Raw genomic sequence first — 144,179 nt, forward strand, 5'->3', positions numbered from 1 at the left:
AGTCATGAAATACAGTTTATATGTTTGGTTGCTTTACTAACGACAACTGCGATTCAGCAATGAGAAGTCAAGCAAAATGTCACCTTTTATTGGCCAAATTAAACAATTACAATAAGAAAGCTTTCAAAGTAACTCGGGCCCCTTCTTCAGGCAAGATATAAACAGATACATTAAAAAAGCAAAATCGTAGCGTAGCTAGTGATGGGCGATTCGCGAACGATTTCTTCTTTTTGAGTGACTCTTTTTAGTGAATCATATTAACAACAATACGAAACGGTTCAATCGAGATCAACGACAGTGCTAAAACTGTGTGTCTGACGTGACGTCGCCTCCGTCTTTTGTTGCCGCTGTTTAAAGCGCATGCGTAAAATCACCCTGCCTTATGCGTCTCGATTCATTCTATTAGTAAACACTGCCAGGGTGTCAGTCTCGTTCAGTTGATTCGTGATCGAACCATTACAAGTTGCACAGTTCTTATTCAGTTGTGATTCTGTAGCAAAACATCTTATTTTAATTAGGCACCTTAAATATATTATCGTGCTTTATGTACGGAAACAGGACAATGACATGAATCATCATGTTAAATATTTAATGAATTATATTTATAGATAATTAAATATAAATTAAACAAGCAAAAATACATATTTATACACACACATAAATGTTAAAATAATGTACGAGTTATTAACTTATGTTTTTGGTGACGCGATTAATCATGCGTCGTACTTGTGGGCTGATGCTAGCCCAATCTTCCGATTACAGTGAACGCCGCCGCTCTCCTTACTTTCATTATACGCTAGATTCTAAACGAATCAAAATAATCGATCCACTTAAACGGGTAGTTCCGGAGAATCGAGTCAGCAAAGTGAAATACTCATCACTAACCGTAGCTAATCAGTACTCTTATCTGTTAATAAACGCTAAGGTGAGCTCTGTTATTATTGCGACCGCTGCAGTGACTTTGCGCATGCGGGATGTACATCGGGGAGTGGTTGCGGATCGGGTAGTGAGAGGCTTGGCCCAGAACAGGCGGAAATTACGTAAAGAAGTGGTCACGTGTCTGCGTATGTAGCCAATCAGAGTTATGTGCAAATAATTCGAAATACTAACGTAACCACACTTAGTGGTGTAATAATATGAAAAGGAATATTTGAACGTGTTATTATTTTATCTTAATATTTGTAAATCTTAAGATGGTAAGTGGTGGATGTTTTTGAAACTTTTTGACGAGAAATATCATTCTGGATATGTAACCGAGGAAGACGGCGAAAAGATTACACAGACTGCGCATAATGGCTGCGTTCTTACTCGAGTGAAGTTGGAATCTCCCGTTGGTTGAAGGTGGCAAAGAGAGCTTCTTATTTGTATAAATTGCTTGTCTTGATTGTTGCTTATTTCACCTGGTGAGTAAACCCAAATGCTGAATGTATTTTGTGTTGTTGAAGTTGTCCTCCTTCCTAAACTGCTACAATTTATATATATGTGTATATTGTGTTTACTGCATTTCACTGCATTTTTTAAGTAAAGTCAAATCCAATATTATATTTCTGGCGTATGTTTAGGTCAGTTTTAGCAAATACGGTAAATGTTTCGCTTCAATTTAATAACAATTATTGCCTGTAATGTTAAAAATAAATCTTCCTATATCAGATCTGTTTGATTACATTTGGCAGGGAAGTGATAGGTCTTTTGAAAAGTTCTTTATACCGAACCGATCTCTTTCGTAAGATTTTACAGTGTGCTAATTATGATGTGCAATGTCCATTTTTTTAATTAATATAGCTGTAAATAATGTTTTGCCTATTAACATGTTATGTTAACAGCCATGGTAAGAGAGCGAGTGCTGAAGAGGTCATTTAAGGAAAGCCTTGAAGAAATGAAGGAAAAGATGAAGGAAAAAAGAAATAAAAGGCTGGCCAAGGCTGGCACGTCCAGCAAAGCTTTATCCTCAAAAATTACAAGCAAGATCATCAGTAAGTGATAACATTATATATGTGCAGCATCTGTGTTTTTTAATATACAGTATATGAGTGAGTGTTTATATACATTGTAACTTGTATGATTTTTACACAGAGAAACATGAATTAATTTGAAAGCTCTCAATTTGTCTATTGTAACTGGCTGTGTAAACATTTTTATGATTTACTGGTTACATCTTGTCCAGGGCTGGCTTTTGCCTTGTTCATCATGTAGCCAATCCATCATATTAGACAGGTTTAGACAGTAGATGTATGGATTTTATTCTTAGAGTTTTGAAGTCAATGAAAGTTAGTACAAGATGATGCACGTTTTCTTTACATACTTGTAGTAAGATCTGTAAAGATTACAATTTGCTTTAAACAGGTATATTTAACAAAGCATAAACAGTAAATATTTAACATTTTTAGATTAGTTTCTTCTGTATTTAATCCAAGCTAGTTATTGAGCTTATTTATATTTTTGTGTAGCAATCTGTTTTGAAATTTAGAGTGAATAAGTAACATTTTAATGGCTTTTTTTGGAGTACACTGATGCACAATAAAAAAAAAAAATGTTTTTCACTTTTTTTTTTTATATCTGTTTGCTTTTTTGACAGGTAATGCATCTTTCATTGTTAAAAGCCTTCAGAGTAACAATAAGGCATTAGCACTGGCTCTTCAAGAAGAAAAAGAAAAGATGCGACAAGCTAATGAAATAATTTTGACAATGAAAAAAGAACGTCAGGCTTTAATGTTTCACATAATTGTACTTACAAGACAGCTAAAGCAGGAGCGCTCAGAAAAGGTAAAAATGAATTATTTGATATTGAGTATATAAAATATAACCTACAAGCTCTGTTACCTGGCTTTCCCCAGAAACTTTTCTAAGTCAGTATGCCTCCGTAATAGTGCCATTGGTTAATTGGATGTTTCAGAATTACTATGTAGCCAAGTACTGTTCTGTGTACACTATTTTTATTTTATGTGATTTACTTGCTCCATGTTGGTGTGAAAGAGATTGCAGCAGAACAGTATTAAAGGACATTGCAAAATTAGGGTATGCAGTAATGTTACAAAGGTGAAAAGCTAAAAACTGCTAAAAATCTCGCCTTTCTATTAGCATCAATACATACCTTTAGTATTATCTCAAGTATACAATGGGTTTGATTAAATGTTTAGTAACAAAAAACAATATATGGTGTTAATTATTTTTATCCACTGAAAAGCACTGTCCTGTTTCTTATCACATTCTGAAAAACTTAATCTTCATTTTTTCATTTGTGGCATGGCTCTATCGGTTAATTTGCATTGTGTGTGTGTGTGCTTTTTTATTATATAAAACATTGATTGCTGATTGAGAAAACTTAATGATGATTTGCAGGTGGACAACAGTATTGGCTTTTTCAAAAATGCAAGGCTATACACTTATTTAAAAAAAAAAAAAAAAAGAGTAATCGGTTTCTCAGATTTAATGTCACATATGGTGGACACAGTAAAATGAAGTGCATGTATGACCATGTGCATCACATCACTGTTCGGCTGCCCAAATCTAACTTTGCAGAATGTGTCAAATATAACTAACTATCAGTAGTGATGATCAAAGCAGCTGAATTTCATTTCAAACAAGTTATGTTTCAGGTATGAGTTTGAAGTAGTAATACACTCAAAAAACAAGTATTTGGGTTTGGCAGTTTTGTAAAGCATTTTTGTTTTAGAAGAAAAAAGATTGCTCATTAAGGGATTGGCAACACTGCATGTACTGGTATGCAAAACATTTCTCAGAAAGACTTCCAAATTTAAATTAAAAGACTCCCTCCTCTTTATAATGCAATATGTCTAAATACAATCTAAGTTGAGGCAAGGAAAAAAAACAAAAAAAAAACAAAAGTAGCAATTTGATGACATGCTGTGTTTGTCGATGCTCTTATTCAGTCTTTTTGAGCACTGATGATATCGTCTGGAGCACCGTGTGCTGTCTAATAGGAGTTGTAGTTCCTATGTTGGCATTTTCCATAAGGATATAGATAGGGGTGATTTATATTAAGTGCCTTTTTTTTTATTGGATCAGTTGTGCAAAATTGGCTATGCTCATAAGCCACAATTCCTGGCAAGCGTTTTAGCTTTATAGCACCTTGCTAAACACTACTTTGAGTTTCGCTGAATTTGCTCCTTTCACTTTTGGTTTTGCAGACCACCTTCATTTGCATAATCCAGCACATGTCACTGCTCCATATGATCGCACTCGGTATGTGACGTAAAAAGGTAAATGTGGTGCGTTAGAATGTCCCACTCGATGGGGCCATTATTACAATAAGTAAACATGCGTCGGCTAACTTTTTCCTACATCATCAAATTTCAATCAGATTTGTCAAGGTATTTAAGATTTCAGGGTATGTATTTATTTTTTTATTTTTTTTTCAGGTCCAGCCCCCCCATTATTGATATAAAACTACTTCCTTAGTGAATACCTATTACCTTAGATATACCATCCTTCATAATTTCAGCTTTATAACAAAATAGGAAATAGTGATTTTTGTGGATGAGTGAGTGATTCAACTGTGCATTTTATTTATTTATTTATTTATTTATATATATATATATATATATATATATATACATACACACATGCACATACACCAGTTAAATCACACTGCATGAGAATGTGCAGTGAATACACTTGATTTGAGAATTCATAGTTTTCATACTCTTTCTCTGTACGTTTAGCATTCATTTGCTCAGAGGTTGCTGCGCTTGCTGCTTCCTGAGCAGTTGTTCTTTCCTTTACCCTAGTGGCCCGCTGCTTCTTTTCTTTTGTCAGCATCTTTTTGCGTTAAAACTGATTAAGTCAGTGTTTGTGTTGCAATTACTTAGTACATTTTCTTTAAGCTGGCACTCAAGTCATCCATCTTCCTCAAAAATGATTTAAGATATGAAGAGGTAGGGGAAGTGACGGCAAAGTTGCTAGGGATGAGAACGGCACCCGTACATATGCGCCCCATGACCACTCTGCTGGTTGCTGCCAAGAGTTGATTCTACAATAAAATTAGAAAGAGGAGTAACCTTGGAGGTCAGTCATCACTCCGAAAGCGGATAGTAGATATCACATAGTATATTTGTACCAAATTTCAGGCCAATAGGTCAAACGGATTGCAAGCTACAGGTGATATAAAGTCCTGGACAGACAAACGAACAGCCACGGTAGTATATATATATATATATATATATATATATATATATATATATATATATATATATAATTTGCAAAGTTGAATTACTTGCTCATCTACAAAATAAATATAATTTAGATATCTTTAGATATACTGTGTGTGTGTTTAATATATGATATGTTAGGAACAAAGTGTATGATCCTTCAACAATATGTGTTTAGGAAGAGGGAATGAAAGGAGAGAGGAAAAATTATTAAAAAAAAAAAATTATTCTGACATCAAATTATTTTAACAATGTTTGGTATTTTCAGCTTTGAATGTAAAACTAATAAAAAAATACAAAACATAAGTAAACACATTAAGAGATTTATTTTTTCACAAGTTTGTAGTCTCAAGGCGGTTTTGTCAAGCTACCAATAAATTTAGCTCAGTAGAGATACTACCAAATCAGTTATTGTTTGACATTTTTATTGTTTCACTTTCAAGTGACCTTTCTAAAGAATAAGAGTCAAAAGACATTTGGCTTAGGTATCAGGTACATCTTTCAGTTTGTCACTAAACAGTTTTGTTTTCAATAACTATTTCTCCTGATGAAGTGACAGGTACATTTTTTACAAAATGCAAACACCTGAGAAAATAGACTGAAATGTTTTTCACTCATATTTCTGTGCAAAGGTTTAGTTGACCAGCAAGTTTGAACTACTGGCTTTTGAATACTGCCTTAATAAACAAGAAGTTCAAAGAAAGCCAGCAGCTGTTCACAACTGACCTTGGGTCAATTGGTTGCACTGTGTGCTGCTGTGTCAGTTGCTGTGTGTGTATGTTGGACTTGTGCTGTCGCTTATGAATAGAATGAAATTATGTAAGGAATCATCTATATCTGACATCTTACAGTGTCAATTCTGTTGCTCTCTCCCTGAAACCATGGTATAGTTTAAGTGCACAGAATAAAGTTTTAGGAAGATGCAAATATTCCAATATCCAAAGTATTTCTGGGCATTCCACATTAGGGATGTTCAAGCCGTACCACAATTCTAAAGTTGCAGTTACTATTAGGATACAAAATATATAAATACTATTATAGAAAATGGTACAATATTATGTACTTTCAAAATGGAGGTACTTTTTTGTTGATTGAGATTTTGATGTTTGTCAAGGCTTCAAATAGGTATTGAGTATTGCAACATTTTACTATTAGTGGTATTGAATGCAAAAATTCTGGTATAGTGACATCAATACTTGCAACTGATGATCTTAAGTTGTGAAATAAGCAGTAATCTTTTTGTTTTAAAAACACAAATTAGTCATGTGTACTTGTAAACCACTTTTACAGATATCCGATTTTCACATGTATTACGTTTTAGGCATGCTGTGTATTTTAAAATGATTTTTGACATTAGAATACATTCATTTATGACAGATGTTGATGATAATGTAAAGTCCTTGAACAGAAAAAAAATGTACTTTTTTTATTTTCCTAATTTGAGTGAAATATTTGTTCTTGTATTACAGACTTTATCTGAGACTACTTCTTCAGAGAATCTACAAGTTAGGTGAGGTTTAAAACACCTTTTGCTTTTTTAATTCTTCTGTCCTGGGTTGTTTACTGTTGTGCAGCAGATGCTACCAATATATCTCCCTATGAATCCTGTAATTCAAAAAATCCTATTTAGAAAATGTGTGAAAATTTTAAATGCCTTGCACTAAGGAGTTTATGGGTTCATGTTCCAAGTCCACCTTGCGTGAAGAGCACTTTGAGTAGTGAGAAAAGCACTATATAAATGTAAGTTATTATTATTATTAAATGTGGCAGCTTCACTGCCCTCACTTTTGAGGGAAGTCAAGCGGAGACCACCCACCATCCTCCCATTTTATGCTGGCTTTCATCTTTAACAATAAGCAGCAATGCCATACTGTGGATCATCAAGCCAATTCCACATGACTCTGCAGATTCTAAAACTTGCTTTTCCAATGTTGGGTAATCTTCTCTCTTTAATATAAGCTTAACCTCTGTTCAACTTTATTTTTAAAAGAATGTACAGTAATTGTTATCTGGACTTGTAATCACTTGGATATTGGGGAAAAAATCCTTTCAGATGTATAGCCGTAAACATGGACTGCATGTTGTGTGTGCATGAAACAGATACATGGCTTTCAGATGAACCTTAGAGTTTTTTTGATTATAATTAGCCTTGTCCTTAGAGATTTTAGCCTTGTCTTGTAATTTTTGTACACTGTAAGCATTCACTCCTCTGCAGAATATTTTCAGTGTAGTCTGTTAAATTAAAGCAATTTTTCATTTGAAATGCAAACATTATTCATTGGCTTTATTGAAGCAGTGCTTCTAAACAGTATTTGGTGCTTCTTTAGAGAAAATCATCTCTTAAGAGAAAGTGGAATATCTCTTTAAAAGGTTTAATTTCTCGCATGATTTTGGAAAGTCTGGTATTAAAATATATGCTGTTTAATGTAACTAGCAACTCTTGTATCAAATAAGGGTTTACAACTGAGAAGCTGCATTTGATGGAGTTGCATTGGCTGGTTGAAATGTCACTCTTGCAGAACAAGACAAGGGGCCTCGTGTATAAGCAGTGCATACACACACAAATGTTGCATACCCTTTTCCACGCTCACTTCCTGATGTATAAAAACTAATCTTGGAGTAAAGTCACGCATATTTTCACAGCAGCCTTACACCGTGTGTATGCAGGTTTTTGCTCGGTATTCTAAATGGGCAGCACCCAGCGTCAAAGCAGTACTACTGTTTCTGTGTCGTTTCCCTTTCTTTTTTTTTTTTTTTTTAGATTCACACCCATGTTGCAGGCTTTATCAAATACATTGAAATTAACTGCATATTGTTTATAAATTTAAGCAACTTGATTGTAATAATTCTGTAACAATATAATGGTGCACAGAATGGCCAAACTATTTCAAATACCAAATTTTAATTTTAACCATACCAACATTGTTAAAGTGCACCACTGAGAGTATTTTAACCCATTGTTTGTGTGTGTGATATCACATCTGCACAGTAGCTGATTGGAAAGCTTTATAGTGAGTTGTGTCAAGAGCACAGAGGATTACTGGGATACAGCTCCCAGCCCTGGAGGACATTTATAGGTCCCTCGGGAAAGCCATCATCATCTGCATGGATTAAAGTTACCCATGCCCTAGTCTGTTTGAAATTCTCCCATACGGCAAAGGATTCAGAAACAGGCATAGAAACAGTTTGTAAGAGCTATAAACACACTCACAGTCCATCAGGTGCTCCTGGTAGAACTGTTTGTACTTATAATTACAATTACCTCACTGCAAACTTGCATTACTACTGTAATATTGCACAATCTGAGCCACTTTATGAACCATTTCCACTATATGTACATGTATATTGCACTTTGCTTTCATATTGTATATTGTTTTTTTATCATCTTTTTAATCATTTTATAGGAAAATTAAATTTATGGAGGAGATGCATATTAAGTCTCATTTTACCATACAATAACAATAAAGGAATTCATTTCAGTAGAAGAGATAGCATATTTATATGACTGGCTTCTTAGTTGATTTAGATTTCCAAGAGCTATCCTCTTAGAGCTGTGTGCTGTTGGAATACTAGCATGCATTAAAGTATGTATATTACATTTTACAGATAAATTATTAAATTCAGTTAAATATATACTCTTAATAATTAAATATGTGAGGGCATGGTGGCACAGTGGTAGTGATGAGCTGGCGCCCCATCCAGGGATTGTTCTGCCTCGTGCCGTATGCTTGCTGGGACTGGTGCAACCCTGGATGTATAGATGGATGGAATAATTTAAATATTTATGATGAAAATTTTTCAATGTTCTTTAAACTTTTGAAGAACTGACATTCTAAGCTTATAGCTGAATTTACATTTATAGACGCTTATTATGTGGCGATTGGTTAAGTGAAGAAATTATATGGAAGTACAGGAATTGGGGGTTGGTATGTTTGACAGACACAGTATTGCTGCAGTAAATTATACCATCCAGGGTTGCGCACCTCCCAGCAAGCATCTTGCGGGAGGCAGGAACAATCTCTTGATGGGGTGCCAGCTCATTGCTACCTGTGAGCCACCATGCCCCAACATGTTTAATGCATGCTTTAATGCATTTTATCATGAGAATGGTATCAAGTATACATCTTGGTATTCTAAAATGTTCAGAGATCTGTAATATCATGAATGTAATGTATTCTGTGTTGTGATCACTGCCTGCGCGCTCCTGTCGGTGTAAGAGAGAGCCCATTTAAAAGCGTATAGCGATTAACTGGGTTGGTGAACACAGAATACAAAGCATTTAATGTGTTACTTTAGGTGCAATGGGATTTGAGAAACTCTAGTAAATGAAACTTTGATTTTAAAATTTAAGTTATCAACATTCTACTTTAATCTCGTAGTTTATTTTGTCATTAAATTGGACATTTCGACTTTAAACTTGACAGACCTGTTTTTCTTCCCTTTGTCCCTATTTGTTTTCTCCTCGTTGACCCTATTACGTTTCTGCATGACACTCATATAGCCAACTTTTTTTTTTTTTTTTTTTGTTTTGGCCACTGTGTGACATACTGAACTAGAAACTTTTGAGTGGCAAGCCATCAATTTCCTTTTGTTGCTCAAATCACTGCCTAAGTCGCCAAATAGTACACAAATTCTTTTTTTACTTGTGATTTAGCCACTGTCTTTCAACAAAACACTGAACAGGAGGGGCTATTTATATTGATTTGCATATTCAAATATGTACAATTCTGGGAGGAGTCTTGGTAGGGCAGTAGGCATGTGCATGTTCATTAAAATTCACGTTGATTGGTATTTATAAAGGGGAAGTGCATGGAACTTTGCTTATGCACAGTTTTATGCATTTGAATTCTTTGCGCATATGCAACATTTTGGTTTTTGTCTGTGTGCCATGTTTTAGTGTGTATTCTACACTCAGAGTTACACACGAGGCCCAAGGTGATTGCTGTTTCATCTAAACTCTCTACTTCAGATCCAACAATGGTATAGTGTCTTGAAGCACATGTAAACATGCTAAATTTACTTGATTATTCACAGAAACCTGCTTTCTAAAATGCCATGTAAATCCTCATTCTAATTAGAAATATCGGGGCATTGTCCACTGAGAAATCTGATTAACAGAGGTAGATTTTTTTTTTTTTTGTGAATAAGCCATTTACGTGGCCATGTAAACGCAGTAACTGGGTGACTGTAGTCTGCACACGTATTTGCTTAGCACATGCTTTCAGCAGCTATGAGTAGCGTGTCCACAAATATAAATTTCTCCTGGCTGAAATTATCTGTCTCAGTATTTCAGAACTTGTTAAATTGTTGACGAGCTGAATTTACGATTCAAAGCTCGGCACCACAATCTTTTTTTGCTAAAGGAGAACTCCAGAACATTACTTGCTTGTGTAAAGACAAATTATTAAGAAACCAGGTTTCTGCCTTAACTGGGTTATTAAGCTTTACCCAATTTATGTGTGTGCATGAGTGTTAGCATTTATGTACAATTCTGTGTTTTATTTGTTTTGGTTTTTTTTTTTTTCTAGTTCTCCCCCAAACCAACCCCCCCCCCCAATGTATCTTGGTAACTGCTGTCCCTGGTTTTGATTAATTACCAGTATTTATTTAAAAATGACTATATTATAATAGCTTTTTTGCCATCACTCATACTAAGGAGTACACAGTTTTATGAAAGAATCAATTTGTCTGTTTTTTTCCTTTATTTTTGCCTGTATACGTTGAACTAAACATAGAACAGTATGTGTTGCTAACACTGTGTTGAGATAAAAGCTAATATAGTTTATTAAACAAGATAGTTTTGTATATTTATATTGACTATTTGTATTGTCTTGCAGCAAGTGTTTATGTTTGCTCATATGTAGTTTCTATGCACAATCCATATATTTATTTACTTATATACATTTGTAAATTTATATGCAAATACATTAATGCTATTTACTGAAACCCTCAGAACTTTTAATTGTATGGTAATAAGAATTTTGGCCACTCCTACTTAAACTCGATATTAGGCAGAGAACATGTTACTGGTCTGTATTTCCCTGTATAATGCATTTGTCCTGCAAAAGGCAGCTTTGAAGAAAGGGAAAAAAAGAAAAATAAACACATTGAAAACATCTTGGACCAGATAAATTGTACTGAAGTATTTTAAGATCTTTTACAATGCAAATTAGAGTAACTCTCAGTCATCAACAAATATACTGTTTCCCATTTAATTAGAAAGTTGAAATTTGGCAAGATGGTATATTTAGAGCAACTGATAAGGAAGGGCATTTTGAGATATCAATATTTAGGTTTAAACTCCCCAGTAGAAAAACTAATTACCCCAAAATTTGAAAAATGCTTTTACTGATTTGATTGAAATTTGGAATATGTGTGCTCATGGGAAAGCTCCAGTGATCTAATAATACTACTTATTATTTGACTGATTCCTTTATCTAAGTCGACTTACATCTGAGATAAACTTGGGTTAATTTCTTTAGTTTTTTTTTCTAATTGGAGCACAGGTATGTGAAGTGAATTGGTTGTTGTTACACAGTATCAGTGAGCCCAAAACCTCAGGGTTTGAATTTAACCACTACACTACACTGCCTGCCAATAATATTAGCCCCTTTTTTTAAAAAAATAAAATATATATATATATATATATACACAAAATATTGTATACATAAAAGAACTCAAATGCATAGTACTTCTGATAAACTTGATTAATCAATGACACTATAATTGAGGCCCATTGTCTTGTTAGATTTTCTGAGCAAAACCTGTTAACACAACTAGTTATTTATAAATTGCAGTTCTGACAATTTAAATCGGTTAGTTGTTCAGTCCTAATTAGGGAGGGCAGAGTATTTGAAAGCTTGATATATCATTAAGTGGACTTTAAATAAAAAATATTGAAAAATATATTTATATATATTGGGAAATATTGTAATCAGAGCTGTGGGTGGTTGGCAATATGTGTATGGTCTACAGATCACTCACAAAGCTCAGCCAAACTCAGTCCCCAGAAGAATCCACCAGGTAGCCAGTAAAGACTTTACAAATAATACTGTCCACAAACAAGAAAGGTTGATGTTTGGAGCAATGCAGCCAGGTGACAGATGAGTGGGATGTATTCATCCATTACTTCATTATATGTGTTTCCTGTTATAGCTGTCTTTGTATATTTGTTGCTTATTACATGATTTTGGAACTCAGTCCTTTGTATTTTTTTCTCCCTCCAGATATAATACTGTTAGTCCTCATTCTTCTGCTGCAAGCACAACTGTTTATCCTGACGGACTTCGGCATACTTCATCTCCCATTGTTAATCAAGGTAAATGACCTTTAACATAACCATGATATATTTTCATGTTACTTACTGTCCTTTTCAATTAATTTTATAATACATGTTATGTACATACATAATTAGAGGTGGACAAATTGGTAGAGTGGACACCTGAGTGTACCAATTTTTAATTATGTACAGCCAAATTACAGACTGCTTCAATACAATTTGCAAATGAAAGGAATCATAATTGCAAGCAGCAATTATGAAGTGGCAGCAAAACTTTTGGGAAAATAACTTGTCAAATACTGGATAAACTGTTTCAGTGGGTTAATTGTAGAGGATATTCTGCAAAGTAGAGAGGACTTCTGTGACAATACAGCATCACAACCAAGTCAGAATGTACCTTGCTATATGTAGAGAACATCCAGAAAACACATATAAAAACAGTCCTTTGTTTTCAGGTAAAACTACTTTTAGAATTTGAAAAGGTGAGAAATCACAGTAACACTAGCCTGTTTACTGACCTAGTAAGCCTGAAAAATGTAACCACTGCTGGTGTAATGCTGATTCATTTCTTAAATTGTACAACAAAATATACTCTGATGCAGCAGGCAACTCTCTTCAACTGCCAGGGCTTGGTACCACTGAGAAAAATGACCTAAAATATTCAGCAGCTTGTTGATCACATGTGATGACTTGAATGTTACAACAGTTCCCCTGTTAGAAGTTTTCAAAATTTCAGCCTTAGGAATTGGACATTAGCATTTTGAAATCAGCATGCCAATACTCCATTACAAACAGATTTTGCTTTAAGTGTCACAGAAAGGGCACAAGAGGAGTCTCATAAAAATAAGAAGCTAACCATTAAACTATACTCTCTGGTCTCCTAAGTGGTATACTGCTGTATTAATACAGTATTTCAGTTTATTTTTGCAAAAGTATTTTGCGTACATTGGAAAAAAGACCATGTATCAAAATGGCAATCCTTTCAAAACCATCTATTTATTAAAGTATTTTCTTCCAAGATGCTGATTGCCTTTATTTTGTGGTCAAAGTGTGTTATGCAGTCATGTATAACAAGAATTTACAAATAAGCTTTTCTGTAAAAAGTTGCAGTTAATTCTCCATCATGTATATAAAGCTGCATTTTCAGAAATCATACCTGGACTACCAGGTTTGGAAAGCTAGTGTCCCAGCAGACAAACTTATGCATTTTCAATTTGTCCACCTCGATAATTATTCATAATTCACAGAAACAGACAAGAGTAAATATAAATCTAATCTATTTCACTGAGAATACATTAATCAGAAACAATTTTTTACTTAGACTTTTTTCTCATATTTTGCTATTTTTGTTATTGATTCTATCCTCTTCTATCCTTTGTAATTGTACATAACACCGTTTTTGCTCATTATTTATACAGCAAAATGTTAATGGTAAAGGCCAGTTGTTTCTGAGCTTTGAGTCGGTAGGATAATTATATTAAAAATTCAATTACCAGGGTATTGGTGACTCTAAAGTATTTGGGGGGGAGGTGGGTAGAGAGTATATAATTATTTTTATGGTTGACAACTGATAAAACCCCCACACTTTACAGAGAGTTTGAAATCCACAAAGCTAGGCCAATTGCATTGGATTGATTTCTTATTTTGTGGTATTTTAAAGGTATTCCTCACCTTTTGTCATTTATTGAATAGCAAAACAGTTGTCTTTGTTAGAGGACTTGTTTTTCTTGTTAGACCCCACAAAGTTTCCCTGATCAAAGTATTAACACTAGCACTTTTAAAATAAAAACTTGTTAAACTTTTATAGTGTTTAACTTGTTACATGTAAATGGTAACATGTACATGTAAATGGTTTTCATGTATGTAAAATAATGAGTAAATGGCTGAGAACAGACACTGTTGCAAACTAATGGTATATGTAGTTTTAGCACAAACAGAAATTGTAATTATGAATGTGAATGCTCTTTGACTACCCCTATTTGCTCTTAAGCACATTTTAAGAGGCAAATAGCATAAATGCAAAAATATTTTGAAACATAAACATGTAATACGTGCACAAATACATGGATGTCCTAGGTCAATCACATTCTGAAATTGATTACTTCACAGACAAACAAATGAGTATAAAGGTTGACTACAAAAATGTCTGAAAATAGGTGTATCACTTATATTTACAAATCCACTCTGTCATAGACAACGTGCCACTTAAAGGAAATGGATGTATTTTGAATTAATTGTAGAGTAGTACAGTGGTTATAAAAAGTCTACATACTCCTCCCAAAAATCACAAATTTTATGTTTTTGAAAAAATGAAACCAAGATAAATCCTGTCAGAGCTAATTTCACCATAATTGCAATCTATATAAAGAAGGCGAAAACAAATCAGAGACGGTTTAGTAAAAAAAAAAAAAAAAGAAGAATCCTATCAAAGATTGGTTTCACTAGTGTGCACACCCCCTTAGCTAATACTTAGTTAAAGCACCTTTTGATTTTATTACAGCACTCAGTCATTTTGGGTAAGAGTTTGTCAGTTTGGCACATCTGTCAAATTACAAGGACATCTCATGTACATCACTCTCTTCAGGGCATCCCACAGATTTTAAATTGGGTTAAGATATGGGCTCCGAGTGGGCCATTCCAGTACATTGATCCTCCTTTGATGTAGTGATTTCTTTGTTGATTTTTATGTATGCTTTGAGTTGTTGTTATGCTGAAAGGTGCAGTTACGCGTCATCTTCAGCTTCCTCACAGAAGGTTTTTTGCCAAAGTAGACTGATGATCATAGCTATTAATGATTCCATCTACCTTGACTAAAGTCCCAGTTCGAGGTGAAGAAAAGTAGCTCCAAAGCATAATGCTGCCTCCACTGTGTTTCACTGTGGGTATGATATGTCCTGTGTTATTTTTGTGCCAAACATACTTTAGTTGGGCTCAGATTGTAACGGTCTGGTGCCGCTAAGTTTCACACGGTCAAGAAGACGGTTATTTATTTATTTTTATGGTGGAGATCCCAGGGACGCTCCCAGCCTTGCCCGGCCCACACACACACTCACAGAGACAAAATAATGCACACTGGAATCAGACAATAAAGAATATAATGAAATTAATTGAAAACAATACCACCTCTATACCCCTATGGCGATATTACATTAAACACACAAACAACTCCCCACGGCAAAGCCCATGGAAAATGGCACTGGATGTAATTAAATGATGAAGATAGTAAGTCCAGAGATCTGTACATTGAAAGAGAATGAAAAGACAGACCTACTGGAGGTCCCTGAAAATGGCGAAGACGGGTGGACAGTTCAGGAGTGCTCCTTTTCTTGCTGGAAGGTCATGAATCCACTATCAATCCTCGGCACACAGGTAGACAGACAATGCAGACCCCAACAACGAAACAATCCAAGACACAACAACTAAGTACGGTTAACCAACTGAAGGCAGACAGACAGGTACACAGAACACAGATTACAAAAAAAAACAAAAAAAACACACTCCTCCTCTTCAGACACCGGCCCTCCTTTTAAGAGCCACACTAACCACCTTTGACCCCAACAGCCCCTGCACCTCAGACAGAAGACCAATACGAGCCTCTGCAGGGACTGCTGGGAGATGCGGTTTTAACTAATGGTAGCACTGCTACAAGATGTTTTTCTTTGTGAGAAAAGGCTTGCGTCTTACTAAGCAACCCCACAACCCAGACATATGAGAATACAACTGATTGTTGTCACCTGTAGGAAACAATCCGTACTTGCCAGGAAATACTATAGCTTCTTTAATATTGCTGTAAGCCTCTTGGTGGTATCCCCTGTCCAGTTTTCCCCTTGTCTTTTCATCAATCTTAGAGGGACATCTTGATCTTGGTAGAGTCACTGTTGAGTCATATTTTCTCCACTTGTTGATGACTGTCTTTACTGTGCTCCACGGGATGTTTAATGCTTTGGATACTTTTTTGTACCCCTGTCCTGATAGCTTTCAATGATGATATTCCTTTCATGTTTTAAAAGCCCTTTGTGGACCATGGCTTTTTGAGTGTGCTGTAACCAAGTGTCTCACTAGATGCAGTCACTAGTTTATCAGAATAACCCTACAGGAACAGCCAAACTTTATCAGAGTTCAGTCAGAGCCATTTTAATTTATCAGGTGTATACTAACTACTATTTGAGATGAGACATATTGTGATTGGTTGATTTCTTCTTGATTAGTAAAGGGTGTGCACATTAATGCAACCAGGTTTTTGTATGATTTTTTTTTTTCCACTAAACAGTTTCTGATTTGTTTTGACCTCCTTTGTTTAGATTGCAATTTTGCAGTAAAGGAGGAATAAGTTCTTACAGCACTTATCTTGGTTTAATTTATTACACAAAGTCAGCAGGGGAGTTTTTATATCCACTGTAAGTGAACAATCTGAATGGCATAAAATTTATTACAATAAATAGTTAACTCCACTCAGAACAAATTAACTACCTTTTCAAGATCTTTTTTAGTATGTTTACTGTTCAGAGTTATGACCCAATGGAAATTCCTTATTGTCCAATGTTTTACAGCAATAAAACAATTAAAGGTGTAAATTAATTTTGTTTAAATAGTAAATACAGCTAGTAATGTAATGATACAAAAAATAAAAATGCACCTTGTTGTTTTTAAATACGTTAATAATGAAAAGTATAAACTGAAGTACAGTTGACTATAGAATTCCTGCACAAATTTGGACTCATTAGGCACTCCTTTAACAAGAATACTGCTCTCCTAATTTGTAAAAACTTAAGACACTAGCCAAACACACAGAGACATATGGCCACCTCTTTAAGAGGTGCAGCAGTTTACAATAAAGCCTGGTTATGTTACATGCATGATAATTTAGATTTCAGAAGATGCTTTTGTCCTTATTGAATAACCAGTAAAGTTAAAGGATAAGTTCTTTAAGTCAGTTATTTTTTTCACAGTCCTCTTATGCATTTGTATAAATCAGAAATTGTGTTCTGAAGTGAATGTTCTGCCCTCCTTATACCCAGTGTATAATCTCACAGCCATCTTAAACTCATTCCCATTTTACCACACAAAATAAGTTTTGCTTTACTAATGCAGCAATTAGAACAAGGTAAAATGGTGATGCATTAAGTAACTTGAACAGAAAAATAATTGAATAAACACAGCCATGCTTCTTCTTACCAGTTAATACTGATTGCATCGTTGGATAGTCATAAATAAAATGATCATTAACATTTAATTGAACTGCAGTACCACATGAGACTAGTAAAAGGCAGAATTGTAAATGCAGAACTGAACCAAACAACACTCTCTCTTGCCTGGTGTCTAGATACCACTGTCTAATTCTAATATTTAATCCTCAGTACTGCTTTTGCCTTCTATTTTCGAAACTGGTCTAAAAAGGAGCTTTGTACACTCTTCCTTAACAACTTTGATTTCATCTTTACAAACTCTTCTGTCTTAACTAAAGCACACTCCCTCATATGACTCGTTGTGCTTCATCTGTGAATCTTTTACAAGCGCGGTTGCACCTGGCAGATTGTCACTTCTTTAGTCTGATGTTGTTAGTGCCATCTGTCCCAAAAAGTACTAGTGAAGCGTTTGGCACCTATTGCAGTCAAACTCTCCTGGAGGTGTGGGAAAGGATCCAAATTTTTGTGTCAAAAGAGTTGAAGGAGTGAGTACCTTTAGGTTTTCAGGGTCTGTTGAGACTGATACTAAATATATTTAATTCCCAATAGCTATTACTTCAGCAAGGAATGTTGTGAGGACTCCATGAGTGACTCTGGATGATCCTTATAGTGGCATGGGAGGTATTTTGTGCAAAAATTAAAACCTCCCTTTTGCAGTTTCATTTTCAAAGTCTGCATGTAATAATTACAGTTAAAATTAAATGACCCCATTTTCAATTTCATTTTAAGCCTGAACCACAATAAAGCTGCAAAAATGAAAAGTAAAACGTATTTATACTTTGCATTTTAATTTCAACATGCAATTAGTGTGGGTCAATGGGCAGGCTTTGTACATCGATTTCCCACAATTCTTTGTCCTGTAGCTGTAGAGCCACTTTGATCGATAAAATACTTCTAATTTCAATGGTTTAATTCATGTGATTTTTGATCTTTTCACCCCCATGCTGCAAGCTTCACAGTGAAACGGTCTCAAAATCTGAAGACCATGCATAATTGTAGTTCTGAAGAAATTAACGAGCAATTTAATTACAATATTTAACTTGGCAGAAATATGCCTTTATTATGTCATAAGTTACATTGAAGCAGAAAAGGGACGCTGTTTATTTTTGTAGTATTATAGTGTAGCGGCAGCCTAGAGTACTGCAATGGCATTTACATCTTTAAGGGGGCTTGCTGTCCTTGGAAGGACTGCATGCTTTGTGCTGAACTACTTTGAAAAGCCTTTGTGAATGTGCATTGTGGAATGTTTTTTTATTGGTGCTTTTGCTATTGATGATACAATGCCATCTTAATATTTTGGTGACTAATCCCTAGTTGATGTAACTTCTCCTTTGCCATTGCATAGCCCTTCCTTCAAAGTCTCTGTCCTTAACGGCCACTTCCAACTCCTTGCAGCAGATTACAAACTCGTTGAAACAGCTTGGTGGTCTTCTCTCCCGCTTTGGTCATGCAGCCTGTATTGAGGGCACATCATCAGGGTTTGGGAGTGCTGTGTTGTCAGATGATATTTTGTGCTGTACTGGTAGGTGGAACAACCGGTATGTTAAGTGTTGTGCAGCCGGTGCGTTCAATGCTGGTCAGCTGTAGGCAAGCAGGTGAACCTCCTGAAGTGAAGATGCAGATGTACTGGTTTCGTTGCTGTTTTAGTTTACTGAACTGACACTGCAAATTGTGTTCCAGGTCTGGATCTCAGCTTTGAGGCTCTTCCTTTTCCGCCTCTTTTGCCTTGCCCTTTGCTTACGCATTTTTAACACCGGCCCTGCTTCTCACGGCTCACTTAGATTGAGTTGCCACTGACCCCGTCAGACATTTAACAGGTAGAGAAGCGGTGGTAGAACTGCCCAGGTGTCGGTTCAGATTACAGATCTGAGCACCTCCACACAATAGCCATTACGGTGTTAGTCGGTGACAGTACAATATAATACTACAAAAATATAAAGCATCCTGTTTCCACTTAAGTGTAAATAAATGTGAAATATAGTGTAATAAAGGGTAATTTCTTTTGTGTTAAATATTGTAACTAAATTAAACAGTTAATTTCTTCAGAACTGCAATTATGCGTGTTCTTTAAATTTTGTGAGATAGTTTTGCTGTGAAGCTCGCAGTATGGGAGTAAAATGATTAGAATCATGTGTATTAAACACTGTCGAAGTGAAAAGTATTCTATCAAACGAAGTGGCTCTACAGCGACAAGGGACAAAAAATTGTGTAAAATCACCAAGCCCCACTCATTGACCCTCACTATTTGCATATTGAGAAATTGGGAATGAAAATTAAATGAGTAACAGGTGGTGCCAGTGTTTGTGTTTTACTTTTCATTTTTGTAGCTTCATTGCAGTTCAGGCTGAAAATGAATTTGTCAATGGGCTGTTTCATTTTCATTTTTGCAGCTTTGAAAATGAACTTGCAAAACAGAGGTTGCATTTTCATGTTATAATTTTCATTTTAGTTTTTACAGGAAATACCTCCCATTAGTATTGGGTGGTATACCGGTTCATACCGAAAACCGTTTATTATTTTTGTTATGGATTTTTCTTATACCACAACACTGGTTTAAATTGCCTAAACAACGTTCGGAACGTGGCACAGCGGGAAGCTGTTTAAGGGGGACCTTTTTCACTGCTACACCACTAAACACACATGCAACGTAGTACATGCGTTAGTGTAGGTGTTGCGTGGGGGTTCTTTTTCAATGCTAAACTGGCATGCAATGGAGTTCATGCAGTGAAAATGGACAGAGAACATTCCGAAACTGAAGCTGTAGCAGACGATAAAGTTGAACATGATGACACGGAAGAACTTTTGCTGGAAAAAGGAATTACTTCTGTTGTCTGGAGAAACTTTGGATTTAAAAGGTCAGATGTGGACCAGTATGTTCAAATGTGTGAATACTGTCTCTATACTACTGGATAATGATGCAAGCCAAGTTGTACTTGTTTTATTATTTTCAGTACTGTGTAATGTACCTGGGTACTGTGTAATAGTGTGACGACATGTTGACTATATTCTCGACATTTCCACTTTAATCTTGACGCTTATGATGAGAATAAAGTCGTCATGTTGACTTTATTCTCGACATTTCTACTTTATTCTCGCCGTTTGTCGAGATTAAAGTCGACGTGTTGACTTTATTCTCGTAATTAGTTATTAAAGTAAAACATCGTAAACTAAACTTCATCTTAAAATGAATATTTAATTTACTAGATTTTCTCAAACCCCGTCAAATTATGTAGCACATTAAATGCTTTGTGTTAAGTGTTCCCCGAGCCATGTTAATCGCTACATGCTTCTTAAAATGACTTCCTTTGGCACTATAGGAGGCACAGGCAGCGCACACTACATTAATTAATTAAACATTTAGAATGCTCACTACCATTGGAGGGCCGCTTTGACTGCTATATGTGCGTCAGCGGGCCTTACTGTAACAAATACTATTATACAAAGTTACTGTAGCTTTCTTTCCAATACTGAAAACTTAAAAAAAATTAACACTTAAAGTTTAAAGAAAAGCAATTTATTTCCATACAATCTCCGTACAACAGTGTACAATTAGAGTTTTAGCCTCTTAGCTAGGTCCTTATATAGGAGTCTTACAGTGTGAGACTTCTTTCTTTTGTTCCGACACTTGGCATCTCTTGTTAGTAACCAGTTCGTCAATATTAGCCTTAAAATTTTGTGCAGCTGCAACTTTTATGAGGGATGAAAGGTGCTCGACAGTAAGTCTTGAGCGATATGGGGTTTTGGTAGCTTTCATTAACGAAAACAATTGTCATAAAGGCAAGTGCTTCCAAACATAGACCGTACTCTCGATGCCAACTTACGGATCTGCACATATGAGGGTGGCAGGTAAGCATACAAGCCTGACACACCAACTTCATTATATTTTGCCTTCAGAATACAGTAGAATCTGACTGCAATTCAATCAATTCCATTTGGATATTCTCAGGCGCATACTCAACGTTGTAAAAATATGGTGACGTAAACAGCGCAAAGTCCTGTTCATGTGAACTGAAATCACGAAAATGCTCACTGAATTCATTACTCAGTAATTCAAGTTGGAAAGCAAATCCTCCAAAAATCTAATTTTACTTTACTAAGTTTACTTCAAAGTTTATATTGTAAAATAAGCAGATATGCAAAAAGCCCCCTGACCTACACAAATTTTACAAACTCAAAATCACAAAAAATTGTTAAGCAACTCACCAACTTCTTGCATTCACTTCAGAGCTTCAGCTGTAGTCTGCACTAACTGTTAGTTACAATACTAGCACAAAATTACATAAAACTAGAGCAAAAAAACATGAATATCGATCCATCCTCTTAGGGGCAACAGCTTGAGCAGAGATGCCCAGACTTCCCTCTCTCCCCAGCCACTTCTACTAGCTCTCCCGGGGGAATCCCGAGGCGTTCCCAGGGCAGCCGAGAGACATAGTCCCTCCAGCGTGTCCTGGGTCTTCCCCTCACCAGGGAGGCGTCCAGGAGGCATCCTGATCCAATGCCTGAGCCACCTCATCTGAATCCTCTCGATGTGGAGGAGCAGTTCCTCTCGGATGACTGAGCTTCTCACCCTATCTTTAAGGGTATAGCGACCCCGGCTGAGTGATGGTCAACTCTCAGACTGATGGTTTATGAATTTTATTATCGTTTCCGTGACCTTGTTCCATAAACACACCATTAGAGCTATAAAAGTCAAAGTACAAAATAAAAAGCATGTAAATAACTTAACATAAACATTCGTAACCTTTGTTTTACATATAACACAGAGAAATTAATACCTTGTTCGATTTTCAGTGAGGTGCTTGATTGTTAACCCCATATGTCGCCATTTTCCTTTCCTATTCCCGACAAAACTGCACAATTATGGAAACTAAAGACACCCAATAACTTGTCAAAAGTCACGCAAACGCTGTGATTCAAGCCTTGCTGAAGCATCATGTGTCCTTTACAAAGGGAAAGCACTCTAAAGAGGAAACTCATTTCAGCCACTTGTATTCGCAGTCTCGTTCTTTCGGTCACTTCCCACAGCTCATGACCATAGGTGAGGGTAGGAATGTAGATTGAACGGTAAATTGAGAGCTTTGCCTAATGGCTCGGCTCCGTTTTCACCACGAAAGACAGATGCAGGGCCCGCATCACTGTGTATGCCGCACCGATCCGCCTGACGATCTCCCGCTCCATTACATGAAAATATGCAAGCTATTACTACTCGTGATGGTCAGTTCTGCCCAGTGGCCAGTCTCAGCAGCCAAGCCAGAAGTGTAGCCTGTCCGGCTGCTGCAGCCTAGCACTTCAGTTGTGACATTGCGGCTAAATTAACTTTGGTCAAGGGGGGGCAGTGTCATGCCTAGGATATCGAGGAGCTGATGCTGCAGCTGCAAATATACTAGCAGATGACGTTTCCAGTAATGCCATGGGAAAATGCGCTTTTGTCAGAAGGAGGAAGAAAGAAAAGTCAATAAGTAACACCGAAGATGCAGAATGATTCAATCACAAACGATAGTAATCATTTTGTACAAGTTTAGTGCTAACTAGGATCTGTCATGCTTGCCACACAGATTTCTGTTGAGGGCCACATGTTTGACATGCCTGCATTAAAGCATGTATTAATCATGTGGGGGCATGGTGGCGTGGAGATTGCACTGCTGCCTCACAGCAAGGGGGACTCGGGTGTTCCCTGCCTTGAATTTGCATGTTTTTCTGGTTTAAGGATTTGCTCCTGCTGGGATGGACGCAACTCTGAATGGATGGCATAATTAAGCATGTATAACAAAGATTTTTTTTTTATTATTTATTTAAAGTTCTGAACACTCAGTGGTCTAAGTTTATAACTAGTTTTAATTTCACAAAGACATTTATCGTGTGGTGATTGGTTATGTGGAGAAAAAGGAAGAATAGGAACTGTGGGTTTGGTATGTCAGAGAGACAGCGCGCATGCAATAAAGAAAGCCCGCTCAGATGAACTTGCATTGAATTCTGTGTTCGTGTCTCCGACCACCAGATCACAAACCCAACATTTACACAATATTTAAGTTAAACCTGTGCGATACCCATTCATATATCTAGTTTTTTTTGAGCCTTATCAAACCTGCCATAAATTTCTCTACACTGAACGTACACCTGGGAACACCTTACTGCAAGGGAGCAGTACTACTGTGCATGTTTAGTACCTGCTTTAATGCATTTCATCCTAAAAATGATCTCAAGTATTTATCTTAGCATTCTAAATTTTCAGAGAGCAGGAATATCATGAAGTGAATGGATTCTGTGCGGCGATCGCTGCTTGCGCCGCCTCTTAGTTTAGAGGAAGTCGGTTTAAGAAGCGCGTAGCGATTAACAACTGGGTCGAGGAACACTTAACACAAACCATTTAATGTGTTACATTAACTTATGAAGGTGTTTGAGAAAATCTAGTAAATTAAACATTGATGTTAGGATGAAGTTTAGTTTACGACATTCTACTTTATACTCATAGTTTATTTTGTAATTAAAGTGGAAATGTCGACTTTAATCTCGATATAAGAGTTGAGATTAAAGTGGAAATGTCGAGAATGAAGTCAACCTGTCGACTTTATTCTCGACATATAGTTTTTTGTTTTTTTTTCTCATCACTGTGGCCCTAATACGTTTCCGTAGGGCTATACCACAAATAGCATTATAAATGCAAGTTGCAGTTTTATTATTTATGTATAGCTTAGCTTGAAACAAGGTCCATATTAATGCAATTTGCCTTAATAATGGTTCAGTTGGTAAAGATGTCATCACCAAGTTGCACTTGTTTTATTTTATTTTTATTTGGTGAATACTGTGTAATGCACCTCGGCTTGAAGTAATAGTATTATTTCTGGAAGTTGCACTATTTATTTAATTGTTATTATTTATTAGTTTAAATCAATCAATCAATCAACATTTATTTATATAGCACATATTCATACAAAAAAATGTAGCTCAAAGTGCTTTACAAAATGAATAGAAAAATAGAAGACACAATAAAAAATAAACATAAGTCAACATTAATTAACATAGAATAAGAGTAAGGTCCGATGGCCAGGGTGGACAGAAAAACAAAAAAACTCCAAAGGCTGGAGAAAAAATAAAATCTGTAGGGGTTCCAGACCAAGAGACCGCCCAGTCCCCTCTGGGCAATCTACCTAACATAAGTCAAACAGTCCTCTTTGTATTTACGGTTCTCACGGAAGGACTTGATGATGATGGTCACGTAGACTTCTGGCTTTCAGTCCATCAATGTTGGTGCATCATGATGCTTTGAGTAGGTGGTGGTGGCGCAGGCCGCCACCACAAAGAAACCGGAAAAAGAAACAGAAGAGAGAGTAGGGGTCAGTATGGATTTTGGAGCCACTGTGAATAGTTATTATGAAGAATTGAACATAAAGAGTATCAGTATTAAGTTAAAGTGAAGTTATAAAAAGGCCATGTTAAAGTAATGTGTTTTCAGCAGTGTTTTAAAGTGCTCTACTGTATTTGCCTGGCGAATTCCTATTGGCAGGCTATTCCAGATTTTAGGTGCATAACAGCAGAAGGCCGCCTCACCACTTCTTTTAAGTTTAGCTTTTGGAATTATAAGGAGACACTCATTTGAAGATCTAAGGTTACGATTTGGAATATAACGTGTCAGGCATTCCGATATATAAGATGAAGCGAGATTATTTAAGGCTTTATAAACCATAAGCAGTATTTTAAAGTCAATCCTGAATGACACAGGCAACCAGTGTAGTGACATCAAAACTGGAGAAATGTGTTCGGATTTTCTTTTCCCAGTTAGGATTCTAGCAGCTGCATTCTGCACTCGTTGCAAATGATTTATGTCTTTTTTGGGTAGTCCTGAGAGGAGTGCGTTACAGTAATATAGTCTACTGAAAACAAAAGCGTGAATTAATTTCTCTGCATCTTTCAATGATACAAGAGGTCTAACTTTAGCTATGTTTCTTAAGATAGAGTGAAAAAATGCTGTCCTAGTGGTCTGATGAATATGCGATTTAAAATTCAGATTACAGTCAACGGTTACCCCTAAATTTTTTACTTCCGTCTTAACTTTTAAACCTAGTGCATCAAGTTTATTTCTGATAACCTCACTGAATCCATTATTGCCAATTACTAAAATTTCAGTTTTCTCTTTATTTAGTTTGAGAAAATTACTATTCATCCATTCAGAAATACCAGTAAGACATTGTGTTAGTGTATCGAAAGAGTCGGAGTCATCAGGTGCTATAGATAAGTACAGCTGTGTGTCATCAGCATAGCTGTGGTAACTCACGTTGTAACCTGAGATCATCTGACCTAACGGAAGCATGTAGATTGAGAATAACAGCGGACCCAGGATAGAGCCTTGTGGAACACCATATCGGATATCATGTGTCTTTGAGATTTGATTACCACAACTCACAAAGAATTTTCTCCCTGCCAGGTAGGATTCAAACCAATTTAAGACACTGCCAGAGAGGCCCACCCATTGACTAAGGCGATTTCTAAGAATATTATGATCAATGGTGTCAAATGCAGCACTCGGATCTAAGAGGATGAGAACAACAGATCAATGGCCTCTGTCTGCATTTACCCGCAAGTCATTTACTACTTTAAGGAGTGCAGTTTCTGTGCTGTGATTTGTTCTGAAACCTGACTGAAATGTATCAAGAATAGCATGTTTATTGAGGTGGTCATTTAACTGCATAATGACTGCCTTCTCTAGAATTTTACTTAAGAAGGGCAGGTTATTATGCAGTTTAATGATGGACAGAGATTGTTAACTTTAACAGAAAGTATAGTTGGTTTACAAAAAATATTTACTATTTATTCTTTTTCTAAGACCTATTCAGTGCAATACAACTTTTGACAAGCACCTCTGGATATTTTACTAAGTCTAAATGCCTCTTTGGATGGTTGAAAGTATGTTATCAAAATTGTAGTTTAAGTTGTTTGCAAAATTTGTTCAGTAATAAGGTTCTATATTTTGAGTGCAACTGTCATGCAATGTGATTCCTTCTGTTCATTAGTGCCACCCAGCTGAAAACTACCGCTTATGGGGCCATGCAAACTTGCAATACTTGTGTGCACATTAAAATTTTTTATTTATTTTTTTTTTTGTACTATGTACAATTCTCATGACTGTGGAATAGGTTATTCTTAGCCAGTCTGCTGCAGTAATTGCAGTGGAAAATGTGGTTAACATCCACTCATGCGTGAGGTAAAAAATACCATTGAATACCGTGAAACCGGTATCATCTTGAAAAATACTGTGATATAGAATTTTGGTCATAACGCCCAGCACTACCTCCAAAAATAGTGAAAGAACCGAGTCCGGTTTTTATGTAAAACCAATTTTTTCCCATGCTCCTCCCATATTAGAAGAGCAGGGTGGGTTAAAGATCCAGTAGCTGCTGTTTTCTACAAGATGTCTCTTTACCATTTGATTGTGTAGGTTAGAATGAATTTTTCAATTTGTGAAAAGCTTTTGTAAAACTTGATCATCAGACTTTATAGATTTTAATGGTCCTCGGTTGGCAAAGAATCTCCTCAAAGCATTTATAAAACTTGATGTATCTATTGACCTTAACTTCAATAGCTCTTTGTGCATTTGATGCTCCTGCAGTCACTGCCTCAGCCTTCACTTGAGATTCTTAAGCAATTAAACTAGCAGATGGCCTGTTGGAGCATTTGTGTTTGGAAGAGCATGCACATGCAGACCTTGTTGTCAAGCTCTTCTCTTCTTTAACTGACATGGTAGTCCGCTAGTATTAGAGAAGCAGAGCAGACTGAAACCTTACCCACTTGTGATAGATAGATACTTTACTTTACTCATCCCAAGGGGTAATTCACATACTCCAGCAGCAGCATACTGATATAAGAACAATACTAAATTAAGAGTAATAAAAATGCAGGTAAAAACAGACAATAACTTTGAATAATGTTAACGTTTACCTCCCAGGTGGAACTGAAGAGTCGCATAGTGTGGGGGAGGAACAATCTCCTCAGTCTGTCAGTGGAGCAGGACAGTGACAGCAGTCTGTCGCTGAAGCTGCTCCTCTGTCTGGAGGTAATGCTGTTTAGTGGATGCAGTGGATCCTCTATAATTGATAGGAGCCTGCTGAGCGCCCGTCGCTCTGCCATGGATGTCAAACTGTCCAGCTCCATGCCTATAATAGAGCCTGCCTTCCTCACCAGTTTGTCCAGGTGTGAGGCGTCCCTCTTCTTAATGCTGCCTCCCCAGCATACCACCGCGTAGAAGAGGTCACTCGCCACAACCGTCTGATAGAACAACTGCAGCATCTTGCAGATGTTGAAGGACGCCAATCTTCTAAGGAAGTATTGTCGGCTCTTTCCTTTCTTAGACAGAGCATCAGTATTGGCAGACCAGTCCAATTTATCATCCAGCTACACTCCCTGGTATTTATAGGTCTGCACCCTCAGCACACAGTCGCCTCCGATGATCACAGGGTCCATGGGTGCCTGGATCTCCTAAAATCCACCACCAGTTCCTGGGTTTTACTGGCGTTCAGGTGTAAGTGGTTTGAATCGCACCATTTAACAAAGTCCTTGATTAGGTTCCTATACTCCTCCTCCTGCCCACTCCTGATGCAGCCCACGATAGCAGTGTCGTCTGTGAACTTTTGCACGTGGCAGGACTCAGAGTTGTATTGGAAGTCCAATGTATATAGGCTGAACAGGACTGGAGAAAGTATAGTTCCCTGCAGCGATCCTGTGTTGCTGACCACAATGTCAGATCTGCAGTTCCCGAGACGCACATACTGAGGTCTGTCTGTAAGATAGTCCACGATCCATGCCACCAGGTATGAATCTACTCCCATCTCATGTCAGCTTGTCCTTAAGGAGCAGAGGTTGGATGGTGTTGAAGGCGCTAGAGAAGTCCAGAAACATAATTCTTACAGCACCACTGCCTCTGTCCAAGTAGGAGAGGGATCGGTGTACCATGTAGATGATGGCATCCTCCGCTCCCACCTTCTTCTGGTATGCGAACTGCAATCACGTGTCTTTTTACCATTCTGCCCTTACAGAAGGGAATCCCTTTGTTCAGCTAGACAGACAGACTAATCCTCCCAAAAATCATGCAAAATACTGATTTAGATTGTGACCTAAAAAATGGTGCTTTGGTTAAAGTGATTAAAAGCAGATGTTTAGAAAAACAAAGAAGATTTAACTTCTCTGCGATATGTAAGTGTGTCATTTCATGATTTCTTGCATAGTTTATTGACTGAAGAAATTTTAAAGTTCTTACATATACCTTTTGTCTAATAGAAAACCCTACTATTATGGCCTAAATTTAAAGAGTGTTGATGTTCTCAGTAGCTATTATTTTGTAATAAAAGTAGACTAATAATGAATTGGTTGTTGTGATTTATGCATTCTGTTATATGAGAGTACAGTATTTTATTTTTTTTTTTGTTTTTAATAAAGTTGCATCACCTGCACTTTTGCTTGACCCTCCCTTTCCATTTATTCTTAACAAATGTGAGCAGGTCATTTTGAGGTAGTGATTCACTTAACCTTATTGGGCCACACTCTGCATATTTAATATATATTTAGAGAGTGTTTTCTGTGCATTTTATAATTGGTATAGTCATCCTGTTTTTGTTTTTTTTTTCTTTGTAAAACTGTTTGGGGTTTTCATTCTCTAACCTTATAAGTGTTCTTATTTTATTTATTTTGTTTTTTTTTGTAGAAAGAGACAGCTGGAAAGGTAAAGATCTTGCATTGCCCAAAACTGTCACATACAGACGTCGAGGTCTTGAACACAGACAAGATGTGCTGCACAGTCAAGAAATAAATAAAACATCTGTAGATGAACTTTGTTTGGAAACCTTTCACCAACAGAATGATTCTGAAAATAGCTCCTTGGATGTTGGAGGGATTATTAATAAAGCAGAGGTCTTAACATCTGACAGTAATCGGGCAGAAGCTGGATCTTCAGTCATAGAGTTTGACTGGCAGACGTTATCACCACAGACAGCTCCCATACAAGTAAAACCTCCTACACCAGAGCAAGCAAGTAAAAGAACTTTACCCAAGACAAAAGAAGATTCTCAAGTTAAGACTGAAAGAAACAGAAAAGAAAAATATGACAGAAGTACTTTGAAAAGGCCTTGGGATAACAAACAAACTAGATCAAGATCAAAGAGCAGAGAGAGAACCAGAAGTGCTCAGAAGAATTGTCCACTGGATATCATAAACACTTCTTTAGGCTCAAATGATGCCTATGACTTTAATTGTGAGGAGTGTATTCATGTTACCCCTTTTCGTTCCAATAATAAACAGACAGAATCTGATGAACACATTGAAAACCATGCAGCTGTTAACTGCGCCTCTGTAAGCAGTCCATCAGGAAAACTTGATGATATCTCATATGCCCCAAATAGAAAAGAGAAAAAGTCAAAATATGTTACTATCCAAAGTAAAGAATGCATGGGTAGTCCTCCAAGGAGAGGTAGATCAAAGAGAAAATCTTACACATGTGCAGAAGAAAATACAAATACAGAATTACCTATTTTTGGTAAGCGAGAGAGAATTTTTTTTTTTTTTTGTGAATGACTTGCATAATTGAGCTATTTGAAATATTACTGTAATGGCTAAAGTCTCTCTCTCTCTCTCTCTCTCTGTCATTTATTTTTAGAACCAGAAAATGAAAAGGATAAGCTTTTTGGTACATCATGTAGGGTTGGATCTAAACCCTACAGTGGAATTGACATTTTCATTGAAGAAGTGAATGAGGATGTAGTGAGCATATATGAAAAATCTTTAATACAAGCCTCAGAACATGTTATACCTCAGATAGGTAATTATTATTTTTCTTAAATATCTGTTTAGAACCATTTCTTACTTACTTTTTAGAAATCTAAGATTCTCTGATTTATGTGTGATCTGCCTAATACTTAATCTATTTTTCACAGTGGATTTATTCAGGTCTTTGTGTATGGTAATGATTTTTTTTGTTCTCCAATGTTCTGCTTTATTTTATAAGGTTGCTTAACTTGCACTGCAGTCTTTTTAAACGAAAAAATATTATACTCTTGTGAACTTATAAGTAAAGAGAGAACTGCAATCATCTGTCTTATTACTAAAGGTAACAATCAGACTTGATTTTACTCCAGCTGCAACTATGGTTTATATCATAATACAGTTATGATAACAGTTCCTAGAGACACAATTCTCATTAAAATTAAGTTTTTGAAATTCTGTTCAGTAGAATTAGTGGACAAAAAATTATTCCACAGTCCTGAAATGAAGCAGTAACTACATATTTCTTGTTGCAGTTTCTTCTATATGTCTCATAATGTCTCTACTCAGAAATAAATTCATTTGATCCTACAAACCCCTATTAAAAATGCAGGATAAGATAATAGGGGAATAAACAATAAATTAAATCCTCTCTTAAGCCTCAATCTCATTTCTGCATAAAGCTTAATTAGTCATTGACATAATAAATCAAAATCTATACTTCAAATTTACTTTTTATGGTTTGATATAGTTATAATTTAAATATTGAACTATGACATTATGATTTAGTCAATGCATTGTTACACACAGTTTATTCTAAGTGAGTAAAGAAAATTATACTCTCTCTCCTTTATCTGAGTTTTGGTGCATTGAGCTACACTGTTGTGTGTGTGTGCATGTGTATATATACACACGCATGTATATATACATATATATGCATATATGTATGTACAGTGGTGCTTGAAAGTTTTTGAACCCTTTAGAATTTTCTCTATTTCTGCATAAATATGACCTAATACGTTTTTACTCAAGTCCTAAAAGTAGCTAAAGAGAATATATATATATATATATATATATATATATATATATATATATATATATATATATATATATATATATATATATATATATATATATATATATATATATATATATATATATATATATATATATATATATTATAATATATGAATATCAGACCATCCCAGTACCCCGCCTTCGTCTTACTGGTGTCTGAGTCGAAGTGGAGCTCTGTGCCCGTTACTGATCCAGCCACAGGCCCATCCGTCTGGTCTGTCAAGAGTCACTCTCGTCTCATCAGTCCATAAAACCTTTGAAAAATCTGTCTTCAGATATTTCTTGGCCCAGTCTTGACGTTTCAACTTACATGTCTTGTTCAGTGGTGATTGGGTTTCAGCCTTTCTTACCTTGGCCATGTCTCTCAGCACTGAATACCGTGTACTTCTGGGCACTCAATAAAGGTTGCAGTTCTGGAATATGACAGCATTGGAGGATAATGGGTTCGTGGTAACTTCATGTTTGATTCTTCTCAAATTTTTGGCGGTTAATTTGCGTCTTTTTTTTTTCTTCTTCAACCCCCAACATGTTTCTTGTGGCCCTGTTGTCTATTTGCAACAAAACATTTGGTTCTGTGATCACGCCTCAATATCTGAGCAATTTCAAGAGTGCTGAATCCCCCTGAAAGACTTTTTACAATTTTTTACTTTTTAGTGTCGGTTAAATGTCTTATTTGGTCCATTTTGCCTGAGGAAAACAAGCTGCCTAATAATTATGCACACCTTGATATAGTGTTTTGATCTCCTTAGGCCACACCCTCCCTCATTACACAAATATCACCTGATATGCTTAAATTCAATAACTATTCAAGTTTGTTCATCTTAGAGTCGGAATACATACATAAAAATGATGATATGGTCAAAATACTCACTTGCCTAGTAATTGTGCACACACTGTATATGAATAAAGTCTTTGCTTCTAACACATTGCCATGACTCTGTCTTTTCAAATTAACTCATCCAGCAAGTAGGGTATTCTGCCTAAATAAGGTTAACTTTGGTCCATTTAAATGTTTAATTTCAAAACTTATTACCATGTAATGTCATTAGATGATTATTCTGTAACTTTTGATCATTTTTTAAACCTAAATTGAATCAGACACCAACTTCAAAGTAACCAAGTCAGATATTATTTTTTATAGTTTAGGACTGTATTGTCTTCATGATTTGTGTTATTAGAAATTTTGGTAAGTAAGATACTCTAATTTAATATTCAAATGTTTGCCTGACAGCAATAGACGTGTATAAACAGGTGGCTCACAAAATTAATAAAAATGGAAATTTACAAGTCAGCTTGTACTTATCAGTCCATTTCCATCACCATGAAGGTACATCTGAGATCTTTCTTGCATTTTGAAGTACATCTTCATTAGAATCTAACAATGCATTGTGCCACTGTAATTTTCTTTAGATTTGTTTTTTAATTTGATGATATCCATTCTTCCTTTTGAATAACAGAATCAGAAGTGGCAGTCACTCCTGTTAAGTTGATGAATGAAACACTAGAGAGCTGGAAAAGTGAAAGAGATGCTGGTAATGCACCATTTAATATCTAAATTTTATACAAATAGAAAAAAAGTATAAAATGACAAATATTTGAGTTGTGCTGTTATGTCTGTGAAAGTTTTACCTGTATTTTTTTTATTTAGAGTAATCTTAATTGTACAATTGAATAGCATTTAAATATTGTGCAGTTTACCATTATTAACATTCAATTTTATTTGCCACATATTTTCCTAAAAGTAAATTATATTTGGCTCCTTCTGTGTTTTTACTGCCGCTAGGATTTTTGCTAATCAATCCTGTTTAAGTCTCTTCTCCCAGTTTAACAAATTTCTTGCTCTATGTAATTGCCAATATCTTTTAGGCAAACAAAAATGCCCAGAGAGGAAATTTTTATGTACTTAACTTTGCCTTAGTGTTTTTATTGTGTAATGCTAGGGTTTTTTATTTTCCTTTTCGTCAACAGAAAACACTGTTTGTTCTGAAATGCCTCGAACAGGACTCTCTGACGTTACTAATGTTCCGTCGGTATCATGTGAAAGAGGTTATAGATTTTCCAGCATACCATTGAAGAGCAAAGTGTCAACACCTGTACGCAAGCGCAGGTGCACCATTACTGTGAATTACAAAGAGCCAACCTTAAATGCGTAAGAACATTTTTTTTTTTTTAAATATGGCTTCGATTTTAAACATTTTTAACTGAAAAGGTTCAGGAAATTAATGGTTTGCACATTTCTATATTACTTGCGTGATGTCCATATGTAATTATACTGTATATTTATATTTATCTACCTCATTTTGTCATTTAGCAGCTAATTTATCCCCACTTGGAGCAGCACAATTTGTTCTTCAAAGATGGAAGAATATTTTGATTTTACTGGTGATCATTGTATTTGAAGACTCACGATTTCTAGGAATAGAGATCATTAGATAATCTAATTGGTAACTCTAAATTGCCCCAGTATCACCTGATGACTTACAGCTCTGTTCATGGTTACTACCTACCTTACAGCCATATAAGCAGCAGCTCTATGCAACCCTGGACTAGATATTAAGATTAAAAAAAGAAAGGATAGATAATTTAAATAAAGACATTGAACAGAAAATGTTTTGGATCCTTTAAATAAAAAGGATTACTTAGAAATTGTTGAAAGCTGCTAAAACAGTTTTTCTAGTTGATACAAATATCAACACTTTATTGAGGCTTATGTTAATGTTGGCCCATTTTATTAAAATATCCTATACTGAAAAAAATGCTGCTGTTAGAAGATGAGAGGAATGAAGTAGTTTATGATGGTGAATATGCTACTCATCTCTAGAGGTTATTGCAAACTGCATTCTGATCATTGGAATAGTTGTTGTTCTTTGAAATGTAGTATTAATGACATCTGGAGACATTTTGTAGTTAAGACTGTTTTAGTTCACGTTTATAGTCCATACTATGACTGTAAAGTAGAACTGTTCTGCTTTACATATTTTAGCAACATTTTGTTCTATACAGCACCTTTCATTTCAAGCTGCTTTTTAAAAGCGCTTAAGGGTACAGTAAAAAAAAAAAAATCACTAGCGCGTCTTAAAGCAACCACCTAATTAGAACAAATAGCTTTCTTCTGATATTTCAACGTTTTTATTTAAGATGAGTAGTTTTAATATAAATTTTCATACATCATCCTGTCCACATAATGTAAAAGCATATGTTTGTGATAAATAAAGACTGAACAAATGAAAACTAATTTTTTTATGTATATATGTATAATAAAGTGCCTAACAAGTATTCAGTTTATTTAATTAGGTCTTTTTTACACTAATTATTAGAAATGACACTTAAAAGTTAAGGCAAACACATCTCCCCAAAGTAATCAATACATGCTATAACCTAAAGTAGTACATAAAGTAGCCTTTATAGGATACTAATTGAAATACTTGAAAATTCAAAATTTCAACCATAGTGTTATTTTATATATATCTTATAATCTTGTGTTCTCTGTACATAGCATTGTGATTGGGGGAGTAGGTCAGATAGGGTTAGATGCAAACCTTATGTGGCAATTTTCCTTAACGGTTTCCAACCGCAAATTGGCTAAGCATTTAAATGTTTTTTATCCATATTCCTAGAGACCAGACACCAGGTTTAGACTTAAGAGAATGGATTGAAGCAAATGAGTACAGAAGATAAAATTGGAAGAGAGAGGAACCCTGTGTGCCCTGAGCACAGAACTCTGCTGCAAATAAAAAAGCAGGAAATGGAAGGAATAGGATGCTTAGACAGTACAGAGAGGAATGTTTCAAACCCTGACTCATTAAATATATCTCTCAGTACAGAGATACCTGACTTGACATGAAGGAGAGGAAGAGGAAATTGGAATGGCCTCTAATATTCAGGGCAGTATTGTGGATTGAAATGTGTGTGCAGCAGGCCCATCAATGTCTAAGTAGCATCAGATAACGGGGCCAATAACAGAAGAAATGAAATTCTAATTTAGTAGGAAGACATGAGAAGAAAATTGAGCAGTGGGGTTAGTTGTGAGTGAGTGAGTGTGTGTGTGTGGGATTAGGGCATATATTTAATCATTGAGAAATGAGGAACAGGGACTGACCAAGATCCTTACCCACTTGAGAGTAAAAGCAAAGTGATGTAATTCATAGTGAGGAAAGTGGTGAATACTTTTAATGGGCATTGTATGTATAGCACCTGCACATGAATTTTATCATCATAATCTTGGTGCAAGTATAACCACCTACATCTTTAACAATAAACATACATAAAAATAAAGTTATCCTGAAATAGCTTTCCATTCTATTATTTAAAATATTTTTAAACCTGATGTAAAAAAGAGAAGCATTCTATTGATCGAAGTGGCTCTGCAGCTATAAAAGACAGAGTTTTGGGAAGTCGAGGTGCAAAGCTCCGAACATTGACCCACACTATTTGCATGTGGAGAACTTGAAATTGAAAATACAAAGTGAAAATGCATTTTAATTTTCATTTTTGAGGCTTCAGTGCTGTTCAAATTGAAAATTAAATGGCAAATTAAGTTATTTTTATTTTTTTAAATTTTGGCAGCATTTTTGTGTGTACACTTTGAAAATGAAATCACAAACTGGGTTATTTAATTTTAATATTTGCAGGATTATTGCATGCAGACTTTGAAAATGAAATTGCAAAACAGAGATTGCATTTTCGTTTTTATAATTTTCACTCTTTTTTGCTGAAACTTCCTCCCATATTGTAATAGCCTGATGCCATTTTTCAGTGTTTGGTTTTGCTTTATGTTACAGGCATAACTGTGCAGTGTTATTTGTAGTACAGTACATAGAATGGAAATGTTTCACCCGATATCCAGTATTGGCGTCCCCTCAAAGTGAACTTGTCTTTCTTTATAATTACTATTGTCTTCCAGCTCCCATACTCCATGTGAAGTTTCTCATTTTACATTCTTTGTAGACCAATGGTGTCCTAAAACACCCTTCTGTTAGTTGGTTTGGGGGAATTCAAAGTTGTACCAGGTAGCTGCTTATTGGTTTGTTGTTCTTACCCCTGCACCGTTCTGCTACAGTCTTAAGCATTGTGTTTGATCTCCTAACACATCTCTTGTAAACCATATTTTAAAAAGAGGATGTTTTACAGCTTTTTGTCTTTCTGTTTTATATTCATTATAGGAAGCTGCGAAGGGGAGACAAGTTTACTGATACTGAATTTTTACATTCGCCCATTTTTAAACAGTCTAAAAGAGTTTCAATGAAGACAAAGAAGCTGGAGCAGTACAATGAGTCTTTTGTTGGTTGTAGATAATATTTTAGGTCAGTAGTGTGTTACATATTTTCTATGTCTAATCAAGAAGTCAAAATGAATTGTTCTGTGCTGTTTGCCAATATTCTTGTGTGAAAGTTTTAAAGTTTATCTTGCTTATGTATCATATTACTAATGTTCTGTTGTCCAGATTTTTAAACTTCAGATTGATCCTTCGTATATTCAATGGCAGTTCATTTTCCTTATTAAATATCCCTTAATATTTAAAGCAAATGCAATAAAAAAGCAATTTGCAATGAATTTAATGTTTAGATTTTACTTTGATTCTAGCATGATTGTCATTCATTAATGTTTTCAGATTTTTCTCCCTGTTTTTACCACTTACTTTTTCTTATAAAATTATTGTATCAATAAAGCTGCATATTTTAAATATCTGTGTCAAATTGCAATTGGCTGGTTCCACATTTCATTGAAATCTGTGTTTTTTGTGAAAAAGTTATTACAGGCGGTGTTTAGGATAAGGACAGTTAAGACTTGAACTTTCCCAGCATTCTGTTGTGCAGTCAGTGTTCAACTTTCACACACTAATTACATTTTGCTCATGTTACGCAAGTACTTTTAAAATATATCAATTAGTAAGGGATCAGCCATGTAGTTAGTGCTCTTGTACATGGACCATATGGAACTTTAACTTGTCCAACAGAAAACTTAACATACAGTAGAGGCAGTGTTTCAGAGTCCTCACTTACTTGCAATTTGGCATTAATTTAACACTCGGTTATGAAGTAAAGTCAAATAGTGCACTCTGCCCATTTCTAAACAGAAGTCAAGTGCTAACATAGCTGGGTGTTAATTCAAATCGTCTGACTACACAGACATGCAGTAGTAGGGATGTCACAGAGTGCTTTCACATGCACTTTACTAACCCATTCATTCACAGAAATCCAATTTCTAGAATGCCATGTAAACTCTCTCTCCAGTTAGAGAAACTGGGATGTTGGTCTCTGAGAAACCAGGCTAACAGCCATAGATTTCACCTTGAGAAACCCGATCATGGAAACCCTTAATCGGGTTACATTTAAGGATTTTGTACTCTGTGCATGTCTTTGCACTCATTCTGTAGCCACAGGTAGAAAATGGTGGAAGCTCCACAAAGATAAGTTTCCTGAGGCAAATGCTTGAACGGTCACATTATTACTTCTTGTTAGATTAATCTGTCTCAGTATTTCAGAAATTCAGAAGTTTATGTTGATGAGCTGAATGTACAGTGCACAATCTCGAGAGATACCGGCTGCAGGAAGGATTTCCTTCGACTTGTCTGCCGAGGAAAGAGAGAAGATCAGTGAACACTGCCATCCCCTGGTCTGGCATGGAATGACACCCATTCAAGTCCTTTAGCTGCCTCACATGCTCACATGTGTGACACCCTCTTCACAACATTCTTGGTATGTACTCATGGCTGATCGTGAGTGCTCAACAAGCCTTGCTATTTTGGAAATGCTCTGAACCGGTCATCTGGCCATAACGATTTGGCCCTTATCAAAGACTTTTACACCTGGCTGTGTCTTCTGCACTCAGTGTGTCGACTATGCGTACCTAATGTCAGCTCACCTTCTAATATCTTTAGGCCTGACCATGACATGTTACAAGACAGTCAATGTCATTCTCTTTGTGTGGGAGAGCTCAGAATGGTTTGGCTCAGGGGTTTTCAAACTCGGCCCTGGGGACCCACTGTGGCTGCAGGTTTTTGTTCCAAACAGCTTCTGTTTTTATGTGCTAATTAAGTGAACTGTTATTTCCCAGGTTCTGTGTTTTGGGAACAATAAAGAAATTAGAAAACTGTTTGGTTAAATAAAATATATATATAAATGCTCAAAAAAATTAAAGGAACACTTTGAAAACACATCAGATCTAAATGGGGAAAAAGAAATCCTCCTGGATATCTATACTGATATAGACTGGGTAATGTGTTAGGAACGAAAGGATGCCAAATTGTTTGATGGAAATGAAAATGATCAACCCACAGAACCCTGAATTCAGACGCCCCAAAAATCGGAGTGAAATAATTATGTGGCAGGCTAGTCCATTTTGCCAAAATTTAATTGCAGCAACTCAAAATTGTACGCAGCACTTTGTATGGCCCCTGTGTTCTTGTATACATGCCTGACAACATCGGTGCATGCTTCTAATGAGATGACAGATGGTGTTGTGGGGGATCTCCTCCCAGATCTGGACCAGGGCATCACTGAGCTCCTGGACAGTCTGAGGTGCAACCTGGGGGCATTGGATGGACCAAAACATAATGTCCCAGAGGTGTTCTATTGGATTTAGGTCAGGAAAGTGTGGTGGCCAGGCAATGGTATCAATTCCTTCATCCTCCAGGAACTGCCTGCATACTCTCACCACATGAGGCCAGGAATTGTCGTGCACCAGGAGCCACTGTACCAGCATAGGGTCTGACAATGGGTCCAAGGATTTCATCCTGATACCTAATGGAAGCCAAGGTGCCTTTGTCAAGCCTGTAGCGGTCTGTGTGACCCTCCATGGATATGCCTCCCCAGACAATCATTAACCCACCACCAAACTGCTCATGCTGAATGATGTTACAGGCAGCATAATGTTCTCCATGGCTTCTCCAGACCCTTTCACTTGTCACGTGCTCAGGGTGAACCTGCTCTCATCTGTAAAAAGCACAGGGCACCAGTGGTGCATCTGCCAATTCTGGTATTCTATGGCGAGTCCCAATCGAGCTGCATGCTGATGGGCAGTGAGCTCAGGGCCCATTAGAGGACATGGGGCCCTTGGGTCACCCTCATGAAGTCTTTCTGGTTGTTTGGTCAGAGACATTCACACCAGTGGCCTGCTGGAGGTCATTTTGTAGGGCTCTGGCAGTGCTCATCCTGTTCCTCCTTGCCCAAAGGAGCAGATACTGGACCTGCTGATGGGTTATGGACCTTCTATGGCCCTCTCCAGCTCTCCTAGAGTAACTGCTTGTCTCCTAGAATCTCCTCCATGCCCTTGAGACTGTGCAGGGAGACACAGCAAACCTTCTGGCAATGACACGTATTGATGTGCCATCCTGGAGAAGTTGGACTACCTGTGCAACCTCTGTAGGGTCCAGGTATCGCCTCATGCTACCAGTAGTGACACTGACTGTAGCCAAATGCAAAACTAGTGAAGAAACAGTCAGAAAAGATGAGGAGGGAAAAATGTCAGTGGCCTCCACCTGTTAAACCATTCCTGTTTTGGGGTCATCTCATTGTTGCCCTCTAGTGCATCTGTTGTTAATTTCATTAACACCACAGCAGCTGAAACTGATTAACAACCCCCTCTGCTACTTAACTGACCAGATTAATATCCCGTAAGTTTCATTGACTTTATGCTATACTCTGATTAAAAGTGTTCCTTTAATTCTTTTGAGCAGTATATATATATATATATATATATATATATATATATATATATAATAGATGTACTAAGCAGTGTTGTGTTTTTTTTTTTCTTTTTCTTTTCACAATATCTTCATCTTGATTTTCTTTCTACTTTTCCAGGCATTCTAATTCTTTAGTTAATCCATTATTTACTAATTAGTGGGTCTGACGCTAAAGCAGTTGCAGCCTTTCACGATTCAGTGTTGTTTGCCTGGGTGTCTGCTCTGCTAGTTTTTAATTGTCATTAGCCGAAATACCCAGTGTTGCCTGGGAGGAAAATAGTGTGTTTTTTTTTTTTTTTAATTGTTTGAGAAAAAAAAAAACGAAACAGAACTTTAAAAATAAAAACAAATTAACAAACAATGAAGACTCACTAATGTGTTTGTCTTGTAGTCTTGTATGTATGTTATCCTCCAGTTGATGCTCTGAACCGGCCAACTCTATTTAATTTCAAAAGCAACAGGAGCCCAGTGATGATCAAACATAAAGAATGCTGGTGGTCACCTCCAGTTCGCCCTCTGGTGGTCGTTCCGAGTGTCAACTGGATGATAACATGCTTACAAGACCGCAACATCACCTCCACCCTACCCAGAAGTGGGTGGGTTAGGGCTGATTTCACCCTGCAGTATTTTTAGTCGACCAATGAGAAACACGTGTACCAGGTTTCATGTAAATCGTTCTAGTCGTTTGGAAGTGATGCTGGAACATGCATACATATATCAGTATGTGTGTGTATATATATCTCTATCTATCTATCTAACACAGTACTGTGCAAAAGTTTTAGGCAGGTGTGAAAAAATGCTGTAAACAAAGAGTGCTTTTAAAAATGGAAGCGTTAATCATTTATTTTCATCAATCAACAAAATGCAGTGAATGAGCAAAAGAGAAATCTAAATCAAATCAATATTTGGTGTGACCACCCTTTGCCTTCAAAACAGCATCAATTCTTCTAGGCACACTTGCACACAGTTTTTGAAGGAACTCGGCTGGTAGGTTGTTCCAAACATCTTGGAGAACTAACCACAGATCTCCTGTGGATGTAGGCTTCCTCACATCCTTCTGTCTCTTCATGTAATCCCAGACACAGTCGATGATGTTGAGATCAGGGCTCTGTGGGGGCCATACCATCACTTCCAGGACTTCTTGTTCGTCTTTACGCTAAAGATAGTTCTTAATGACTTTGGCTGTATGTTTGGGGTCGTTGTCCTGCTGCAGAATAAATTTGGGGCCAATCATACGCCTCCCTGATGGTATTGCATGATGGATAAGTATCTGCCTGTATTTCTCAGCATTGAGAACACCATTAATCCTGACCAAATCTCCAACTCCATTTGCAGAAATGCAGCCCCAAACGTTCAAGGAACCTCCACCATGCTTCACTGTTGCCTGCAGACAATAATGAGTACTGCTCTCCAGCCCTTTGATGAACAAACTGCCTTCTGCTACAGCCAAATATTTCAAAATTTGACTCATCAGTCCAGAGCACCTGCTGCCATTTTTCTGCACCCCAGTTCCTATGTTTTCGTGCATACTTGAGTCGCTTGGCCTTGTTTCCATGTCGGAGGTATGGATTTTTGGCTGCAACTCTTCCATGAAGACCACTTCTGGCCAGACTTCTCCAGACAGTAGATGGGTGTACTTGGGTCCCACTGGTTTCTGCCAGGTCTGTGCTGATGGCACTGCTGGACATCTTCCGATTTCGAAGGGTAATAAGCTTGATGTGTCTTTCATCTGCTGCACTAAGTTTCCTTGGCTGACCACTGCGTCTATGATCCTCAACGTTGCCCGTTTGTTTGTGTGTCTTCCAAAGAGCTTGAACAGCACATCTTGAAACCCCAGTCTGCTTTGAAATCTTTGTCTGGGAGAGACCTTGCTGATGCAGTATAACTACCTTGTGTCTTGCTGCTTTGCTTAATCTTTCATGACATGAAACTGTCTTCATGAAACAGCATTTTTTCACACCTGCCTAAAACTTTTGCACAGTACTCTCTCTCTCTCTCATACATATATATATATATATATATATATATATATATATATATATATATATATATATATAAAAAATACAATGAAGGGATGAAAGTACACAGAGAAAGGGCAAAATATAATGAAATCATCAAAACAGAGTTAAAAATTTAACTCTATAGCAAAAATAGAAATAGGTACTTATCTATTATTGTAATGCAAATTGGTGAGGCTGCCTCTCCAATTGTCTTAAATTATTAGACTGGCCTACCTCAACCACAAATACTAACCTTAAAGTTAGTGGGGGTAGAGCATAGTTACCTACAGGTCCTTAATGTTAAAGTACCCTTTGGGTGCGTCACGATAATAAAAAAAAACTACCTAGAAATATTTACAAATGGGGGGGAAAAAATGCTACTGTGCTTTTCTGAATGTGGAATAAGAGAAGAGAAAAAAAATACCAGCTAATTAAATGAGATTAGTGTGTTATTGGTGGTCGTCACAGATTATGAATCTGGCTGGAGCGAAAACCTGCAGCCACAGTGGGCCTCCAGGACCGAGTTTGAAAACCCCTGGTTTGGCTGCTTGGCATAAACTAAATGATCAAATTATTAGGACCACAAAACTAATATCGGGTAGGGCCTTCCTTTAACTCTCAAAACAGCCTCAGGTTTTCATGGCATGGAATTCACAAGATGATGGAAACATTTCTATGAGATTCTGGTCCACGTTGACATGATTGCATCATGTAATTTCTTGAAATTGGTCAGCTGAACATTCAGGCTGCGAATCTCCTGTTTTACCACATCCCAAACGTGTTTGATAAGATTCAGATGTTGTGAAGAGGACTGAACTCTTTGTCATGTTCATGAAACCAGTATGAGATGACTTTTGCTTTGAAACATGGAGCATTACATGCTGGAAGTAGCCACTGGAACAGGGGTCCTTAGTCAGGGTCCTGGAGGGCTACAGGTTTTCATTCCAGCCAATTTCCTAATTAGAAGTCAGTCCTTGCTGATAATGAAACCAGATATTTAACTCTATGCCTTGTTAGCTAACCTCAAAGAAAAATTTTAGTTACTTTGTAGATCACAGGTCCTCAATTACAGTTGTGGAGGTCTGCAGTAGCTGCAGGTTTTCACTTCAACCAAGTTCTTAATTACAGCCCAATTATTCACTACTAAAGCAATTAATTTAATTTTAGTTGTCATGTCTTTTACAATTCAATTCCGAACCCTTAATTGCCTGTTTTAGTTTTTAGCAGCTGCATTTACGGTTTAATTGTTGCCTGCTTTCTTAACCAGACATTAGTTAATAGTGAAATGCAGATATCCAACCGACCAGCAGCTCTCCAGCTAACGTACCTCCTTCGAAACTTGTGCATATGCACCATGAAGTATCGGTGAAATAAATGAAAGGGGATTGGAAAGACCCTTAAGTTTAAATCAATTCTGGTCCACAAAACACATGGAGAATGTTCTTGGAGAGCGAAACTCTGCAGTGCAATTAAACTTTCTGATGGATGAATGAATGCACAAACAAACCAAATAGTTAAATACCAAGTTTCATTATCAGCAAGGACTTCTAAATAGGAAACTGCTGTACTTGGAAGGAAAAGCTACAGGCACTACATTCTTCCAGGACTGTGACCGAGGACCCCTCTATTAGAAGTTGAGTAAATTGTGGCCTTAAAGAAATGCAAATGGTCAATAACAATACTCAAATTGGTTGTGGCATTCAAGCAATGATTTAATGGGCCCAAAGTGCACCATGAAATCATTACACCATCACCACCAGCCTAGCCTGGACTGTTGAGACAAAGCCGGATGTGTGCTAGGATTCAGGCTATTCTTGATGGTACATTCTGACCTCTGAAATCTGTGTCCTCTGCAGAAATTAAGATTCGTCCGATCAGGCTACATTTTTCTAGCCTTCAACTGTCCAGTTTTGATGAGCTGATGCCCACTGCAGCCCGAACGTTTTGGTCTTGGCTGATAGGAATGGAACCCAAGGTGTTGTTCTGCTGGTGTAGCTTATCATCCTCAAGGTCTGACGTGTTGCATTTTGAAACACTTTTCTGCTCACCTTAGACTTATTATCTGAGTTCCTGTAGCCTTTCTGTTAGTCATTCTCCTCTCTAATCAATATGGAGTTTCCGTCTGGAGAAATTCCACTAACTGGGTGTTTTTTGTACCAATCTGAGTAAACTCTAGAGAATGTTGGGTGTGAAAATCCCAGGAGATCAACAGTTACAGAAATACACAAACCGGCACATCTGGCAGCAGCACTCATGCCATGGGTGAAATCACTGAAATGACCGTGAAAGTGAAGCTCCTGGGGCCTCATGTATAAACGGTGCGTACGCACAGAAATGTTGTGTAAGAACTTTTCCACATTCAAATCGTGATGTATAAAACCTACACTTGGCGTAAAGCCACGCACTTTTCCACGGTACCTCATGCCTTGTCGTACACTCGGCTCGGTTTTGCAGACTGGCGGCACCCAGCGTCAAAGCAGTGCTACTGTTCCTGTGTGGTTACACCTTATTTTCCTGACGCGGCTTTATAAATACACCGAAACTAACCGCATATTGTTTATTAGTGTAATGCATCTGATTGTAATTAACTTGTAACAATATAATGGTCCACAGAATGGTCAAACTATTCTAATTACCATAACTGCTTTAGCGTTGTTACTCTCTTCTTCTTCTTCTTCTAGCTCCTCCCGTTAGGAGTTGCCACAGCGGATCATCTTTTTCTTTATTTCTCTCACTGCACCACTCGGAGTATTTATATCACTGTATCTGAGTGTGAATCACAACAGCAGCTGATCGGAAAGGGAATTATCGATATACAGCTTCAAGGACACGCTGTCTCAGCCACTGCAAAATGTTTTAAAGCCTTTCCTGTACAGACCTTGCGGTTCAGAAACAGTTTCATCCCAAGAACTATAAACGCACTCAATCAATTGCACCTTGTAGAACTGTTTGTACTTATAAGTACAATCACCCCACTGTAAACTTGCACTACAGTTATAATATCGCACAACCTGAGCCACTTTATAAAGCGCGTATTTACATATGAGGACGATATCATTTTTAAGGTGAAATGTAGCAAAATATGTTTATTAAATTATACAGATAAAACTTTAACTTCATTTAAATAATCTATATTCTTCACTGGGATTGTCGTTAAGGATAGAATAATTAAACATGTACTACGAAGATATTTCAATGTTCTTTAAACGTTTTGAAGAATCGGCGCTAAGCTTACAGATGGCTTAATGTTTATTACAGAGCTGATTGTATGGCGATCGGTTACTTGGGGAAAGAAAAGCACTGACTGCAGTGGGCTACGCCAATATATATTGAATATAAAACAGAAAGAGAAAATAACAACACAGCTAAAAACGCAGCAACAAATTTCGGCAAAAGTTAAATGCTTGTGTCATGAGCATGAGGCGGCTATGCAGTGTCTGTAACGGACGTGGCCATCCACCGTGCATAAGCTACCTTACTGACGGGGCGAAGGAGCCACCGATTCTTCCTCTGCCCAGTGCCACCACAAGCCTAAAGCCGCCCCTGAGTACTGCTGCAATAAATTATTTCATTGAAGTGAAACACATGTTTAATAATGTGCTTTAACTCCTATCATCATGAAAATTATATCACGTATACATCTCAGTATTTTAGTTATTCAGAGAGCTGTAATATCACGAATGTAATGGATTCTGTGTCCAGTTGGAGGAAGAGAGCCGGTTTAAAAAGCAAGTAGTGATTCACACACATAGAACACACAGAAGATCAAATACAAAACAAAGCATTTAACGTGCTACTTTAATTACGATGTGATTTGAGAAGCTGGTTAATTAAACAATTTTAAGATGAAGTTTTTGATGTTCTACTTTAATGACCAAATAAACTACGTGATTAAAGTGGAAATGTCGAGATTGAAGTTGACATTTCGTGCTTTTTCCCCACTGTGTGCCTTTTTTCTCTGTACCCTAATAAGCTTTCATATGACACTCAGACAGTGGGCTTACAACTCGGCTTTTCACGGCGACTTTGATATGTGACTTCTTTTTTATTTCTAGCACTGTGCGATTTGTGAATGTGAACTTTCAAGTTTCTCCAACACGCTATGTCACTCGATCAACTTCCTTTTGTTGATTATACCACGGTTTATTTAAACAAATAGTATGTTTTTCCTTTGCCTCCACTTGGTATTCGCTGAAATTCTTATATTTTCCCCCATGCTTTTCCCATTGTCTTTTCACAGAAGGCTGCGCTTAAGGGCGATTTATATTGATTTGCATATTCAAAGAGGCATAATTCTGGGAGGAGTTGGAGCGTTACATAAAGCGCGTGCACGAGCGTTAGTTTTCACGCTGATCGGGATTTATGTAGCGGAAGAACGTGGAAGTTGGAGTACGCACAGATTCCTGCATCTGGATTTTTCTGTGCGTAAGCACATTTCGGCTTTTGTGCTTACGCCATGTTATAGTGCGAGTTCTACGCACGGCGTTATACATGAGGCCCCTGGCCTGTATCTGCAGGATATGCACTGCACTACTGCCACCTGATTGGCTGATTAGATAATTGCATTGATAAGCAGGTGTACATTTAAATACATATAAATTGTATTTTGGAATACATATAATAATACATATATACATTCGTAATATCGATGTTAAAACACATCTTTTTAAGCTGGCTTATTCTGTTTGATAATTTTAGATAATACATTTAAATTTCAATTTTATTATTATATTTATCCGTCCATCCATCCATTATCCAACACACTATATCCTAACTACAGGGTCATGGGGTCTGCTGGAGCCAATCCCAGCCAACACAGGGCGCAAGGTAGGAAACAAACCCCAGGCAGGGCACCAGCCCTCTGCAGGAGACCCACACACACACACACCAAGCACACACTAGGGACAATTTAGAATCGCCAATGCGCCTAACCTGCATGTCTTTGGACTGTGGGAGGAAACCCACACAGATACAGGGAGAACATGCAAACTCCACGCAGGGAGGACCCGGGAAACTACTATACCATGCCGCCCCATTTTCATATCAGTTTAAAATATTTATTTCATGTCCATAGATCACGTGTCATTTCTATAAGAAAAGCAAATATATTGAATTTCACATGGAAGCTGCTCCAAATGTACTGCATTTCGATGTAAGGCCAGAAATTAATTGTGTTAATCGTGTAATCAACTGACCAATCAGCATCAGCAGGTTGGGTGCAGGGCATCAATAATTGACGTCAGAGGTGTTCTACTTCTAAACGTTTCTGCTTTCCGGAGACAAGCACAAGTTTCACCAGTGTGGACTGTGGGGTGATTAACCGAAAAGGCAAAAAGTAGATTTAAGGTTTTTGGGTTCTTAGCAGTTTTAACTCAATACTAAATATAGTGTAACATTTGTTAGCATCACCAAACTTGACTTCTTAGCTTTATACTGTTATAATCAGTTATATTATTATTATATTATATATTTTTTCAGTTATTTCAAAATCAACATCTACATTGCCAGCTTCCACCTGTTGAATCCTCTGCCTTATTAACTTCCCGTTAGCCCAACTGTCCCACCTTTTGACACTGATTGGTCATTGGACTACATTTAGTTTTGGGCTCAGTAATGTGTGGTCTTGAATCAAAATGCAATACACTCAGAGCCGCCACTAAGCGAAATATGTTTGTTTTACTTTTAAGTATGTCATACGATCTGTGGACATGAATTAAAATGCAATACACTGGTCTGAAATTGTGTGCCATACTGAAAACCAAGCAATATTTTAATTGATATATTTTAAATTATTTCATGATAAAACCAATCTCGTTATTGCATATGTAGTTGCATTGCATTGCAATGTAGTTGACACGTTGGATTACATTTAATTTTGGTGTAAATAATCTTCCATGAATAGCAGGACTTCCCAACAGTAGGTTTATTGAATCTGAAATGATCCAAAAAACCTGAGCGCAACTTCTAACGATAACTGGCTGCATCAGAGGCGATGAAGTGTGTTTATTTCTACCGATAGTGTTAAAAATCACAGTTAAATATATTAAGGTAACATTTTCTAGCACAATACAATCTGTAATAGTCCAAAGACGATAAATGTCTATATTAAAAATATATTTAATTGTTTAAATTATTAAATAATATATATTTTGGGGTTCCCAGGTGATGAGAAGCCAGAGGATCTTCTGTCTGGCAGCGCACTGTTCCTTTGATAGAGAAGCTGTTATCGCTTTGGTGTCTTTAGGAGTGAGGCTCTGCTACAGCACCTTCAGAAAGTGTTATCAGATACTTCCATGTTGCAGTCTTATGGTAAAATCATTTAAATTCATTTTCCCCTCATCAAACAACACTCAATACCTCAGAATAGCAAAGTTAAAGCAGGATTTTAGAAAGTATTGAGACCCTTTAGGAGTATTTAATTGAAACACCTTTGGCAGCGATTCCAGCCCAGAGTACCTGGAATTGGGGATTTTCTGCAAATCCTGTCAGACTCTGTCAGGTTGGATGGAGACCATCAGTGGGCAGCTACTGTATTTTCAGGTCTTTGAAAGTGGACATTCACACAGTGACCCTAAGCAACTGCTGTGTTGTCTTTGCTTTGTGCTTAGGGTCATTGTCCTGTTAGAAAGTGAACCTTTGGCCAAATCTGAGATCGTGTTCTTTGAAGCTGGTTTTCATTAAGGGTATTTCTGTACTTTACTCCATTTAGCTTTCCTTCAACCCTGTTTAGTCTCCCTGTCCATGCTATTGAAAAACAAATCCACGGTATGATGCTCACTACCATGCTTCACTGTTCTGATGGTATTGCAAAGGTGACTCATTTCCTCCAGACAAGATACTTAGAGCTGAGGTCAAACAGTGCAGTATTGGTTTCATCAGACCTGAGAATTTGTTTCTCACAGTCTAAGAGTCCTTCATGTGCCTTTTTGCAACCTTGAAGCAGACTTTCATGTGTTGTCTACCAATTCTGCCAAAATGTCCAGATTAGTGGAGTCTTGCAGTGATGGCTGTCTTTCTGGACGTTTTATCCCATCTCTATGTTGGTTCTCTAGAATTCAGCCATTGGGTTCTTGGTCACCTCTCTTACCATGGACCTTCTACTCGTTTGGCTGGGCAGCTATCTGTAGGAAGACTCAAGGTTGCTCCAGACTTCTTCCATTTAATAATTAACTCTTTGAGGGCTTGTGGTGTTATGGGTCCACAGCTCGTTGAGAAAAGGCCATTCATTTTAAATAAATAATCAATGTGCTCGCGGCTTAGCGAGGGGACGTTGGGCCATAGTGAGCCGCGGGACGATCCGTAGGGTGTGGGCGTTTCTCAACTAGTGCACAGGTGAGGAACTGCCCACATTCATGATTGTCCCGTGGCTAATGCTGCAGCTGCTGTGGCCCTCGTCATTTTAAAAAGAAGCGCGAGTCGGTTTTAGAGGAAGAAAGAAACGTTCGGAGGGAAAAAGAAATGGAGAGAGAAAGAAGGAAAGGAGAGGACGGAGGTTACCGGGAGCAGGAGAGGAAGCAGACGGTGCGTGAGTGTGGTGAGCGCGATCGGCCGTGGACAGCTGCATGGAAGCTGGGTGTTAGGCCGACACCCTCGTGTTGGTGTTGATGTCGCTCCCGCTGAGCGATCAGGTAGCGGGAGTGACCAGGGAAGGCGACTGGCCGCGGAGAGGCCATGGAAAGGCAGCGGAAGTCGGGAGACTTGGTGGTGGGAATCCCCAGCGTGGCGACCTGGCGTTGTGGGAAACCAAGTTCTCCGGGACTAGGATGAGTGCCATACCGAAGCCAGGGATCGGGAGGTCTCCAGTCTCGTGCGTGTGTTTTAGGAGGGCAGCTGCAGAGAGCGTCTTGCCTGCTGCGATGCCCAAACGGGATTAGCAGGTGAGACGCATACAGAAAATAGGCACCGGATTTTGTTAGTGTTTTAAGACTGCTTCCAAGAGAAGATTTTAACCTCACGATTTTAAGGATTGTTTTTTCTATTTATTGATTTTTAACCTCCACGTGTTCTTTTTATGGATTATTTATTTAATGAATATGAAGAACTGCACTATTTATTTATGAACACTGTTTTTGATTTGTTGACTGTTTTAAATAAAAGCACTTTTGCACTTTTTACCTTCCCCTTGCTCAGATGCTTAATTTGCCTCCATTGACTAGCTCACTCGGCAACATTATCGACGGTGTTGGGTTCGAGTGCTTCCAATAGCAAAGGGAGTGTGGAGCCAGAACCCACATCGTCACAGGGCTGAATATTTTTTCCAAAAAACATAGTTTCTGAAAAGCAATGGTTTCACACAGAAATCGGCATAAAACGTTTGTTGCTGCATGCTGTGGCTGCCAGTTTGCAAAGAATGTGTGGCAGGTTTGCTGCCAGGCTGTCTTCGCGTGGCTTGGGTGGCAGCAGATCACAGTGCATTGCAATCTGGTTTCTATCTCTTAACACTAGAATTACCAGAGGCTACGAAAAAACTCGTAGATCCGTCCCATCTTAAATCACTTTTTAAAACCGTTCTCACCTCTCCGCCAGCGTCTTTTGTAATCTAAATGTGCTGATAAAGAAAGCTGCAAGCAGATGGCTATTCCATCCCCCCACCAACTTAGAACGTGCACAAACTTCTCCCAGCTCATGTCTTGATTGATTATCTGGGAGTGAAGTGGAGTTTTAGAGTGGAAATAATAGATCATTATTTGGAATACACGCATTTCATGTGTGTTCCGTTTTTACAGTAATCTGTGTAAATATATTTGTAAAACAGAAACGTTTTTCATATTGTAGTAGTAAATGACAAAATGTAGGCATAAACTATATAATGTATGAATCCTGAAGTCCAAATATCAAAGAAACACTTTTACAAAAGGTACAAATATAACAGAACAAGTATGCTTTTATTCAAAAATATAACTGCAGAAAAAAGCTGCCTTAGCATGCCACATTGACACACACTTACTACAACTGTCACGGTAGCATAATGGTATCAGCTGCTGACTGGTAATCGAAAGGTCATGAGTTTGATCCTGCCTGACTAAATTTTGAGAAGTAAACTGCTCTTATTCTTACTATTTTAGAATAAAAACATACATTTGATTTCAGTGTGTAACAGCCGGTGTAATTTATACTTGTAAAGGTTAGCTTTGTTTTTTTTTTTTATTATTCACTTTTCATTCTCTCAGTTGTGTGCAGGATCCTTCCCAATCCCACCCCATCTGAGAATGCTGTTTTCACATAAAGATGCACTGTAGCTCTGCAGCGTACTTGTGACTGCATTCTCGCACCAATGCTTGCGAACTGCAGTGCCTTAGTGCACTTTTCGTAGCATTACACGTCTATTTTTTGAGCATGCCCGTGTCGCTCAAACACAGGAACATATGTTGGTGTACAAGTATAACAAAACAAGTGCACTTTTATTTTAGACAATAAGTGAAGAAAAAATAAAGCAAGTTACAGTAGGCGGTTGATATGACAGCTTGCGTGGTGCAATGCTAAGAACTGCTGTTTTCCGATCCGTGCTATATAAAATCATCACATTCAAATATTAACAATTCACACACACCCTTCCTAAATTTACGACATGTGTACTTGTTGCAGTGTACACACCTCTCTGTGCTATGGTTCCTATTACAATGAATGAGCACCTGACACTGTAATTTCTTCCCTACATAAATAACATTCGAGCTATAGCGCATCTCCAAATAAATCACATTTGAGTTATAGCGTGTCTTTATATGAAAACAGCAGTGTCAGATGGGGAGGTGGGGATCGTGAACGCGACCGAGAGAATGGAACTGAATTTAAAAAAAAAATGCTAACCTTTACAATCATCATGCATTTACACTGGCTCTTACAGACTGACTGAAATGAAATGTATGTTTTTATTCTAAAATAGTACAGTGCATGCGATATTATTTGAAAACGAACAGCGTCAGATCGGGCGCATATTCACAACCGATTTGACGCTGTTCGTTTTCAAATAATATTGCTTTAGTGCGATGCTGTTTTCACATATATTGTCTCTTTCATTCATCTTGCAGTTTGTAATCAGTGGCCACGTGTTTTTTTCCCGATCTTGCCAGTTTGCACATGTTGCTGTATGGTGGTGTTTCTTTTGTACTCCAGGACATGCAGAGCACAGAATAGTACAGAGCAGTAAGTTCAGCGCTATATGCAATCAGACAGACAGACAGGCAGAGAAGGCACTAAATATATAAATAAACAGGGAAGGCATTGTATAATAGATATATAAAAAAACAGCTAAGGGGATATATATATATATATATATATATATATATATATATATATAGATAGGAAGGAAAGGCACTGATAGGCAGACAGGGAAGCTCCTATATAATAATAAAATTACTGTTATTACTATATAGATAGACAAGGAGTTCAGGCAGGCAGAACGGCAAAGGTTAAAAAAATAAGAATATTCTCACTAGCGGGGAATTGAACTCAGGTCTCTTGAGGTACAGCAAGTTTGCTGCTCTCAAAGTGACAAAATCTTACCAGTACACCACTTGAGCTTTTTATGAAAGTGTTTATTTGATCTTTGGCCTTCAGGCTTCACACATTTTATAGTTTATGCCTACATTTTGTAACATTTATTACTAAAATATGAAAAAGTTTCTGTTTTAACATTGTGTTTACAGAGATTACTGTTGAAACGGAACACACATGAAATGCGCGTGTTCCAAATAACAATCTATTATTTCCACTCTAAAACTCCACTTCACTCCCAGATAATCGAGGCATGAGCTAGGAGAATTTTGTGCACGTTCTAAGCCGGTGGGGGGATAGAATAGCCGGCTGCTTGCAATTTGTTTTTATCGGCACATTTGCAGGACAAAGGAGGCTGGCGGAGTGGTGAGAACGGTTTTAAGAAGCAATTTAAGGTGGGGCGGATCTACGAATTTTTTCGTAGACTCTGGTAATTCTAGAGCTTAAGTGGCAGTCCTCCTGGCTTACAGTGCCATAGGCGCGTCAGCTACATGAACCTGTTTAGCACCACGATTAAGCTGGGAACCAGTCAGCTGAAGCTGGAACCTCACATTCGTTTTCAATCACTTGTATAAATCAGAGTCCAGCAAGTCATAGTCCAGTTCAGAGATAATAGGCAAAACTTCACCCACAGAGTATTTTGCTTTACGCATTCACTTTGATCTCTCGCCATTATGTCAGTTCCATTTTTGCACATTACTACCCACAGAAGTGCAGGAAATCTTGGTCAAACCAATGAAGCTAACTTTCCTTCCTGCAACGAGAGTCCAACTAAAACATAATGGTTGGTTTTGTCACAGTTTACAGTTGATTACCATCGTCAACTCATTCTTTTGACAAAAATCGACATCAGCCCTGAAAGAGTTAAGGATGCATCTGTGCTCTCAGGACATTTAATACTGCAGAAATGGTTCTTCAGTCTTCTGCAGATCTGTGCCTCAGTACAATGTTGTCTCTAAACTCTGCAGGCAATTAGTTTGACCTTATAGTTTATGTTTTTGCTGGAATGTGGAGCCTACTAGAGACAGAAGTGTGCCTTTCCTAATCATGTCCAATCAATTGAACTGACCACAGGTAGACCTCAAAAAAGGTGCAGAAACATCTCAGTGATGATCAATTAGGATGCACCTGAGCCAAATTTCAAGTGTCATAGCAAAGGGTCTGAGTACTTGTGTCAGTGTAATGTTTCAGTTTTTTATTTTTAATAAATTTGCAAAAATTCCTAAAATCCTTTTTCGCTCCATCATTCGGAGGGATTGAATTTTGTTTGATGTGCGTGGGGAAAAAATGAATATATTTTAGCACAAGGCTGCAGCATAACAAAATGTGAAAACTATAAAGGGTCCGAGTCTTTGTGAAGGCACTGTATATTCTTAGTTTTTGAACGTGGTGAACTGCACGTTCAAATGTCTTATTATTCCACTTGTACTTCACCTTGCACTATTAGTCCATTTGTCTGTCACCATGTTCTCCAGAAAGCATTTGCCATTTCTCTGTTTTGGGTCATTTCTGAAATGATCTGATCAGCACTTGTATAGTTTTCCAATGATTGAGTTTTTCAAAAACTCTTCCTGTCTATTTTTCAGTTACTGGAAAAAAAGGTGACAATTTTTATGTCATTTGATTCCATACAAATACACAATGTATAAAACAGCTCAGATTTCATTGATCTTTTTATTTTCTACTTAAATCATTCTATAAAATCTGTAAACCATTTAGGAGGTATAAAGATCTTACTTTTTACAACTTTTACAAAATACATATTTTCCTAAATATTAAATACAAATTCACAAAACTACTAATTATTGCACAGTCTTTATCAAAATACAAGTTCTTACTATACATCTTTAGGCAGACACTGACCAGACATTATACAATTAAGACCTTGCCTCTGTACCAAACTAATAGCCCCTGAAATAGAAATACCATAAATAAAGGGGATTTTTCTTTAAATAATGCCAGTGAAAAATTATATTAGCATCAATCATGTTGTATTTCCTACAAGAAGGAAATGCTCAGAAAATAATTATATTTACATTTTAGGTTCTGTTCAGATTTGCATAATTCCTACTTAAGTGCTTTTGTAAATTTTTGTACTGCATGGCGAACAGAGAAATAAAACAAGAAGAGCAGTTGCTGCCAAGACAGCAGTTTCACCCAAAGCACCGGTGCTCTGATTCTTTGCATTTATAGCTTATTCCGATTTTATACAACAATACTGTGGCACTTTTTACACCGTCTGCCTTACCAGGGGGTGCTCTTGTTACTTTTTAAGAGTCTGCAAGATAAATAAGCCCATACTAAGGATCTACAAAGTGCATTTTGTTTTTTGGAAAATTAAATTTAGGCTCTACTGATCATGCAGACACAACCACACATCAAAAGAGCCTGGTGAAATGTGGAACCTCTTTGTGCCCTCTGTTTTTTATTTTGAATTTCAACCATTATTAGTCACAGTTTTCTACTATTTTGGCATCGATTAACTTATCACCATAATCTTCATTTAAAAGTTATCATATAGAGCTGATTCAGAACCTTAAATCTGTTCGAGTGAGTGTGTCAGCTAATAGACTGGCACCCTGTCCTCAGTTTGTTCCTGCATTCTGAATCCTTTGCATGGTAAAAAGTGGGTAGTGAAAATGAAAGAGATATCAGTCTTCATGATATAACAGAGCATGCCACTCTGCTCTGAATAGAAAGTGGACGGGCAATAATAATAATAATCAAGATTGATAGGTTTTGATATTCACAAAAGACAGCTTTGTGAACCTTCCAAAATTTGGCAACTTTTTTTTTTTTTACTGTACTAAACAACAAATTAATCATTTGAAAATGTACAGCAAAATTAAATGAACCTAATTTTTCTTACTGTTTGGATAAAATGTTGATTTTCCTAATGAACATTTTATTGTGTTACAGCTTTTCCCAAAAAAAATACTAAGTAGGATATGAATAACAACTATGCTTATTCAGATGTTTAAATGACTGCCAAGTGTTCACCTCTTTTGTATGTATGTCACTTTTGTTTCAAGTAAGTCCTGCTTTTAATTTGATCTTTTTTCTCATTTACTGCATTAGACCTCTACTGTGTTATTACAATAGATATTTACCTTTTATCAGAATTTTAATAAATATGATTACATTTTCCATATCATAGGAATTTGCCATGTTATTTACAGTATTTTGAAATGTCACTGTTATCTACTAATATTTTCAGGTGAAAATGGCGGCTTCTCGTTAGTATTTAGAGTCCAAGTCCTCGCGATTTCTGTTAATTAGATACAAATTAGAGCTTAAGGTCGATTTAGAAAAGGTAAATACAAATTCACACTGCACTGAATGCAAAATGAGAGTGAGAAAAGGTAAGTAAAGAAAAGTATTTTCAAATAGCATCAATTAGATGCTAATGACAGGAGCAGCTACTGATTAAAAAAGACTTCTAACAAGAAACTGAACAGTCAGTTCTTAAAAACTAGATTCATTATAGTCTAGGCATGGTTGTTCAGTTCTTTTACAAATAAAACCAATCTTGTTGTGCATTTCTAGATTGAGAAAACAAAGGTGTATTTAGTTAACATCAAGAACTGGCTAAAACAACAACCCTCACCCACTGGGCCTTTACGGACTTTTGAGGTTCCAACAGATTTTCCTTCATGCCAATTAACTCAACTTTAACCTACATAAAATGGTCACACTTTTCTGTGCAGCACATTAGAAATACTAGTTCATTTATATATTTTGTTAATACTATTTTAAATTTTTGTCTATGTTATAATCTTTGTGCATTGTAAATAAAAAATACACTTGTTGATTATTCCTGATATTGTATTCTTTATATTTGTTTATGACCAAAATGTGAATTGTCAGAAGGGTATATCACCCTTGATGTTACGTTTCTTTAAATATTGAAAATATTACAAGTGAGCTGACTTCAGCAGAGCTTCATATGTCATTTATAATAAAAATTCATGTGCAAAAGACAAAAGTCAGCTGTCATTTATATTGTTATTCCATAATACATTCATTTTAGTATTGTAAATTCCTTAGTAATAATTTAAGTAAATGTAAATGAACTGTTGAAGGTTAGGCTGCTATAAAAAGCATAAATGTTTTGAATTGATCATTCCTTAGCAATTATAGTTTTAAAAAAAAATCAATGAATTTTACTTAGTTTGAATTTTTAGAACAATTAAACCAGGTGTTAATATTTTATGGTGGTTTTTACCAGTTGAGGTCTGCACATTTGCCCCTACACTCTGTATAAAACACTCTTTCCTTACATGTTGTTTTCTTGAAAGAAGAATATGAACTAGTAACTCTTTAAAAAATTAGAAATTACTTATTTAAGTATGGTATGTGATGTCAGCCAGACTCCAAAGTGATGTATGGACTTCTATCCTGGGCCTATTTGTTTGTGCCATAAAGTATTTTTTATCTGCTTTATTTTTTGAGACATTAATAATTGCTATTTAAAACTGTGACATTGACAGCCCTATAATTGTAACTTAGGAATTCCTCTTTGAACTAATTTTTTATGTGCTGGTTGGTGTTGTTAAGTAATTTTCCATTTGCATTACTTTAAGAGCATGAACTGATGTGCCGCAAACTTTTAACACAGGCTCTGCTTTTCTTTTCACAAATAATAAGTTACGCTTCTGATACATGGATTCAAATCTTGGTCCACTTATTCTCTATTGATGTTGCCTCCATGTCTACATGCATTTATTCATCCCAAAGTTATATATAGGCCATATCTAGGCCTTAGTTCCTCTAAATTGTTATCCTTAATTTGTGTGCGGTTTGTGCCTAATTTGTTAGTACTCGATAATGACATGCTATCCATTAAGAAAGCAGTGATTTTACTAGAAGTGTTATAATATGAAGAGCTGGTACTGTCATTTTCATGCTTGTGTATCTGTCAGTCCTTATGCTCTCTGCCTCTAGTGGACCAACTTTGTTGAAATTTGGTGTATTTATTCTTCAAGGAAATTTGTTAAAAAAATTTAATTTTTATTGCGATTCCCTGAATATATATATTTTCTAATTTCAAAAACTCCCATTGAAAAGCATTGGTGAATTTTTAAATTCTTCTGTCTTAAAACTGAGAAACCTCTTGTGGAACTTCAACTACGGATTAGTTTACTGTTTCGTTTCAAATATACCTCAAGAGAGGTCATGTCTATATTTTGTATATTTTTTTGTTTTACTCATCTGATAGCCATTTCTGAAAGCAAACTGTGAAATGCCTGCAGAGCTGTGCATACAGCAGAGGCTTGTGTCAAACCTCTCTTATACCAGTTCTGGCCTTCTGCTGCTTGAACTTGTATTGATTAAATCATTGTGACTATAAAAGTAAAAAATACAAGAAACTTCACTTCTATAGAAATGAATGGAAATAGGAATGTGACTCGGGTACATGTTATGCATATAGTGGGTATTTATGTACTCAGGATTTGTGATAAAATCACTAATATCTCAAAAATTAAAGCACTTGGAAAAATTACTTAGAATAGCTAGAATCAAAGAGTCAATTTTAAGATTCTTTTTATCATTATGGGCTGGATTATGTGACAGTCCAAATTAATTAATTATTGATACCTATAGAAAGAAAGCTATAGAAGCTCCACTTTTAACAATAAAGATAAAGTGTAAGGAGGGTATCTTGATGGGCTTTTATAACAAATTGATATTACAGGATGTAACACAAAATTCTAATTTTTTGAGCTTTTTAAATTTTTATATGTGGACATGATTATTAAACTTGGCATATCTATCTGTGTGCTGCATTTCTTACTTGTTTTTTCCAAATATCTATTCATACCCATACACTTTGCAATTTGGATTTATATGTCACAATCCCTAAATGTACCTTCAATTATTTATAATTTATTTATTAGACATATCACAAATAATAGTTGCTCACCCCTGAATGTCAACATTTATGATTCTCAGATTGTCCAAATATCCACAAAAATATTTAGGAACTTGGGTATGGTAGGAATATTTTGGACAAAATTAAATAAAAAATCCAAATAAATAAAAATACCGTGAAATGTGACTATGAATAATTAAGTGAGTCATCAAATACATTTTTGTTGATATTTCCATATATGTAATTATTTAATTTATTATTTCTGTGACATGCACAGAACATGAAATAAGGCCTAAAATGAAAAATGTCCCTTTCACTTTAAAGGTTCTAGTGAGTAATTTTTTGATTGGTGAATCACCAAGTGGATGTAAACCTTTGGCCATCAAGTAACACATTTCTAGCAGGCACTTCAGATGCAAACTAATAATGACGAATTCAGATTTTCTTAAGTTCACATGACTTCCTACAGTAATTCTAGGCATCTTTTTCTTGCACTTGTATCTGACGTGCAAAGTCACAACATTGAGCATGTGCATGAGCCACATGATTCCTAAGTCAAGCAAACCACATGTGTCAACTGTGCATGATTCACCAATCAAAAAGCAGTACTTGCTAGAGCTCACCATCTCAACTTTGACCTTGAGTGTAAATGTCAGTTTTCATTTCAGGGTCAATTTCATGCTCTGTCTGTTTGACTGAAATAAACAAATAAAAAAGTAAATGCATAAAGAAGTTAACAATAAAAAAAATATTTCATGACACATTTAATTATTTATACTTCCATTTCATGTTGTTATTATTTATTTATTGTCACATTTCACAGTACTTTTATTTATTTGTGCATTTATTTAACTTGGCTCAAAAAATTCATCCATAGTTTGGAAGCACCAATTCTGTTCTGAAAGGATCTCATACTAAAGACGAATTATTAACCCAGAATGAAGTTTCCAAGTTCTGTGACGTAGCAGTTCTTGTTCACTTGCTATGTGAATTTCCAGTGCTGCCATTTGTAATTTCTCACCTTCCCACTTTGCCGTATTCTTGCAAATTTACAGTAAGCATTTTGGGAGAACTGCGGTGAGCTGGCACCCTGCCCGGGTTTGTTCCTGCCTTGTGCGGGCTGGGATTGGCTCCAGCCGTGACCCTGTGTTAGAATATAGTGGATTGGAGAATTGACTGACTGGCTGATTTTGGGAGAAATATGAGGTCACTTGATTTCCTTCCTGGTCTGTCCCAATAAAATAGCCCAATTATTATTTTTTATTTTGTGTTAATAAAGTAGATAGCAGGTAAATGTTTTGTTAATTTAATCTAATTTTCTAGCTGGAAGCTTCCATTTTTCCCACCGGAAGGCTTGTTATTTCCAGTCTGTCCAATAACATATGCCAACAGCATAAATACTACGAAAAAGTAGCAGATCATCAGTTCAGAGGTTCAGGCAGATAAGGAATACTTGCTATGAATTTCATATCAATACTAACAAAGGACTACTACCAATCAGGAACCACAATAAACTGTGATAGGACTGGTATGTGTTTTGTTTCCACTTCATTTTTCTTTATAATTCCTGGAATAAGCTGTGAAGTTTCTAGAGATCATTAGTTCCTATTCTGTATGGGACACTTGTGCTGACTTGATATCTAATGAAGGTCATGTTGCATTCACCAACTATTTACAATCTATAAATACCTCCCACTACTATACTGAAAGCTTCACTTTTTGCTTTTTGTGTGTGTATGTTTTAATCCAAAGTGGGCTCATAAGTGTAATACTTTCATCATGATTTGGAAACACCTATAATTAAAACAGTATGGAAATTGGCAGAAATGAGAATGCATATGTTTGGGGGAAACCAAGAATATATAAAGCAGTAAAAAGAAAAAAAAATAGTACTGCTGTATTTTACTAATTCATGTGGGTCATATGTAAATATTAGTTGTTTCATGTAATCCATGTACAAGTAAAACCTACTTTAGAGTTACATACCTGGATCCAGGCTATCTGCTTTTTTCTGGTTACAGTTCCAGTTAGATAAGGTTATTAACATTCATGTGTATCTCATTGCTTGTCCTTGTTATATGTGGCTCACAATATAAACAGTGCAATTTGGGAGTTAGCTGCATGGTTGCAGGCTCATAATGTACCATTATGTACCACAGCATTGATCAGCACTGGATGAATACAAGATAGTAACTCGTAGCATGTAGAGCTAATTTGTATTTGTATTGTATATGGAATTTTCACTTATTTCTGACCTGAGGTAGTATATAATTTTTTGTGGTCAAAAACTACATAAATATATTCTTTTGTATTTTGGTGGAGTAGTGTGCCCAAAGGTGTCATGTAACTGCAGAGGGCAGCAAAGGTTTAAATAAGGAGACACAATACCATGAAGCAATAGCTTCAGAGATGGCAACTAGAACCAGTTTAACAGGCTTTAAAGCCCTGAACCCTAGAGTACAATGAGGGGCAGCTGCATTTAACTGAATTAGCAAATAGAAAATCTTCATGGAGTCAGGATGTATATAGGTGAATAAGCAAATATAGCAAAAATAACAGAATATATCTGCAAGCACTGCTGTGTGCACAGTGTATAAATGCAGCCATCTTTACTTGTCCTACCAGCATCAAAAATATTTTGTAATGTCATATCCTAGCAGGCACGGTCTGGCAGACTGGCAAATCCCAGTGTTTCTCCAGCCAACTGACTAAGAAACATCACATACATTCGAATGCAAGCTTTCAAACAGCTGACAAGACCTAAAAATACTACAAATGCAAAAAGTAATTCTTGAGAGTATTTGCTTTTACCATTCCCTACATTTGTATAGTTTCTATATTAAACCAGTTTCTTTAATTTTGGTATAAAAATACTTTTCCAGAATGTTTGCACACTTGTAATATTCACTTTCTGGGGGATTGTATTCTCTGCAGTTTGTAAAGATCCGCTGCATATCAGCCATAAAGAGCTTCTTTGTTGTGTAATACCGATTTTTAAGACGCTCGCTCATTGTCTTCAGATCTGCAGTGAAAAAAGATGAAAATGTTAATTTCAAATATTTTATTTTTCAAGATCCATTTTAACATTTGCTAAATTCAAACATCATATTTCTGCCTTCAACAAAACTGACTATAAATCATAATTTATTTATTTCTGATAACTTGTCTGAACAAAGAAAATTGGGAATAAAGTATCATTATGCAAGTGAAGAAAAGAAACTATACAGTGTAACTTGATGAAAGTTGCATTATATTATACAGTTTTAACATCTCCTGTGCTCTAAATGAAGCTCGATTTCATTTAAGATATTTAAATCATTTTTACAGTATGTGTCTCGATGATGGCTAAGTAGATCTTTACTCAAAGCACTTTTAAAAATCTGAACTCAGATTAGTCTAATGTGAACTGCAATACTGTATGCTTATCCTCCAAGAACTTTTTCATATCTTTGCATATACAGTATATCTGGTCACTTGAAATGCATTAGACACATATTGCATGAAACCAGTCATCTGTCTGTTTAGTAACTTGTAAAATTTATATTGTTATTTAAGTGTTTAATAAACATGAGGTTTGTTTAGTTTAAAAAAAAACTTGTTAGGATTCTCATTAATTTATGTAATATACATAAAATTCTCATTTTTGAAAGAACTGACATAGCTGCAAAAACCATTATAATATTATTTGTTTTTTCTGTTTATGTAACTGTCTTTGCTTTAAAATATGCACTATACATATCTCTCTATTATAAAAGAAAACCTTGAAACCACACCCACGGTCCTCTCAACTCATTCGTGTGAATGCTTTTGTCAGACACAGTTCCTGCGCTCTCAGCTCTTATAAATTTTTATGTTTTCCTCACTTTAAGTTTCCAATAAAAGAAGACTTATTGTGATCAAACTTTATTGAAGAATTTCATTCCAAAGGGTTATCAACAGAAGAAATGAGTACATGGGCAATCCTAGCACCAAGAAACAATGAGGTCAAACAAATTAACATGAAAATCATTGATCGGTTACACGGAAAATTGGTTAAATGCGTATCGATAGACTATGGTGAAACAGTCTTCCACCAGCCGAATTACTGTTGAAAGAAGGATGTATCGTAATGTTATTGTGTAATTTTTGTCTGAGTTATGGTCTATGTAGTAGGACAAGATCAGTTTTATTCAAAATTGGTTGAAACAATTCTGACATGTAAAATATTAACAGGCGACAAGAAAGGTAATGCAGTACATCTTCTGCTGATAACATTAGACACCAAAGGAGATCTTGATATGCCATTCGTATAAAAACATTTACAGTTCACCATTAGAATAGCTTTTGCTATGACAATTAACAAATCACAGGGACAAACATTTGAAAAAGTCAGTTTATTTATTAGAGAGAAAGGAACAACATTCACTCACGGGCAGTTATATGTTGCGTTGTCATGATGTATGTCCAAACACGGAATCAAAATTAAATGCGATATTGATGAAAAGTTAATTAAAAAAATTATTTTTACTGAAGTTTTACAGTAAAAGTGTAAGTTTAAAAAGTATTTGTGTGTTAATTTCAAAGCAAAACTAAACGAAAATATATAATGCAACAAATACTTCTAATGCAACATGAAACAATTTTCTTTCTATTTATTACGTTATACTTTTTTCTACTATGGTTAATTACTCGCTGTAATGTAAAATAGTTAGTTCTATTATGCATATATAACAATTCCCATGAAAATAACAATCTGTTTAAATTATACATCCGCTTCTCCATACGCAAGCGGTAGAACAGCAAAGTGGCTAGCGTATAGCCCCCTAGTGCTTTTAAAGATCAAAGCAATCTAATGCATTTCTACATGTATTACAGATACCACAAATTGATACTTTTAGTGCAGAGGAACTGGATAAACCTTTGGCGCTGTCAGAATTACTAGATGCTATAAAGTCATTTCAAAGCGGGCAAGCAGCAGGCCCTGATGGCTACCCTGTAGAATTTTATAAGAAACTAGCAGAATACCCGCGCTTCGCAGCGGAGAAGTAGTGTGTTAAAGAAGTTATGAAAAAGAAAAGCAAACATTTTAAAAATAACGTAAGATGATTGTTAATGTAATTGTTTTGTCATTGATATGAGTGTTGTTGTCATATCTATCTATCTATATATATATATATATATATATATATATATATATAAAATAGCTGCGATTGGCAGAGAAGTAAAAAGAAAAGGAAACATTTTAATAATAACGTAACATGATTGACAATGTAATTGTTTTGTAATTGTCATGAGTGTTGCTGGCATATATATATATATATATATATATATATATATATATATATACACACACACACAGACACATATATAAACATATATATACATATAAACATATATATATACACATCTATACACATATATACATACTGTATATACAACATATACATATCTACATATATACTGTATATACACATATATATACAAATCTACATATATATATTAGGGGTGGGACTCGATTAAAAAAATTAATCCAATTAATTAGAGGCTGTGTAAGAATTAATCTTGATTAATCGTATGTAATCGACACGTAAATTTGCCCCAAATCGCAAATGTTTTTTTTTTATTTAAAACGGTTTTAGTGGCGACAGAATCAAATAATAGACATGGACATGAATATTGTAAACTGAAGCTGTTTTAATTTCTGAAAAAAGCTTTTAAACTGCATTTGAATTCAAAACAGAAACAAAAATATCATCCCTGGTTAAAATTGGGCAGACTTAAAAATAAAGTGGTAGTTTAAGTACTTTAAGTACATTTTCAGAATAGTATTGTCTTTAAATAATAATAACCAAAATTTCACCATAAAGTGCAGTTTTTCTTCTTAAAAAAATAAGTCAGAAACATAAAAGGTAATTTGACCAGCTTACTCTTTAAACTCTGAGTAACATTAGCCAAAATTATTTTGTACATTAGGCTAAAACAGTGTGATCATTGAACATTTTGTAATTAGATGTATTTAGAATTACTAACGGTCACGGAAGTCCAATGATCCCCAGTAAGAGCCACAAAGTCCGCTTTCTGTAATGCATCTAATTTTGCTTGCTTTTCAGTGTGCACAAAACCATGCTTTTATCAAGGCTTACTCGGGTAGTCGAAATGATCAGTCGTAGGAACGCGCTTTATTCCGACTCTAACATTTTTGTAGCTGTGATGTGTGCATCAGTGTAATGGATGTACCAGGAAATCATGCATTGACAAAAGTTCCCGTTTGCTTGGAATTGAAAGTGTGATTAAATCGTTATTTTTTAACGCGTTATGGAGTACATGCATCGAAGCTTCTCAACTGTGCTTGTGCTAAGAAAGGGAAAATTTTAAAAATAACGTAACATGATTCTGCGTTAACCTAATATTTTTCATACGTCCCAAACCAAGGAGATGGGAAGGTAAAATGAATCGGTAGCGCGTACATAGTCAGTACATCCCTCTCGGGAATCGAACCTCGAATGTCGGCGTTAGAGGCGAAGACTCTACAATTGCGCCACCGCTTGTCTATGCTAAAGTATATATTGTAGATCGGGCTATAGATATACATTTATATATATACCCGTGTATCGCAGTGGAGAAGTAGAAGTTATGAAAAAGAAAAGGGAACATTTTAAAAATAACGTAACATGATTGTCAATATACAGTAATTGTTTTGTGAGTGTTATTGAATGTTGCTGTCATCAAGGATTTGATTATCATTATTTCTTTCAATCAGGCTCGTATTTGTACGATGTGTTCAAGTTACATTCCGTGTTTGTCAATCGTTGTAAAGATAAGAGGTTTCATTCATCGATTAGTTCCTTACTGCATCAATAAACAGCTCGTCTTCCTTTTTATCTGTGATGTGACAAACTGCATGCACGGGGTTTTTTTTTACGCTGTCTTCCTTTAGCGGGACATTGACTTTTTCCACCGTGTGCTTTGTTTCCACAGTAGCTGCATTTATGAATATGCTTATCAGGCGCTTCATATTTTTGCTGCCTTTTCAATTGTGTAATTCGGTTTTGTTCAGCTCTTTGGAACTGTTGCTTTTTATCTGTGCACTGCATCAGTTCACGTGAGCCACTCGGTGTACTTGCATCGAAGGTTCCCAGCTGTGCTGGTGCCATCTCGTGCTATGTCCATAGCTTTATTTAATGTTACCTTAGTCCTGGCACTTAAAACTTTCTCTGGCAGTTTCGCTGAGTTTGTGTCAAACACCACCCTGACCATCTCATCTTCCTCTCCATAAGCACAGTCCTTCACCCGTGAATATTTACCCGTGGCAGTTTGCTATTGGATTGCCGCTGACGGATGGCCTTATATGGGCAGGCACTAAATTACAAACGCCAGCGGCAGCCTGTCTATGAACTTAATTTAAAGTGTAGGTTTACATCGTGCTTTGTTTCCGAAGTAGCAGAACTCGCTTCTTATTGTTTCGCTGCCTTCTCAATTATATAATGCATGTTTTCTTCAGCGCTTTTTTGAGGTCTTCCTGGTTTTCTATGTACTGCGTGATTACGTGGGAGGCGTGATGATGTCACACGAAACTCCCCCCCGGCGTTGAAGCTCATCTCCATTACAGTAAATGGAGAAAAACTGCTTCCAGTTATGACCATTACGCGTAGAATTTCGATATAAAACCTGTCCAACTTTTGTAAGGAAGCTGTAAGGAATCAACCTGCCAAATTTCAGCCTTCCACCCACACGGGAAGTTGGAGAATTAGTGATGAGTCAGTGAGTGAGTGAGTGAGTGAGTGAGTGAGTCAGTGAGTGAGTGAGTGAGTGAGTGAGTGAGGGCTTTGCCTTTTATTAGTATAGATTCCCCACTCAGCTAGCTCCACTCTTATTAGCAACATTTACATAAGCTAGAAACAATCAAATTCTACCTCAAACTTTTTGCCAAGCATTAATCACCATCTTTCCTAAACTTACTACAATGTGCATCATACAGACCAATTTCACTTCTGAATAGTGATGTTAAGATACTCTCCAAAGTCCTAGCTAGAAGGATGGAGAAAGTGCTGCATTCTGTAATATCACAAAATCAAACTGGATTTATTGAAGGCCAACACTTAGCTTCCAATCTTCGACACCTGTTTAATGTAATATATTCACCAGCAAAGTCAAACAACCCAGAGATATTATTATCGTTAGATGCAGAAAAAGCATTCGACATGATTGAATGGAACTACCTTTTCACTATATTAGAGAAATTTGGGTTTGGCCTGAACATTTGTGGATGGATCAAACTACTGTATACCAATCTAGAAGCTTCAGTTTGTATTAACAACATTTGTTCAGATTACTTTAAACTAGAACATGGCACCAGACAAGGATGCCCCTTGTCACCTCTGCTATTTACAATCACCATTGAACCACTGGCAGTTCACTGTCGAAATGCTTATCAGATAAATGGGGTTATCAGAGAAGGACTTGAACAGAAAATTTCTCTATATGCAGATGATATGGTACTGTATATATCAGACCCACAAAATACTGTGCCTGCAGTCTTAACAGCACTTACAGAATTTCAAAAGATCTCTGGTCTCAGAATTAATTTGAATGAAAGTGTGCTCTTTCCAGTGAATTCTCAAGCATACAATATCAGATTGGACACCTTCCCTTTTATCATTGCAGATCAGTTTAAATACCTAGGGGTAAACATCACAAGTAAATATAAAGCTCTTTATCAGCAAAATTTCGCCGTCTGTATGGAAAAAATTAAGCAAGACTTGCATAGACGGTCAACCCTTCATCTCACTCTAGCTGGAAGAATTAACATTATTAAGATGAATATCCTTCCTAAGCTTCTCTTTTTATTTCAAAACATTCCAATATACATCAATAAATCATTTTTTAAGCAATTAGATTCAACCATAACCTCATTTATTTGGAACTCAAAACATCCACGTATCCAAAGAGTGAACATATAAAGACCTAAGGCAGAAAATGGCATGGCTCTACCTAACTTTCAGTTTTATTACTGGGCAGCAAACATACAAGCTGTAAAAACCTGCACACAAATAGATGAACATATACAGGCTTGGTCAGCGATAGAAATAAAATCCTGCAGTACTTCTTTATATTCTCTGCTTTGTGTCCCAATAAATGCAAGTTATCCCCAATATATTAATAACCCAATTGTGCTTCACTCACTCAGAATATGGAACCAATGTAGAAAGAATTTTAAGATGGAGAATCTTTTATCTGTGGCACCTCTGCATGAGAACCACCTTTTTCAACCCTCGCAAACATATGCAGTTTTTAATATCTGGAAAACATTTGGGATGAAATTGTATATAGACAACATCTTTGCATCCTATTAACAATTACATTCCAAATTTAACTTTCCAACAACACATTTCTTTCACTATCTTCAAATTAGAAACTTTGCTAAACAGAACCTGCTCGATTTCCCTCATCTCGCACCTTCCTCTATGCTGGAAAAAATACTGCTCAGTTTGGAGGACTCAGACAGCATTTCTGCGATATATAAAATTATTTTACAGTCCCTCCCTTTCAAAGATCCAAGAGGACAATGGGAAAATCACTCAACATATCAGAAAAGGAGTGGAAGGGCGCAAAGCATACAATTATTCAACTTAAAATTATATATCAAGCACATCTGTCTTGCTTAAAACTGTCCAAAATGTTTCCAGGGCAAGATCCACCCTGCGAACACTGCAATCAAGTCCCAGCCTCACTGGGTCACATGTTTTGGGCCTGCACCAAATTAACACCATTCTGGACAAAAAAGTTTAAGTGCCTTTCAGATAGCCTTGGTGTCACAATCCCTCCTAACCCATTATCAGCTGTGTTTGGTGTTCTTCCAGATGAGCTTAAAGCAGAGAAGGACAAACAAACTGTGATTGCCTTCTCTACACTATTGGCACACTGACTTATTTTGCTAAACTGGAAGAATCCTAACTCTCCTCTTTTAAGTCAGTGGGTAACTAATGTTTTATACTATTTGAAATTAGAAAAAATGTAATTTTCAGTTAGAGGATCTGTGCAGAACTTCTTCAAAACCTGGAAGGATCTAATCAATAATATTTTAGAATAAGCTCTTAAATATAATTTTATACAAAAAACTAATGATACACATACAATTAAGCAAAGTTGGCTACAATTTTTTTTGATCAACCAATCCCATGCCCAGGGTTTGTTTCCTGCCATTGCGCCCTGTGTTGGCTGGGATTGGCTCCACATTGGCCATGCACTCTTTCTCAATGGTGGGTGTTGGGTTGATTTGTTTTCAATCCTATTTTAATTAATTCTATTTTTAATCGTAATTCAATTTCACCGGACCAATGAGCTCCTACTGCATGACTTTATTCCGGTTTCTCTTACATGGCCTTGCTCTCCTCATACTTATCTCCTGCCTGTGCCAATTTAAGGTCTATTACTGCTTACATGGGGTTTGAGGTAACAGCTCCCTCTTGATCCCCATCTCCTTAAGCTGATCCATGTCAGGATCAAAAATCCCCAGGAACCATGCACCAAGGCAGCTGGGAACAATAAATGTTTGGGGGTTTTTTCTGTATCCCCAACCCTCTCAGCTCCAGTGATGTGCACAAACAGTCTAAACAGCACCTCTCTCTGTTAGGTCAGTCCCCCATCATTACAATATTTTTAGTTTTGGTAAACTTGCTTGATCTACTATACTTTTTAGAATGGTATTAAATTTGTATTCCATTTCAAACAACACTAGTGTTCTTAAATTCAAAATTAATTAATTAAAAACGCACTGCATATATGAGAAAAATTAAATGACACAGACACACACAAAAACAAACTACATGTAATACCTTGTTAAAATACCCAAATGTAATATTGGGGGGAAGTGGAGTAAAGAAATGTCACTTTTAGTTTAGCTAAGTAACAGTTTAGCACTTAATAATTTAACAGAAAAAATGGTGGTACTTCAAAACATTTCAATTCCTGGAGATTGCATGCCAAAAAAACAGCTTGAGAATGCCTGACCCAGTATATAATGCATAAAAAAAAAACTAAACTGAACTAAATACATCTATAAATAAAGAAATATTCTTGAATTGTTTTTTTAATTTTGGTTTTGAATTTTTTCCCAGAATCTAATATGTAAATAATTTAAATGAAAACCAACTACTGGGTATATTGATTTCCAAGTATAAGCACATTACCACATTTTATGATTTTATTTTTTGAATTCTATTAATTTTAAAGTTTGATTTTAAATAAATCTAATATGCAGTGTAAGTAAGAAAGCAGAATCAGATGTGGCTGGCCCATCTGATACCTTTTCAAAGAGAAGATGATACTCTAAGTGGTGGTAGTTTCAAGACGGTTCATGCTGCTCAGTGACAGCTTTCTGTAAGCATACTTAAGAAAGGTAATTGCTTACACAACAAATTTAAATTAATATGTAGTATGTAAAATGATAAACGCTGAACTTAATACATAGTTCATAGTTTATCCCTGCCTGTCTATCATTAATCTTCTACTGATAAAAGCTAGAGGAAACTGAAGTGAAATCTAGATTATTGCTTAATTCGAGCAAATAATCAAATTTATATCTACCCATGGGAAAGCGTATCACATCGCTGTACCCTGGTGCTTCTGTTTTTTTGACTGGCTCCATGAAAGGCCATGCATTTTGATGGCTCTATAAAAATAGATAAATATAAAATATATCAATAATACAACATGCAGCATTTAATCATGCATTTTCTAAGAAATATAAGTTAAAATGAAACACATCTTAGCAACTTACAGACCTTTACTTGCTGCAAAATACTTTTTAAGACAGCAGAAAGTTGATCAGGGTCCTTGAACTCTTTCCTTAAGTCAAAAAATATATATATATTTTAGAATCTTTTTGTTATGGTAAAATCAACATACAGTAATTTATCCATAACTATAACATCCACAGAAAGTTTCACAGAAAATTAAAAACATTATTTCTTAAAAATGTTAAAATAATGGGGTAACATCAGTTTTTCAAAAATATTTATTGTGTCAAAAAAGTAAATTATTAAATGCTAATTTAGATACAGTGGATAGATAGATAGATAGATAGATAGATAGATAGATAGATAGATAGATAGATAGATAGATAGATAGATAGATAGATAGATAGATAGATAGATAGATAGATAGATAGATAGATAGATAGATAAGATGGAGTATAAGCATTGTGACTTGGAATGCTGAGTATGACAGGTAAGCTGGACAAAGAAGAGTACATATGTGCTCCGTATGGAGACTAGATGGAAAGGTAGAGGTATAAGAATGCTTAGTGGAAATTGTGGAAGGTACAAGATTTTCTGGGAGGGGAGACGTGATGGTAAGGGTTGGTATACTTATGTCTTAAATATTGGTTGACAAAGTAGTGGAAGTGAAGAAGGTGAGTTAGTCTGTTACAGTTGCTGGTATACAACTGAAGAATACAGTTTCAGCTTATTTTTATTTTGGTTCATGCTGTCAGAGGTGACATCAGGTGTGCTTCTGGGGAAGGTGACTATAATGAGTGGCAACCTGAATGGAAATGTTGACACTTGTGATTGTGAGGGAGTCCATGGGGGCTTTAGCTATAGTATCAGGATCTGAGGGTGAGACAATTATGGAGTTTGGTGATGTGCAACACCAGGTTTAAGAAGGAGGAAAACAAGTTAGTGACATATGAATTAGGTGATGTAGGAAGCAAAATAAACTCTTCTCCCCAACAAACAGCCTATCGGGGCATGGTGAAGGTGATGTGAAGGTGATTCATGGAGAAATTTCATAGCATTGTTTGGCTTAAAAGGAGATCTTTTAGTTAGATGCATGACGAAAAGTAAGAGATAGTATGTACCAAGGCTGAAGGTCCAGGATTTAAATGAGGAAGACTGTGAGAAAGAAATTTGGGGAAACACTGGTAGCTAGAGTAAATGAGGTTTCAGAATTATTAGGTTTAAACTGCATGAGGGAAGCAATGAAGAATGTCTGTTTGGAAATAACAGAAGACATCTGCAGTTTGTCAGAGAGACTGCCATGACACAAGAAAACAGAGTAATGGACTGCTGAGGTACAGATGACAATTGAAAAAATGAGGATATGCTATAAGGAGTGTCAATAAATAATTAAAACAGCTGACTGGGCTAAAAGGAAGGGTAGATGCAAGGATGCAAGAAGCTAAAAGATACAAGTTTGCAAGTGAACTGCAGAATTAAGAAGGAAAAATGTGGAGGATGGGCGGTGCAGTGGGTAGCTCTGCTTCCTTGCAGTTAGGAGACCCGGGTTCACTTTCCGGGCCCTCCCTGTGTGGAGTTTGCATGTTCTCCCCGTGTCTGCATGGGTTTCCTTCGGTACTCCGGTTTCCTCCCACAGTCCAAAGACATGCAGGTTAGGTGCATTAACGATTCTAAATTGTCCCTAGTGTGTGCTTAGTGTGTGGGGGTGTGTGTGTGTATGTGCCCTGTGGTGGGCTGGCACCCTGCCCGGGGTTTGTTTCCTGCCTTGTGCTCTGTGTTGGCTGGGATTGACTCCAGCAGACCCCCATGACCCTGTAGTTAGGATATAGCGGGTTGGATGATGGATGGATGGATGGATGGATGAAATGTGGAGGATGACAAAGCAGATGAAAAAGAGAGCATGTAGTAGGTGTGAATTGCTTGGAAAGTGCTAAAGGGAACATGGTGATTAACAGTAATGGGATTAATAACATAGAAAAAGTACGTGGAGAAGTTGTTGAATGAGGAGAATGAATGGAGTAATGATGTTTGCTTTGAGAAAACAGAAGGACCGAGCTGTAAACTTTCAAACAAGGATGTTACAAAAGTACTGAAAAAGATTAATATCAGTAGGTAAAGCTCAACTGTAAAAGTGTTGAAATTGTTGAAGACAGCAGAAGATCTTGGAGTTGAATGGTTTGACAGACCTGTGCAACATAATTGTGTGTGAATCCTAAAGATCTGAAATAAAGTGTGCTCATTACAGTATGCAAATTAAAGGAGGTCCACTGAAGTCAGGGCCATATACAGTACATAATGCTTTTGAAACAGGTAATAAAGGTGGTAGAAAGAATACAAGTAAAAAGAATCTGGAATCTAAAGAAAATCACTGCAATTTTGTTTTTATGCCTGGTAAAGGAATCAATATATTTAATCTTTGTCATCAGGGAAATTCGAAATGAAAAACATTTTAAATGTATTTCCTGACTGTGCTTAAGTTCTTCAAAGATTTTGGAAAATGTGAGAAAAAGGTGAGTCTAAATCTAGAATCTAGGAGACAGCAATGTTACCATACTGCCAATGAAAAATGTAATTAGTGTAGCTAATACTGTAGAGTATTTTATTTACTGTATCACTGTTTTAACATTGTTACAGTCATCATACAAAAGTTATCCTGTGCTGTAAATGCCAATTAACATTTAAAATAAAATTAGCAATATAAACATACCCTCTTCCAAAAGGTTTCCATCCAGTTTCCCCTGAAATCATAAATGCAAAAAACTTACACATTTTCTACCACAAACATTACATTTGCTATTCTAAATTGACTCACTATGAATCTAAACCACATGTACAAAATTAAACTGTTAAAGAATGAAATACAGTGGAACCTCGGTTTGCGAGCATAATTCTTTCCTGAAACGTGCTCGCAATCCAAAGCACTCGTATATCAAAGCGAATTTCCCCATAAGAAATAATGGAAACTCAGATGATTCGTTCCACAACCCAAAACTATTCATATAAAAATGATTAATACAAAATATAAAGTAAAAATACATAAAACAAATTAACTTGCACTCTACCTTTGAAAAGAATCATGGCTGGTGTGAGTGAGTTTCTAAACTCATGTGGGATTCCACCGAACGGGATGACACGCGGAAGAGTGTCCCAAAGCAATCACAGTCTCCCAGCGCTGTAGCAGTTCGCCGTATAAGTGCATCCAAAAAGATCGCAGACATGCTATAAGCGCCTGCCGTCAATGGGTCATGCAAGGAACATTATAAAGATCCCGCTACAATAAATAACAGTGCTGTTGCTGTTTCAAGTTGAATAAAGCTGGTGTTGTTAAAGTACTGAGACTCAGCTTCGTGTTTTGGGGCGCAAGATGGGGACTCGCACTTCACAGCACACACGCGCGCACACACACACACACAGAGTCACAATGCTGTAGTAAACAGTATACGCTCGTACAGATGTTGACTATATGAGTGAGGCACACAGACTCAGACGGAGAATAGGAGACGACTGCCAGAGAGAGAAGAGAAGAGAAGAGAGAGAGAGAGACAAAGAGAGAGAGAGAGAGATAAGGAGAGAGAGAGAGAGAGAGACACGCTGCACGTGAGCGAGAGAGATAAGGAGAGAGAGAGAGAGAGAGAGAGAGAAAGAAGAACCATCAGCTCAGTTGTGATCACATGACGCTCAGCAGACAAAGTGTATCCATACTACTCGTATTGCAAGACATCGCTCGTTTATCAAGTCAAAATTTATTAAAAAATTTTGCTCGTCTTACAAAACACTCGTAAACCGAAGTTCCACTGTATATGTAGAGTAGAAACATGAAAATGTCAATAATTTCTTCACAGTGCAATGTCAACCATATAAAGGATACTTTTAGGTTTTTCTCAATTCAGATTTCATATAAACAAGTTAATATGTTTACTCATGACATCAACATAATGACTGAATAACACTTATGGATCTGCGAACCTTTGATTTGACACTTGTAAGAATTTATTTTTGGAAAAAATCCTAAATTAAACAACACTAATTTACACCACTATATAAATTAATATCTAGGTTCTTACTTACACATATGTTTTAGTATTATTAAGCTAAATAAGACTTAAATGCTAATGCAGACCACATAAATGTCTATTCTTATTTTTAAAAACATAGTGTGGTAGTTTGGTTCCATACGCACAAATTCTATATTCTTTGAGCTACACAATTGGTTTAATTAAATTATAAATATCTCACGTTTGTGTTTAGTTTATTTAAAAGATTGAACTAATGCTCTGTACAACAAACAACTAAGTCCTACTTCAAAGTTTTATTTTGTAGGAATATATGCAGTACAATTAAATATCTGAATAACATACTTATGCCAGGAATGCTTTCAATGGGGATTTGTTGAACACCTTCCTTAAAACAGGAAAGCCCAGGATATACTTTTCGAATCTGTGCTTGTTTCCTTTCTATCAACTTCTTAATTATCTGAAAAAGTAACAAAGGGTGCACTATTAGTAGAACATTCCAGACAACACTCATTGGGGGACTAAAATCTAATATAAGAAAAATAAGTGCAAAAATATGAAAAATTAAAAAAAAGAAACGAAGAAGTCTATTTACATAAGGATGTCATCGACTGAAATGCATACACTGTATACAGAACTGTAATTTATTAAACCCTAAAAAATAAAAATATTATAGTAGTGCATTAAATTTAATATGTTTGGATGTGGTTCTGTTAATAAAAGAAGTAGTGACAATGCATAAACTAGTACCTCTTTTTGTTTCTTTATGATCACAGAAAATTCAGTATAGGGTATCCTTGGATTCAGTTCACAACCCATTAAGGTAGCACCTTCATAGTCCTTAATATAGCCAACATATTTTTCTTTTGGTACCTTAATGTCTTTGGAAAATCCCTAAAATAAAGACGTAGAACAAGTTTAAACAAATGAACTAAAGATAATCTTATACAATTTGTGAACATGTCATGTTTATGAACCACAACAGCCAGAAGAGAAACAAACAGAACTGAGCTACAAATTAACTTTCATAGCGGAGAAAATAGTGTAGAATAGTGCAAGACTTGTAAAATTAAAGTGCATGGTGGATGTTCATCAAGACTAGTAAAAAATGTCAAGTAACTGAAAATGTAAATGCAAAAATGTATTCTTAAACCTTTCAGCAAGATTACTTGTAAATTAATTGCACGTGTCTAACCTTCTGTAGGTCAATGCCTATCATACCATTGTAGAAATATTTCTTCATTGCTTTCAGATACACAAGTCACTCTTTGTTGCCAAAGATGAGAGGATGGCATACTCAGTACTGTTGTGACTGTGAGTACTGATACACTGTAAGGCAGAAAAAGACTGCTGCAAAAACACTGTAGTAGCTGGGACCATTAAAACTAGGTTCAGTAATTTTGTTGCCTTCAAAACCATCTGTCATGTTCAGTCACTAAAGTGAGTTGCTGCCCATGCAATTTTTCATTGACCACGTGGGATCTGTGTAATCCAAGAAGATTAGCATTGAGTCTCAAAAACTCAAAATAGTTTGCATATTTAGAAAGAGTCTTGAGCTAATGAAACTTTGCACAATCCACAAAGCCGAAAATATTTAGCTTGTCGAATTTGTCAAACCTGGTCTTAATCTTCAAGGTGATGTTGTCCAGTATTTTATAGTAGAGCTTGCTCCTCTCCCCTTTAACCAGTTGCGGCTGTGATTCTTGTTTTCTGTTAAATTAAGTCCAGTGCATCCCTGCTGAAAATGACCATAAAAGAGGCCTAAGTCTTCACGTTGACAGTCCAATGACTTCACTGTGTCTCTTACATATGCAAAGCAGAAGGCTATGTCCTTCACCTTATTCTGAAGAACACAAAATGGGGTGTCAATCTCATTAAAAATCCTATCCCATGAGATGAAAATTGGAAAGTCACAGATAAAATCCAGAGGCCATGGTGAGGATCTCTCCTTTCCAGTCTTCACAGTTTGCATTTACTATCAGGAACAACTATGAAGATCAGCCTGATAGATTTTGATGGTTTATGCAATCCTAGAGCTGGAATTTCACTTGAGAGTTGCTTTCTTTGGCATGTGTCATTTAAACACTTCATTAAGAAGAAGAGTGCACTTTGTATAATTATTGGAAATGATGCTAAGTCTTCAACTGACATAAAAAAGATTTTATACCTGTGGTGGACTTTGCAGACTGGGAAAATCCTTAGTGTAGTTTGTGAACAAAAAAGTTTCAAGGACTTTTCCTTTGACTTTTGCTTGTACTACGTGCAGTTTATTAACAACTTATTTTTCTCTAAACCACCTAATACACAACCTGCTATAGTAACACCTTTTTTGTGATTGCTTATATTGCTAGTTCCTAAAAAATATTCCTTAACTTCACAATTGGAAATGTCCTAAAATTACTAAGATTCAGGCTCTGTTGATTACAATCAGAGTCTCGTTGACTTTAACAGCAACAGAAACGTCTTGTAAACAGTTGCTGTTTTGATATCATTTTTAAGTACATCAGTGACTGCCTCTGTCAAAACATTATAAATTCTACTTGAAATTCCCAAAAACACAGTTGGCAACTCTAAATGTATTGCTAATTTCTTAACCTCTTTAGCCATCATAAGCTCTAAAGAATGTTAATTTGTGTTTTGCTACATAGCACATTGCATCAATCAGGCTTTTTTAGAATCACACTGTTTTCTTTTACTTTCTTGTTACGCATACTGATATTAAGTTTTCAATGTTCATTCAGTACCAAGTAGATTCACAAATGCCTTTAGTGTTCTTTGTGTAGATCAGCTGATTTTTCACACTTTCATAGTGCTCTTAGTAAGGTTGACTGTACACTGAAATTTGTTTTGTTTTATATTCAGTCCAAAATGTTTAACTACGTGTATGATGGAAGTGCTGTGATTGCTCAAGCTCACAAAGGAACTGGGAAAACGTTTTCCTTTGTTATTCCTCTGATTGAAAAACTCCAGTCTGATGCCTTGGAAAAAAAAATTGGAAGACCCCCAAAGTTTCTCACCCCAACAAGAGAGCTGGCTATTCAAGCGGCAAACAAATTCAAAGATATAACCAGAAAACTGGCAATAGCACGCTTTTATGGTGGAACTGCTTACAACCCACAAATTGACACTATAAGAAATGGAATTGATATCTTAGTGGGCACTCCTGGTTCTATTAAAGACCACCTTCAGAATAACAAATTAAACCTCTCAAAGTTAAAGCATGTGGTGCTGGATGAAGTTGATCATATGCTGGACATGGGCTTTGCTGAGCACGTTGAGGAGATTTTGGTGTCTGCCTACAAAAAGGGTTCTGAAGACAATCCACAGACCCTGCTATTCTCTGCTACATGCCCTAACTGAGTATGATGTTGCTAAGAAATACATAACGCGAAAATTTGAGCAAGTGGAACTAATTGGGAAGAAGACTAAAAAAATGCAACAACTGCGGAACACCTTACAATTGAATGTCATTGGTCTCAACAAACATCAGTTATTGGGGATATCATTCAGGTATACAGTGGAAGCCAAGGGCATGCAATTATCTTCTGTGAGACAAAGAAGGAAGCAATGAATTGGCCATTGGCTCCTCAATTAAGCAGGAAACCCAGTCTTTTCATGGAGACATTCCACAGAAACACAGAGAAATTACACTAAAGGGATTCCGAAATGGTTCTTCTGAAGTCCTGGTTACTACAAATGTGACAGCAAGTGGGCTAGATATTCCATAGGTTGATTTAGTTATTCAGTGCTCACCACCCAGGGCCAGACACACCGGAATCTGTATCAGCTTTTACCAGCGCAAGGAGGAAGACCAGCTGCGATTTGTAGAGACAAGAGTTGGAATAATGTTCAAGCAAGTGGGTGTCCCATTTGCAAATGATATCATCAAAGCTTCCAGGAAAGATGCTGTCAGATTTCATGATGCTGCTTCCTCCACTCTGCAGTTGGTTATTTTTGATCAGCAGCCAAAAAATTGATAGAGGAGAGAGGGGCTATTGAAGCCTTAGCAGCTGCTCTAGTACACATTTCCAGGGCTAAATCTATTGAACAGTGTTCTTTGCTTAGTTGAGATGTGGGTTTTGTAACAATGACTCTGATATGTTCAGTGGTAATGCACAGCATTGGGTATGCTTGGAGGGGCCTTAGAGAACAACTGGGTGAAGACGTTGATTAAAAGATTCATAGAATGAATTCTTAAAGGGCAAGACTGGAGTTTGCTTTGATGTTCCAGCTGCCAGTGTGAAGACCATTCAGGGTTCTTGGAAAAACTTGAGGCGTTTGCAGTTGTGTGTTGCAACTGAGCATCCTAAACTAGAAGAAATGAAGCATAGTGGAGGCAGAGTTTCATCCAGTTTGGGCAAGAAATCTTTCCATGGTGGTGGAAAGAGAAATGACCGGTTTAATAACAGAGGACAACAGAAGAGAAGCTTCGGCAGAGCTTTTGCCAACTGAGGTGTTGACTCTAGTCTTTGGAACTTTTGTCTTTCATCTTCAGAATCCTTCCAATATCAGCATGGTCATCTTTCACCATAGTCTCTTAAATCCTCACTTTGTAAGATAGTGGGATCTGAAGAAACTATGATAATTGCATTGCAATTGTGCATTTTAATGTATAGGCCCATTCACTGGAATGACAACCCTCATTAAAGAAAATAAAGAACATTTTTTTTCAAATATATGACTCTTTTTTTTTTAAGGCTAACATAAAGCATTTTTTATTCATTAGAACAGAGTAGGTACCCTTACCCTGCCTACCCTGACTTCCCATGACTAGTTCTAAGCTGATATAAACTTTATAGATGTTCAGTTGAAACTCAGAAGCAAAATGGGAAGATAAGACCAGAAGTTAACAGTCACTAAATGTATTAGTGGTGATTGCTTTTAGAATATCATTAATATACAACTCTGACCTCATACTTACCAACAATATTACAATATCACAAACTGATTATGGGCCCAATGTGAAGAATCAAAGGTTATCTAATTTGTACATGATGTAATGTGTTAATTAATATAAAGAGTCTACTAACGGGAGAACACATTCAGTTATCTTTAAGACTTTAAATACTGCATTGTAGCTAATTATGCTTGTGTCTGTCAATATTTCCCTAGTAAACAGAAATGGGAATACTTTTATAGATTGTAAATGGTTGCCTAGTTACAAAGTGGTTGCTAAGGGCATAAGTGGTACCTTAGCAGCACAGGACAGAGATAGGGTGAGCAGGTGCCAAAGCAATAAGAGTTAGAGAGCAAATGAGGGATAAATTCATGCTGGCAACAACACAGCAACTCTACATGCCACTGTGGATATGACACTGCCACCACTTTATGGCATGTTCTGTCACTGTAAGTAGTCTCCTGCAAGTTGTTGTTTTGAATGCACCACAAGTCCTAAAGGTTCTTAAAGAATAAAAATACAAAATTCCTAATTTATAAATGCATTACGCCAGCCAAGCATCCTGCCCCAGTATAGGCATTTGGCAATGTACTGAATTTAACAAAATTAAATCCATCTGTTGATATATTGATGTGTTCAGTACAATGCAGGCTTCATGAAAAGAGTGACTATCTTGATATCATTGTCTTTAATGAATGACAACACAGAGTACACAAAGAATATGCATGCAGATATGGGACAGCATATAGAGCTACAGGCAGCAACAGGACTATGAAGCAGCTACACCAACAACAGTTCACCATACTACCTCACATAAAAAATAACTGTATACCAACTTACTTGTTTTTTGAAATAGCCGATGGCATATTCATCTGCATAAGTCAGAAAATTAAGAATACTGTGCTTGATGTGATGCTCCTTTAGGTGATTCATAAGATGAGTTCCATATCCCTTAAATGAAGATGATCATATTTAAACTATGCAGAACATTTTTTTCTACAAAAATAATACCAATGAGAGAATAAAATGTAAAACCCAGCTTTAAGGCCAATCAAATATATAATATTGAAATTAAGCAAAAATTTTGCAAAAATTAAGTCCTAAAGTATAGGTGATACTGAGGCAGAGACATGTGGCCTAAAGGGATATTTCTAGCACTTTTGAAACATGTAAATAATTACAAATCTTTGAATTTTCAAATAAATTGAATAAATCAATACCTTCATAAAGAATAAAAATAGGCAAGACTAGTAGTTGGAAGACATTACAACTTTCAAAGTTAGTGATCATGCTGCACAGGTAACAGAATACAAGTCTCAAGACTTTTTAATTACATGTTTACTTACTTCTTTAAAAATTAAGAAAACTTACTATAGTGCTATACTATACTATGGTTACAAAACACGCAGGCTTTGTATCTAAATTAAATTTACTCATTTAAGATTTAAGTAAAATCAAATCCTGGTGTAAACATGCAATATAAATCCTGCCTCTCTTACTTTTACTTGCTCATTTGATGTGACAGCACAGAAGACAATTTCAGTGAAGCCTTGTGAAGGAAACATTCTGAAGCAAATCCCTCCAATCACGCGGCCATCTTTAATAAGAGCAAGAGTTTTATGTTTCCTGTGGAAAAAACACAATTGTTCATAGGCATATTTAAATGTCAGTTTCATGTGTTGATTTCCTTAAAATGCACATTCTTGATATGATATAATGAAATTATGTGTATTGTGTTCTGTCTATGTACAGTTTGCATGGCCTCTCTTCAGAAATTTGAGTGGTACAATAACTACTGGTGCATTACCTGCACAGCTTCACTTAATAAGTCTCTCTATTATAATAAAAAAATCCTGGAATGAGACAAGACTTTTTAGCCTGGGATGAGATACGACTTTTTCAGAGAGATACTTTCAAATCCCGCGAGACGAGACTCTGTGCCAAGAGATTTAACCACACCTGGGGCCTTTAATAAAAGACAAAGAGTAGATGACAAAGTAGAACATCATAAAGAATTCAAAAACGTTCGCGCGATACACATGCAGAGCTGGTTAGAGATAGTGAAAGTACTAAAATTTGAAAGTCTCAAAAAAATGATAGTAAAGCTTGCATTAGTACAAACAAATGGAAACTATTACTCGGTGAAATAACAGAACAGTGAAAAGAGATCAAATATATTGTTCGGATTTAAACTTTAAGTCGGAGACTTGTAGATCCTCTAATTCATGTTGCCATCAAGGAAAAGTAGTGTTTCTTCCCAATAAAGAGGTGTATCTGTGAGAATTAAAAGATTTGTTGTTTGATGAAAGTGATATCCACATAAGCGAGCAGCAGAGACGCGAAGTGGCTGGCGCATAGTGCAGGCCAGTGGGGGTTTGGCGAACAAAGCGAGCAGGGGACAAAGCCCCCTATATTTCATAAAACTGAAAACTTGTGTGATAATAATTACATTGCACACTCATGCAAATCTGTGTCTTTGTTTGTATTTCTTTTGCTGAATATTGAAACATGTACCATATAATGTAGTATATTGTTTTTCTGCATGTAAAACAAAATAAGTTGTTGCAGTTGCAGACACTTTCATAAATATTTCTCAAGTTCAGAGTCGGTATAATAATAAAGCATGTTATACTTTACTGTTTAACTAGCATTTGTTTTACTTGTTTTTTTAATGTATTCATGATACTGTATAAACTTCTGCCCACTTTCTATGACACTTCTTTCACACACTTCAAATAAACAATACTCTTTACACATTTAAATAATGATGGGAAATAATTTCTTTGAATTATTGGGAATAGCAAGCAAGGTATTTCTTTAACAAGTAAATGGAATTATGAATAATAAATCCACTCACATATTTAGAACCTTCTAAAAAAATGTGCAAACAGTTTACAGTGCATTACAACATAAATCACTTTACAGGATATTCTGAGTATCTGGAGTGACTGTTCAATGGAACCAATTATTTTGTAAAGCATACTGAGAATCAGGGTCATTGCCCGGGGACCCCACGAGCATAAGGGCCCCATGCTAATCTATGTATGTTGTGACTTGATGAGTGGTTGTATAGGTAGGGGCCCCAGTGCACTACTTTGCTTGGGGGCTTATAATGCTGTTAAGATGGCCCTGCTGAGAATAAATGAAAAAAACTACCAACCTGTATATGAAATTAGAAACCTGAAAACTACTCGGACAAGTGACCACTAAGTAATAAATAAGAATACTGCGGTCATGTTCCCAGTCTATGAAAGCCATTGTTAGAAAACCTCCACAGTGAACTAATACTAACAATTTAAAAAAAAAAGGATTTGCATTTCATTTTATATGCATCTATCCCTTCTTTGAACTGCTATGGTGCCATGATTTTCTATTTGTGGTCATCTTCTCCTAATGTGCTCATATTTACTATTTCTCCATGTCTGTGTATCAAATCTTACTGATGCTGGTATCTCTACTTGCACATTAGTAGTGTAATTCCTCCAGAATTGCTTTCCACTCCTCCATTGTTCCAATTTTACAGCCATTGTAATCTGGTGATCAAAATGTTCCCTGAAGAGAGTATGCCAATGTAGTATTCTGCAGCTATATTAATGACGGAAAGACTCAAACTGCTGACTCCCTCACTGTGTTTGAGAAGCGCTTGAAAACTCCCCTGTTTATTTAACATTTCTTTATCTGAAAATGGGTTTGATGCAAAGTTCTTAGTAGCTTAGGAAAGAGTAACTTAGACTTGTGTTTTGGAACTCTCCACTTATGATGGTTAATTTTGTAACTTTGTTCAGTAGCACTTTTTTTTAAAACAGACCCCAAACTGTTTACTCAATTATGTTGACCTCTTTTTTTAAGTTGGTAAATGACTAAATGTAAATGTAAAACACTCTCAATAAATACAGTTCCTCAACAATAATTGCATTTATAATTTTACAATAAAGCATATGGTATCTGACCAAGAAATGTCAGTCATTTTCCAACCCGCTATATCCTAACACATAGGGTCACAGGAGTATGTGCCTGTAAGTTTATTTGTAATTTTTGTTATGTTTTTCTTTATTTAACTTCTCCATCACTATACAAACCATTACTTTGTTTGATAATCATTCTCCATATATTAAATGGTAACACAACAAACATTCTCAAACCCATTCAATTCAATTCAGGACCATGGGCTGCTGGTTTCCATCCTGCCACACTGGGAACAAAGCAGGAAACAGCTCTGATAGAAGGGGAGTGCACTGTTAAGCCCATAGACATATACACCCACTTAGGATTAACTTTGGTTTGCCAACCAACCTATCCAGCATTTCTTGGAAGATATGAAAGGAAAACTTGGCTACAAGATTCTAACCCAGGGCACTAGATTCACTACCCACTGCAACATTGCACCACTGTATAATAAGTTGCTTGAAATAAAAAGGAAACATTAAAGATCAGTTTAAAGTCATCTCTGTATGCATAAAAAATTATGAATAACACAAATATTCATTAAAGGCATAACTCACGGGTCAAATACAAGTCTTGTAATATATTCCTTTGGCATTCTGGGAAGCTGATGAGAAAAAACGTTCTGTAGCCCAACAAGCCATATCATGATCTTTTTGTTTGGTTTTTGGTTTAGAGAATTTCCAACAACATGAAATTCAATCACTCCCCTTCGCTCTTCTAGTCTTGCAGCTTCATCTCTGGCAGAGTGTGCAGACAAGAAACTGGGCTTAATGACAAAAACAAAACAAAAACATTACATAGTAAAATGTGAAATCATTTTATCACATGTAATTTTCACAGCTAAGCAAATAAGCTCTTTCTGTAAATTTGCTACCAATTTGTCATACTTTCTTTGTGTGATTCAACATTGACTTCAACAGTAGATAGTTGAACTGTAAATGATACCTAAGTATTCATAATGAACAAGAAATATGACAAAGAATAAAAAGCACTACAATATAAACATAACCATTGCTAAAAAAAAATCCATCTAACAGTCAAAAGAAAAAACGTTTCCTTTTAAATTAATAACTGAACTTGTCAAGCTTTTGCCATAACAATATGTTCTTCTATGTTCCCACAAGATTTCTCAGAGTAGTCCTGTTTACGAATTTTTCACAAAGACATGTATGTTAGATATATGGCTGAATATAAAATTAACCAGTATAAGAGTCTGCAGGAGTATGAGCTGGCTTCAATTACTTCAGAAACTAAAATGGAACCAGTGGGTTCAGAAAAGGGATGGATGAAAAATGTTTTATTATTTTTAATATTAATATTACATCCAGAAATGTGTGACAAATCTTAAGGCTTTGAATCAAGGAATCATGCTGAATGTTAAAACAAATGTAGCTGACTTCAGTGTGACGTTGAATGTCCACATTTCAATTTCACCTTGACTTTATATTATTCACTTTTAGTATGATTAGTTATACGGATTAAAAGTTTAAAAACAGACCAGACTGGCCAAGACAGCATGTAGATATGCAAGTCCTTATGTTTACAGACAATAAAAACTTACTCAGGGAAATCATTTCAATATTTCTTAAGACATTTTAGAAACCAGCTCACAGAAAACTGTTTGTGGTTAAATCATACAAGAACAAATGTACAGCCTCTCAAATAATTCTGTGTTCATTAGAAAAGAAGGTAAAATGTTTCATGGGTTAGTGAGAAAACTGAGTGACATGTTAATTTTCGTGTGGAATATTATTACATCTGCGGTAGGCTGGCGCCCTGCCCGGGGTTTATTTCCTGCCTTGCACCCTGTGTTGACTGGGATTGGCTCCGGCAGACCCGCATGACCCTGTAGTTAGGATGTAGCAGGTTGGATAATGGATGGATGGATATTATTGCATGAGAAGTAACAATAAGGTTTGGTATATTCACAACAACAACCAGTAATCCAAGTCACACTGGAAGGGCAATAACAGACATAATATATTGAATTATAATAACAAGATAGCACAAGTAAAGAAATGTGCTGCTAGAAGATGAAGACTTTTTATTAGTACTCAAAGGACACACACTATATTTTAAAAATGAAAAAAGAGAAAATCTTTACGAAAAAATGTCATACATGACTGCTTTAAAGTACTGCTTATTAATATACTGTAGTTACAAAGCAGGTTATATAAGCTATAGCTCAGAGTTTATTGGGTAAACAGTTTTACCTTTCACATATAAAAAGGATGGCAAATACCTACCATGAAATAAGTTCTAAATGAATTGTTATAAATTATTTCACCTTATCTTCCTGTCTGGTACTACTTTTACACATAACATACTGTAACTACTATTCAGTATACAATGCTGTTAAGAGTAAATCCATGCATGGTATGTGTTATAATAAATTATGAATGGCCAACATTTCAGATTAAACCTATGTCTGATATATTAAAATCAGTTTGTTAATAAATTATGGTTGGACAGCATTTCAGGTTAAATTTTCATAAGCTATATTATAGTCAATATTAAATGAAACTGACACTCCCAATATACACATTTTAAAAAATATTTTCTTGCTTTTAGGTTGAGTAAATGAACCAATATAAAACTTTCCATAAGGTTTTTTTTTTTTTATATATAGTTTTTTTAGTGTTTAAACAAATATTTCAATTAATATGCTTTGTGGTATTATACTCACCTCTGGCCCCAGCATTGTACTTGGATCTATAGTTGACATCACTTCATTAATTAATTCCATAGGAATATCTCCTAAAACCCTTGCTCTTTTACTATCTTCAGACACAGTTTCCATAGATTTACGTTTTTCTCCTAATTATAGAAAGTCAGATTGGTATTAGGGCATATTTGTATTAAAATATTAAAATATAAAAAACTGTAGAAAAAAAATTACCTAGACTTGGTTCGGAAATAATTGAACCTTTAGACAATGAGTTAATGCCTTCACAGTTTGCTGAATCCATAGTGGCTGGGCTGGAACTGCAAGAAAATCGCCTGGCCACAGGAGGAGAACTGATAACTACAAGTGCAAGTTATAATAAAAGTTACATCATTGTAAATAAAGGCAAAATAAGGAACATTAGTACTATGAAATTAAATGCAATATCTTAAAACCAAGTTTATTTAACTTCTTGTTCTGTTTAACCTACAAAATGAGCCACCAGTAGTAATAAACATTTTTGTGTTAAAGTCCTTAAAATCATATCAAGATCAAAGAGCATCATATCAAGTGTTAAACATATTGTATATGGTTTGAAATGGTATGTATACCCTAATAATACACCACCTCACCTATTGTTTATCATTAGATGATCAGCTACGCCTTACTTCTAAAAACAGAAAAACAATGACAAATACCTGATTGCAAGCCAAGCTGACTACTAGATGAAGTCATAAAATCTTCATTCCAGATTGGGGAATTGTGACTATAAACTTCTTCCTCAAGCATTGAAAGAAATCTAAAGCAAAGTGCACAAATATATTTTATTTTATATTCATACAGTGTATTTGTGTAAAGAAATATTGTTACACAATAAATAAGTGTTAATCATTGCATGGCTTTCAATGGCAGTCCTAATACTATTAATTTTAAGCACTATGTCAAAATGGTAAGAGCGACTCTTATATTTTTCAAATCAGTTCTTTTCAAGTCCACATGATTGTAGCATACTAGTATTTAAGGACTGAAAAATAGGCTAAATTCTGTTATGAATCTCTGCTGCATGAAGGCTGATTTATAGTTTACATATTCGGTATTGACTAGTCTTTTCATGTAGAGTCTGTAAGTAGTGAGCAAATAATTACAATAAGATTAGATGGTTGTTCATGGTTAAGCACCTGAACACTTTCAGACTATCCTCCAAGAAATATAAAAATTTCTTTGATACCTGGGCAGAGATGAGTCAGATTTAGAAAGTCAAGTCAAGTCAAGTTGGGGAGCATGCACTGGTACAGTGCATTGCCACACCCACTACACAATAAAACAACTCGGGATCTTGATTGGCAACCACCCAGGCAGACACGCAGTTCAGTCCCACCCTCTGGAAATGACCTTCTATCTGCCACAGCCAGGTGTTACGTGGGTGACACCTTGGCCTGGTCCAGCTATTTGGGTCCCCAGCAATGAGAATCTTACGAGCTGGATCACCCTCGGGGAAATGCGCCACATGGCCATAGTGCCGTAACTGACGCTCCCTCACAATGCAGGTAATGTGTCTCATTCGGGACTCCATGAGCAACCGCTCATTTAATACAAAGTCAAACCAATGGTACCCAAGGATTTTCTGGAGAGATACAGTACCAAAGGAGTCCAGTCTTCGTCTCAGGTCACTGGATAGCGTCCATGTCTCGCAAACCATATAGCAAGACAGGAAGCACCAGGACGCTAAAGACTTGGACCTTCGTCCTTTTGCATAGATATCAAGAGCACCACACACCCCTTTCCAGTGACCTCATGACCCCCCCACGGTCTCCCAATCCATGTACTGACGTCATAGGAAGAGTCACCAGAGACATGAATGTCACTGCCATGGTAAGTAAATTCTTGGCAAGGTCGACACTCTCTCTGCAAACAGACACACTGCTAATGGCTTTGCTCAAGAGGTCATTAAAGGCCTAGATCTTGGTTTTTATCCAGGACACTCGCAGGCCCAGACACTCAGACTCCTCGCTCAGTCTCTCGAGCGTTCCGATCAGAGCCTCCATTGACTCTGTGAAGATCACAGCATCATCAGCAAAGTCAAGATCTGTGAATCTTTCTTCACAAACAGATGCCCCACTGCCACTGGACCACATGACCTTGCCCAACACCCAGTCCATGCAAGCATTGAACAGAGTAGGAGAACAACACACCCCTGACGAACCCCAAAATCAACTGGGAAAAACGCAGAGGTTCTGCCTCCACTCTGCACAGCACTCACAGTACCAGTGTATAGGGCGGCCATGATATCCAGCAACCTTGAGGGGATTCCGCAAACCCTCAGGATGTCCCACAGGGCAGCTCCATCAACCGAGTTGAACGCTTTATGAAAATCAACAAATGCTGCAAAGAAACTCTGCCAATATTCGCGTTTGCTGAGCACATTGAAACTTAATCTACAGGAGAGATGGATTGTCCAAGTAACATGTGTGTGACATAAACATTTTAGAAGAAAATCAAAGCACAGTATGCACTTACCTAAAAGTAAGGTAATAAGTAATGGTAACATATAAATAATGAAACATTCCAGTTGGAGTACATTTGTCGAATTGTTTGGAGAATCTGCTGTGTGAGTTTGAACTTTTAAATTCCACTTATAACCCCTCTCATATGACTATGTCTTTCTTAGCCCTGTTTATCATTCAGTTCTGTCCTGCTGAGTGTGCTGTATTAGAAAGGGTTAATAAGTATGATGGAGGTGTGTGAAAAACAAGACTTTTTTTGTCAGCATATAAATTGTGTGTCCTCATTTTTTACGATAGGTATGATAAGTCCAATTACATACAACAAGCAGTTAGTCTCGGCTTAATTATGTGTGTGACTGATGCACTATATTTGCTATGAAATCATTTGTGAATCATGTACTAGAAGTAATTAATTCTATAGGCACTTTTGATGTTTGTGGATGTCTTTACTATTTCCCTTTTACTTGACTGAAATTAAAACTGAAATCATATCTTCTAGTAAAATGTGTTGATCTATTACACCTGGGATTTTTCAGGTAAAGGAGACATCATTTTCAAAGTAAGGTAGTTTTACTCACTAATCATGGTGATCAGGGAGAGTGGTGACATGTTGAATGTTGATTAGCACATCTAAGTAATAATTTCCCTGTACTCTTTACATGTGATAATAATGACCCAATAAACTTACAGACAAAAAGCACTGTCTAACGAACATCTAGAATAGCTAACAAGAATTGTCACACTATAAATACAACATAATAACTATCAAGCATAATGCATGCACGTAGCTGCTCAAGTTGCTAATAAATCAAGAATATGTCAGTTTAATCTGATGCTGGTTGTTATATCTTAACTTACACTATAATAAACATATTAATGTAAAATATTGTCTTGCATATAATCACATTTCTTAATATCCTCTTTAATAAAACTCCTGTGTGCGTCCAGGTGTCCGTATGTGTGTATCTTCTGGTGAAGTGCGCATGCACGGGGCCACACGGCACGTGTTCAGTCTCTTCCTGTGCATTCCCTGTGCAGAGAGAGAGACAGACACGCACACACACAGGTGCGCAAGAGACAGACACACACACAGGCGCACGAGAGACAGACACACACACAGGCGCACGAGAGACAGGCACATACAGGCACGCGAGAGACAGACACACACAGGCGCACGACAGACAGACACACACACACACACAGGTGAGAGAGACGCACACACACAGACACAAAGGCACGCGCTTAAGATAGACATACACACACGCGACAGACAGACACACACAGGCGCGTCCGTGCATTGTTGCAATGTTATTTTTCTTGGTTGTTTATTAAATTACGGATTTTTCAAATGTTCATTTTTTTACCTGTGCTCATTAAAAAAAAAGTGTTTTTAGCGAGCGGGTCGTAAGGCTATAGCGCAAACTCTTGCAGTGTTAGTTTTCTCTGTTGTTCAAGGTTTTCTTAGTGTTATTCAATGTTTTTACATTTAGTTTACTATTACGCTGTGCATTCAATGGTTTAATTAACTATATTTGTGCTTAAAAACTTAAAAAATATATATTTACATACAGTTCATACGATCTGGAACGGATTAATTGTATTTACATACAATCCTATGGGGGAAATTACTTCAGTTCACGACCAAATCAGGTTACAACCAGAGTTTTGGAATGAATTATGGTCGTGAACCAAGGATCCACTGTATTACTGTCAGACAAAATTACAGGCATTTTATGGAAATACAAACCAGTATTACTGAGAGAGAAAATTAAAGGCACACAATGCAGTGACGCATATTACAGCCACATACAAGGTCCCTTGCCATTTAATATAGACTGTTCCTACTAATGTTTATGCACTACTGTTCTAGCTCCCGTTATTGTAACAGGCTTAATGTCTAGTACAGTATAAAAAGCAAAACTGAGTACATTTCAAGAACTACAGCTTTCACAAAAATGATCTTTTTCATTCTATCGTCCATTAATTTGCACTTTCTGTCTTCAAGTATGTATATAAATTGCATGAGCCTTTGATACTCATTTAGACAAATATAATTGCCTTATAATCACAGTCTGTCTTTCAAAACAGGTAAACAGGTCATAGGAAACCAAACTATCAGTATTTCAACATGGATTTGAACCTTAGATCAAAAGACTGCAGCTGTAATGCCAGATAGAATTGTGATTATGTCTGACTTTTTCTTTGACTTTCTCTGTTGCAACTGACTACAAATACTCCAAAGATTTATTTTCACTAGGGTTGCTGCTGACTAAAATTTCTGTTTTCCTCTTCTTTGTTTTCAACTGGCCATATTTCAATAATTAATTGATGAAAAGATATTGCTGGACTCCATTTATGTTAATCAGTTTCAAACTGCTTTGTTTTCCTGCCTGTTTAAATAAACCAGTGTCTTTATGTGTATTTATTATGTAACTAGTAAAGAAATTAGATTCAATCATAACCTCAGTTATTTGGAATTTGAAATATTCATGCATCCAAATGGTGACACTACAACAACCTAAATCAGAAGGTGGCATGGCTATACGTAATTTTTAATTTTATCAATGGGCAGACAAACATACAAGCTATAAAAACCTGGACATTGACACAAATAGATGAACACACACTAACTTGATCTGAAACAGAAATGAAATCCTGCAGTACTTCTTTATATCCTTTGCTTTGTACACCAGTAAATACAAGTATTATCAATATACTAGCAACCCAATTGTCCTTCATTCACTCAGAATATGGAACCAATGTAGGAAGCACTTCAAGTTAGACAATATTTTATCTATGGCACATCCACATGATAACCACCTTCTTCCACCCACTCAAGCTTACACAGTTTTTAATGTTTGGAAAATGCATGGGATTAAATCATTTAGAGATTTGTATATAAATAATGTCTTTGCATACCTATGAACAATTACACTACACATTTAGTTTCTCATAAAAACACAATGTTTGTACAAATTAAAAACTTTGCTAAATGAAATCTGCCCATTTTTTCTTACCTCCCATCTATTTCTATTCCAGAAAAGATATTGATCAGTCTTGAAGACCCAGACAGAATTTCTATAATATATAAAACCATTTTAAAGTCCTTATCTTTTAACAATCCCAGAGTTCAGTGGGAAAAGGATTGCTTACTCAACATTTCAGAAAAGGAGTGGAAGGCAGCCATGCACATAATTCACTCTAGCTCCATATGTGCAAAGCATTCTATTATTCAACTTACAATGTTTTATTGAGGAAGTTTATCTCATTTAAAATTGTCCAATATATTTCCAGGGCAAAATCTAAACTGCCAACATTGCAATCAAGCTCCAGCTTAACTAGGCCACATGTTTTGGGCGTGCACCAAATTAACATCACTCTGGACAAAACTTTTTAAATGCCTATCAGACAGCCATGGTGTCACAATCCCTCCTAATCCATTCATAACTATGTTTGGTGTACGCCCAGATGGGCTTAAAGAGGAGAAGAACAAACCAACTGTAATTGCATTTACTTCACCACTAGCACAAAGACTTATATTGGTTAACTTGAAAAATCCAATATAAGTCTATATAATCCTAACCTACCTCTTTTAAGTCAGTGGGTAACTGATGTTATATACTATTTGAAGTTGGAAAAAAAATTAATTCTCACTTAGAGGATCTGTTCAAAACGTTTTAAAAACCTGGCAGGATCTACTCAATAACATTTTAGAATAAACATTTATATTGGGGAGAAAGACTCCTTTCTCTCTTTACTACTCTTAAAACTTTTGCTCTGGCTGTTGGCCTTCCACTCTTTCGTATGGGTGGAGGATGAATTGAATTTAGCTTTCTTAAGTTTGACTTGATTGTGTGGAATGTTACATGCTTTTAATAAATTCAAGAAAAGATTATATGTAATGTACCTAGTAATTTCCAAAGTTTGTATTTGCATTTTACCTGAATGCTCATCACTGAGCTCTGCATCAACACTCAGTGAAGAGTGCTATACAAATATAAACTGAAATTAATTTTGCTACCACAACATAATCACGTTATCTTTCATTTACATTACAATTAAACTCGGGCGGCACGGTGGCGCAGTGGTAGCGCTGCTGCCTCACAGTTAGGAGACCTGGGTTCGCTTCCCGGGTCCTCCCTGCGTGGAGTTTGCATGTTCTCCCCGTGTCTGCGTGGGTTTCCTCCGGCACTCCGGTTTCCTCCCACAATCCAAAGACATGCAGGTTAGGTGGATTGGCGATTCTAAATTGGCCCTAGTGTGTGCTTGGTGTGTGGGTGTGTTTGTGTGTGTCCTGCAGTGGGTTGGCACCCTGCCCAGGATTGGTTCCTGCCTTGTGCCCTGTGTTGATTGGGATTGGCTCCAGCAGACCCCCGTGACCCTGTATTCGGATTCAGCGGGTTAGAAAATGGATGGCTGGATGGATTAAACTCTTACTTTTGACAATCATAAGCTTTTTAAAAAAATGTAAAAAATTTTAAAGAAATATAAAAGAATGCATTTACTCTACATAAAATGCAATCAAATAAAAGTTAACATCCATCCATCCATCCATCCATCCATCCTCTTCCGCTTATCCGAGGTCGGGTCACGGGGGTAGCAGCTTAAGCAGAGAGGCCCAGACTTCCCTCTCCCCGGCCACTTCTTCCAGCTCTTCCGGGAGAATCCCAAGGCGTTCCCAGGCCATTAACATCCATCATTAAAATTCATATCAACAATTCAAAAAATATAAACAAAGCTAAACCAAACAGATACACTGAGATATACTATGTGTCTTGCTTGTGCTTAATGAGTCTACACTGAAATGCATATACAATGCAATGTAGAAGCAGTTTTAATTTTCTCAGCATTCCAAGAGGTGGTACAAACAATTTACTGCTACTCTAATCACAAGACCATGCAATTAACACTTTCTATTAGGGGAAGAAAGTGTCTGGTCATCACGTTTTCCATTGTTTCACCACACCTGCACCCCATATACTTAAATATGCCAACTCATTTATTGTAATCTTTTTAGGATACAAGTTGGATGGCTAATTGTATATAAAATCATAAGAACATAAGAAATTTTATGATAAGAACAGGCAATTCTGCTCATCATAGCTTGTCAATCTCTATTCATAGTATTAAAGAGGACTACTATCTACAACACTGCTTAGAAACCTATTTCATACATAGAATATTTTCTGCAGAGAAAACACTTTTAGACATTCAGGCAAAATTTACCTTAAACACTTTAAATTGTGTCCAAGTGTTCTAGTTGAACAATTGGAAATTAAGAGGAAATGCATGCAAGATGGAAGCAAGGAAGCACTTCTTTATGCAAAGAGTTGTGAAAATCTGGAACAAACAAAGACATGTAGTTGAAGCAGAAACCATGAACACTTTAAGAAATATCTGAATGAGATATTTAAAAATGTCTCCAACTCCTCAGTCAGATGAGCTTACAGAAGGGACTGGAGGCTAGGAATTGCATGGTGTGGAGGATGAGGAGGACAGTATTTTTGGAAAGTGGTACAGAGGGAAGTAGAAATTAAGGTATTATTATATTCTCTAAAAATAATATAAGAAGGCCCAGCGGGGCATAGTGTTATTATTACATATTTTGTACCTTGTTTTTGTATTATTTTGTTCTTTGCATTTTTTCTTCCCCCTGTAATTATTTTGTTTGTAATAAATATTACCCTTATAAAATTCAAACTAGCTTAAAATGACATCTGTTCTCCGTGCAGAATTGACATTAAAGAACCCCAAATTGGCACATCCTCGATTGTGTAATTATATCTTCTATTTTAACTTTATATATGTAAAACCTTAAATTAATTTACAGTACATTAAACTTCATCTGTCACATACCTACTGAGCTCTCAATTATGTCCAGGTTCATTTGAAATTATTTTGCTGATTCTACAGTATGTTCCAGGTTTAGCCATCTGCAGACTTAACCAGCTTGTTAGCTACAGTTTTATCTAGATCACCGACAGTATACAAATTAAAAACAGCAGTAACATTAACGTCTACCTCTAGGGCAACACCATTTTTAAGATCACCTAGTTCTGAAAAGGTCACTCTTGCATCAATTCATTGCTTCATGTTTTTAAACCAATTGTTCTTTCATCTTCACTTCCTGTCTTGAATATTTGAGAAGTTTTTTACTCTACTCTCATTAACCCAACGTGCTGTACTTTATCAAAAGCTTCTTGAAAATCAAGATAAATACAACCATAAACACCCCTCAAATGCACCGGAACAGTGCTTTTGTTGGGTCCTCATAAAATTTTAACAAATTTGTAAAACATGATCTCTTTTTAAGTGAAATGTGATCTGGTTCTGAAGGTGTATAACTTCAAAAGTTTTAACTGATGCAATTTTTTGCAAGTATTTTCAAAATCATTCAGTATTCCCTACAGTGACTGGGACATCTCTAGCTTCTTCACAGGTAAATACTTTTGAAAAGGCAGTGTGGAACAGTAGTTGGACGTCAAACAGTGAGATTGTGGTTCCAAATGTCACTACTGACACTGTGTGACCATAAGCAAGTCAACTCAATCCCTGAGTTTCAACTGGAAAAATAAAGGAAATGTAACGAATTGTATTCAAAATGCGGTAAGTCACCTTGAATAAAGGCATCAGCCAAATAGGATATTAATGATAATAAAAAATAAAAAAAATCTGATATTTCCTCTTCCATTTACTTAACTTCCTCTGATTAACTGTAATACAAATTACATGATGGCATAGTGATTTTCACTGTTACCTTACAGATACAGCATCCTAGAGGTCAAACACCAAGTCTGTCTAGTGTGCGTATTTTTCACATTATCTGTATTTATGAGTAAGTTTTCCTCTAAAATCCCTAAAGACATGTTAAGTGCACTGGAGACTATAAGTTGGCCCAATGCGAGTGTGCATGAGTTGAATTTGCAATGTACTGGCAGTATCTCCAATGCTGGGTACTGTCTTGTCCCTGTGCTCCTGGGATAAGCCTGGGTCCCCACAATCTTGAACTGAATTATGCAGGTTTGAAAATGTTAAATTGTTCCTAATATACATACTGCATGTCTTCTCTGGTTGTTTTCTTGCTGCTGAAATACCGATAGAAACTCTCAGGATTAACTGCAGCATTTTAGGGTATGTACTGTATTTTCTACACACTGGGCATCTGTGGATAGGTTGACAAATTCTTGAAGGGGCAGTAAGGCCACTAGCCGTGGGATTTATTACAAAACTGTAGCAACTGGTAAATTATTTGCCTTTTGTGCATGTATGCAGTATTTAAACTATACAAAACAAAATTTAGATTCATATAGGGAAGTAACACAACAAGAACCATGGAAAGCAACTATTCTGTGTCACATATGTTGAAATATGTTTTTCTTCTGTGAAGGGTCACCAAGCATGTAATGAAATGTTGTAATGAGCAGAATCCAATATGGGAAGGACTACATACTAAGCATAAACAAATCAGAGAGTGATAAAGAGTCTGTGTTTTTGAAAATATGTATTTTTGTCTACCCACATTACAATGCTGTGGCTGTATTTTCAGAAGAGTATGGCACTGGTGAGCATTTTCAACAGTCCCCATTTTCAAGGGTTAAAAACTTTGGGGTAGTGTAGATAAAAGAGCAAAATAGAGACTAACATCTGTGTTTTAAATGAAAATGTAGTAGTATGGACAGGGCCTCAGACTTAAATTTTGAAAAAAAAAGAGAAAAAATCACTAATTACATCAATTAAATTCTGTTAGTGTGCTCTTCTCATTCTAGGATATCACCATCTAAACATGCTTATAAATAATGTTATATAGTTATCTACTGCACTCCTAGACATCATGCCTATATCCCTGCAGGGTCCCAAATAGTGGTGACAGGTTGCATTTTTTTGCTCTGTACATTTGGTGATAATCATCCTATAAACCTATCAAATCTATAAGATGCAGTTTATCTACCAACTAAAGCAAGTTCATGTTTAAACCCACACTCACATAAATGGCCTCTTCCTCATTTTTTCAATTTTTCCTGTCTGTTCCAAAAAACATACATCCAATTATACTTTACACAATCGTGATTCAAGTATCCGACAGATTTCTGTTACTGTCATATCATCATAATTATGTGTTGCTATATGTATCTCCCATGTTCTTGCTTTATTTTTTATTATTAAAAAGCAATAAAATACACACTTTTTATCCTAGTACTCATTTTGATTTTTCAATTTCCATGTTGACTCATATATTAAGTTATTTGTTGATAATCAACAATGATAAGTTATATTGTCTGATATCTTATATAAACTTTTATAACTAGACTCACCACCATTACCTAGTTTAAACCATCCAAACTACCCTGATGTCCCTCTGTCCTTCACACCACCCTGACATGTGTTAAACCTTCTAATCTTCCCAGTCTTTTCTGACCAGCAGGTGGCAAAGGCATAATATCACACAAGACCGCCTTGGCAGTTCTATTCCTTAGCTCTATACGTTTTTCTTGTAGGATTGGTAAGATGTGCCACTTGTTCTAAAGTGGATTACCATTGCACTTGTCCTCTCATTGAAAAATGTTTTATACAAATGAGCAAAGTGTACATAGCAGTGAAGAACATTGCAGTGTTGTGAGTATCTGGATACAATTAATGGAGCAAACACTATAGAAAAGGGCGAACTAAACATAAAACAGCAATATAAGCTTATGGTTTGACAAAAACACAAATATTTCAGGTTTTATTATAACAAGTGAATAAGGATAAGGCCAACTCACTCAGCAATGAAAGCAAATAAAAGTAAAAATGATGCACTGACTGTGAAATGGGTTTGAATAAAAATGTGCAGCCATGGAGGACCTCTAAAACTGATATTGGAAACCACTGATATTAGCTATTAAGAAAAATTCAGTAAATTTAACTGTTAGACTTGGCTTAATAAATTCACAATTTCTCTGTTTCATCAGTGACCAGTATTGGTGAAATTTCAGGGAACATTGTACCAATCCACATTATTCTTAAACATGGAAAATGTAACATTTAGTACAATGAAATATCAGTATGCATCAGAAGACAAAAAGAGAAGAAGGAAAAGATTTTGAGTTGCAGAGATAAGATGCATCACTTATCAGCTTTTTCTCATATTCTATCATGCTTTGATTGCCATTTTTAGTCAGGTAACATCTTAGCTAGCTACAGTATGTTCCATCACAGTTAGGCAGTTAGGCGTTGTTCACACAGCTCTATCCTTTGTATAGTAAAAAAGGAGTTTAAACATGTTTTGGGGATTATCCCATAATGGGCACAGGGATTATTCTTTGAACAAAATTAGATATTGAATTGCTCTGGGTAGTGTAGAAGCAAACTGAATGTATTCACGAAGTCCAGCAACATACAAAAAGTCAAATCTTGTTCTCAACAACAAGGTATACAAATATATTCATCCAAAACAATGACACTCTGTATGTTAATAAGACCGCTACCTTTATGCACCCAGATATCCCACATATAGTATCTATTACAACTGTGATACAGTCATTTCTAAATATATTGTAATTATTGTATATCAACAATTACTTAAAAGACACTTTGCACTGAACTGTAATATGATATTCCAAAAAATAAAACAGGCACCCATTAGACAAAAACACTAACCCATAAAATGACTTTGCAGTAGCACATAATTGTTAATAAGAAAGCTATATCAAACATTGCTGATAATAAACATAATCGATAACAGACATTACTGCAAAATCAAACAGTGGTAAAAGAATGTTTACACCTATAACCAACTGATACTAGTTTGATAACAAGATATTTTTGATCATTATGTCATTTCATTGGTCACTAACTAGAAATAGTTAACTTTAGTCAAAAGTCTTATCCGAACACTAAGCTCCCATTTTATTATCATATTCCTAAACTTTTATTTTTCAGAAAATCACTGAAATAGCAATGCTTCACCAGTCAATCTCACAATCACCTCTTGCATAACATGTGAACAGTCACCAACGTACAGTATTTCAACTTCTCCACCTGGTAATGCCGCTTAAGACTAACTTCCACAGAGTGAGACAGTGTTTTTTTTTTTTTTTTAAAGATAAAATCATCACTAAATATTTAGAAGTGCTACTTCTCATTTTGACTGATGCAAAAAAATTCCTGAGTAGATGTTGTATATTTATAGAATTCCTATGAAATGTATGGAGTAGAAGGCTTAAAAATTCACACAGTTCTTACTTTGGAAAATGTGTGAGGATTAATGTTCGTTTCTCTGGGGGAAGCTTGTCTTTTTCTTGTCTGGCCTGTTCCAGTAGCTGCCTTCGCATAACAGTAAAGATAGATTTAAGAAGTGCTCTCCCAAACACCTGCGTTGCTTCATATCGAGGAAGACTGTCGCAGAACTGGGGAACATTACAATAACACAACCACCTGTAAAACATAACACACTTAATAAAACACAGATGCAGTTCACTTGTATTTACTTTTTTTGAAATACTACTGATAGCAACATCACACTATGCATAACATTTTTATTACTAATAGCTATGCACTTAAGCTATCATACTTCTTTCCAGGTGCAAAAGAAAATATTTTCCATTATAAGCTGACAATATATTAATTAATGTGTTCCATATATCTTTTTCTCAATTTCTTATTAATTAATATAATCAATCTGTTTTTATTTTACACAGATCCTTTCACAGTTGGCATTATCTAAAGTTACTTTGCAAACCAACAAGATTACAGTACAAAGCAGCTTGTAATTGCAATTGCCATTATGTATGCACAAAATTAGCTTATTCTGGTTGTCTTGTGCATTTACTTGAAACAATATCATCATAATTATTATTTAGTTCTACCTGGTATAATTCACTTTATATCCATCAGCGTCATCATTGGGTGATCGGAGTCTTCTTTGAGATGGAGTCTCAAGCTGCCAGTAATTGATTTGATTTAAAAACATCTTGGCAAGTTCTACAATAGTCTGTCTTTCTTTGGAGGGAAGATGGTTGAATTTATATTGAACAAAATTGTTTACTCCCTAAAATTTAAACATTAATAAATTAATTGAAATTTTAAAAATACCAATCTAATAAGTTTAACTGTACTCAGTAAGAATTATTATGTAAAAAAAACATTTACATAGTTGATTATACTTGTAAATATTCTTCCTCTTGTTGCATCAGCCAAGCTTTTTGGAATGTGTACACTGGTTAGCAAAAATCCATAGTCATAGTTCTGATCAACAGAAAATGCATAAACACCAATTTTATTTTTTAATTTGTTTTATAATTATGGTAGTTTCTTTGGCAGACTATATATAATACAATCATTTAAAGGCTACTGTTGTTCAATATTTAGATACACTATGTACTGAGTTTTTTTTTCATACACAAAATCACTGTTTTCTAAATAGAGTATTTAAAGCTTACTATAGGTTTGATATACAGAATAGGTACTAAGAAGCTACACAAATATTACACGTTTAACAAAAAAAAAACTAAAATAAATGACCGCCTGTTTCTACCATATTTTGTTTAACATAGCAACTCATACAACAATTGTACCAGAAAACATACCATCAGTAGGAAAAACATATAATCATTTATGAATAATGTAAATGCTGGTTTGTAGAACCTATTCTAGTAAGATTGCAGGCAGTGTGGTGTAGTGGTTCAGGCTTTGGACTGCGGTCATGGGTTCAAATCATGTGTGACTATGAGCAGGCCATTTGACCTGCCTGTGCTCCAATTGGGAAACCAAAAGAAATGTCCTCAATTGTATCATAAATGCTGTAAGTCACCTTGGATAAAGTTGTCAGCTAAATAAGTAAATTTAAATGTTTTGTTCAAGCAAGTATTATCTTGTTTCCATTACATTTTCAAAGTTAAAGCTATTCATAAATTGAATTGCTGAAACACTGTCATTTCTAATTGCTTTAATTCAAGAAATCAATGTTTCATGTTAAATGTCCTTTTGGGTTCATATACCAAATTAATTTATAGTGTTCCAGCGTGGTCATAATCATATTTGTAAAGCAAAACAGGTACATATTTGTAAAGTAACACAGCTTTGGAAGACACTGTCCATTTTTAATATAAAATAACTGTATTCCTGTATGTTATACCAGGTGGTCACCTTGAAAAAATATATCAACCATTATTACAGAAGCAATGGTTTTCAGCAGCATAAAATATCTATTGTGCTTACTTGCTCAATGCTGGGTTTTTCAAAAGGTGGGCTCTCTGAAGCACCTTCTACTACAGGTTTGCCCATCTGCAAGATGCATTTTCTCAAAAGCTAATAAAAGGAAATAGAAAATAATAAAAGCATGTATGATATTTGAATGAAAATGTAATGCTAATTTATAGCTTTAATTTAGGCACTCAGCTACATACTTTGAAAAGACAGAAATAAACTTGTTTAGTGTCAGCATCTTCTTCTTTATGTATGCAAGTAAACAAGTGTTCCACATCCAAAACTATGCCCAAAAGTCTGTTCATCTCCTCTTCTGACACATTTTCTAAGTGAGAAACATGCTCAGCTGTAAAAATAAATACATCAATTAAATAATTAAATACACAGAATATTCGATGAAAGGTATCTGAAAATAAAATTACTTTATTAGCAAGAAAGTGTCTATCTATTACAGCAATATTAATCTAAGTGCATCTACATAATAGCATAGAATTATCTAGTCTGTTTTTTTGGAAACAAAGTCTCAACAGCTCTTGGCTTATACTGCAACATTTGTAATCAACTAATACTCTCTAAAAACATGACACTTATTAGAGAATGAGTTGTTAATTTTTTTCTGGAGTAAATATATACAATAATTATGCACACTTTACAATTATGCCAAAAAACAATAAGATACACCAGTGGCTGCTGGTTAAATAAAAAAGGAACAATTAAGGGTTCTGAGTCTGAATTAAAACTGAATTAAAACTAATTTAAAAATAAGGCAAAAGAAGTACAGTTCAAAAACTCTGGTCGTAACCCGAAGTAATTTCCCCCATAGGACTGTATGTAAATACAATTAATCTGGTCCAGACTGTACAAACTGTATGTATATATCTTTTTTTAAGATTTTTAAGCACAAAAATAGTTAATTATACCATAGAATGCACAGTGTAATAGTACACTAAATGTAAAAATGTTGAATAACACTGAGAAAACCTTGAACAACAGAGAAAAGTAACATTGCAAGAATTCAAGCTATAGCCTTATGAACCGCTCGCTGTAAACACTTTTTTTAATAAGTTTTAAGCATAGGGAAAAAAATGAACATTTGAAAAATCTGTAATTTAATAAACAACCAAGAAAAGTAACATTGCAACAATTCACCCTACGAACCGAAAAATGAACATTTGAAAAATCTGTAATACAAAAACTAACCATAAACTAACCTTGCATGAGTCAAGTTCTCGCATGAAGGAAGTGAGGAGGAACTGGGAGGAGAGGAGATTACAATTTTGAGGTAAAGTCTGTGACGTTGTGGGTTCGCTGCATGCTCACATCTCGCTTCCGGAAGTCCTTAAACCCATCACTGTCAGTAACGTTACCGATGAGCACGACAGTGAGGCACTACTGTACAATTGAGCAAGGGGATGGTGCAAAAAGTGCCAAGTGCTTTTATTAAAATCAACAAAACAACAATCAAAAACAAAGTCCAAATTAAATAATGTGCAGTGCTTTCAGAATCCTTCAATAAGTAAATAATCCCATAAAAACAGAAGTGAAGTGGAGGTTAAAATCCAATAGAAAAAAGTCTTCATTAACTACAATGAGGTTAAAAGTGCTGGAAGCAGTCTCTTTCAAAACAAGCCCGGTGCATTCTTTACCTGGTGACCCCCGCTGCCTTCTCGGCCTTACGCGGCTAGCCGTCCTCACTCCAGCTCCTTGATCGCTCAGCTGGAGTGACCGCTTCCTTCTGCCCCACCGAGTGTCAGTCAAACACCCCTGCTTGGGCTCACTGTCCAGCTGCCTGCCTGCCTTGTTCACACCAGTTCTTTCCACACTGCTTCCTGCTTACTTCCTCACTCCGCAATCTTTTCTTTTTCCTCCCTTTAGCCGCCTCGCGCTTCTATTTATGAAGAGGACGTGGCAGCTGTAGCGCGGCGATTATTTATTTAAAACTGGCCTCTTGACGGGAGCTGTGGACCCGCTATACCATAAAGTCCCTCTGCGCAATGCACGTCTGACCGAGAACAATGTACTGTACAGGGAGAGACTGAACACGTGTGTAAATCACCGGCGCGAACGAACCGGAAGGAAAACTGGCTTGTTCGTCACCCGAGTGTGTGGTCGTGAACAGATGCAAAAGTTTGGCAAACTTTTTGGTCGAAACCCGTTTTGTACGTGGTCCGAGACGTTCGTGACCCAAGGTTCCACTGTATGTTCCATTAGCGCAAGATTAAGGAAGGTGGCTAAATCGAAAACCTGCAGCCATTGTGTCAATATGTTGTATAAACCAGCAACAAACAAATACTTTTACAAATAAAATTTAACAGAAAAACAGTGGTTTTCTAATTATAAAAGATACAAAAAACTAAATATACTGGATCTGTAATAATAACATATAATACCCATATAAGTATTTCTTATATATGAACAGGAAAAAAAGGAACTCAGAGAACTGATCATTTCAGTTTATTCTTACAGTTTACCTGGGTAATTAATTCTATAGAAGTTTATAACATTGCTGTGTCTTAGTTCCACTTAGTTCTAGTCATCCAAGTTGAAATGCTGGCCTCGCTTCTGCCTCTGTGAAATGTACACATTCTATAAAGAGGTTCAATATGAATCATTTTGTGTTCTTAAGTGATTGTGCCTGTCCTAGGCTGGTTTTCTGCCTCTCACATGAATATCAGTTTCATCTGCCCTGACGGTTTTCTGCAGAACATTGCCTAAATATAGCATGAGATATTTAAAGAATTGTTTATGAAAGAAAGTGCCAATACAGTAGGTGTACTACACACTAAGTCTGTGTCACATATTGTGGTTAGTTGTGAGATGGCAGGAAACATTATAGTAACATTCCAAGAATGGGTGACATACTATAATGCAGTTGTGAAAATAAGACAAAATAGGTTTGATACTTTCATGTTGAAACTAAATAATACAATGACTAGGCCATTTTCGTTAAGATTTCACTTTTCACTTTAAACTGCCTACCATATGCATATGGTGAAAAAATATTCTTAACTATCTGAAAAGTATGTTGGAGACATTACTTAGTCGAAAATACAGTATTTTATGTGCTGCCAAAAAAACAAAAAAACTACTGCAGGGTGAATTAACTCTTTGCTAAACAGAACCTCCCCAATTTTCCTCAACTTCCACCTGTTTCTATTACAGATAAATTTTGATCAGTCTTGAAGACTCTGCATCTCTACAATTTATAAAAACAATTTAAAGTCACTTCCTTTCAAAGATGTGTGAACGGAACCTGGGCACAGACAGGCAGACATGTTGTTTTTCACCCACCACACGTTTATTTACAAATATATATACAAGTTAATAAGTGCTCACACAACACCCCAAAGTCCTGGCCACACACAATGCCTTTCTTCAGGCCGCCTCCACACTCGCTTCTCCTGCTTCGTCCTCTCCTCACCCGACTCCAGCCTCGAATGAAGGGAGGCGGCCCCTTTTATCTTCACCCGGATATGCTCCAGGTGCTCCCCAGCAATCACCCGCCGACATGCTCCTGTGTGGCGGAAGTGCCAGCTGTACTCCCGGAAGCACTCCGGGTGACCCTGCTTCTCTTCCCCCCAGCACTTCCTGGTGTGGCGGAAGTGCTGAGGTCCAGGGTTCCCAAGGCATTAGGGCACCCCCTGGCGGTGACCACGGGCCCCTACAGGGTTGGGCTTCCATGCCCTCAACCCGTGGCCCCCAAAGCAACCAGGGTGGCGGCCCACACGTGATCCAAGGTGGGCGCACGCCCTCTTCTGGTCCCTCAAGGCATCCCGGCCGGGTTATCGCCCCTGGCATCCCTGACAGGTGACAGGGCAAAATGGGGAAATGATCTTTCAGTAAATATTTCATTAAAAAAAAGTGGAAGGCAGCCATGTACAGAATACATTCTAGTTCCACATGCGCAAAACACTCAATCATTCAACTTAAAATCTTCTATCAAGCACATTTATCTTGTTTACAACTATCCAAAATGTTTCATGGCAAGATTCAACCTGTGAACACTGCAATCTATCTCCAGTTCAATGGGCCACAAATTTTGGGTGTGTACCAAATTAAGATTATTTTGGACAAAAACCTTTGAATGCAAATCAAAGAGCTTTGATGTCACAAGCACTCCTATTCCCATTAACAACTGTGTTTGGTGTACTACCAGATAGATTTAAAGTGGAGAAGGGCAAACAAACTGTAATTGCCTTTACTTCACTACTAGCACATAGACCTGTCTTGCTCAACTGGAAGAATCCCACCCCACCACTTTTAAGTCAGTGGGTAACTGATGTCCTATACTATTTGAAATTGGTAAAAAACTGAAATTCTCATTCAAAGGATCTGTTCATAACTTTTTCAAATCCTGGCAGGACCTAATTAATAACATTTCAGAATAAGCCTCTACATCAGGGGAAATTATACTTTTCCTTCCTTGCTGCTTTTAAAGATTTGCTTTGTTGGTTGACTCTCTTCTTTTTCTTCTGGGTGTTGGTGATTGTTAGATTTGATTTGATTGCATGGAATGTTATTTGATTTTAATCAAAATCAATAACAAAAAAAAGCCTGTCAAAGAAGTTGGACCTATGCTTTTGAACTTGGAGCTAGGGGGCAGGACATTAAAATATGCAAACTACAGATGCAAATATTTAAGACTAATTTGTTTTCCTGACTAAACATAACTATGTTAACCTTTGCCATTTTTATTCTGGATATTAAAATAACTTGGGTGTGCCTCCTACATTTCCAGTCAGTATATACGGTCAGCAAAAAAATCTAAATCTAAATATGTAGTGTCTGTGCTGCTACTTTAAAGAAAAACAGATCAAACAGGGACAGAGTAATATGTTCTTTTTTGTGTCATTTTAGCTTCAGCATGCAAGTTTTTTTTTTTTTGTTCTTTATTTCACCTTATACAATTTCTCGTATTAGGAATTTGTTAGTTTTCTCGTACCCCTTGGGATCAGAGCACAGGGTCACCCATTGTAATTGAAGTTTAAGGGCCTTGCTCATGGGCCCAGCAGAGTAAGATCTCTTTTGGCAGTGATGGGGATTTGAACCTCAGAGCCACCACTCCGCCCCGCATATGTGTAAAAGGTGGAATGCAATGCTTGAAAGCAACAAATACAGTAATAGACTGATTTACTAAGCGATGATGAAATAAATCGATTCATTAAGCAATTTAAAGCTCAGGAACTTTAAAGAACTGGTGGGCAGATTAAGAAGTTCACTGACTAGTAAACATCTGTTTCCCAATAACAACATTTCTTATAAGTGAACACTGTAATTAATATTATTACTTAGGTGTGAATTACAAATGACTACACAGACCTGATTATGTATTTTTACAGAAAAATAAAATAATATACAATTAGTGTGCTCCACAGTAACTGTATTTGAATATTTCTGTAATTAATACAGAATATGACTGATCAAAATTCATTTTAAATAATTCACTAAGAAGCAGAGCGAACTGCAAAATATGTTGTGTTATAATGCGTTTCACTCCAGTTGTTCTTAAATACACCTAGTCTATTTGCATCATGTCTTAGGCAAAAAATCCAAAGAGGGAATCTGAATATGCTAAAAAAAAGTGTATTTGCATTGTTAATATTTTTCCATTAACAATGTGTTTCTGGTTGAAACTCCTTATTAATGAATGGATTTACAAATGCTGAAAACATATCAAAATAGGCTTTTATACAAAACATGTACCTTTACATCTATGTACAATACAGAAAATCAGTTGTGTGCTTCATATTTATGAAAGATAAAGAATGCAAAGAGGGCTTTGTTATTATAATGAGAGTCCTTTCATCAGTGGATATTAGTTACATTAAATGCTCCTTATTTATCTTTACAATTCTGATTAAAAGTTAATATATTTTTATAATGGTTTATGAAATTCAATATTTAACCTCTTCCACTAAAATGAAATGTAATCTTTTCTTTAAATAACAGGATACTAAGAAACTAGTGATTTGGTAAAATACAGGCTAAACTCGAACCATATCTGGCAGCCCACAGTATATATAAAAATGTTATGTGATTTATTTGTATAATGCTCAATTAAACATGTTTATATTTGTCTAAAACAGTTTAAAATATTACTGAATTACTGAAAATGCATATGCAAAGTAATGCTGCAATAACTGATTATATGTGTTTACTCACTAAGCTGTCTTTCTGTCTTATGATAACTTACTTTGGAAGTTAGATTTTCTAGTAAGGTAGCAAGGGATGCAACCAAACATAACAAAGATAACAACCAAAACTGTGTTATAAACTATCTTTATATGCATTATTGGTTGCATAGAAATTAAGTGTATGTCTCAAATTTTTCATGTATGGCATTATTTCAGGGTTGACTCCTGTGTTGCACTCACAACTCGGAACTGTATCAAGTGGGTTCAGGAAATCTGCGGGTAGGATATTCAGATTTCTTCAGAGGTTCAGTTCAAGTTGCTTGCAGCCTTCTAGTTTTTATAGTGCTTTTAATGTTTAGGCAAATTTGCACATAGTACTGACCTTTTATTGACTTCAGTATTCTTTGCATTTATCTTCTCCAAGTTGATTAGATTTACCAGAAATCCAGTGACCAATCAACTTCATTAAAATCATATTACATAACCTTTACATTTGCCTGTTATCCCCAGCTAAATTGATCACTACACCCAGTTCAGTAAATCTTTGGTAAGTTTCTTTCAGCCAAATATGTGTTTTCTGAGAGCAGTTCTGTTATGCGAGGTCTGCTGGAAATTAGGTCTTTAAAGAATGCCATTTGACGTGTTTTCTGTACAGACACCTCTTCAAAGATAGATGGTACAAATGACAGAGACTGAAATACATACGTATATTCAGAGCCTACTTTTCATAGGTTAACACCCATCTTTACTGTAATCCATGCCATTGTCACATTATGTTTCAATGCTTACCTCTATTTGATATATTTGCTGTGACTGAATGAGCCTAAGTGTCTAAACAATTCATAGACTACCTTCTATGGCTGTAGCAGAATCCTGATTTAAATCACAAACCCATTGATGTTTTTTTCTGTTTTTATTTACACTCAGTCAATGATTATCAGGAACTGTTGTGCTCTTTGAGGTTGCAGTAATATTTACAGAAGCAATGTATTTATTTTTTGTTTCTAAATTCAATACATGGATGGCCACATAATTGGGTTGAACAAACAGTTCATAGCCTGAACCTGAAAGGAAGACAGTAAGGAATTGGTTTTGCAACTGTCCAAAGACTACTAATATGTGAATTATAAGTTGCTAGCAATTATTGTTTGGATTGTTTTCTTCTTGTTTCAGAACTAAGTCAGGTGGATGGCAAAAACCAATACGTGAAGTTTTGTGCTCTCTTTGAATTTCTAATATTTCTTAGGAAATTTATTTTTGCCTATTCAACATGCTCCTGAATCAGTACCCTTCACATGCCTCAGTTACGAGTTGAGGTGTAGGATCAATTCCATTGTGGTAAGAGAGGAATTCAGACTGGTAGAAATCCGACAAGTCCTTTGTATATGTATGGTTCAAACAGATGAAACAAAGTTGGCTCAAACACAGGTATTAGGTGGTGTCCCTCAGGAATCAGTGCTATGATGGCAGCCCTTTTGTAATGTATATAAATTACCTGGACAAGAATATAAGCAATAACCTGGTTAAGCTGGCAGGTGAAACCAAACTAGGTGTAAGGGCATATAATTTAGAATCAAGTAAATTGTTGCAGCGGGAAATGGACAGTATACAGGCTTGGGCAGGTTTCTAGCAGATTAAATTTAATGTAAATGAATGTAAAATAATACACATACTGCAGGAAGTAGAAATGTTGAATATACTTGAAAGTAAACCTTATGAGAAAGATCTAGGAGTCATAGTGAACTCCTCAGTACTATCAAGATACTATCAAGATAGTATACAGAAGCAATTAAAAAGGCTAATAGAATGTTAGTTTATGCTGTGTGGACTACAAGTCAAGGGAGGTGATGCTTAAGTTATACAACACACTAGCGAAGTAATATATATATATATATATATATATATATATATATATATATATATATATATATATATATAATGCACTAATAAGGCTTCACCTGCAGACTACAGTTTTGGTCTCCATATTACCAAAAGGACATAGAAGTGCTAGAGAAACTACAGAGAAGAGTGACTAAGCTGATTCCATGACTAACTGGTACAAGCTACGAGGACAGACTGAAGAAGATGGACATTTTCAGGTTAAGTAAATGAAGGATAAAAGGTGACATGATCAAAGTTTTTAAAATTAAGAAAGGAATTAGTACAGTGGATCCCAGATGTTAATTTAACATACGTTAATTTCTGCAACAAGAACATAGGGACACAGTTTGAAACTTGTTAAGGGTTGTTTCACACAAATGTTAGAAAGTTTTTCTTTATGCAAAGAACTACAAACACATGGAATAAAATTACTTAATAGTATGATGGAGAGCAGGTCTTTAAAGACATTGAAAGCCTAATTTGATGTTGTGTGTTGTGTTGACTTGAGTTATGCAGGCAAGTTCACATGCACAATATCTACTGTATAATAAAACACTAATGTCTGTGTGCCCAGTTCCTCTGAGCAATTTCACTGGTCAGTTTGGCATTGGTGTGATTTGTCACGAAATTGGAACTGCAAAGGTGAGATGCACAAGGAGGAGGAAAGGCATAGGAGGCACCCTGAGAGAGTCACCTTCAAAGACGGGAAGTATAAAAACAGAAAAGGGACAAGAAAGTCATGTCAAAAAAATAACACAGTCTGAGAAGCAGGCTTTGCTGTATATATGGGATGAATGTATATTTTGTTAATTGCCTCAAAACTCACACAATAATATACTGATTTGCTTTGGCATTTTAGCTGGGAAAGATGGAAAGCACACACTGCATGGGTTGCAAAGCTTCTCTGCTAAATCGTGCATTTGAGTTGATACTAGGCCACATCTGGCTCCATGTGATTATCACCTTTTACCCAATCTGAATGACTACCTCTGTGGGATTAATTATATCAGTGATGAAAACATCAAGTCAACTACATAATAGTGGTTGCAAAAGAAAGTCAAAATGTTCACTTGAGCTGTACAGAAAAGGTTCCAAAATCTTATAAGATGTGTATTAGTGTTTATGGGGATTACGCTATTTTTACTTTTGATCCTGACAACTTTTTGATAACTGCTTAAGGGTGTATTGATCAAATATCAGGGCAGAAACCTCCTCAAAAACCCACACAACCTAATATATATACTATAGACTCAAATCCACAATCAAGCATCCTACCATCCCAGTAATCTGTCTGGTTAAATAAGCAATTCAAGAATTTTTTAACATTTGTGTATGATTTGTTGTTTACTTTCGGAATTTCACATTATTTTGTCTGGCCAACAAGCATTCTCTTCAGTCTTTGATTGTGGTTAAGGCCTCGAGCATCCTTTGAATTATTTTGCTTTACTTTCCATTGTTAACAATTTCAGCTTTATTCACTTAATTTGTATTTTTGTGAATTCTGCAAGTTTTCTTGTGCAATTTCAATAAAAACATAGTCATAAAAAAAGTGTTCTGTTGATTATGCCAGTCACCTGAAGCTTTATAAAAGAAACTGCTGCACCTTCTGTTTTTTTTAAGTTTTTGACTGATTTAGTTCATCTCTGCCACAGCTCTCCTCTTACAGCAAGGACTTTCTTTTGTTAGGTTTCTTCTTTGGCATATTCATGTAATAAACATAGGTTTTTATATTTTCTCTTGAGTTTTTTTAATTATTCAGCCACCTTCTGAGTTTCAATTTTCATTAAGTGTATTGGGTAATATTTATTAAAAATGTCTTACTTTATTCTTTTATTAATGAGCCTTTGACCTTTAGGCATTTTATCCTTAGGTTGTTTTCCCTTTCTATTCATTACTATTTAGCTGTCTTAACAGTATTCATTAATTTGCTAAAACAGACTCATTACTCTAGCAAAACTCAACATGTTTTGAGCATTTTAGTTTAGGTCATTCATTTTTTGTTTTTTATTATGATCTTGTTAAGAATCAATTGTGTGAGTGTTCTAGTCACTTTTAAATCAATAATTTAAAATTAATAATTTATATTTTAGCTGTTAGTTTTGGAGCTGTACCTGAAATAGCAATCACAACGCATATATGTTCTAGCCAGACACCTTACATGTCCTCAGTTGGCTGGTTCTTTAAATAACACATGCAAAATTCCAGTATCATCTGCAACAGTCAAAAAAAAAAAACACTCGAGTATACTGTACTGGCCTTATCTGAAACTGCTAAATAGAAAGAAAAGCTTAAAATGGGCAAAAGTTTAGAATCAACCAGAAATCCACTGTCCAAAGTCACTGTTTTTTTGGTCATTTTAACCTTACTCTTTCCATTGTTGAACAAGATACTGGTGTGTAAAATGTATTTATGGACACAGCCAAATGAGGAACTGGAAGGCATCTTGTCTTTCAAACTACATATTCTGATGTACTTATCCTGTTGTGCATTTAGGCATTCTGCTTCTTTTTCTGTCTTAGTTGGAGCCAATTTACCCTTTTCTCTCAAAAAAAGTTGGAGATAACTTTGTATAAAATGTTTGTTTCCTGGTAATGTGTCCCTTGGAATACTCTACATTTTGCAAAAGAAAAATAGGCTGACATGTTTCTTGAGAAAGCTGTTTCACATTTGGCTATTTTTGAACTTGGAATTGAACTTCACAAATGCCAGAACCTTATAATCCCAGAAACAACAACTCACTTGATATTGAACAGAATAGTTAGGCTTCAGCTGAGATAATACAATTAGAAAATTTTTCTGATAACCAACTACTACTTAAACATCATTAATTAAGGATGAGTGAAAAGAGCTTACTATTAGGACACTGGAGTAATAGCTACTGAAAAGGAGGCTGTGCAGCCATAGCTGAACACTAAATTATAAATGAATCATTTCAAGCAGTAATGACCATTTGTAACATTAACTATATATTGGCTATATTTAAAATCAATTTAATGGTGTCATGATAAAAAGGTATCAATTTCTATCAAAAACAAGAACATTTCCAGGTGATTCAAAACATTTGAAAGCTAGTGTAAATATGACATTGAAATATCTGAATATTATCCCTTCCACATAGCACACTAGCATTTGTACCCCTACTTCCTAAAAGTAAATGTTAACAAAATACCCCTGCAATACTTATACTCATAAACGTGACAGATTAGATATGCCTACTTGCAGGAACATATTTAAATACAGTATGTTTCAAGTGCCTACTAGTCACAGCACTTTTAAAGTAAATACATTAAATATACATTTGAATCACAATATTATTACTAAGCAATTTTTACAATATTAACATTAATTTTAATAAATAAATGAATAATAAATTTAATACATTTTTTCATATCTTGCCTACTTACCCAGTTCATGACTACAACTGCGGCAGGGCTCATTTAGGCTAACCACTGTCTGTTGCAAATCAACTCTTGGTGGAGTTGGAGGTGGGTTCTGACTCTTCCAGCCATTACACTTACATGATTCTTCAGCCTATAATAATATATACAAATGGGAGAATTATATAAACACATGATTATCTTGTTTTATTAAGGCATCTGTCTGTTAAGAATAATTTTCTGTGTTGTCCACTATATAAACTGCTCAAAAAAATGAAAGGAACACTTTGAAAAACATCAGATCTCAATAGGGAAAAAAATCCTGCTAGATATCCTTACTGATATGGACTGGGTAAAGTGCTAGGAACGAAAGGATGCCACATTGTTTGATGGAAATGAAAATTGTCAACCTACAGAGGGCTGAATTCAAAGACACCCCAAAAATCAAAGTGAAAAAATGATTCGGCAGGCTAGTCCATTTTGCCAAAATTTCATTGCAGCAACTCAAAATCATACTCAGTAGTTTGTATGTATCCCACATGCTTGTATATATGCCCGACAACCTCGGGGCATACTCCCATGAGACGATGGATGGTGTCCTGGGGGATCTCGTCCCTGATCTGGATGAGGGTATTATTGAGCTCCTGGACAGCATGAGGTGCAACCAGGTGGCATTGGATGGACCGAAACATAATGTCCTAGAGGTGTTCTATTGGAGTCAGGTCAGGTGAGTGTGAGAGCCAGTCAATGGTATCAATTCCTTCATCCTCCAGGAACTGCCTACATAGTCTTGCCACATGAGGTCAGGCATTGTCGTGCACAAGGAAGAACCCAGACCCCACTGCACCAGCATAGGAACTGACAATGGGCCCAAGGATTTCATCCCGATACCTAATGGCAGTCAAGGTGCCATTGTCTAGCCTGTAGAGGTCTGTGTGCCCCTCCACGAACATGGGTCACCAGACCATCAATGACCCACCACCAAACCGGTCATGCTGGACTATGTTTCAGGCAGCATAACATTCTCCATGACTTCTACAGATATTTTGACGTCCGTCATATGTGCTCAGGGTGAACCTGCTCTCATCTGTGAAAATCACTGGGAATCAGTGGTGGACCTGCCAATTCTGGTATTCTATGGCAAATGCCACTCGAGCTCCATGGTGCCAGACAGTGAGCACAGGGCCCACTAGAGTACGTTGGGTCCTCAGGCCACTCTCATGAAGTCTATTTCTGATTGTTGGTCTGAGACATTCACACCAGTGGCCTGCTGGAGGTCATTTTGTAGGGCTCTGGGAGTGCTCATCCTGTTCCTCCTTGCCCAAAAGAGCAGATACTGCTCCTGCTGATGGGTTAAGGACTTTCTACGGCCCTCTCCAGCTCTCCTAGAGTAACTGCCTGTCTCCTGAAATCTCCTCCATGCCCTTGAGACTGTGCTGGGAGACACAGCAAACCTTCTGGCAATGGCACTTATTGATGTACCATCCTGGAGAAGTTGGACTACCTGTGGAACCTCTGCAGGGTCCTGGTATTGCCTAATGCTACCAGTAGTGACACTGACCGTAGCCAAATGCAAAACTAGTGAAAAAACAGTCAGAAAAGATGTGGTGGGAAAAATGTCAGTGGCCTCCACCTGTTAAACCATTCCTCTTTTGGGGATCGTCTCATTGTTGCCCCTCTAGTGTACCTGTTGTTAAATTCATTAACACCAAAGCAGCTAAAACTGATTCACAAACCTGTCTGTTACTTAACTAACCAGATCAATAGCCCAGAAGTTTCAGTGACTTGATGCTATACTCTGATTATAAAGTGTTCCTTTAATTTTTTTGAGCAGTATATAATTTTAGCATTAATTATATGCTAGAAGAGACACATGGTCATTAGTATTTGAAGCAAATTGTGTCACAAAAACTACTGTATAGTTGGGCAATTTGCATGAAAACATAATAAGTATCACTTGAAGAAATATATTATTCCAAAAAAAGTCCAAGGAATGATTGGAATTACACTGGGCTACATGTTGGGTCATTAATAGCAGATGCAACTTTCATATTTAGTAGTATAGTTAACCACTTTTTGTGTCATGGATGCAGTGATCAAGTGCTGAACTTTTTCCAAAGGACTTTCAAATGAGCATTGTGCAACTGCTCTTTAAGAGATGCAAGTCTATGGATGGTGTCAACATCAGTTTAGATGACTACCCTACAATGTCCTCCACGTGCTCTGCTGAAACACATATGGCACAATTTTGGCTAGTGAAGGCCAGTGGCATCACATTTTTGGTGAGATCTCAGCTGTGTGTAGTCAGGTTCTAGATACAAACTACTACCAGGTGGACCTGCCATGGATATGATATTTCAGAAGGTCCCTGAAATGTGTCAGTGTACAGTAAAACTTCTCCAAACAAGCAATGGAGTTGTCCAGATTCACAACTCCAATTGTTCTAGCAGTTTGTCTTTGAAGATTTCTGTACAGATTATACTGTTGTGCATGTTTTCTTTATCAGAAAGTCAGCCCCAATGTAAAATTGAGAGGCACTGCTGAAAATAACCACCAATCAATACACAGTTATCAAAGGAGTGATCACTGAATGATAAATCTCATACTGAACACCGTCAATTGAGTTTGACCTCAGTAAGTCATGAGTCCATGGTCTAAAAGAAACTAGCATTTTTACAAAAATATGAGTAATACAACATTCATATTCCATTACCAACCCTCCTCTATTCTGTTTGTCGTCCCAGTATCTTAATGTTGCACTTGGTACTACTGCTCTACTGCCAAGCTGCTCTCCTGCCTGTGGAAAAGTCATCTCAGATAAAGGAGTGTTGGAAACATCCAATGGAAAGATTCTCTCATCATACTAGACAGCCCAGCAGTAACTCTACTGTAGAATGCCCAGGAGAGATGCCTGTGTCGGACTTTATATTTGACTTTTTCTTTTATGGTTTTCATTTACTCAATTGTCAACTGGTCATTGTTCAACAATTGATTAACAGAAAGAAACTGTTGGTTTCCTGTCATGTCAATCAGTTTTTACTTTGCTTTCTGCGTGTTTTAATAAATATGAATATTATATGTACTAATTCTGTATTTATTAATTAGTATAATCTATGCTTCCATTTAACCTGAGAATTTGTTAACAGTGCTGTGCACCTGCACTCAGTGAAGAGCTCTATACAAAATAAGTTGTACTGTATTGTACTATATTGTATTGTGTATACTGTAAAGGTAATTTGATTCTTGAGGGAGTCAATTTGTTCAAAAGTCTCGTGAGATTCACACATTCCAAAGTCAATAAAATTTCCAAAAAGAACAGTATTGAGGTCTGCTGTCAACAATAACAACAGTTAAAAATGTCACATGAAATTTTCACAATTTCAAAATATTGTTTAATGAAAATAATATTGTTCTTGAAGTAGTGCACACGTTCAACAGCTTCAACATTATAACACATTCACAACTCAGTAAATACTACTAGTACCAAATACAAACATTTATTTAAGGAATTCATTTTGACCTATGGGCATGCAGTTTTAATAAATATATCAAATACCACAAAAAGGTCATGAAAGCATCTTAATGACCTTCTCAATATAGTGATGTCCTGCTCCCAGTATAAATATAATAATCAGGTAGTAGTTGTACATGGTGTTGTAAGCTGTCTGTTGAAAGGGTCTCCATTGAATCTGTAAGCGAGTAAGCAAACAATTCAATGGATACTGTCAGTATTAACAACTAAAATGGGTTCCAGCAAATCCTGAATTCTTGAGAACAGACAGAATTTCTAGAATCTGAATCGAATAGGATAACTTTTGAACAAGTGATTAGTTCCATAAACTGTATCTTCCTTCTGGAAATAGAACATTATACATTCTAAGCAAATAATTGAGAACAAAAACATATTCCTTTATTGAGTAACTATCTGTAGTCAAGTGGCTGCCATATCAATATAATCAATATACAAAATCAGCTCTTCTCTCTCCACACATTCTTTCTGTTATATTCCTTATTTTTTTCTTTTAGAATATAAACCACTGTAGACTTTTACTAGGAAATCCCACAGCCATTTAAAATTTCTTTCTCTAAACTCTCTGTCTTGTCTTTGAGAACAGCTCTGTAATTTCTAATGTTTACCGGTGGGCAGTGGCTAAAATACAACTAAACAGGAAAACACTGAAATGCTGCTCCTTGGAATCTCACACACTCTGCTCTACAAGTATATATCAGGTATTCTCATCCACTGTCTCCTTTTGGACTTGAGTTTTGTAAAACTGTATATAGTAAATGACAGTTTTTCTCAAACTCATGGGACCTTATGTGGGTGCAGGTTTTTGTTCTAACCAATTTTATAAACTGTGAGTCATTTCTTCATCTAACTGATCACATTTAATAATTTGGTATTTTTCCTTTTCTCTTATTCTGCATTCAGAAATGCACAACAGATTATTTTACCTTTAAAAAACATTTAGAAATATTTGTATATTTTCTAGAGGTACGTTTAGAAATATCTGTATTTTTTCTATTTTTTCTTCTGTTGCTTTCTTTTGACAATATGACTGCTGGAAGTCATGCATTTTGAAGCCATTGCCTGGAATGTATTTAAGATAGCAGCACTCTACCCACTGGCATCCATGATTTTGAATTGTAATAAACACTCATAACACTGATAGCAAGCTTCTTTTTCATACTTACAGACTGGACCCTGCTTGTTGTTTTGACTTAAATTTTTGGTTAATATTTTGTGCTTTGGTACTTCGTTACTTTTGGTGCTTTCTTGGCTTTGACCTCTGTCCATTTACAAATGTTGCTGTTTTCATTTCATTTCTTGATCCTGCTTTCCCTTGCAATACCTTTTGTACCAAGGCAGTAGAAGTTCCACATCAAATCATTTAATTTCTTTAATGTATCTGATCTAAATTCTACTGTACATCATATAAAACCTGACAGAATCAACCACCCTCACTGTTCCAATCATCCAGTTTAGGGTTCAACCAAAATATTTCCATTAATATTTTACTGCTATAAGTGAAAAGAAGTAACCACGACTGCATTTGTATGATTGTTTTTCTAAGAAAGAGGCACTGTTTCATGAATCTTTATATTTATTTGGGTAACTGTTTTTTTTTTTCAGATTGTGTGCAGGGTTAACGTGAAACAGTTCCATTAGCACATAAATGACATTGAAAAATCTCTTAAAATAATGGTTTTAAATCTATTGAAATAACAAAAGGAAAGTGAGGCCTATTGCAGGTAATGTTCTAATGTTGCTGACAATAAAACAAAACCATTTGCTGTTTGTTGCTGTAGTGAATACCTAAAAATTATAGCATGCAATAGGAATACGTCAGTCACCTCAGATTCAGGAGCAAACAGGAGTAATTTTATCATGTGGGAGACGTGTTTAAGAGTTAGTGCTATGTAGCGCTCTATTTAGTCAAGAACATAAATATACAACAATGACTATCTAAGATGGATGGAAATCCACTGCCCCAATAAATGGAGTCATTTGCAGGGTTATAAATCCATTGTGCCAAAAAATAACTCTGGGGGATCGACCTTCACAAAGATTAATGTAGGAGATGCAGGTAATTCAAATAGAACTAACTACAAGGTACCAAAATAGGTTCAGAGACCAAACAAAAGTTGAATCAAATTAATTGTCTGATCAAAAGTCCCAATGAGATAAAATCATTTTAGCAACCTAATGTTTTATTCAGTTTTCTGACAAACACAGCATCGTTATAAAAATATTCAAGAAAATGCTGGCACAAACTCAGACATGCCAGCCTACTGCCCATTCATATTTTGATTCCAGTGTTCCTCCTCTTAATCCGTTAAATCTCCTGTCAGACACCACTAATACTGAAAACTGGATTGTCTTCTGCATAAGTTTTCAAACACTGCTGTATATTTTATGATGTGTCTGCTGTGGATATCATTATTGCTTACTGGTATAAGTCACATTCAGTAGGACAAAGAACATAAAATATTTTATTTTAAATACTGTGCCAAACTTGTCATTCTTATATATGTTTCAAGCTTACCTCTTTGTAGATCATTAATCTACCAATAAACATTTAATATAGTGTGATTAACAAAATTGCTGGGCAAAAAAATACACTTTTTATTTAGCACCTGTAATTTTGAAAGCTATGCTGTATTTTTAATATAAGAGTGATAAGTTTAAGCTGCATGGTTCCTGATTAGTTACCTGTAACTTTCCATTTCTGTTTGTTGGTTTTCGGTTTTAAAGTTTGTTATTGTGTTTGTTAAGTCATATACACTTATTTGACTACTAATCATATACTGCTATTATAGTGCATTCTTTTAATTTCTCACTTGCATATGCATTCAGGAAAACTGTGTTCTCACCTTACACTACCATTTATATACAATATATAACCACTGTAATTACTCCTAAAAGAAATTTTTGACATATGAAAACTTTTTGTCTGTCTCATTTTTTCTTTAAGAACCCTAAAAACTGCAAGAACTTCACAAAATATGTAAGGAGCCCTGGGTTCGCTTCCTGGGTCCTCCCTGTGTGGCGTTTGCATGTTCTCCTCATGTCTGCGTGAGTCTCCTCCGGGTGCTCTGGTTTCCTCCCACAGTCCAAAGACATCCAGGTTAGGTGCATTGGCAATTCTAAATTGTCCCCAGTGTGTGGGTGTGGCGCCCTGCCCGGGATTTGTTCCCGCCTTGCGCCCTGTGCTGGCTGGGATTGGTTCCAGCAGACCCCGTGACCCTGTGTTAGGATAAAGCAGGTTGGATAATGTCTGACTGACTGACAGATACAAATGTGATTTTCCACAAACATCCTGAAAGCCATTTTCTACAACATAGTATTAAAAGTGCTCATCATGTACAAGGGGAAAGATGGTTTATAAAAAGTAATGAGTGAACACATCTATTAATTAGGTTAATAAATGCAAATTAATATATATATATATATATATATATATATATATATATATATATATATATATATATATATATATATATATATATATATATATATATATATATAAAATGGTAATGTCTGTCTGTCACATGATTACTTGCAAACTAATGGGGACAGAACCTTGATCTTGGTCTTAATCAAAAGCTTATGACTTGATATGTTCTTGAAACGCAAAAATGAGGTAGCAGCAATTAGGTAGGCAGAAAAGTTAATCGTAATTAAAGCACGGTCTCCACAAGCCCAACTATTGATAACTCCCAGGACAAGGTACATACGTGTTCCGAATTAATTTTTAAACACCAGGCAGATAGTTTGCTGTTGTTAATATCTAGCCTTTTGTAACATTTTATTTTAGGACCATAGGTCAGTGTATTTCACTAGTGTTAAAAATATAAGGCAAATGTGAAAGATTCTGTTTAAATGTAAATTTAAAATGACTATCAAGGTAAATTAACACATTTGTGTAACTAGCAAAGAATATATTACATGAATTTGTATGCAACGCAGATGGGATGTGTGGTCCCTGTACCCAGGGATAGGTAGGAATAAAATTTTGTTTCCCATTCTGTCTCCAATTCTATGGTGTCAGGAAAAAAACAGCTTCCCAGAGTTACAAATCCTATTCCAATACTCATCATTGTACATAGCAATGTCTGTCTGGAGACTACTGAATTTGAGGTCAATTGCGTGTGCCTGTCATGTATATCAGAATAAGACGTAGATGCACCAGATAATCCACGCCTATTTAGAAAACAACAGCAGGAATCTCGTGATTCTTATTTTTGTACAATGATCAAAGTACTTTTCTCTGTTCAATCCCTGTATGACGAATAGCTGACGACTCTGAAACCCGGAATTTGTCGAGATTCCACAACTTTGATTTCGAGTTACTTGTGCATGACTGCATTATTGTGCTTTCTCTTTAAAAGGCACGGGAGGAAACATGGTAACTATGGCATGATTACGAAATGGGGTGAAATGTTGGCGCCAGGTAATTGTGTTGCAAGCAAACCCTGCTGTTGTAATCGTTCTGCTCACAAGGGTGTGAACGAAACGTTATTTAGTACTCAATTTGTACTTTAAACAACTAGGAAACATAATAAAACCTTGACTGACTAATTTCCAATTCCTGCCAAGTTTCACATGATGCGCACATCTTGCTGGGTCAGCCAGCTCGCGGCCGGTTCCTGTTCCAACAGCCTTTCACTTTCGCTCGCGCTGGCACGTCTCCACTAGCTACTGGCTGCCCGCGCGCCACTGCGCACCAACTTTGCGCAGCCAACGTACGAGAAAGACCTCCGTTAGGCCCCGCCTCCAGCAGCTGTCAGCGCGTCAAAACAAAGAGGCAGGCAGAAGAGAGATAACACTCCAAAACACTTAGAAATATATATACATTTACTGAAAGACTTACAGTATTGTGTAAACGAAGAAGGTTCACTTGGAGCTATTTTTCTTGTGCAGAAACGCAAGATGTTTTTACTTTTTTAAGCACGAATTTGCGATGAAATGTAACAGCTTCTTGACATTGTGCCAACTCTTACTTTTAAAGTGTACCTTTTTCAATTGCCAACACAACAGACATGTTTTTTATTTTGCAACGTTTAGTTCATACACCATATAATTATGAAACGGAGTCGCGATCTAGTGACAAGTGCATCCATCGACAATTTAATCGACGTATGTACGAAGTTTCTGATGACGCGCAACTGAGCACACAACCCTTGTTACAGCTGAATGCACCGCGCCCCCAATTTTTGCAGCACATAAATTATATATACCTTGCAAGAAGAATACACTCCGAGTTTCTCCAGTTTCTTTAGTCGCGGAGCGGAGCGAAGCAGTGCCTTCTTCACGGCAATCCGAGCAGATCCCGAAGCGGTATAGGAGTTTTCCATACCTGCTCCCCCGGGAGCGGCAGGAGTAGAACCCGCCGCTCCCACCGCTGGGGAGCCCTGCTGCAGACATCCACTCTCGGACATCCTGGACACCCAGCAAGCCGCACGAATATGACTCCCGACTCGCTGGATGCGACTCTTTCTATTCCACGGTTTGACGAGCTGACATGGCGCTCATCCCTGTTTTTATTTGTCTATGTAACACTCAGATTCATTCGCTAGGGGGAGACGAATGGGCAAAAGAGACCTGACGAAGTTGTGCACCCATGCGAGGACGCGCCAAGTAGCCACTAGTTGGTCAAGGTCAAAGAGGCAATCGCTCGCTCGCTCGCTCTCTCTCTCTCTCTCTCTCGCTGTCGCTCTCTCCCCTCCCTTTGCCTCCCTCCTTCCACCACACTCACTCTCTCTTGCTCATCAAGACAAACAGCGACAGGCTGTGAGAGTACTGTAGATGGAAACCATATTAGACGCGGAGCTGGATTATGATGACAAAATGAAAATAACCTTCTTCAGATGACTTTGCAATCTGCAATAGAATTCTTTTAACGGAGAGGATCCATTTTCGTTCGCGTAATGAGATGAACCAAATTTCAGGAAAGCTCCAAAATATGACTAAAAAAAAAGTTGTTAAAAAGTATGTTACTATTACTGTTATTGGGTCATTACTTTATTAATTTAACTATGTACATACGACAAATTACTGTTGCTGTACTCATGTGTAGAGTTAATTATTTAAAATATTTTAGCATTCTGCACTACACTGGTATATAGTTGTGAGAATCTAGAGCATATTAATGCAGCACAAGGGTAGGCTACTTTCATGTATACATTCATGGTCAATTTAAACACCCAGCCATTATATATAAGGACAACAGAAAATAAATAGCATTCTAGGGGGAAATCCTTATGAAGGTGAGGACATACAAATTGCACAAAACTCAAAGTAAACCTAATGTCAGCACTTGGTTTTCTCAGAATTATACATGATTTATTAGTCAACTGGGGTTTAAGAGCTGAGCGGCAGAAATATAGCTCCTCAGCAGCACACTAAAAATTAAAAACTAAATTTCTTTTAGGTTGAATAGTTAAAGATTCGTCTATTTTTATATATACCCATGTTTTTCAGCATACACACAAGATAGGACTCACACACACACACCAAAGTAGCAGAATGTTTTTGAACAGTTGAGGGTGAAGAGCCAGCAATCCATTTGAACATCAGGGCAATATGCAAACTCCTCAAAGAAGATATTTGGTCCAGATGCACATGACTTTTTTTTCCTGGCTTGTCACAGTTGTACAGTGGTGTGAAAAACTATTTGCCCCCTTCCTGATTTCTTATTCTTTTGCATTTTTGTCACACAAAATGTTTCTGATCATCAAACACATTTAACCATTAGTCAAATATAACACTAGTAAACACAAAATGCAGTTTTTAAATGATGGTTTTTATTATTTAGGGAGAAAAAAATCCAAACCTACATGGCCCTGTGTGAAAAAGTAATTGCCCCCTAAACCTAATAACTGGTTGGGCCACCCTTAGCAGCAATAACTGCAATCAAGCGTTTACGATAACTTGCTATGAGTCTTTTACAGCGCTCTGGAGGAATTTTGGCCCACTCATCTTTGCAGAATTGTTGTAATTCAGCTTTATTTGAGGGTTTTCTAGCATGAACCGCCTTTTTAAGGTCATGCCATAGCATCTCAATTGGATTCAGGTCAGGACTTTGACTAGGCCACTCCAAAGTCTTCATTTTGTTTTTCTTCAGCCATTCGGAGGTGGATTTGCTGGTGTGTTTTGGGTCATTGTCCTGTTGCAGCACCCAAGATCGCTTCAGCTTGAGTTGACGAACAGATGGCCGGACATTCTCCTTCAGGATTTTTTGGTAGACAGTAGAATTCATGGTTCCATCTATCACAGCAAGCCTTCCAGGTCCTGAAGCAGCAAAACAACCCCAGACCATCACACTACCACCACCATATTTTACTGTTGGTATGATGTTCTTTTCTGAAATGCTGTGTTCCTTTTACGCCAGATGTAACGGGACATTTGCCTTCCAAAAGTTCAACTTTTGTCTCATTAGTCCACAAGGTATTTTCCCAAAAGTCTTGGCAATCATTGAGATGTTTCTTAGCAAAATTGAGACGAGCCCTAATGTTCTTTTGCTTAACAGTGGTTTGCGTCTTGAAATCTGCCATGCAGGCCGTTTTTGCCCAGTCTCTTTCTTATGGTGGAGTCGTGAACACTGACCATAATTGAGGCAAGTGAGGCCTGCAGTTCTTTAGACGTTGTCCTGGGGTCTTTTGTGACCTCTCGGATGAGTCGTCTCTGCGCTCTTGGGGTAATTTTGGTCGGCCGGCCACTCCTGGGAAGGTTCACTACTGTTCCATGTTTTTGCCATTTGTGGATAATGGCTCTCACTGTGGTTCGCTGGAGTCCAAAAGCTTTAGACATGGCTTTATAACCTTTACCAGACTGATAGATCTCAATTACTTCTGTTCTCATTTGTTCCTGAATTTCTTTGGATCTTGGCATGATGTCTAGCTTTTGAGGTGCTTTTGGTCTACTTCTCTGTGTCAGGCAGCTCCTTTTTAAGTGATTTCTTGATTGAAACAGGTGTGGCAGTAATCAGGCCTGGGGGTGGCTACGGAAATTGAACTCAGGTGTGATACACCACAGTTAGGTTATTTTTAACAAGGGGGCAATTACTTTTTCACACAGGGCCATGTAGGTTTGGATTTTTTTTCTCCCTAAATAATAAAAACAATCATTTAAAAACTGCATTTTGTGTTTACTTGTGTTATATTTGACTAATGGTTAAATGTGTTTGATGATCAGAAACATTTTGTGTGACAAACGTGCAAAAGAATAAGAAATCAGGAAGGGGGCAAATAGTTTTTCACACTACTGTAAATGATGTATTACTTAGGAGTTATAATAGCATGCATGATCTGAAAAGCTTGTGGCTCTTTTTTGGTTTCAGTTTTTCATTTGTTAAATTACCACATTTACTGAGTATTATTTCTGTTTTATAGTAGTTTTCTTTACCTTCTTATTTTTTGTCTTAAGAAGAACTTGTCTTAAATAAAATAATATTTGGCATATATAATACCTTGTGAATTTAGTTGTCAGAAGAATATTTCAAACCAATTACATGCCCTGATTTTTGTATTCATTTTGTAACTTTTTGACCAATTTCCCAGATTGACTGATACAAAAACTGTTTGACTTATAGGATAGGAAGTTAGATTGTAAGAGAGGTGTGTGGATATTGCTAATATATCTGTTAATATTATGTTGACAAGTGTTAAACCTTTGAAATCAGGAACAATTGAAAAACTAAAGTACAGCAGGTTAACAATACTCCATGCCCAATATTAAAAAAAATGTTTTTACTACAAATGACAAAAGTATATATACTATACAAATATACAGGGTAGTCCAGATCTAATTATACAATTTGCATTACGCTGTAACTTATTAGTTTATTACATAGAAAATCACGCAAAAAATCCTAGACCATCGAGAAGTGTGCGAACTGACGACATGAAGAATTGTTTTCGCACCGAACTGGAATCATCCCCACATAAATCAAAGTCATCCAGACGATCTGGATCTGCATAATTAGATCTGGACCACCCTGTAAGAATAACATGTTGTTAAATTAAGAATTTGTTTTGAGCTTGGAGAAAAAACAGGTGATATAAGAGTACTTTTAAGAAAAAGGCACATTCATGGTGACAAAAAAGACCAGACATTTAAAACTAGAAGTAACACAACTAAATGGATTTACCAGAAACCATAAGAACAAAGTCAATAACAAACAATGGTTTAATCCAGAAGTCCTAACAATATGTTTGGTTTCTTTTCCCTAACTATTATTACCACCAAGTTTGTTTTAGGAAGGATCTAATACTCAGATATTAGATGTTGTTTAGTCTGTTCATTAACCTCAAGGTGATGACCAGAAGATAATTTTACCTTTACCTCCTTAATGTTGCATTTTATTCCAAAAAAACATGAAAAAGTGTTGCATTTTTTTGGTATGAAAAATTACATTTTTATTAAATCTCAAAAATATAATAATGAAACAAATAACAATAGTAATGATGAATAAAAATAATATGAAATGAACAATAATAACAAAAATAATAATAATAACAGTAATAATCATTCTACTAATGATGCCAAAGCAGTATATACTCTCAAAATGAGTCCTTTGTTTGGTAAATCATAAAGCATTGTGAAAGACACAATCTAACGTCACCGTTGTGACAATAATAGTGTGTTTCTTTTTGGGTTTGCTTTCCAGATTTATCAGTTTTTGAACAGCACACTGCACAGGTATGAGTTGGATTCTTTTTTTTTCAGTTGGAGGTACTGTATATAATCAATAAAATGTCTACCAATAAGATGCTCTGAATTGACCCACAATGTGTTTGGTCAACCACGTCTCTTTAGTGTTAGTATGGACAGTGGATGTGCAGCAATGACTTGCTCTGGAAGTTGGCATTTAAGTTTGCATGAGATGTAGTTTTGCCAGCTTTTTGTTTGTAAAACACGAATGCATTCCAAATGCACTGTTCCACCAGATGATGAAATATCTTTTTGTTGTATTTCTTTTGTCGCCTCTGCATAATGGGGATAGTCAATTCTTCATCCGCATGATCTACACCGCCCATTGTGCTATTGTAGTCGACCACAGCACAAGGCTTCATAACTTGCTTGTTGCCTTTTGCCTGTACAGTAACTGTAGCTGCATTATGTACAGTGCAAAGAAGACAAACGTCTTTCTTGTCCTTCCATTTCAGCTCAAGCTTCTAGCACACCTCACTGTAATTTAGCTCTGTCAAAGTCTTCAGGCATGCCTTGACGGTTACAACGCACTGTTCCATATGTGTCAGTATTTCTTTGCAGCAAAATGTCAAATAGCTCTGGCAAATTGTCCATGGTTACACGGTAATCTTAATCCAACAGAGTATCAAAGTTGGCACCAATGATATAGCAACACTGTACTGATTGTATTTCCGATCAGACATTGTTCCCTGTGTACAGAACCAAATTCCAAATGTATCCCATTTTAGATTCACAAAGATTGTAGAGCTTTATGCCACATTTAGCTTTGTGACACAATGTACTGTATCCTGATTAAATGTTGTTCATAACATCCTGTGATATTATCCACTTCCTGATTAAGATAAGTAGTACAGGCATTTAAAACATTAGAACACTCTAGGCGAGAACAGGCCATTCAGCCCAACAAAGCTCGCTAGTCCTATCCACTTATTTCTTCCAAAAAAACATCAAGTCGAGTTTTGAAAGTCCCTAACATCTTACTGTCTACCACACTACTTGGTAGCATATTCCAAATGTCTATCGTTGTTTGTGTAAAGAAAAACTTCCTAATGTTTGTGCGAAATTCACCCTTAACAAGTTTCCAACTGTGTCCCCGTGTTCTTGATGAACTCATTCTAAAATAACAGTCTTGATCCACTGTACTAATTCCCTTCATAATTTTAAACACTTCAATCATGTCACCTCTTAATCTTCTTTTGCTTAAACTGTATAGGCTCAGCTCTTTTAATCTTTCCTCATAATTCAACCCGTGTAGCCCTGGAATAAGCCTAGTCGCTTTTCTCTGGACCTTTTCTAGTGCTGCTATGTCCTTTTTGTAGCCTGGAGACCAAAACTGAACACAGTACTCAAGATGAGGCCTCACCAGTGCATTATAAAAGTTGCGCATAACCTCCTTGGACTTGTACTCCACACACCGTGCTATATAACCTGACATTCTGTTAGCCTTCTTAATGGCTTCTGTCGGGAAGTCGATAGCTTAGAGTCCACTATGACTCCTAAATCCTTCTCATAAGGTTTACTCTCGATTTTCCGACTGCCCATTATAAGCCATGAGACTTTTATCAGTGCTGACATTGCTGTTCTGAAAGTAAATTTTACTACAATCACCTGGCATATTTCCAAAATTTTCATCATTTTAGGTGCTGATGGGTATTCTCATCAAAGTCTTCATTGTTGGTAAAGTACAGATATTTCATAATTAGTGAAAACCTACACTCAGACATAATTTCTCCAAAGAATGGCAGCACTGACAGCACTTTTACAGCCGGAGTCATTCTTGGTTCTAATGCTTACACAAGACGCATCGAGTGACACTCTGAACTAATGCTTTTAGCCCAGTTTTCGAAGCCCAAGTAATGCTCGGGTCTAACGCTAAGGAGGCTAATCCTTACTTTGACACAGAAATAACACCACAGCCTAGGGACAAATTGAGGTATTTGATCACAAATAATGGATTGTGGGAAACCATGTAATAGGAATATTCTTGAATGAAAATATATGTTAGTTCTTGGGCCAAAGGTAATTTCTTTAAGGTAGTAAAATCCATCTATCCATCCATCCATCCATTTTCTAACCCGCTGAATCCGAATACAGGGTCACAGGGGTGTGCTGGAGCCAATCCCAGGGCAGGAACCAATCCTGTGCAGGGTGCCAACCCACCACAGGACACACACAAACACCAAGCACACACTAGGGCCAATTTAGAATCGCCAATCCACCTAACCTGCATGTCTTTGGATTGTGGGAGGAAACCGGAGCACCCGGAGGAAACCCACGCAGACACGGGGAGAACATGCAAACTCCACGTAGGGAGGACCTGGGAAGTGAACCCAGGTCTCCTAACTGCAAGGCAGCAGCGCTACCACTGCGCCACCGTGCCGCCTAGTAAAATCTATTTCCTTAAAAAAAGATTAGTATATTTTTAAGGATTATTATATGAACATTGGTATATTGTTAAAGAAATCTGTGGCTACTTCCTCCCATGACCAAATGGATTGATGAATAGATTTTATTAGTTCAAAAGGACCATTTGTGTTTCCTCTGAACCCTACCACACTCTTTGCAGGTCCTTACTTTATTCATTCTTAGCCACTAAAAATATAATATAATTAATTGAGTAGTTTTGCTAATTCAAGGATGTCCTGCAATATCTGAATCATGACTCAAAACAAGAACTTTTGTCTGGCTTTCTCACTAACAAACCATTAGGCACATTATTGGGACAAATAATTCCCCAATGAGTCTGCTTTAAAAATGCTGTAATATCGCCTGGATGATCAATTACTACCACCACTAAGAATATTTCAAGGGGTAGAATAGTTTAAGATGGAGACCAGTGTATTAGCTCTTTAAATCCTTTCTTCTGTACCTTACATAATTAAACACTTAAAGTGTCTAAAAAATGTGACCATTGTCCTTTACAAAAACCTTTTAGCAGTCTTTAAATAAATGGCATACCTACGGTTGGAATAAATGGTAAATGATCATTCAGTTCCATCAGGTTAGAGACACCACTCCTCTAAACCTAGTTTAATGAATATTAAATCTCTGTTACTCATATCATAATTTTGCTCAGTGGACATTAATTTTTTGGAGTAAAAACAAATGGATAAACAAGGGGTGTTCAGTTATAAACAGGAATTTTCATGCTCTGTTCTCATAAAGAGCCCAAGGTAGACATGACTCATTGGACAAACACTTGAACTTGTCGTTACTAGTGCTAGCTGCTCTTCCCCCCCTTCCTGTCAGTAGTAGTCAACATGTCAGACCTGGAGGTACAGTAGTGTTGCACAGTGAATTATTATTACATTTTTGACAAATGTAATAGTAGTCATTCCATCTCAGACTTATTTGAAACTTAAAAATTAGTTTGGGGATGAGTGTCTCAGTCTAGAGTATATGATTGGTGCAAGTCATTCAGAGAGGTTCTATCATCTCTTTGGTCCACTTAAGGAATTTTTAGGAGGGAAGAAATTCAAGTCGAATGAGGAGGTTATTGATGTTCTGCAAGAATGGATCAACATTCAGTCAAAAGACTTTGACTCTTCTGGGATTAAAAAGCTTCCTGAGCACTGGAACAAGTGTATTGTAATGACAGGAGACTACATTGAGAAATAGTGTGTATGTTGTTTCAAAGTAGTCAATAACTAAAGTGTAGCTCATACATTTCTGTTTATATTTGAACACCCCTCATAATATACTCATATCAGGAAACTAAAACTCTTTACAAATTGTGTATAACAGTTGGAAAAACCAACAAATGGTCGATCTTGTTTATGTTAATCAGGGGGTTCCAAACTTTTATGGTCATGACGTCAGCTTTGTTCATTTGCCAATTAGAAGCACTATAAAATTAATAATAATCAAACCTATCCCTTTGTCAAGGCCAGAGGATACATCCATGTTGAAATCCGAAAAACAATTGCTAAGTAGTTTTCCAGAAACCCTAACCATAAACACACCAAACACTTCTGAATTTATCTAAAACCTTGGACAATGAGTGATTCATGAAGCTGAGTTTGATGCCTTTGCGACGATAAAGTCACCTGGCACGTATTCCAGGAGATGTTGCCTAGGCAATCTTCACCACTGGTGCCCAAAATGGCAACATCCATGACAAAAACAAAGTAGAGTTGCAGTAATTTTAAAAGAAATCATAAATAATTTATATAAAATCATGACAATTCATTACGAAAATAAACAAATATTAGGAATCTTCATGTTTAAAAATGTAAAACAGTCCATAAGTTTACTCCGAAAAATTTGTAGCACTAACACATAACATTATTAGTTTAATAATTTGCTAAAAGTCACAGTAAAAATAATAACACTGAAGAGATTAGGATAGGCAGTGTGGTAATTTTCAGAGATTATCCTGATGTCTTGGAAATAACAATTATAATATTATAGATGCAGAGCTTGCTTTGAGTGAATTTAAAATGGCCCCCCACTTGCCCACCAATATTTTAAAAAAAAACCCAGATGATAGTTAAACTGATTAAATATGCAAGTGTATTGAAATCCTGAATCCAGTGTCTTTACATGTACATGAAAGGTGACCCGGAGAGCCACTGGACCATATAACAAAATTGTTGCCTCTTCTTGGGGATTCACCAAGCTGTTTCTTATGTTCTGAGTGGACACCTACAAATAGAAGACATGCCTGGGTGAAGTTTGATCTCGGTGTTTTCTTAGGCTTAGATAGCCAAACTCCTTGCCTTCTGCCTCTCTGTTTTTCTTTTTTTCTTGGTCAACTGTCCCCCTTAAAAAAAAGTTTCCAGCTGAAACTTCCCATTTTCTGCTTCGGTTGTCATAGAAACATGACTAGGCAGCTGGAATTCTTACCAGGTGGGGTCTTCTCAGACTTAGTTGTCAACTATAATGCCTGAAGAGGTATTCCTTTATCATCATCTAGTACCTATAATACAGTGACAGCAGTTAAGAAAGCAAACCTGATTTTAGTGCTACTGTATGTAGGCTTGCTGCAAACTTGCAAAATGTCCACTAGAGGGGTAAACTGTTAAAAATGGCTAGTAACAAAGGCAAGCTCAGAAACTTTATAAAATAAAAAGATTTGTTTAAAAAAATACCCTGGGACACAAAGAAGCTCCATAGAGCAGAAAACGCAAAGGAGTTGCCAGAGCAATAGGACAATCCAATAGCGAGCAAAGTTCCAATACAGATTCTAAGAGGTGAAGTCAAAAATAGAGCACAGGGTCAAAAATCTAGAAAACAAAACACAAAAGCACAAGAATAAACACAAGAGAACTCACCCCACCATGAATGATTTCAGAATAAACCGTAAGGACCTGTGGATTGCCCCTGTCTTTATAGGGCTTAAGGCAGTCCTTTGTGGTGATGGGCCTCATATCTTGACAAACCACCCCACAAAACACAAGGAACATAACATATGCATTGGGAGTAAAGCAAGTAATTAACAAAAGTAACATCAACATAAATAAATAATCAAAAATTAAGAAAAAACACATGAAACAAAAATTTGAACCCCAACCTGGGGAAGAACATGGGTGAAGTACAACAAAAAAGATATCCTGAAAAAAATGGTATTTGATTATTGCAAGTATGAATACATGAATGATATGTCACTAGTGCAGGTGTGGGCGAACTGCATCTGTCCTGTGGGATAGTTGTGAGCAGCCCATTAAATTCTTGTAGAAATATTTAATATTCCAGCCCATGTCAGGAGTTCTTAGCAATGTGATGTGACATTTGGCTGTTGTAATTTTAATAAGTTCAATGTGGTGTCATCAAAAAAGTTTCAAACAAACCAAGCTCATACTATCATGGTTATCTGCTGGAAATTTTGCAAAATTCTCTGTGAGCCACAAAATTAAGAAATGTTCATAGAGACTGGTTGATATTCAACAGAAATATTAGAAAATAAACCCCAAATAACATTTAATGTCTTGATTTTAAAATGCATTTTTACAATAAGCAAGTCAGTTAGTGATAATTACATACAGTACACTGATAAAGTCCAAGACTATTACATTCATGGCCGGATCTACCATCAGGTTGACTTGGGTGCACACCATGGGGGACTACTTGCAAAAGGCACCTTCACATATGCAAGACTTCTTTAAACTTCTTTACTTTTTATTATTTACAGAACTTTACTCTTACCTTTTACAAAATACTGATTTGCACTTAATGACTAAAATTTTTATTGTTTTCATCAATGTTAAGATTTTAAAGCAGACAGAATTGCAATGTATTTAAATATATTCTTTATTACATACTCTATAGAGTATCAAAAATATGTAAAGAACCACAATTATTCACTCCATCCTTTATTAAACAGTATTTTAAATGTGAACTTAAAACTTTAGTATCAGAAAGAATGAATGAGTGAATAATCTAGCCCAAGAATTTAACAACTACTGAGTATTATAAAAGTGGCAATAAAGGAGACTACTGCAATACACAGGGTAAATTGCTACCAAGTGGGCACAGGAATTAAAGGGATGCCCCAATGACCCTGTTTAATAAGCATTTTAGCCTGATGTTCAACCATAGACACTATTGCATGGTCCTTCTCAATATGTGCAGCAACTCTGACACCTTGGTGCATCTCAGGCTAATGAATACACTGTCTGCAATCGTAATATTAACTTTAATCAAAAATAATCTGCATGCACGTATTATAGCTAATGCTACTGAAAAAGAGAGGAATCAATTGGATGAACCATTTAATGTGTAATCTTAAGTAAAACAGAAAATACAGAAATTAAAGTTTAGTTAATGATGGGAAGAGTTTAATGCACATTCAAAACTAGTGCATCCATAAGCAAACGAGTCATTAACTCCATACAAAAACCAGGAAAAATTATTTGGAGACAAATACATACAGTATAGTAGAATACTCTAAAAAAAGTCAAATGCCTCGTGTTTTTGAAACTTAAAGACAGTTATAGAGCAAGAATTCTCACTTCAGAACAATGTTTAAACATTGAATGAATGGTGGTAAATGGAACTTAAAAGTAAACTAAACAGTAGGAAGGATTTCCATAGTACTGAGACAGTGCTGTTTGAGGTACTCATTCTTTAAAGCTTTTGGCAAAAAATAAATATAGCATCCCTTTAACATACAAACCACATTTTTAAGACCATTGCAATTGACACAGGTTCTTCAGGCAGACTGCAATGTCTTCATGTTGAACAGCCCTCGATTGCCTGAGCATTTGAATTACAACTGGCCATTAAATGTGCTAACATGCTTAAGCTTGCGATCTCATAAGCTATAATTATTTGTTCACTTCAAGAATGACTATGTCAAGAGCATTTTGAGCTGAATTTGCTCTCAAAGATAATTACACCTTAGGGTGGATGATAGGGCACATTTTCTTGTTGTCCGAGTTCAAAACCTCTAAACTATGTGAAAGAAAATAAAGGCAATCAGGTTCACATAGCTATTTAGGGTTAATGTATTTATTGCGTGTGAAATGGTTTTGGTATGCTTTCCATATTATAGTATAGCATTTATCTTAGAAGTAGCAAGAAGAGTTAAGCAAGCATATAAGGAAACTAGATAAAGGGTGTGTGAGCAACAAGGAGATAGAATGTTCTAGGTGATGATGAAAGAAAGTGGTAACTGTAAGGTTGTCATGTACACAAGACTTCCATAGAAGTATAAGAGCTGAACTTAAGAGATATTGAGAAGAGCAAAGAAGGTAGCGGAAAGAGACTTTTATTTAGGTGTATAAGAGGTGTATAAGCTAATGAAGCAATTAAAGTAAATGTCAGAGGTTGAGTAAACATTAGTTCAGCACTGTTATGTAAATTCAACGGCTTATAAACATTGGACTGTGTCCAATGTCTGTGTCCATTCTGTGGCACCTCTCCTCAGGGAACATTCCCTTAGCAGGCTATTGTGATGGGGCACTCCCACTTCATGAAGATAAATTGAAGGTGCATGAGCAAGCTTCCTCCTGTCTGATTTTTGACTATTAGGGGTCTTATGGCAACAGTTTTCTTCCACAGCTAACATGTTAGAATATGAGCTATTTCAGAACCTTTACTGATTTTCCGATCTTTTTGACATTTTTCCCATTTATCTTGCTGTTTGTTTAGCTACTATTATTTGCTTTGTTTGAGTTTTGTTGATTGGGGTAGACAATAAATCAATCAATAAAATTTTGCTAATTATTTCATAATAAGTAAAATGTTTAGCAGTTTTCCTCTACCTTTGAAATTGGTTGGAAAGCTGCCTCATTACTCACTCCACAACTGATAGATGGAATGGGGTAATGACATTGTGGCATCCAATCTTGAAGGGACTGAATATATTAAAATTATTTCAAAGGGGGAATGCTGCAGCTGAGTTGTCTGTTGTGTTCCTTTTTTGACTTTTAAGCAGTGCTCTTAACATCATTTGGCTTCAAAAATGACAAGCCTTCTGTCTAAAACTCATTGTGAATTGCTTTGAGATATAAATCTGACACTTCCTTTAAGGAATAACATAACCCCCACCCCCAAGCAAATGCATTCCCACAATTCTCATCCCCTTTAATAAGCAAACACGGAGATGCGGACGGATCAGCTGCTGGCTTGCTGCTCCTGCTGCTCCTGCTGCCGAGCTGCATGTTCTGCTTGTCATACTGTGCGTCGATTATTTAAAAGCCTGTACAGCAGCTGTCCTTTTGTCTCATTGCCTTGTCTTGTGGGACGTCAAAGTGTCTTCCGAGAAGATCACGTCTTGACCCAAGATTTTTTTATTATAATAGAGAGACGTATTCCATTTTTTTGGAAAATAATTTTCTTTGTATTATTTATTTTGTTGCCACTATTATTTATCAGTCTCACCTCTTTAAATCAAATATTTAAAGGGAGTGACAATGTGGCGCATAGGAGCAACTATGATGATATTTAGTGAGAAAGAATGTGTGTATATGTGTGTGTGTGAAACATAAGGAAATTCCTGTATTGTGAAACATGGTAAAATATGGATCCGTAAAACTTGTGAAATCCAGAGTATATGTAGCAGATACATGTGTGTTTAGTATCAATGAAATGAGTGAAGTATCACTGACTACTTTGTTTGGGGTTTGTCTTGTGATCAGTGATTAACTTGATTGCTAATAAAAAAAATTAACTTTTGGTTATCTGGATTTAGAATTGGTCAATCTCTTTTGAAGACTTTTGCACTCCTCCTACTAAATGTCTCTAGTTTTAAAAGAAATAAGATGGTAAATCCAAAAGTACAGGCAATTTGACAATTATGTGATAACTGCAATAGATAGAAGCTGGTTCAATACAACACGTTCATGATGGCAAATGGGTACTTCAAACACACACAGTGCCATAATCTGCCATTAGTCTACTTGAAGCCAAGGTCAAATGAACACGGGTACCCCGCAGCAGGATTGCACCATTGTTGAACAACACACCGCAGTGAGATTTCTTCAGGGAGAGGAAGTGAAACCTGCTGAAATTCACTGAATTGACAACCTCTAAGAAGTGTCTGGATGAGATATTGGGACAGCGTAGCTATTAGCTAAACAAATAAGCCTGATGTACTGAGTGGTATCCACTCATTTGTCAAATTGCTTGTTGTTTATTTTCATGTTCTAGTATAAAAGATGTGTTTTTGTTGAACGGATGAGTCTAGTTTTAATTTATTTATGACAGCAGTGTCTTAAATATGTCATGACTCTGTGAGCTTTGTTTAAATCAGTGAGAGTAAGGGTATAGGTAGGAAGTCCCACCTTCACGGCCAGTGAGTTTTACCTTCAGTGTTTAAGTGGAAAAATAGAGGCAAAACAGAGGTATCTTCTAGATGTATGAAGTTATTGTTTAGGAGGAGTGGACTAAATTTTTATGACATATTAACTGGCAGAAGAAGGTGGCCATATTTAGAGGGTAGAAAATAAATCAGTGTCTTGTTTGTATATGTGGAAAAAAGGATGATGATTGTTAATAGTTGTGCCCACAGGTTTTAGACCCTCTCCTCCCAAAAATTCAAGAATTAAAATAAACAATGGTGTAAGAAAATGAAAACATAAAAACAGACACAGGACTACTTTTTATCCACTTTTAAGAGGCACAGTTTAGATGGTACTATTTGTCCAAGGTTGATTTTTTGAGAAAAGAGGAGGCGCTGCAGTAAAACTGGTGACTGGAAGCTTTGCCCCCCAAAAAATATCTTACAATATTCACAATTCATATGCATACGAATTATTGCAAAAACCATGTAAAGACCCAGTGGCAGGCAAGAGTCAGAGAAATGGAAAAGTGGTAGGCAGCAATTAAAGACCATTACTTATTTCATTGCCGAGAAGGTTTCTTTCTTGGCTGCTCATCAATGTTGCTGTGGCTAAATGGGCTCCTATCTGCCTCATCCTCTACCTGCACATTCACACCACCAGCATCACATCACACTGCTCACCTCTGGTAAATGGCAAACCCAAGCCAAGAACTGTCTTAAGGTTTGCTGGCAACTATGAATCCACACCAGTGGCCATTAGTAGTGAAGAGTTGTGCTTCCAATTAAGTGCTTGCTTTCGATCCATGCCTCCCAAGCCATATTTATAGTTGACTACTCCTGCCAGCTCTGCTCCCTTCAGACAGCCAGCATACTCTCGAGTAGTGTTGAGTGAGGAAATTTGCCAAAGTGTTTTTTTGCAGCAAATATGCTATGATTTTTGGCAACTGTTTTCATTGAATATTTTCCTGGAGGGCGGCATGGTGGTGCAGTGGTAGCGCTGCTGCCTTGCAGTTAGGAGACCCAGGTTCGCTTCCCAGGTCCTCCCTGAGTGGAGTTTGCATGTTCTCCCTGTGTCTGCATGGGTTTGCTCCGGTTTCCTCCTAAAGACATGCAGGTTAGGTGGATTGGTGATTCTAAATTGGCCCTAGTGTGTGCTTGGTGTGTTTGTGTGTGTCCTGTGTTGGGTTGGCACCCTGCCCGGGATTGGTTCCTGCCCTGTGTTGGCTGGGATTGGCTCCAGCATACTCCCATGACCCTGTGTTTGGATTCAGCGGGTTGGAAAATGGATGGATTTTCCTGGAGATTTGCCTTGTGGCTGGCTTAGAAAAACATTTTTTACTTAGGTGGCTCATGATGCTTTGTGAGGCCAGCATGACATCACAGAGCTGTAGTATTGGACACTGTAAGCATACTCCACTTCACAGTTTACATTTGGGCATGTAAGATGTCAATACTCAATCTATGCTCCAGCTGGATTTGCACCCTGCATGTGTTAAAAAAAATCATTTAAGGGGTACATTAGCTGACCATAATTAGAATATCATGTGTACTGCCACCAAATATATAACACTGATCCCATTGTGCTCACTCATTTGTAGCCACACCGTGTGGGTAACTTCATATGCCAGCTGAATGCATGTGCAGTTAGCCATGTAGCTCAATGAATTAAAACAAACCTTAAAGGAGACCAACCCATTTCTCTCACAGTCATAAAAATAAATGAGACCCTTTGAAATAATTATAACAATAATGAAAGATTTATTTCTATTTACAAGGTGTTTCTATCTTGTTGATGGAAAAAAGTGTGAAGCATCTGCACAGATAGATTGGAAACAAACAAGAAGTGACAGGTGCTTAGACCCACGACTACAAACAGTGGAATGACTCAGTCATATACCATCGCCTCGAAGATATGTATTTATTTACTAATTGGTAGTTTGAGGTCATTTGTTGCATTTTCATTGTGGTTATCATTCTATCTCCATCTTTGGGTGTTTGAGGCAAGGAGGCACAGTGGTTAGCATTGCTGTCTCACACCATAGGTCACATTTTTGGCCCAATAATCATTCCAGTATAGTTGGCAGATTCTTAAATGACCATTGTGCCATTATAATCCACTCAAAATTAGTTCAAATCCTCCTTCCCCAGCAATCATGCACACATTGGCTTCCTGCAAACATACCATGGACAGTGTGGACTTGGGGAAAACACAATTAAATACCACAGTGGCCCAATGTGGGGGCTGCTACAAAAGGGCCCCTTACCAAAGTTGGCCCAGTGATGGATTGTACCCCACCAATAGTGGCATTTGACATTTACAGTATTGTTCTCACAGAGTAAGTAGCTCATTAAATTGGATTTTCAATGGATTTTAGATTTTGATTGTAAGCATGCATAAAAATATTGTTTTTATATTGGCTACAATCACGTACTTTTTATATATTATCTGGACTAGTACCAAAAAAATGTAAATGCATTTTGTGTTTTCTAAGAATAAATGGTTTAAAGTCACATTAGTATTGTTTTTTATTCATTTTCTTATTAATTAATAAATACATTGTAAATCTTTATAATTATGCATAATTTAATTGATAAAAAAACAACTAAACACTAAACAATAGTTTTAAGGGAATGGCTGCTTCCCTACAGTAAGGAGACTGGGGTTCACATCCTTGGTCCTTCCTGTCTTTAACTTGCTTGTTCTCTCTATATCCATATTAGTTTTCTTCTGGTTTCCTCTCACAGTCTAAAATAATGCAGGTTAGGTGGACTGGTGATACTGAATTGGCCTTAAGCTGTGTGTGTGTGAGTGTGTTGACCCGCTGATGGGCTAGTGTCCTGTTCTGGGGTTGTTCCTACTTGCTCCCATTACTTGCCGAGATAGGATCTATGTACCTGGCAAACCTACCCTGGATAAGCAGGTATAGAGAAAATAGATGGATCAACTGTAAAGTATGATTTTTTTTTTCAGGATCACAAGATCATGATCAAATTAGGGCTCCATGTCTGTCTGCACACACTGGGTCAGTGTTTTGGGGTGAATGTTGCCACAATGTTTAAATCGCAATTAAGCCATTGTTGGCTGCCCATGAAGGGCCAATAAGGATACCCATACTGGGCCTACACTGGCTCAGTGTCAGTTTGTTTGCCGAGTCCTCATTTACTTTTAACACATTTTACAGAGTTTCCTTAACATTCCCACAATTTCCACGAAATCACTCATTACCACTCCCGAGTCTCGTTTCTCCGTTAGGTCTTGCCTGTGGAAAGTACAATATTTAAAACTCATATTAATTTTAGGTAAATATATGATCTGCTTAACGTGTTAGCCATATTCAAGCCTTTATATCTTGCCAAATGTAATAAGGAAAAACAGTAATAAGAAAAGAAAACGAATAAAATGTATATATTAAGAGACGTAAATTATGCACAGTTGAAAGTAAACAGTCAAAGATTGTTTAGAAAGTTTCACAGAGATTGTGTTTAGTCAATGACTGCTTTGTCCCTGTCACATTTATTTGTTTGGTTTTTGCTTTTTTTTTGCATTCGTTTAAAGTAGCATTACTCGTTCTAGATAAGGCGCAATCGATACTCCTGGGTTTTCAGTATAAATTACGGTATAAATAAGCGGATTTTATTGCATACTTCCATTTCCCAATAGCGACGTATTAAATGAGTGCTAGGATACGGCGACGCTGGCATTGTAAAGGACTGAAGATGGGAGACATGAAAAGATCTGACTAAGGATGCGTTATAAGCGATGCGGCAATTATTAAAAATACTTGTGATCGGAAGCTTTTCGAATGTTTCCCCTCTTGCTAAGATTGTGATTTGGTATCTTCCGTAGGATTAAAGAAACTAACACTTGCCTTTTCACGTGACTGAAGGTTGTTGCTTTCAGCTGTTACCGTTCTCATCGTTTCATTGGATGTTAAGACTCGGCAGGAATGAGTCGGTATCCTGACCAGGTGTTGGACTGGTGTTGTACCCATTCCCTGAACCGAGAAAGAACGAAATGATCCACACTCCTTGACAGCTAAAGACTGGAATACTAAATAATTGTGGGATCATACTTTGAACTTATCCTTTAAAGTAAAAATGAACTGGAACACTGTTTAAATGTAATTATTTTACATGGCAGAATGGATAATACAAATTCATATCGGACTGATTTAATTATCGATTGATGCATTAACTGTCTGCTGCGGAGGCCATCTAACTAAAAAACAGACTAATAGCATAGGCACAACAAACAAGCGAGTATCAATTTTGAAGTTAACTCATTCGATCTTTTTGCATTTAGCTATGAACAAAGGATGGGACACGTCTAAGAATGGTGACTGGCATCTATTCTAAGCATAACAGTATTTAATTGGATGCACTTCGATATTTTAGTGAAATTTCGATTCCATCTCTCCTGTTTCCCTTCTATTCCGCTAACAATTACCAGTCCGCGATAAAGAAGTAATTCCACCATATGTTAAACGCTCGTTACCTGTGTCGCTTATAGTTGCTTTGGATCGATGCGGTAAGAAAGCCCTACATGCACTACTTTAATTTTGCAATGTTTGTCAGAATGTTTTGGCTTTAAAAATGAAACAGATGTGTTATGGTTTATATTAATAGGACACTTCGTCTCCTTTACAGTCTATGAACATTTATTTCGCGTTAACTTGACTTTGACTTGTTCCTTTATCAATGTCAAATACTAATTTTACTATGCCTTCCAAAATGTTTAATATCCATGATCTTAAAATTATTGAGTGCTGAGTGTTGTAAAATAACTAAAATCGACACGAATTAGAATTAATGTTCAATTCAGGACAGACGTAAAGAAAAAAAAAGAATGTCGAATTGCCGCTTGATTTTTATTACAAAGGAATCCTAGCTGTTCGTTAACATCAATTCAGTTCTTTACCACTATTTTAAACGCTTAAATATTTTAAAGACATGTTTATATATACCAATCAGCCACAATATTAAAACCACGTGCCTAATATTATATATGCCCCCCTCTTTCCGCCAAAACAGCTCAGACCCGTCGAGGCATGAACTCCATGGGACCTCTGAAGGTGTTCTGTGGTGCAGATCCTTTAACTCTTGTAAGTTACGAGGTGGGGCCTCCATGCATCAGACTTGTTGTTTCAAAACATCCCGCAGATGATGGATTGGCATGAGATCTGGGGATTTTGGAGGCCAAGTCAACACAGTGAATGCTTTGTCATGTTCGTCAAACCATTCCTGATCAATTCTTGCATTGTGGAAGGGCGCATTATCCTGTTGAAAGAGGCAACTGCCATCAGAGGATTCCTCTGCCATGAAGGGGCGTACATAATCTGCAACAATCTTTAGGTAAGTAGTACACGTCAAAGTAACATCCACATAAATGACTGGAGCTTAGGTTTTCCAGCAGAATATTGCACAGAGCATCACACTGCCTCTGCCGGCTTGCCTTTTCCCGAATTGCATCTTGCTGTGATCTCTTCTTCCCCAGGTAAAGGACGCACAAGATCCTAGCTGTGCATATTATCTAAAAGAAATCACGATTCATCAGACCAGGCCACCTGCTTCCATCGCTCCATGGTCCACGTGTGACGCCCACGTGCCCGTTTTTGCCTCTTGTGGACAGGTGTTAGTGGGGCACTCTGACCGGTCTACAGCTACACAGCCCCATAAGAGGCAAGCTGCGACGCACTGTGTGCTCTGACACCTTTCCCTCATTGCCAGCATTAGGTTTTTCAGTAATTTGTGTTAGAACAATTAGAACAATTAGAACAATCTAGACGAGAACAGGCCATTCAGCCCAACAAAGCTCGCCAGTCCTATCCACTTGCTTCCTCCAAGAAAACATCAAGTCGAGTTTTGAAAGTCCCTAACGTCTTACTGTCTACCACACTACTTGGTAACTTATTCCAAGTGTCTATCGTTCTTTGTGTAAAGAAAAACTTCCTAATGTTTGTGCGAAATTTACCCTTAACAAGTTTCCAACTGTGTCCCCGTGTTCTTGATGAGCTCATTTTAAAATACAAGTCTCGATCCACTGTACTAATTCCCTTCATAATTTTAAACACTTCAATCATGTCACCTCTTAATCTTCTTTTGCTTAAACTGTAAAGGCCCAGCTCTTTTAATCTTTCCTCATAATTCAACCCCTGTAGACCTGGAATCAGCCTAGTCGCTCTTCTCTGGACCTTTTCTAGTGCTGCTATGTCCTTTTGTAGCCTGGAGACCAAAACTGCACACAGTACTCAAGATGAGGCCTCACCAGTGCATTATAAAGGTTGAGCATAACCTCCTTGGACTTGTACTCCACAGATCGTGCTATATAACCTAACATTCTGTTAGCCTTCTTAATGGCTTCTGAACACTGTTTGGAAGTTGATAGCTTGGAGTCCACTATGACTCCTAAATCCTTCTCATAAGGTGTACTCTCGATTTTTCGACCGCCCATTGTGTATTCAAACCTAATATTTTTACTTCCTATGTGTAATACTTTACATTTACTGACATTAAATTTCATCTGCCACAGATCTGCCCAAGCCTGTATGCTATCCAAGTCCTTCTGTAATGATATAACGGATTCCAAATTATCTGCTAATCCACCTATCTTGGTATCATCTGCAAACTTAACCAGCTTGTTACTTATATTCCTATCTAAATCATTTATATATATTAAAAATAGCAGCGGCCCTAGCACTGACCCCTGTGGAACACCACTCTTAACATCAGCCAGTTCTGATGAGGTTCCTCGCACCATCACCCTCTGCTTCCTGTGTCTGAGCCAATTCTGCACCCATCTAAAAACATCACCCTGAATTCCCACTTCTTTTAACTTGATGCCCAACCTCTCATGTGGCACCTTATCAAATGCTTTCTGAAAGTCCAGATAAATAATATCATAAGCTCCACTTTGATCGTATCCTTTTGTTGCCTCCTCATAGAATTCCAACATGTTAGTAAAACACGACCTCCCCCTTCTGAACCCATGCTGACTGTTCAGAATAACTCCTGTCCTTGTCATGTGTTGCTCAATCTTATCCTTAATAATTCCTTCCATTAATTTTCCTGTGATGCTTGTTAAGCTTACTGGCCTATAGTTGCTTGGATCTGCCCTGTCACCCTTTTTATATAATGGGATGATATTTGCCATTTTCCAGTCCTTTGGAATCTCTCCAGTGCACAGTGACTTCCTAAAAATACGTGTCAAGGGTTTATATATGTACTCACTAGCCTCCTTAAGAACACGAGGATAAATATTATCTGGGCCTGGTGATTTGTTTGATTTCATCTTATTTAATCTGAGCAGCACTTCTCCCTCTACAATTTCCAAATCCCTCAGTACCTCCTTAGTAGTTGTGTTTACCTCTGGCAGGTTATCCACTTGCTCACTTGTAAACACCTCAGAAAAATGTAAGTTTAGGGCATCTGCTATTTCATTGTCTGTATCTTTTAATTCCCCATTACTATTCCTGATGAACTTGACCTCCTCCTTAACTGTTCTTTTACTACTAAAATACTGAAAGAATCTCTTGGGGTCTTCTTTCGCCTTATCTGCTATATTCCTCTCCAACTGTCTTTTAGCCTCTCTGATATCCTTCTTAATGGTTGCCCTCATGTTCTCATACGCGCTACGGTTCTCTTTGCAGTCATTAGTCTTATATGCCTTATACAGCAGTTTTTTTCTTTGCAACTTCTTTTTTAAATCTTTATTAATCCACAGCATCCATCCATTGTGTTACAGTAGGTCTTCTGTGGGATCGGGCCAGACGAGGTGGCCTTTGCTGCCAATGCGCATCAGTTAGTTTTGGGCGCCCATGACCCTGTCGCCGGCTCACCGCTTGACCTTTCTTGGACTACTTTTGGAAATTATGTGACTTAGTCGCCTAGCTATCGCAATTCAGCACTTGTCAAAGTCGCTCAGATCATTACGCCTTGGTGACCATAGTGCGCCTTAGCCCAGTGTTCCGTGTGGAGGCACGTCGCCCCAAGACAAGCCACTGGCAGGTGGGAGCAGGCCACAGTCCAGTGCGTGAGTGACACTGTCCTGGCCGTAAAAATAACAGTACAGCACACTCGTGCTCTAACTCTTGCTGCCATTTTTCCTATTTCCAACATATCACCTTCAAGAATTACGTGTTCACTTTCTGCCTCCTATACTGTAACTCATCCCTTGACAGGTGCCATTGTAAAGCAAAAAAAAAAACAAAAAAAAAACAATGTTATTCACTTCACCTGTCAGTGGTTTTAAGGTTGTGGCTGATCGGTGTACATTGTAATTCATCTTTCGGATGGAGGAATTGGAGTATCATGAATATATAAATTCGTGTTTTTTTTTGCCGAACCGTCGGGATACGCAGATGTTGATTATTATAAACATTTGAAACAACATCTTTGTCTTGAAATAGTCTGGCTGCGTGTATAGATAGGAATGCGATAACCCTCAGTTCTTCAAGATAATTTTTGTAGTACCATATAAAGCTAAAGTACAATATTCTTTACACCATGGCTGAAACTTTTCGCTCTATTAGTCTGGATTTCTATAAGGATCAATGTACTGACACGAACTGAATGTAATCATAGATCTTACATTATGGCGTTGAAGTTTTTAATGTGAGATTATCAACAAAAGTCTTTTGTGTGCAGATGCCATTTACGTTAACGTAGTAACAACGTAAAGATCTGCCTCTTCCGACATGTATGGAATGTCTTTTGAGTCCCTTTATCTTTGCAGGCGTACCCGATTGGGGTTTCCATAGAAACGAATGTCAACAGAAGAGGGCTGCCAGAAAGTGTCCCGTACTTTAAAACCTTTTGCTCTGTATATATTAGACTGTAAAACGACTGGTTAACGCTGAATATTTATATATGTACGGCATTTTACAGACATACATAGACTATTACTGAAAAAATTAACAGCATTTTCTGACGTATTGATCACCGAAACGTTAAACAAGACGTCACAAAACATAATTGGCAAAATATAGTATATGTACAGTATCTTCTTTCTTTTTACATTGTAGCAAAATGAGTTCTTCGACGCTATCAGCTGTAACATCTTCAGTTTCATTGGATTTGGAAAGTTCAGGAGAAACCGAAAAGGAGAACATGCCGGCACCAGACAAAGAGAGCGTCTTCTCGGATAAAGCGCCTTTCCTGAGCCGTAGTTACGTCCGCACGGCTCTCACCTCACAATGCGCCCAAGTGGACTCGCGTGCCAGCCTCTGCTATAGTGTAAATGGGACATTTCGTGTGATCGGTTCGGAGGGCGAAAACGAGAACCGCTTGTTTGACTTTTGCGTAAAAGTATCAGAAGTTAACAGTCCGCTGATCAAAGCAGTCGCCTTTTGTGAGCAGCAGAATCCCGATTGGAATCCTCAAATGGAAGACGCGTCAGTTCTAGTGAATGGATACGGCCAG

General features: G+C 36.6%; 3 protein-coding genes and 1 pseudogene across 5 annotated transcripts in view; 3 read left to right on the forward strand and 1 right to left on the reverse strand.

Moving 5' to 3' along the window:
• The first annotated feature begins 584 nt into the window (after window positions 1–584).
• LOC120515758 (shugoshin 1-like) lies at window positions 585–37,649 on the forward strand. The gene is made up of 10 exons (XM_039737045.1): window positions 585–1,403; window positions 1,824–1,973; window positions 2,576–2,763; window positions 6,638–6,678; window positions 12,395–12,486; window positions 29,326–30,153; window positions 30,274–30,435; window positions 32,912–32,986; window positions 33,423–33,603; window positions 36,617–37,649. Exons 2-10 carry the CDS (start codon window positions 1,826–1,828, stop codon window positions 36,747–36,749), a joined length of 1,848 nt encoding a protein of 615 aa, XP_039592979.1. The 5' UTR covers window positions 585–1,403; window positions 1,824–1,825; the 3' UTR covers window positions 36,750–37,649.
• A 16,490-nt stretch (window positions 37,650–54,139) lies between these two features.
• On the reverse strand, window positions 54,140–121,054 carry kat2b (K(lysine) acetyltransferase 2B). 3 transcript variants are annotated; one of them, XM_039736383.1, is made up of 19 exons: window positions 120,565–121,054; window positions 111,850–111,976; window positions 100,631–100,776; window positions 100,443–100,532; window positions 99,092–99,273; window positions 98,469–98,660; window positions 86,442–86,542; window positions 85,978–86,103; window positions 85,765–85,895; window positions 83,636–83,844; window positions 80,633–80,759; window positions 79,974–80,084; window positions 74,987–75,130; window positions 74,582–74,696; window positions 72,931–72,961; window positions 70,269–70,332; window positions 70,072–70,156; window positions 61,402–61,528; window positions 54,140–54,223 (listed from the first exon to the last, which is right to left on the reverse strand). In XM_039736383.1, the coding sequence occupies exons 1-19, from the start codon at window positions 120,763–120,765 to the stop codon at window positions 54,217–54,219; spliced, it is 2,316 nt and encodes a 771-aa protein (XP_039592317.1). In that variant the 5' UTR covers window positions 120,766–121,054; the 3' UTR covers window positions 54,140–54,216. The 3 variants fall into 3 exon arrangements, with proteins under 3 accessions (XP_039592317.1, XP_039592316.1, XP_039592318.1); XM_039736382.1 differs by lacking the exon at window positions 54,140–54,223 and having other exon boundaries at window positions 59,283–61,528; XM_039736384.1 differs by lacking the exons at window positions 54,140–54,223; window positions 70,072–70,156 and having other exon boundaries at window positions 61,420–61,528.
• LOC120515688 lies at window positions 77,105–78,410 on the forward strand (annotated as a pseudogene).
• Window positions 121,055–143,786: 22,732 nt separating the features above from the next.
• The window catches only part of LOC120515483 (protein phosphatase 2C-like domain-containing protein 1), an 8,392-nt gene continuing 7,999 nt past the window's right edge, over window positions 143,787–144,179 (forward strand). The window contains exon 1 of the mRNA XM_039736545.1: window positions 143,787–144,179. This exon is cut by the window's right edge and continues 445 nt beyond it. Within this exon, the coding sequence (XP_039592479.1) occupies window positions 143,787–144,179 (393 nt within the window).

Source organism: Polypterus senegalus, chromosome 15 (assembly GCF_016835505.1).
Source record: "Polypterus senegalus isolate Bchr_013 chromosome 15, ASM1683550v1, whole genome shotgun sequence".
In the NCBI taxonomy this organism is placed as follows: Eukaryota; Metazoa; Chordata; class Cladistia; order Polypteriformes; family Polypteridae; genus Polypterus; species Polypterus senegalus.

Bases quoted from the DNA above. Each gene is read 5' to 3' on its own strand.
- kat2b (XM_039736382.1), bottom strand. From the start codon at position 120,765: ATGTCCGAGAGTGGATGTCTGCAGCAGGGCTCCCCAGCGGTGGGAGCG. The intron at 100,533-100,630 runs GTATGTAGCTGA...TCCTTTTATTAG, and splicing joins TTTATTTCTGTCTTTTCAAA to CTTTTGAGAAAATGCATCTT. The intron at 61,529-70,071 runs GTAGATATAAAT...TTTTCACTGCAG, and splicing joins TGTGATACGCTTTCCCATGG to ATCTGAAGACAATGAGCGAG.
- LOC120515758 (XM_039737045.1), top strand. From the start codon at position 1,826: ATGGTAAGAGAGCGAGTGCTGAAGAGGTCATTTAAGGAAAGCCTTGAA. The intron at 2,764-6,637 runs GTAAAAATGAAT...CTTGTATTACAG, and splicing joins AGCAGGAGCGCTCAGAAAAG to ACTTTATCTGAGACTACTTC. The intron at 33,604-36,616 runs GTAAGAACATTT...TATTCATTATAG, and splicing joins AAAGAGCCAACCTTAAATGC to GAAGCTGCGAAGGGGAGACA.